The sequence below is a fragment of the Staurois parvus genome, unplaced genomic scaffold (genome assembly GCF_062004578.1).
Source record: "Staurois parvus isolate SC_StPar_1 unplaced genomic scaffold, SC_StPar_1.0 ptg000137l, whole genome shotgun sequence".
Lineage (NCBI taxonomy): Eukaryota > Metazoa > Chordata > Amphibia > Anura > Ranidae > Staurois > Staurois parvus.
Genome location: NW_028317933.1, coordinates 16,802,344 through 16,946,522, shown reverse-complemented (window position 1 = coordinate 16,946,522; position 144,179 = coordinate 16,802,344). Strand labels below are relative to the sequence as shown.

At 43.0% G+C, this 144,179-nt stretch overlaps 1 protein-coding gene across 1 annotated transcript; it reads left to right on the top strand.

Moving 5' to 3' along the window:
- Positions 1–37,908: 37,908 nt before the first annotated feature.
- On the top strand, positions 37,909–126,572 carry PLTP (phospholipid transfer protein). Its single transcript, XM_089673420.1, has 16 exons — positions 37,909–38,035; positions 68,851–68,978; positions 76,081–76,180; positions 79,140–79,268; positions 79,732–79,887; positions 82,400–82,463; positions 93,064–93,127; positions 101,967–102,058; positions 105,235–105,411; positions 108,209–108,268; positions 111,763–111,927; positions 116,847–116,914; positions 123,293–123,335; positions 123,417–123,480; positions 125,850–125,926; positions 126,021–126,572. The coding sequence occupies exons 2-16, from the start codon at positions 68,864–68,866 to the stop codon at positions 126,141–126,143; spliced, it is 1,497 nt and encodes a 498-aa protein (XP_089529546.1). The 5' UTR covers positions 37,909–38,035; positions 68,851–68,863; the 3' UTR covers positions 126,144–126,572.
- Positions 126,573–144,179: the final 17,607 nt, after the last annotated feature.

Below are 144,179 nucleotides of genomic sequence, written 5' to 3'. Positions count from 1 at the left end.
CAAATGCGCATAGACGCTGTATGAAAACGTGGCTACACTGATGTTTTCTGAGCTACAATATTATAACCTTTTTGTGTTGAAATTACATAAACTTACTAATATTCAAAATACCATAATAATGAAAACTCAAAAGAAAATCAAAAAAGGTCCAATAAAAAGTGTCCCAATAAAAAATTGTCCCAATAAAAAACAATAATAGTGTCCAAAAAATGTCCCAATGTTCAAACTTTATCATCCAGTAGAAAGAAATCCCATTTGATCCCGTGGTACCTCAAAAAAACAAAATTGAATAATCTAGTGCATTACCTTTATAAATAATATATTCACTCCGTGCAAGAACACAAAACTGTGCAAGAACTGTATATATATCTCTCTCGTGCACATATGGATTAACTGTGACCACTCTGTGAACACTGCAACACTGTGTATCCACCAACACCAGTAGTATTAGATACTATTACCCTCTGTATCAATATACCAGCATCCAATCAGAGATCTTCTAATTCACTCCAAAGAAATTATTCCAAGGTCCTCAAAAGACAAGAAGGGTCTCAAGGCTCATATTCAAGGTATAGGTAACAATTTTAATAGCCACTTACATTAAAATTTCATAAATCCAGCTCCCAACATGGTTCTTATGTGAGTTCTACCAAACAAATGCGGTAAGCCATGTGTTGACAACCCACAAAATGGCCGCGGCGACACTTCCGGTCTGCGTGCGTGCGTCACGACATCACACCCTTAACGCGTTTCGTCACTTCCGGACTTCGTCTGAAGGGATCTTCAGACGAAGTCCGGAAGTGACGAAACACGTTAAGGGTGTGACGTCGTGACGCACGCACGCAGACCGGAAGTGTCGCCGCGGTCATTTTGTGGGTTGTCAACACATGGCTTACCGCATTTGTTTGGTAGAACTCACATAAGAACCATGTTGGGAGCTGGATTTATGAAATTTTAATGTAAGTGGCTATTAAAATTGTTACCTATACCTTGAATATGAGCCTTGAGACCCTTCTTGTCTTTTGAGGACCTTGGAATAATTTCTTTGGAGCGAATTAGAAGATCTCTGATTGGATGCTGGTATATTGATACAGAGGGTAATAGTATCTAATACTACTGGTGTTGGTGGATACACAGTGTTGCAGTGTTCACAGAGTGGTCACAGTTAATCCATATGTGCACGAGAGAGATATATATACAGTTCTTGCACAGTTTTGTGTTTTGTGTTCTTGCACGGAGTGAATATATTATTTATAAAGGTAATGCACTAGATTATTCAATTTTGTTTTTTTGAGGTACCACGGGATCAAATGGGATTTCTTTCTACTGGATGATAAAGTTTGAACATTGGGACATTTTTTGGACACTATTATTGTTTTTTATTGGGACAATTTTTTATTGGGACACTTTTTATTGGACCTTTTTTGATTTTCTTTTGAGTTTTCATTATTATGGTATTTTGAATATTAGTAAGTTTATGTAATTTCAACACAAAAAGGTTATAATATTATATTACTTTCTGGGGAGAAAGTGTGACTTTTTGAGGAATTTTGGGGTGAAGGTGGTTATACACATACTTAATTGTTTTCTGAGCTACGTTTTCCAGCAATCAGTTTCCATCGGTCAGAAGAGTTTTCTAAACACCCCGTGTACATGAGCCCTAAATCTAGGTGCTGAATTGATCACCTCTTGGGCTTGCACAGTCCAATTGCATCTTCTGTGACATGTTTAAAAGGAGAAAAAGATTCATCTCTGCCCTGCCTACTCTTTCAGCAACAGATCACTGCAGTGGTGATCTATTGCTTATTGATAAGATGAGCGATAGATCATCGTTTATTCACACTTGAGCTTTAGCTTCCTCAAGCATTTTTGCATGTTTTTACACAAATATTTGGGGCAATTTCAGGCTTTAGTGTGCTTTAGCCAAAGAAAAGCTATTTACTAGGAGATGGAGAGGCAAGAAATTGCACAAGAAAACAAGTTATGCATATTTTTAGGAGTTTTTAGGCACCCCATTGATGTATGTAGGGACCAGAAACATGGAATTCTGCCCCAAAGAAGCTCATGCACTTTTTTGAGCTTCAAGTGACAAGCTCCAAGAGACACTATACTCAGCTGTAATTGGACACCATTGAATATAGTGGGAATCTTGTTCACCATTGAAGCACTTCAAGAAATGCACTTCAAATTGCTGAGGCGTGAATGGAGTCAGTGATCTGTTGCTGCAGATACTCATAGTAATGCTGAATCATTTTTCACCTGAGGGAAACATTTTAAAGAATTCAAATTTATTAAATAAGTAAATGAATAATCCCATCCAATAATGCCTAGGTCTTAGGAAGCATGTTGGATGCCCTAGATCAGGGATTCTATGTAACTGCATAGCACAGCTTGCAGAGTGCAGTGGTCAGGAGTAAAGCTGGCCATAGATGGATCAAAATTTGCCAATCCAGCAGGAACCAGACAAATTTTGATCCATATGTGGCCGCCTTGTTAAACAGAAGTTGATTGTTCTGTTCTGTTGAACAGGAATCTTCAAAAACTTTTGTCAATCAGTGGTCACAGCCAATTGGCTGCAACCGCTGACCAGTGTATTCTGACAGCAGAGAGTCCTGCTGTCGGAATACAATGTCCCAGCAGGGAGGATTCCTCCACCTTGCTTGTGTTGATAGAGGATTCTGTTTGTTTTTCTTCATTCAGCCCGCTGACTAAATTAAAGAAAAAGAAAACCCAATCTATGACCAGCTTAAATATGTCCCCTTATGTTGGCAGTCAGTGATCTAGATTCACTCAACATGTAACCTTACACTGGAGGTCACAAGGCAAGCTGGCCATACATTATATAGAGAGAAAACAGGTGGCGCACACACCTAGTGCATTATCCAAGGTTTATTGTAGGAGTGAAATAATAAAAACATACTCACAGATGAAGCATGTATCTAAAAAGCATAGAAAAATGACAATGGCCACAACGGCAGGCAAGGTGTTCTCACTGTCAGTGCGGTCAAATGGCTGACGCGTTTCGGGGACGAAATGGCTGAGCCATTTCCCCACAGGCATAAAGCACACTCCCACACCATCCCACTCAGGCATCAACAGCGAGGCTCTTACTTTCCATTCATCATACATCAGCATCAGAGGTTGGTCATCAGCTCTGAGGAAAGGGATTCGTCCCCGAAACGCGTCAACCATTTGACCGCACTGACAGTGAGAACACCTTGCCTACCGTTGTGGCCATTGTCATTTTTCTATGCTTTTTAGATACATGCTTCGTCTGTGAGTATGTTTTTATTATTTCACTCCTACAATAAACCTTGGATAATGCACTAGGTGTGTGCGCCACCTGTTTTCTCTCTATCCAGTGGCTGATTTCCCCGTCTGAGGAGGGCTGCACCCCTGGAGCATTTCCTTTGGTTGTCGCTGTCCTGGTACCCTTGGCTTCCCTTTTGGCTGTGCATATCCTGAGGCGCTGGAGAGTACATACGATATCCGGCCATACATTATACAATTTTCTTATTTCATTTTCTTTAGACCACCAGCGATGTAGTGCAAGGTTATGCCTGGCTGCATACAAATTGAAAGTGTGTAAGTTTGAACTCAAATTATATGGTTTTGGTAAATTTAAAGGAAAATTCTATTCTCTAGAGCCTCTACGTTCAGCAAATTTATAGGGGTTGATTTAATAAGGCATATGCAAAACATTTCTGTCGGTGTTTATGTAATTGGAAACCTTGTGCCATATTCATGAAAGCCCTGCAAAAGTTTCATGTGTTGTCTTGAATAATCCTCTGCTCTACCGCACATTGGATCCAGGGCTTTCTTCTCATCTTCTGATGTCATTAGGGGTCGGGCTGTCTTTTTCTGGTCCATGATATGCCATGGCATATGTGCAGTGAGGCAGAGAAATTGCCCAGGGCATGTGCAACGAAGAAAAGATTGCCCAAAGCCTGCTAGGATGTGTGATGTCAGTATCCCAGGAGGCTTCAGGCAGGAAAGGGGGACTTCATTTTTGCATAGGTGAGAACACTGAAAGTGTGGGTGTAAGCAGGTGCAGTCTATTTTCTCAACTGCAGGTGGCGCTCATCCGCCACGGCAATGCAGATGTGGAGGCAAGTGGAGGGGAACTTGGTTCCTTTATGGTTTCCTCGATCAATTGGATGCTGGCATTCCATGTGACTGTGGTGGCCATCTTGGGTCAGGCTGAGTCTATTTAAGACCCTGGTTCCTGGCTTTGGCATGCATTTTTCAAGTGGCTAGAGTAGGGACAGATCACCTGTTTGTCAGGGACAGTGCATAGTGTCAGGGAAAGGTTCCAGAGGAGTAGAGAGAGCAGGGACAAGCCATACTTCCAGGAAGCCTCCCCATTTGGGCACAGCCCGGCCAGGTTGCATTCTACTCATCGAAACAGATGCTTTTGGCACCTTTGGCTCACTGCTCTACTACCTCTTTGCTGTTCCAACTTGTGAGTGCTCCCGGTCGGGTTGCCTTCCCTGCAGGCCTGTTTGTTTATACCAGACTTTGTAATAATATTCCTGAAATAGCATCGGGTGTCTGTGTGTTTTCCGTCACTTCATGGGGCCAGGACCCACAAAATAAATACTTTCCTATTTTGGAAAAAAATGTTAATATCTGATTGTGTATGGGGTTTAGGGGGAGGAAAATGATGGCAAGTCCTTAAAGCGGAGTTCCACTCATCCTGTCAAAAAATAAAAGTCAGCATCTACAAAAACTGTAGCTGTTGACTTTTAAAAAACAGCCACTTACCTGTCCCTTGGTCCCCGCAGCCCATTTCACCTGCCGTCCTGGATTTCTGGAGGCCGGCATCTTCAGTGCATCTTCAGTGTGGGCACCCGGTTGTGGCTACTTGAGGCTTCACAGCCGGGTGCCCACTGCGCATGCACAAGTAGCGCTGCGCTTCATTAATGGTCCTGTAGTCTTCTGGGACCTGTCACATGTCCCAGAAGACTACGGGGAGGGAAGGAGGGAGGACACCTTCCGTTTCTGATTGCCTAGGCGGTCCGACCGCAATTGGGAGCCAGTACCTGTCAAATTCAGGTATCCGCTCCCCCCGCCACCCAAAAATGCCAATCCTTAATGGGGAGCGGAGGAGCAGTCCTTAAAGCGGAACTTCCCCTTTTGGGTGGAGCTCCACTTTAAAAGGTAACTCCATTTTCATGGGAAAAAATATTGCAAATAAAAAAAATATTAATACTATAGCATATACAATTGCAACACAAGCCATATTGTAAGATAATGTTATTAAAAATTACCTTGCTTGCTACTGATAACAAAAATTACCTTTCTTTTTTAATCTACAGCACTGTAATTTTCTGTAAAATGCTATGCAATATGACAACCTGGAGGAATTCTGTACACAGATGGTGTACGGAGTGCCCCCAGAAATGTAATTTGCTCTTTGTGTGATTGACTCACTGATTTCCCCAGAAGTCTGACTAAGGCTACGTTCACACTAGCTTTATCAGCAGGCGTCAGACAGGTGTTTGGGAAGCGTTTTTAACGCTTCTCAAACACCCATGAAAATTCTGCACATGGCAGCACACAGTGCTGTTCACACTGAAGCTTTAGTGTCGCGTTGCGGCAAAACTGACACCTCATGTTGAAGTTGAAGCCTCCCATTCAATTCTATGGTGCCACTCCTTAAACACCTGGCAGGCGTTTGCAGGGCGGTTGTGACGCGGTTGCGAGGCGTTTGCGGAGCGTTAATACCATTTAATTTCATTATAGGCGCTTGTGATGCGGTTTTAACGCTTGGAAAACGCCTATCAAATGCCTCAAAACCATGCATAGGGCGTTTGGGGAGTGTTTGAGGAGCGTTAAAAACGCTAATACCTCTCAAACGCTATACGGGCGTTTGGCAAGAGTTAGAAATGAAGTCAAGTGTGAAAGAGCCCTAAGAAACAAATCAAATTTTATACAGTACACCACTGCATCCTCTGCAAGAAACATTTTAGTTTTGGTGAGACACTCCCGAAGGGTTAATCGTGTAGAAAGGGATTCAGACCCTGCCCCTTTCCTCATTGGAACACTGCAAGTGCAGCAGCTGATCAAAAATGAAAAAGTCACTCCCATTCCATCTGCGTTTAAAACACACTGTGCTTGCTATCTGCAGCAGGTGTCAATATTAAGTTAACCACTTCCCGACCGGCCGTTGTATATAAACGGCCGGACGGTGGCACTGCAGGGTCGGGTGGCCGTTTATAAATGGCCTCCCCGCACCCTGCTTGTGCGCGTTCCCCGGGAGCGGGCAGCACCGCGATCCGGTGCCCGCTGTGTCCTCCGCACAGTGAAACACCAATCGTCGGACGGGACCTCTGTACGAGGTCCCGATCATGTGATCACTGATTGGCCAATCAGTGATCACATGCAAAGTAGTAAGCAAGATGTCACTTGTGACATCATTGCTTACTACGTGTGAAATCTGTGAATGATCACAGAGGTCACATGGTACAAGGCTATTCACAACAGCCTAGTCACAACAGTCTTGTACCATGTGACAAGCTGTGACCAATCACAGCTCACACAGTATTTCTCAATGGCTGCAAGAATGCAGACAGAAAGAAAGAGAAATGATTGCTTTTACATCCTATATGGGAATTATAAAAAAAAATTATAATTTTTTTGTTATAAACTAATTTGGCTTATTTTTTTTTTTACTAAAAAATAATGGAATAAATTTTGGCCAAGATTTATGATGAAATATTATTTATTTGCAAAATTTTATAAGAAAAACACTTTTTTTTCAAAATATTTGGACATTTTCATCTACATAGCAAAAAAAATAAAAATCCCAGTGGTGAATAAATACCACCAAAATAAAGTTTTATCTGTCTCAAAAAAATTGTAAAAAATTCATATAGGTACAGTGTTGCATGATCACGCAATTGTCATTCAAAGTGTGATAGCGCTAAAAGCTGAAAATTACCCTGGTCAGGAAGGGGGTAAAAGTGTCCGGACTGGAAGTGGTTAATAGGATGGCAAACGCAGGTCACAAATGCAGTGCGTATGCCTGCATCAGATCACATGGTACAGAAGTACCACTGCAGTTGCAGTGAGTTTTCAAAAGTCACGCATGCAATACTTTTGGTGCGTTGCCGTGCAATTTCAGCTCATTCAGAATTGTATAATGTGAATCACACAGAAACACACAGCGCTTTTCTGTACAATTTGCGGTGTGAAATGGCCCTTACATTGCACATGGACACAGATAAACAAGCAGCTATTTCTACAGAATAACAAAGTTAGGTAGGAATCTGCAACAAAGTTTGGTAAATCCATGCAATGTGCATAGGTCACCCCGAGAGACATGTTTCTTTCTCATCGAGTTACTCTTTAAAGGATAAGTTCACCTTTTAACAAAAAATAAAAAAATGTGCGTTTACTATTTTTTGTTTTGAGAGCCTTAAAAGCATTGCACCAGCAATCAGCAGATCACTGGTGCCATGCAGCACTCCTGCAGACTTGTCAGTGTATCTGTCTGCTCGTACCTTGAACGGGCAGGCAGATATGCTCTGACAGGAAGAATGCGCTCTGGTAGTTCATTGAGAACTACAAGCCACCAGCTGCAAAGGCTGTCAGAACTCGTAGTTTTCCCATTCACAGAATACTGTAAATGAGTGTTGCGGCCAGGCGGGTGAAGCCCTGCATGGCCACGTGTTTTTAAAATTGTTACAGCTAGCAGGGGGGAGAAGATCTCCCACTAGCTGTCACAATGGGGGATTAGGGGAGAAGCGGGGGCTGGTCTTTTTCGTAACATGTTACATCCTGAATATAGGTGTAACATGTTATAAAAGATGAACTTATCCTTTAAAGATGAAGAAGGTTGGCTTTAATCTGTCGCAGTAGAATTTTGTCACTGAATCATCTCAAAGATACAATACAATTTTATTCCACTGTGAAAGAGGTATTGTTTGCCTCCACTTTTTTTTATCACCTTTACGATGGTATTCCTTCATTACTTTGTCAATGGCGACTGACAGTAAAAGTAAGGGAGAATGTCACCAGCACACCAAGGATCACCAATATGGGTCCAAATGTTTTAATGACCGATCACATAGTTACAGCAAGGCAACATTTCAGAGTCTTGCAGGTCACATGCCTGATTAAGGGTTCCTGCAAGACTTTGAAACGTTGCCTAGGTCACATGCCTGATTAAGGGGTCCTGCGAGACCCCGAAACATTGCCTAGGTTACATGCCTGATGAAGGGGTCCTGCGAGACTCCAAAACCTTGCCTAGGTCACATGCCTGATGAAGGGGTCCTGCGAGACTCCAAAACCTTGCCTAGCTCACATGCCTGATGAAGGGGTCCTGCGAGACTCCAAAACCTTGCCTAGGTCACATACCTGATGAAAGGGTCCTGCGAGACCCCGAAACGTTGCCTAGGTTACATGCCTGATGAAGGGGTCCTGCAAGACTCCAAAACGTTGCCTAGGTCACATGCCTGACGAAGGGGTCCTGCAAAACTCCGAAACGCTGCCTAGGTCACATGCCTGACAAAAGGGGTCCTGCGAGACTCCGAAACGCTGCCTAGGTTACATGCCTGATGAAGGGGTCCTGCGAGACTCCAAAACCTTGCCTAGGTCGAATGCCTGATGAAGAGGTCCTGCGAGACTCCGAAACACTGCCTAGGTCACATACCTGATGAAAGGGTCCTGCGAGACCCCAAAACGTTGCCTAGGTTACATGCCTGATGAAGGGGTCCTGCAAGACTCCAAAACGTTGCCTAGGTCACATGCCTGACGAAGGGGTCCTGCAAAACTCCGAAACGCTGCCTAGGTCACATGCCTGACAAAAGGGGTCCTGCGAGACTCCGAAACGCTGCCTAGGTTACATGCCTGATGAAGGGGTCCTGCGAGACTCCAAAACCTTGCCTAGGTCGAATGCCTGATGAAGAGGTCCTGCGAGACTCCGAAACACTGCCTAGGTCACATGCCTGATGAAGGGGTCCTGCAAGACTCCGAAATGTTGCCTAGGTCACATGCCTGATGAAGGGGTCCTGCGAGACTCTGAAACCTTGCCAAGGTCACATGCCTGATGAAGGGGTCCTGTGAGACTCCGAAACGCTGCCTAGGTCACACGCCTGACGAAGGGGTCCTGTGAGACTCCGAAACGTTGCCTAGGTCACATGCCTGATTAAGGGGTCCTGCGAGACCCCGAAACATTGCCTAGGTCACATGCCTGATGAAGGGGTCCTGTGAGACTCCGAAACGTTGCCTAGGTCACATGCCTGATGAAGGGGTCCTGCGAGACCCCGAAACATTGCCTAGGTCACATGCCTGATGAAGGGGTCCTGCGAGACTCCGAAATGTTGCCTTAAAACTTTTGGACCCATATTGGTGATCCTCGGTGTACTGGTGACATTCTCCCTTGCTGATTCTGTTCAGTTCCAGCCGACGGTCGCTGCAGCATCAACTTATACACATAGCCATTTTTAACGCAGGAACGTGTGCGTTTGGATTGTACACTGGCATTCTGGACTGACAGTAAAAGTGTCACAAAAGAGAACAACATGAATTTATTGCATAGGTCATCACTAACAATGAAAATGTTGCACAGGTTTAATGAATTTGGTGCAAGGCTTCCCACTTCATTTGTTGCAAATGTCGTATAGAATTGCACTAAGATTTAAAAAAGATTATTTACGACATTCTATATAAATTCCAGGGATAATATTTTGGGTGTGTTTTTAACGTACAAATAAATGCATTTTAGTATGTGGGCACAAAAAAAAGTTCAGGCAGCAAAAAGGTAAATTCTGTATAGAATAAAACAAGTTTTTTGTGTGAGTTTCCAGCATTGTAAACTGCCTATGCGTTATGTTTGCATTGGCTTGCCACACACAACATGGCTGCTTTCTCTTACCTTCTGAAATGACATCACACATTGCAGGCTCATATCATTGGCTGCAATGCTCTTACTCTGTATTGGCCAAGGATAGCAAACAAACAAGACCCTCCCTGCGGTTGTGATTGGCCATCACAGACACCCTAGCAACACCAAATGGTCTGAGAGATGAAAAGCGAAAGAATGTTTGTGAATGTGTTGTTTACAGTTCGGTGTGCATTGAAAGGTCCCTGTTTTCTGTTTCCTCACCAATCCGTTTTTTGTTTTAGCTTCCTTTCCTGTGACAATGGCCAGTCTAACATGAAAACAGCTTGTTAAATGACAAGGGCTGTAGAGATGTTCTTCTTGAGGCTCATTTCATGAAATGTGCAGATTTGGCTCGGTATACCTTTGTTCATTCAGGGCTCGTTCACTCTATGTGTTGTCACCAGATTTGTCCTTCAAGCCAATCACCACAGATTGTTCATACTGCAATGGAGCTCCTGGGTGCTGAGCTGTATGGAGTAGAATCATGCCTACTTTCTTTATGGCAATGGACCCTGCCTCTGTCATTTTTACATTTCAATAAAGTTGGAAGAAAAAAACAGTAGACGGTGCAATGTGCATAAACACACATTGTGCCTGACACTGACAGCTGCCCGCACACTAAAGCCTCACGTTTGACTCTGCCGGCCAGAGTGAACAGGCCCTTGTGGATACTACTGGAATGGATTGCTTGGGTTTGCCCACATATTACATTATTATCACACATGGCGGACTCTGATTAGATCAGCAGAGGATCTATCGGCTGAACCCTTGCCGATCAGAGTCGAGTGGGCGGATGACACATCTGTGTCTGCTCAGTTTATGCAGAATGGACACAGGCCAAGCCTGCTCTGCTCTTTGGACTGGTGGGTGTAAATGGTCTGCTGTCTGTTTACACCCGACTGTCCTCTGATCCAATGCACGAGACTGGTGTGGATACGCTGGAGATAGGTTGGAGCAAATGAATGTCCTTTGGTTTGTCCATAGTCCCACTATGAGAAGAGAAAGAGAAGGGGGGACTGGAGGAGAAGACTTACTGCTGAGTCCAGCAGAGAATCCTCAAGGGCTCCATGACAGTTGACATTTCAAGGCTAGCCTTCAGTGTAGAGCAGAAGCAGATCTCCAATGTGACATGTGAAAAGAGAGGAAGAGAAGGTGCCACTGAGTGCAGACTGTAATACACTTTATTGAAAAAAGCTGAGAATACACTCACAATTGGGAAGATAAATACAGGCAGATCTGAAGTCTACAGCAATCTTCCGAGACTTCCGAGACTGGTGTGGATATACTGTTGGTGGAGGATATCCAGAAATTGGTTCCAGAGCCGACTGTGAGATGAAGTAAGGCCTTAGTCAATCTTGACAAAAGAGCCAGCTCCCGTAGCTGGTGCACATGCTCCGAAATGTCGTTGCGTCACTTCGTGGTCATATCGAACGTTGCGTTCCACCACACTCTACAGTGGCAATCCTACCTTGCTTCATCTCACAGCTGGCTCTGGACCCAGTTTCTGGATATCCTCCACCCACAGTATATCCACCCCAGTCTCAGAAGATTGCTGTAGACTTCAGATCTGCCTGTATTTATCTTCCCAATTGTGGGTGTATTCTCAGCTTTTTTCAATAAAGTGTATTACAGTCTGCACTCAGTGGCACCTTCTCTTCCTCTCTTTTCACATGTCACATTGGAGATCTGCTTCTGCTCTACCCTGAAGGCTAGCCTTAAAGTGTCAACTGTCATGGAGCCCTTGAGGATCCTCTGCCGGACTCAGCAGTGGGTCTTCTCCTCCAGTCCCCCCTTCTCTTTCTCTTCTCATAGTGGGACTATGGACAAACCAAAGGACATTCATTTGCTCCAACCTATCTCCATGTATATATTGAAGAAAGGACACTGTTAGCTTACCGTGTTATTAAGGTGGAACTTTTAAATGGTGCCACATTACATTTTTGGTATACTTTCCTTAAAAAAGGGGGGTTTGCATTTGCCTTAAAATTGCTACAAAAATGGCTGAAGAGATCAATTGTGAGAACAGCAGGGCTTTTTTCAGCCGAACATGGTGGAACTCCATTCTGCCACCTCCGGAATTGGCCCTGTGCTCACTGCTGTCCACTGTTACTTCTGAACACAGAAGCCTTATTTCTGCGTTTACAAGTGGCACCACACAGCGAACCCTTCCCACCGGCTCCTAATGAACCTCCGGAACAAGGGAAGGACAACTTTGTTGTCTTCATGGATGGGAGGATGGGCATCGTGTGCTGATCTGACCCCTGGCTGTCCGGATTCTGGAACCCCCGCCCAATGATGGCACTGCTGCTAACCAATTGGTAGAGGTAGCGCAAATATCAAGCGCAATGAGGTTCCAGGGAAAGTAGATAACCATAGTATGGGCAGCTCCAACAACTCATCTGACCAGTAATGAGACATGAGCACAAAACAACAAATAAAGGAGTGCTCCCAACCCTGTGGAAGTCAGTAGAGTCACAAGCCCAGGAACAGTTAAAATTGAAATTCATTTTATTGTTGGGTTAAAAAGCATGACATGCAGGAGTGCCCAGATTGATACATCACCAAGCCAGTGGAGATAAGAGATACATATTCCCAGAAGCTGGAGGATGACACATGATCCTGGACCCAACAGTAGGTTTCTCAGCCCAGGAGCCTCAGGACAGTGAGATGGGTGTGTGGATGGCAGCCGCTGGGATCACTAAGATGGCACGTTCGCTGAAAGTCACGTGTTCCAGATCCGGTTGTTATGTCATACTCCAGGCGAGTGACTGCCAACAAGGGCTGGTGAGGGCAAACTGGAAGCCTAGGGGAGCATTGATACCATGTCAAACCAAAGAAGAGAAGCAGGTCATCGTGATAACATGTTTCAGGGATTTCAGGGTCCAGGATCATGTGTCATCCTCCAGTTTCTGGGAAAATGTTTTTCTCCTCTCCACTGGCTTGGTGATGTATCAATCTGGGCACTCCCACATGTCATAATCTTTAACCCAACATTAAAGTGAATTTCAGTTTTAACTGTTCCTGCTTCTGACTCTATTGACTTCCACGGGGTTGGGAGCTCTCCTTTATTAGTTGTTTTTATGCAGTTGGTAGAGGTGATGCCACAAGTGACAGTGCATTGCGAGGGTAAAACAAGCATTTGTGATTTTTGCAGAGGTAAGCAAGTCAGGGGAGAGGGAGAAGGGGACATGTGCAAAGGTGAGGGCTGTGGGAATGCAGAAACTGAGGAGGGGTGGAGAAGTAAGGAGCTATGGAAGAGGGCTGCAAAGCTCAGCTGTTGGGAGGTTGCAGAGATAAGCTGTAGAATAAGGTGCAGAGGTGAGCTGTGAAAGGGGGAAATGTATGGACATGAGATGCAATCATGGAAGGGAGTGGTGCAGAGGTGAGTTGTGGCAGGGGGTGCAGAGGAAAGTTGCGGACAGCAACACTGCTGTGAGCTGTGGACACATTTGGACAGGGGTGCAGAGGTGAATTGAGGTAGGGGTCGCAGAGGTGAGTTGTGGATGGGGGGTGCAGCGGTTTTGGACTGCAGTACAGAGGTGAGCTGCAGACAGTTTTGGACAGGGTGGAGAGGGAGTTGTGGCAGGGGGTGCAGAGGTGAATTGCAGATGGCAGTACCAAGGTGAGCCGTGGACAGTTTTGGACGGGGTTGCAGAGGTGAATCGTCGAGGGGTGCAGTATTGAGTTGTGGACAGTGGGTGCAGAGGTGAGTTGTGGAGGGGTACAGTATTGAGTTATGGACGGTGGGTGCAGAGGTGAGTTGTGGAGGGGTACAGTATTGAGTTGTGGATGGTGGGTGCAGAGGTGAGTTGTGGAGGGGTTCAGTATTGAGTTATGGACGGTGGGTGCAGAGGTGAGTTGTGGAGGGGTACAGTATTGAGTTGTGGACGGTGGGTGCAGAGGTGAGTTGTGGAGGGGTGCAGTATTGAGTTGTGGACGGTGGGTGCAGAGGTGAGTTGTGGAGGGGTACAGTATTGAGTTGTGGAGGGGTGCAGTATTGAGTTGTGGAGGGGTACAGTATTGCGTTATGGACGGTGGGTGCAGAGGTGAGTTATGGACGGTGGGTGCAGAGGTTAGTTGTGGAGGGGTGCAGTATTGCGTTATGGACGGTGGGTGCAGAGGTGAGTTGTGGACGGTGGGTGCAGAGGTTAGTTGTGGAGGGGTGCAGTATTGAGTTATGGACGGTGGGTGCAGAGGTGAGTTGCAGATACGGAAAGCGGGGATAAGTTGTGGACAGGGGTGCAGAAGTCAGTTGTGGACCGGAACACGGAGATGAGGTGCGGCAAATGTGGACAGGGGTGATGTAGTGAGTTGTGGATGGTGGGGTGTAGAGGGGAGTTGTGAATGGTAGGGTGCAAATGTGAGCTGGGGGCAGGGGTGAGTTGTGCACAGTTGTGGTGCAGAGGTTAACAATGCTCCTTTAAGACCTGCCGACTGTGTAATTTGTCCACACCCACCTTAAAACGCAGTGCATACAATGCGACACATTGGGCGGGGGGAGTAGTTCCTGCACCTATGCTCAAAAAAAAGCCCTGGAGAACAGCACACTGATAAGCTATGATTAGCAGTTGTGTCACATGTTACATCTGATTTTGGCACACTGCTTTTCAAATATACTGTTATGTTGAACCACATACAATTTATTAGGCCCATAGTAGAAGGTTTAGAAATGGCAGTTTTTAAAACAATTAAAATTTGAAACAATCTATTATTATTTGATAAATTAAAACACTGTGGGAGTTATTTACTAAAGCTGGAAAATGCAAAATCTTGTGCAGCTCTGCATAGAAACCAATCAGCTTCCAGGTTTTACCCCCGGTTCACATATATGTAGCCTTGCGGGCCTCGTTTTGCACGGGCAGGAGAGCCCATTCATTTGATTGGACTCCCGTGCCCGTGACACGCAGAGAAGCCCCTGCACTTCTTTGGAAAATGAAGTTCCCAGTACGGTTGCGTTTTCCAGTGCGGGTGGCGTGCCATTAGAACTAATAGCACCCACCCGCGGATCCGCATTTTTCTGTGCGGGTGGTGCGGCTGCGCGGATTTTCGTGCGGATCCGCAGCGGCACCACCCGCACAGATGTGAACCTAGGGTTATTGTCAAAGCTTATTTGAACAAGCTGAAGTTAGAAGCTGATTGCCTACCATGCACAGCTGCACCAGATTCTGAGTGCACCAGTTTTAGTAAATCTACCCCTACAACTCTTGCATACAATTCAGATCTACACTGTAAGAACAAATCATACTAATATCATATGAATCTGTATTGATATTTACTTTTATCTCTGATGTACATGCCTAAAGTAGAAATAAAAGTAAAACATTTATTTTTATCTTGGATAGAGAAAGGGAGAGTTACAACCCCTGCCGGGTTTTTTGCCATCTGTGTCCCATTGAGTGAATTTCCCTTCACATCCTGTCCCATAACCAAAACAGGAAGTGAGAGAAAATTCCTGAAAGGCGAGGGAATCTCTGATTGTGACACCAGAACTAGTGTCCCCAATGGAAGATTTCTCCACTATTGCTGATCTGGAAACAACCCAAAATTTGAGGTTTTCTTTCACTTTCAGTAATAATGGTAAACATGACAAAAAACAAGGGTGGGGCAGTACAGTGGCTAAATGGTTAGCACTTCTGCTTAGCAGCAGTAGGGTCGCTGGTTCAAATCCCAACCACAGCACCACCTGCCTGCAGTTTGCATGTTCTCCCTGTGCCTGTGGGGGTTTCCTCCCCCACTCCAAAAACATGCTGGTAGGTTAATTGGATCCTGTCTAAATTGGCCCTTGTATATGAAGGTGAGTTAGGGACCTTAGATTGTACGCCCCTTGAGGGTTAGGGACTGATGTGAATGTACAATATATATGTAAAGTGCTGCAAAAATGGACAGTGCTACTGTATATACTGTAAGTACCTGTAATAAATAAATATTAACTCTGCCTAACAGTGGCATAGGCAGCAATAAAATCTGACAATCCCTCTCCTATCTACACAAACTAAAAGAAAAAAAGTTTTGCATTTAGCTACAGTTTAAAGAATATGTAAACCCAACATTGCATATTCCCGAAATATGCTTGCTGTACCATGTACTTGTATGAAAGAGTATCCTGTACTTTTACTTCCTTTGTGTGAAATCCCTGGTGTTCCTGCCAGTCCCTCTGTGTTCCTATTAAAAACTGACCACACTAGGCATGAGAGCACAACGTGGTCAGTGTTCCAGCTGTGCTGAGAATTCAGCTTGCTCTTCTCCAATGATCAGACATTTACTGCCCCCCCTCTCCAACTCCGTACAGCCATTCGCTAGGAAAATTAGTATACTGCTGTTTCTCCCGTAGCTCTCTGAGCTCCATATGCAGCTGAGGGAATGTGATCACTTATACAAAAGGAGAAAAAAAAGGTATTAATAACATGGCGCCACAAATCCCAGCTCCAGCACAGCGCTAACTCCCCAACCACCTCCACCACCATCCCACTGACCACAGCAACCAGGCAGACCCAGGCTCTGTTACCCCTCCTGACACCAGATCCTCTCCACTGACACCATCTGGAGGAGCCACTGCAGGATGGGTGAGAGCTGGAAGGACTGGTGCTTCCCAAGGAGTGTATGACACTGCCCCCCACCTAAACAAAATTTAGCAATCCCAATGCACATATTCCTGCATTGCTGGAACTGAGAAGAGACAAAGTGAGAAGAATGTCACCAGCACACCGAGGTTCTCCAATAAGGGCCCAAAGCTTTAATCCGCAATCACATAGTTACAGCAACAGCAATGTTTCGGAACTTTCGGAGTCTCACAGGACCCCTTCGTCACATGCCTGATGAAGGGGTCCTGCAAGACTCTGAAACGTTGCTTTTGCTGTAACCGTGTGAATGCGAATTAAATATTTATCGCCCGGCCAATGGCCGTTTGGCGGCCGCAAAAATGCCCTAGATTTCCGGGGTGGACGCCATTTGACGTCCTCCCGCACATGCGCAATTTTCGCTCTTGCAGAGCCGCGCGATCTGTCACTGGCCGTGTACCTCAGACATGGCCGATGACAGATCTGAGTACCGGCCCCCGTTGCTGGTACCATGTGACCTGCTGTGACCAATCACAGCAGGTCACATGACAGTTGTATACAATGAATGGCTTCATTCATGCCATCCATTGTATACTAGTGTCTAGCTGTGAATGGTCACAGCGATCACATGCACATGTCATGTGATTAGCTGTGGCCAAATCACAGCTAAGCACAAAAAAAAAAAACCCTGAATGAATCGATGTCATTCAGGTAAATGCTTGCATATAGCAAAGTAATTCTTTGCTATAAGCAAATTGTGTAAAAAAAAAAACAATACTGATCACTTCCCCAAAGTAGTACAATGTTACTGTGGTAACATTGTACTACTTTGGTCATAGTGAAATATGAAAAAAAAATCTTAAAACAAAATAAAAAAAATGTAATAAAAAATTAAAAATAAAAAAAATTAAAAAAAATTAAAATATATATATATATTTTTTATTTTTTTCATACTGTCACCAGTCAGTGTCCCTGATCACCGCCATGCCAGTTATATGATGACGCTGTACTGCACTGGTGACAGCATGTAAAAAAAATAGTGAAAATAATTTTTTTAATTTTTTAATTTTCTGAAAAATTATGACAAAAAAATACAACTTCAAAAAACTCGCCTTTCCTCTTATGAAGTACGTCAGACTGTCTACTTTACAAAAAGGGGTCATTTGGGGGATATCTGTACTGTTCTGACATTCTTGGACCTCAAGAAATTAGATTGGCTGTCAGTACTTCAGGATTGATCAATTTTCAGATCTATACCATAGTTTGTGAAGTCTTTAACTTTCCTACAAACTAAAAAATACATCCTAATTTGGGTTATTTTCACCAAAGACATGTAGCAGAATACATCTCGGTTTAAATTTATGAAGAACAATTATTTATTTGTAAACTTTTATAACAGAAAGCTCTAGTTGTGTGAAGAAAATGATAAAATTTTAGTTTGGGTACAATGTTGTATGACCGCGCAATTATCATTCAAAGTGTGAGAGCGCTGAAACCTGAAAAATGGCCTGGGCAGGAAGGTGTAAAATTGCCCGGTATTGAATTGGTTAAACTTTGGACCCTTATTGGAGAACCTCGGTGTGCTGGGGACATTCTTCTTGCACTGGCTTCCACCTGTCCTGCTGCCCCCCTCCTGTGACGCTGCCTCCCCACCTGTTCCACTACTCCCCTCCTGTGATGCTGCCTCCCTCTCATGATACTTCCTCCTCCTGTCCCGCTGCCCCCTCCTGTGATACTTCCCTCTACTGTCCTGCTGCCCCTTGCCCATCTTCTTTTGCACTTCTGTACACCTCTGCACACACTATTGGCACAGATGTTATATGACGCTGGGTGTTCTTCAGTCAAGAAAGGAAGCAGATTCCATCTCATTTGCTACAATTAGGCAATGAGAAGTTGAAGGTTTGTAGTAAAACCAGAGTATGCAATTTCAGTACAGGAAAGAAGCCTGTACAACTGTGCAACAGGGGCGGACTGACCATTCGAGCACTCGGGCACTGCCCGAGGGCCCTTGGTCAGTAGGGGGCCCCATGAAATGCCCCTGGTACCTTTTTTATAGGCTTTTTTGAGTGTGGGCAAGGGCACAGGGGCCCCATGATCCCCTATTGCCCGGGGGCCCCATGAGTTGTCAGTTCGCCCCTGCTGTGCAAGACTAAAGGTAAGGCTGGTGTCTGGCTGTGGCATCAGTGTAATGCTGCAGCTGTCCCACATCAGCTCTAAACATGATAAATGAGCGATCACATTATCGCTGATCGCTCAGTTCTCAGTCTACACAGAGCAGAGAGCGATGACTGTCTGCTCCACCAATGCTCACTGTAGTGCCCGGCTGGAGAGGGAGCAGGAGCTGAGAGAAGGAGCCAGCTGTCAATCAGGCCTCTGGGTGGTTCCCGAAAATATTGTCAGGATCCTTCCAGTGCCTAGAGCAGCTCTGGCGCATCAGCTGATAGCGGGCTTCAGCAGGAAAACAATAGTAAGTGCACTCATGTGACCCACAAAAGAAATATGGCCAAAATAGCTTTGGACATACTTCAGTTGTACAACCGATTCACACATATGTAGTGCAGTAAACGCCACAATCCCTGTGCATTTCCCACACCAATATGTTTTGCAATATGCTGTGGATGTCAGTTCAAAGTTAATGACACCCCAAAAGCAGGTCCCAAAAGCAGTGCGTTTGCCTGCACCGGATCGCATGGTACAAAATGACCATGTAATTTGGTTCCAATGCGGATCAAAAAAGCATGTTTATTTGCGTACAGTGCAATTTGCACCCATTCAAAAAACACTGCACAAAATCGCATGTGAATTGCACAAGAATGCCGTGTGGTTCCTTTGTGATTCACATGCCAGCTATAGCGTGAACCCAGGCTTACGAAATTGGCGTGAGTTACAATGTTACAATGACTCTATGTACACTTCCCCTTGTTATTAATCTTTTATAGAATATGAAAGTGTTGTTTCATCCAGTTTAAGCTATGTTGCATATTCTGCAGAATTAAAACATGCCTATGTCAGCTAGAGATATTCAAAACTACATTTCCATGGTAAAGAACAAGCCTTGACTTCTAAAACTAGAGTTCATACTTACTCTTGCACAATCAGCACCTTGGCAATAAAATATACTCTATATTATGAAAAGTATTGGTCGGCCTGCCTTTACATGCACATGAACGTTAATGGCATCCCAGTCTTAGTCCGTAGGGTTCAATATTGAGTTGGCCCACCCTTTGCAGCTATAACAGCTTCAACTCTTCTGGGAAGGCCGTCCACAAGGTTTAGGAGTGTGTCTATGGGAATGTTTAACTATTCTTCCAGAAGAGCATTTGTGAGGTCAGGCACTGATGTCAGACAGGAAGGCCTGGATTGCAGTCTCCACTCTAATTCATCCCAAAGGTGTTCCATTAGGTTGAGGTCAGGACTCTGTGCAGGCCAGTCAATTCCTCCACCCCAAACTCACTCATCCATGTCTTTATGGACCTTGCTTTGTGCACTGGTGCGCAGTCATGTTGGAACAGGAAGGGGCCATTCTCAAACTGTTCCCACAAAGATAGAAGCATGAAATTGTCCAAAATGTCTTGGTATGCTGATGCCTTAAGAGTTCCCTTCACTGGAACTAAGTGGCCAAGCCCAACCCCTGAAAAACAACCCCACACCATAATCCCCCCTCCACCAAACTTTACACGTAGCACAATGCAGTCAGGCAAGTACTGTTCTCCTGGAAACCGCCAAACACGTCCATCGGATTGCCAAACAGAGAAGTGTGATTCTTCACTCCAGAGAACACGTCTCTACTACTCTAGAGTCCAGTGGTGGCGTGCTTTACACCACTGCATCCAACACTTTGCATCGTACTTGGTCATGTAAGGCTTGGATGCAGCTGCTCGGTCATGGAAGCTCATTACATGAAGCTCTCTACACACTTGTTGTGCTAATCTGAAGGCCACATGAAGTTTGGAGGTCTTTAGCTATTAACTCTGCAGACAATTGGCGACTTCTGCACACTGTGCGCTTCAGTCTGTCGCCATGGAGGTGATTGGAACACCTGAATCCAATGATTTGGAGGGGTGTCCCAATACTTTTGGCAATATAGTGTATGTTCAACTGAGAGACAAAACACAAAACAGGATAAGAAAGGAGGGAACGATGGCATGAAATAAATATATGTCTGCAGTATGTGTGTGCTGACAAACCTGTTTATCTATGTTAATCTTTTGTCTACCAGGGCCATTTATAAATGGCAGCTGGTAGACAGAGACGTTGAATGCATTCCTGGCTGCTATAGCAGTTTAAAATATGCTCTTGGTTCTACCTGTTGGCTCAATATTATCAATCCATATTAGAAATAGTACACATACCTCTAAAGCAGTAATATGGCTTCTAAGGAATATGCAGGATGGGTGCAGAAACTTCCAGGCCTTATGCATACTGGCACTCTTGCATTTAGCTTTTCCAAACACAGGAGAAATAATCTGGGCAGTACAAACCACTTGTATGCTTCCCAGATCACTTTTTCCTGAATTTAGATGTCCCTGCCTTAGCCCCATTTAGGTGCATTTACACCCCGATCACCCCGACCCCGTCTTTGAAATCGTGCGACTTACATTGAAACCGCACAATTTCAAAGTCGGGTGACATGCCAATTTGAGGTGCGATTTGCATAGACATCTGACACAGATGTCTATGCAAATCGCACCAAAAGTAATGCATGCACTCCTTTGGAAATCAGTGCGGCTCCGACCAAGTCGGAACCGCACCAATATGACTGCTGTAATTGCGGACAATAGGGTTCAACTTGGCATGCAATTTGCAAGTCACAGGGCATGCAAGTGGCACTTGATGTGACCGGGGTGTTAGTCACATAGAGCTCCATTCATGAAGCTGTATATACTGCTTTAAGATCTGCAGTAAAATACCTCAGCATTTTGCAAATTTTTTTTGCAATTCACAAAAAAATGCTACTAAAATACTGCATGAGCTATGATGCTGTATTTTAGTAGTGAAAACTAGTGGTATTTTAATGCCAGCAGCCGCTGCATACTTGTCAACTATGACAGTGGGATTCCCCACAACCCTGGCCCGTTGGTTGTGCATGTGCAAGGGAGGGACTTTTTGGAATCTGGAGGTCCCCCTAGCAGTCTAGGCAAAGTCACTGGAGCCCAAGAACTAAATATAGAGCTTTTTTGAAAAATTATATTCTTACTATATGCAGTATAGTATGTCTGAAATTGTAATTTTCTACAAAAAAAGTTCGGAAGTAAAAGTTCACTTCTGAAAGTTTGAGCTTGATAGTCATCAGTCTATTTATCACCTTTATTAATGATATAATACAATGTCCTGTTATGTGATAAGCAGGGGCGGACTGACAACTCATGGGGCCCCCGGGCAATAGGGGATCATGGGGCCCCTGTGTCCTTGCCCAAACTCAAAAAAGCCTATGAAAAAGGTACCAGAGGCATCTCATAGGGCCCCCTACTGACCCCGGGCCCTCGGGCAGTGCCCGAGTTTCCAAATGGTCAGTCCGCCCCTGGTGATAAGTAAGTCACTGATATAGTCAAGAACACATTCTCATTTGGTTGATACTCAATGCATGTAGTCATGCGATTTCTGTTGTATATTTGTTTCTCTTTGCACAAATTCATCTTGTAAGTAGATATGGATATATATCCATTTCTGTAGCATGTGTCAACTCTGGTATCCTAAATAAATCTTCCTAACCACAAAGCTTTTCTGTTGTGGTTGGAAAGCACCACTTACAGTCTTCTGTGGTACAAATGAGAGACTCTGAAGGGTGAATGACATTACAAAATACAAGTTACATGGAGTTCTGAGTCAGACTGTCGCGTGAAGCATCATGGTGCTGATTCTATTTTGTGGCATGTATAAAACTAACATGGTCCTTGATGTGTAAAAATGAGGGGTAAGGAGAGGTTGATGTCCAAATAGATTCCTTCAGATATTTTTTTTCAGAATCACCTAACAGGGCAATTTTGTGGCCTGAATTGGAGAGATGCAAAGAAATGCCTGGATTGTACAGTGCGGGGAGAGAATAGAAGTGGTTCTGGGATCATGTTGGGTGGTTGGGTGGATCTAAGAAGTAATGGGATTATTTCTGTTACTTGTTGGGAGGCATTGTTTTCTTAACAGCTTAGACTTTTTTCAGTAGCTACACAATTTAAAGATGAACTCCAGGCAGATGTAATGAACACAAACTAATGCAGCTCAATATTCAATAAAATATCTTTCATTGTTTAAATGCAAACAGTGTAAATACCTGCATTTGACCTGGTATCAGTAATTTGCAATCCCTTATATAGCAGCACTTACATCAGTGGCCTTCAAAGTGCGGCCTGTGGGCCAGATGTGAACCTTTGCTCTTGGAAGGCTATTCCTACTGACACCAAGGATGAGGCACCATTCCATCCACTGACACCAAAGATGGAGCAGTATTCCTTCTACTGACACCAACAAAAGGGCACTATTCCTTCCACTAACACCAATGATGGAGCACTATACCTCCCACTGACACCATTGATGGAGCACTATTCCTTCTACTGACACCAACAATGAGGCACTATTCCTTCCACTGACACCAACAATGTGGCATCATACCTTCCACTGGCACCAATAATGGGGCACTTTTGCTTTCACTGACACCATTGATTGAGTACGATTCCTTTCAATGACACCAATGATGGGACACTATTCCTCCCACTGACACCAACAATGGGGCATTATTCCTCCCACTGACACCAACAATGGGGCACTATTCCTCCCACTGACATCAACGATGGGGCACTATTCCTCCCACTGACACCAACAATGGGGCACTATTCCTCCCACTGACACCAACAATGGGGCACTATTCCTTCCAGTAACATCAACAATGGAGCACCATTTCTTCCACTGACACCAGTGATGGAGCACTATTCCTTCCACTGACACTAATGATGGGGCACTGTTCCTCCCACTGATGCCATTGATAGGGCACTATTCCTCCCACTGACCATTGATGGGGTACTATTCATCCCTCTAACACCAACTTTGGGGAACTAGTCTTCCCACTGATACCAAAAATTGCCATCTCTTCTACCATTACCAGTGATGGGGCATTATTTGTCCTTGTACAGACCTTAGGTACGGTGTACCCCCACAGACAACCAAGTCTGCCATATTATGCAAGGGAAATTTCTACTTCCATTGGCCACAGTTCACGCCCCCCCCCCCCCCCTCAAGTCTGAAGGACAGTAAACGGGCCCTTTGTTTAGAAAGTTTGGAGACCCCTGACTTAGACTAAGAACAGCAAAAGGAGTCAATCAATAGGAGTAGGACTCATGTGCTTACATGGAACATTCTGATAGTTGGAGAGTTCAGAGTAACAGGGAAATTATATCATCAGTCTCCTGTATAGTCTTTCACTGTCCAGTCACAGGCTGGGAATGGGACAAGACCTTTAAGTGTTGCCTAACCATGGTAGAGAAAAAAACAAATCTCCTTCCCTGCTAGACAATGTTGTGCTGTGTGGAACAGCTGTGTAAATCTCAGAAGTGGATAGACAGAAATACAAAAGGTTTGGCAGGCAAAACAACCAATTCTTGTGTATTCCATCTGTGTGTGAAAAATGAAAACAAAAATGAAAACAAAAATGCGCTGACGCGTTTGCGATTTTTAGCGGTTTTTTTAACCAAAAAAACCCCATGTTGCAGCTAAAAAACTCCTCTAGAAACCCACTAGTCCTGGGTTTTTTCCAGCCAAAAACTTCCCAGCCAAAAAACATTGATTACAGTCTATGTATGCATGGACACATAGGATAACATGCTGGGGGGTTTACAAGCTGTAGAAAAAAAACGTCAAAAGCCAAAAACAGCCACTGTAAAAATGTCCAGTGTGCATGAGGACTTAAAGGTGTGCTTTGCCACAGTCCTGTCGCTTGACAATCACTACAGAATCGCATCACGTTTGGGGTACCATTAAATAATATTATTGTGGGCAGAATCACAGCGATTCTGCCCTCGATTCTGCCCTCGATTCTATATTGCAAGATATGAACAGAGCCTAAAGCAGTATGCAAAATTGAATGACTACACTCACAACTCTTTGGCTTAATCAACATACTAGGTGTTAAAATCTCAAAAAGACTTAACAACTCCTAATTGTCATATTCCTTGTAGCACGAAAACCATTTTACATGAGTGGATCTACCCAGAACCCCCCACCATTTCTTTGTTTATAGACAAACTCTTGTATGTTTTCTACATGGAATGGGTGGAGGCCTCCTTACATAAGGAGTCACTGGTCCAAAAATTATTTGATATCTGGGAATCTTTTATTCAAACCTTGCCTACAGATAGACTGACCGCCATCCGTCTTTTTTGTTTCTAAACCCAGGACCCGGCATTTACTCTATCTGGTCTCCAACAGTATATAGAACATGGAAATGCAATTATTTTAGAAAATATAGTTACATACATAGTTACATACTGTAGTTAGTCTGGCTGTAAAAAGACAAACGTCCATCCAGTTCAACCATTAAAAAAAAAAAGTTATAATCTTATACCCACAGTTGATCCAGAGGAAGGCAAAAAACTCAGCAAAGCATGATGCAATTTGCTCCTGCAGGGGAAAAACGTCCTTCCTGATCCGCCAAGAGGCGATCGGATATTCCCTGGATCAACTTTACCTGCTAAACTGCTAAATACCTTTTCTCATTAACAGTTAGAGCAGTCTTGTGACTTCTAACAGTGTTCTACAGAGCACTGGTTAAAGCTTGTAGGAGGAGTTTTCTTTCTGCTCTAGGAGGATGCAGAGCCCTTTGACTTCTGTCTGGACAATGCTGATTGGCCCTGTGCTGATCACAGGCACTCTCCCAAGAAAGAAAAAAAACCTCTAGCAATACACGCCAAACTGAGCATGTGCAGAGTGTCTCCACATGATATGTCTTATCGGGAGATAAGAGGTGGATACTGGAAGAAGGGTAAGATCAGAGAAGACAGGATCAAACAGCGTTTTTACACAATGCAGAGGATTAACTCCTTAATGCTGTACTGCATATACAGACTGATTTACTGTTGTGGGTTTAGTAACACTTTAATGACCATTCTTTGACCCAGCACTGATACCTGGTCCTCAGACTACACTAAAAAACTGTGTGCTTTCAATTTTGTATTGTTCTACTGGCCAAATGTTGTGGCTATTTGTTAACTGCATTCTCGCATCAAAAAATAAAATTAAAATTAAAAAACGTTTACACTTACTAATGTCAGGAATCTGGGGAGTATAATGGGAGACCTTGAGACTATCAATTGGGGGGATATAGTAAATAGTTGGTGGTAAATAGTAGGTTTCGTAGGGCACTGACAAGCAGCGTTCTCTTATTCCTTGTACCTGCACTCTTCACTGCTCTCTCAGTGCCCACAGACGTTGTCTTGAAGACTTGCTGCCACTTTGATTGCTGTAGGCCCTCATTACAAGGGTACTGCTTTACTGGTTGGTTAGATGTATTGCATTGTCAGAACCCTGAGATCCGTCAGTTTTTTTTGCTTCTCCAAAACCTATATGATACTGTCAAGAATACTTATTCTTAAAAAACCTTACAGTATGACTAAAATTTTATACCAGAAATTAAGAAAAATGTGGGGTTTTTTTTCAAAATTTTCATTCATGGGTTTATATAGCAAAAAACAAAAAAACTCAGTTGTGATTAACCGTTTCCATACAGGGCACTATCACAGGAGGGGGGCAGCGGGACAGGAGGGGGGAAGCAGGACAGGATGGGGGTAGAGGGACAGGAAGGGGGCAGTGGGATGAAAGGGGCAGCAGGACAGGAGAGGGAAGTGTCACAGGAGGGGGCAGCGGGGCAGGAGGAGGAAGTATCATGGGAGGGAGGCAGCATCACAGGAGGGGAGTAGTGGAACAGGAGGGGGGGCAGCGTCACAGGAGGGGGGCAACGGGACAGGTGGAAGCCAGTGCAAGAAGAATGTCCCCAGCACACCGAGGTTCTCCAATAAGGGTCCAAAGTTTAACCAATTCAATACCGGGCAATTTTACACCTTCCTGCCCAGGCCATTTTTCAGGTTTCAGCACTCTCACACTTTGAATGACAATTGCGCGGTCATACAACATTGTACCCAAACTAAAATTTTATCATTTTCTTCACACAACTAGAGCTTTCTTTTGGTGGTATTTAATCACCACTAGGGTTTTTATTTTTTGCTAAATTAACAAAAAAAGACCAAAAATTTTGAAAAAAAAACAAATTTTTCTTTGTTTCTGTTATAAAAGTTTACAAATAAATAATTGTTCTTCATAAATTTAGGCCGAGATGTATTCTGCAACATGTCTTTGGTGAAAATAACTCAAATTAGGATGTTTTTTTTAGTTTTCCGTAAAGTTATAGAGTTCAAAAACTATGGGATATATCTGAATATTGATCAATCCTGAAGTACTGACGGCCAATCTAATTTCTTGAGGTCCAAGAATGTCAGAACAGTACAGATATCCCCCAAATGACCCCTTTTTGCAAAGTAGACAATCCGACGTACTTCATAAGAGGCATGGCGAGTTTTTTGAAGTTGTATTTTTTTTTGTCATAATTTCTTGGAAAATTAAAAAATTATTTTCACTATTTTTTTTTTACATACTGTCACCAGTGCAGTACAGCATCATCATATAACTGGCATGGCGGTGATCAGGGACACTGACTAGTGACAGTATGAAAAAAAAAATCATCTATAATTTTTAAAAAATTTTTTTTTTTATTTATTTTATTATTTTTAATTTTTTATTACATTTGTTTTCTTTTTTTTAAGATTTGTTTTTCATATTTCACTATGACCAAAGTAGTACAATGTTACCATAGTAACATTGTACTACTTTGGGGAAGTGATCAGTATTTTTTTTTTTTTTTTTACACAATTACTTTGCTATAAGCAGTCATTTACCTGAATGACATCGATTCATTCAGGATTTTTTTTTTTTTTTTTTTTTTTTGTGCTTAGCTGTGATTTGGCCACGGCTAATCACATGACACAGCTGGGCTGTGATTGGCCCAGCTTGTGCATGTGATCGCTGTGACCATTCACAGCTAGACACACTAGTATACAATGGATGACATGAATGAAGCCATCCACTGTATACAACTGTCATGTGACCTGCTGTGATTGGTCAGAGCAGGTCACATGGTACCGGCAACGGGGTCGGTACTCAGATCTGTCATCGACCGTGTCCGAGGTACACGGCCAGTGACAGATCGCGCCACTGCATGGCTCTGCAGGCGCACAAACTGCGCATGCCCGAAAGGACACCATATGGCGTCCACCCAGAACGCTGAGAGATTTTGCCGGCCGCCAATCAGCCATTGGCCGGGCGGCAAGAGGTTAAATACCACCAAAAAAAGCTCTGTTTGTGTAAAAAAATTATATAACCTTAAATTGAGGTACAGTGTTTTATGACCGAGCAATTGCCAGTTAAAGTAGCACATTGCTGAGTAGCAAAAAAAATGTCTTGGTCATGAAGGGGGTAAAACCTTCCGGAAATCAAGTAGTTAATGTATATTTATAGTCAATAATTCAAATTTGACCATGTTACCTTCAAAATCTGGCAGTATACCAAATGTTCCTAATTCTTTAGTTAGGTTAAGGATTGAAATTGAAGGGTTGGCTAAGCAAAACAGGTCTGAACTGAAATGTTATGCAAATGTTTTACCATCAAAGATCATCATAATGCGGATTTAGGATACTAAAGAATTATACATCTGCTTACTCATATATATGTAAAATGTTTTCCAGTATTCTATACAGAGACCATCAGGGCTTGGGGATTTCCCGTTGGGGAAGGAGAAAGGGGCGTTATAAAGTTCTTTCTTGGTAAATTGTATGCTCTCCTATTTTTATAATCATTTGAAATCTTAAATTAGCTAAACTCTCTTTAAATATTCAGTAATCCACTTCTTCCTTCTTTTTTTTTCCTAATCTTAAATTGCAAAGGTCCTGCTAAAAGTTATAAAATGTTAATATAAAATATGGCCAGTGATTTTATTTGATTGATATATGTTTGGGAATTCAAAGTTTCATCTAGGTTGGTCAAAAGATTTGCTACCTTCTTTGTAAAACTTTGCATTTAAGCTCCCAGGATCAGGCCCTCCTATCCCTCTTGTATTGAACTGTATCGTTACTGTATTGTCTCCCTTTATATTGTAAAGCGCTGAGCAAACTGTTGGCGCTATATAAATACTGTATAATAATAATAATATGACAAAATATAAAGTTTTTTCTACAGTAATTCATTTTTATATGCTTTTTCAGTAGACATGGCAAGACATTCTTTATGTGACTGCTCAAGCTTGCTCATTATGTTTTTTTATAATAGTTGAGGTATATTTTTGTACTTGTTCTTTTTCCTAGTAACTATACTAATGAGAATATTTCTTATTACAGATTTATAAGTTTCCCAGATCATGGTAGTAGAAATCTTTAAAAGTTCATGATTGAGCTAGCAGCTTCTTACTTTTTTATAATTGAATCAACTCAATTTCAGATCTTGCATTTTTGTTACAGTCTTATTGTTAAAAATATGGGATATTGGTCAGATCTTATTGTTAAAAATATGGGAGTATATTTATGGTGCTGTGTGAAACCTACGTGCGAGTCAAAAGTTCTAAGCTGCACAAGGCAAAGATCAATTCTGTTATAGGAATTGTAACTTTATGAGTATTAGGTATCTTTTTGTAAAGGACCTAGGTTTCTCCAAATATTAGTCAACTGCTGGGTTTTATAATAGAGGAACTGCTGTCAGTGCTTCTATATAAATATAAACAAAGCCTGAAAACTCTTTGCAGGCTTTGTTTATACAGGAGTCACTGTCAGAATTCCTGTAACAAGACCTGAACAAGCGTGAACACAATGAAGGACGCAGCCTCCATTTTGTTAAGAATCTCCATTTTCTCCCCTCATACTTTCCCCCCTCCCTCTCTGAGAGGTACAGTGACATATGGCAGCATGTGTGTGTGTGTCAAAAGTGTCACAGGCCAGAGCCCAGCAGGGGGGCTATAAGCTATAGGACCCCAAAGGGTGCTGGGGCTTCCCTGTCCTAAGAACCTGTAAAATTTAGCACCTCGTAAAAAGATAACGCAGCCTTCCCAGGAGTTCAAGGCATTCCAGAGAAGCAGGAAACCAGATAACCTTTTTAAAAATCCATTTTTCCCCTATGTCTCATATCTTGGCATATGAGAGACTTACATAAAAACCAGGCATATCTTCAGATTGGCCACGAGGAGACAAACAGTTTGGTAGGTCACTCTCCCTGACTGGAATACATAGGAAAGCAGAAAAGTAGATCTCGTGAACCATTCAAATATGTATTTCATATTTCATATCTACCCGCTCCTCAGAGGCAGCTGCATAATAATCTACCCGCGGGTAGAATGTCACTTGTGCATAGGAAAAGTTATGAGCAAAATATGAGTTATGAGAGATTTTGGCTATAGTTTAGGCCTCCGCCCGACGATCCCTCCCTAAACGGGGCATTGTTCCTTGACTTCAGAGACACCCCCTGCTAGAGAACCACAAAATGGGCTGTCAGGCCTAAGAGAGCTAAGTTGAAGAATTCTCCCATTTAACATCAATACCACCTGGGGAGACCCGTACCCTTTCGCTCTGAAACTTGATCTGCTAACCCAGGACTTTGGCAAGTACTTTAACCTCTCTCTGTTATCTCTTTGCTGTGCTGTTGTTCTCTGTATATTTATATATATATATATATTGGTTACATCTTTTTTCTGTAAATATTTTTATTGCACCCTTTTTGACCTTCTAGTAATAAATCTTTCCTTCTGAAAGTGTTGAACTGTTTCTATAGCTCTTATTTGCAATTTACAAATTCCTGCCTCTAAAAGAGTGCTACTGTGTTTGTTTAACCCTCTGTATAACCGGCCTGCGGTGACCGTGTTATACAGACGATTATATAAACCATTATAGTGTTATTGCTGGTATAGCTGTGTTTCCTCTTTCTCTGTACAAAAAAGGGGTGGTGGCAGTGTGAAGGTATAATTGCGTAATTAACCTGACCCAGTAACAATCGCTCAGGCTGCCGGTACATAGATTATGGTCCAATTAGATGGAAAATCGTTGTGCAGGGTGCAGCTAGGTGTGGCATTGTTACGCACGTGACATCGCGGTTTTAGATTGGCTAGTCCTTCGTTCACGAGTTTAGTGAGAAGGGCTGGGGTCGGACGCCACGGTCATCACATATTGGTGACAGCGATTGTGGGATCGTCGCATATTGGTGGCAGCGATCCCGCGTCCGTCACAATCAGTATTTTTTTTTTTTTACACAATTTGCTTATAGCAAAGAATTACTTTGCTATAAGCAAGCATTTACCTGAATGACATCGATTCATTCAGGGTTTTATTTTTTTTGTGCTTAGCTGTGATTTGGCCACGGCTAATCACATGACACAGCTGGGCTGTGATTGGCCCAACTTGTGCATGTGATCGCTGTGACCATTCACAGCTAGACACACTAGTATACAATGGATGGCATGAATGAAGCCATCCATTGTATACAACTGTCATGTGACCTGCTGTGATTGGTCACAGCAGGTCACATGGTACCAGCAATGGGGCCGGTACTCAGATCTGTCATCGGCCGTGTACGATGTACACGGCCGGTGACAGATCGCACTGCTGCACGGCTCTGCAGGCGCGCAAACTGCGCATGCCCGAAAGGACGCCATATGGCGTCCACCCAGAACGCTGAGGGATTTTGCCGGCCGCCAATCGGCCATTGGCCGGGCAGCAAGAGGTTAATTACCACCAAAAAAAAGCTCTGTTTGTGTAAAAAAATTATATAACTTTAAATTGAGGTACAGTGTTTTATTACTGAGCAATTGCCAGTTAAAGTAGCACAGTGCTGAGTAGCAAAAAAATGTCCTGGTCATGAAGGGGGTAAAACCTTCCGGAAATCAAGTAGTTAATGTATATTTATAGTCAATAATTCAAATTTGACCATGTTATCTGGTAATATACCAAATGTTCCCAATTCTTTAGTTAGGTTAAGGATTGAGATTGAAGGGTTGGCTAAGCAAAACAGGTCTGAACTGAAATGTTATGCAAATGTTTTACCATCAAAGATCATCAGAATGCGGATTTAGGACACTAAAGAATTATACATCTGCTTACTCATATATATGTAAAATGTTTTGCAGTATTCTATACAGAGACCATCAGGGCTTGAGGATTTCCCGTTGGGGAAGGAGAAAGGGGCGTTATAAAGTTCTTTCTTGGTAAATTGTATGCTCTTCTATTTTTATAATTATTTTTATAAAATATTTGAAATCTTAAATTAGCTAAACTCTCTATAAATATTCAGTAATCCACACCTTCCTTCTTTTTTTTTCCTGATCTCAAATTGCAAAGGTCCTGCTAAAAGTTATAAAATGTTAATATAAAATATGGCCAGTGTTGGATTCGATTTTATTTGATTGATATATGTTTGGGAATTCAAAATTTCATCTAGGTTGGTCAAAAGATTTGCTACCTTCTTTGTAAAACTTTGCATTTAAGCTCCAAGGAGCAGAGCCAGGGGCGGACTGACAACTCATGGGGCCCCTGGGCAATAGGGGATCATGGGGCCCCTGTGTCCTTGCCCAAACTCAAAAAAGCCTATGAAAAAGGTACCAGGGGCATCTCATGGGGCCCCCTACTGGCCCTCGGACTGTGCCCGAGTTTCCAAATGGTCAGTCCGCCCCTGAGCAGGGCCCTCCTATCCCTCTTGAATTGAACTGTATTGTTGCTGTATTGTCTCCTGTTATATTGTAAAGCGCTGAGCAAACTGTTGGCGCTATATAAATCCTGTATAATTATTATAATAATATGACAAAATATAAAGTTTTTTCTACAGTAATACATTTTTATATGCTTTTTCAGTAGACATGGCAAGACATTCTTTATGTGACTGCTCAAGTTTGCTAATTATGTTTTAATATAATATTTGAGGTGTATTTTTGTACTTGTTCTTTTTCCTAGTAACTATACTAATGAGAATATCTCTTATTACAGATTTATAAGTTTCCCAGATCATGGTAGTAGAAATCATTAAAAGTTCATGATTGAGCTAGCAGCCTCTTACTTTTTTATACCTGAATCAACTCAATTTCAGATCTTGCATTTTTGTTAAAGTCCTAATGTTAAAAATATGGGATATTGGTCAGATCTTATTGTTAAAAATATGGGAGTATATTTATGGTGCTGTGTGAAACCTACGTGCGAGTCAAAAGTTCTAAGCTGCACAAGGCAAAGATCAATTCTGCTATAGGAATTGTAACTTTATGAGTAGTAGGTATCTTTTTGTAAAGGACCTAGGTTTCTCCAAATATTAGTCAACTGCTGGCTTTTATAATGGAGGAACTGCTGTCAGTGCTTCTATGTAAATATAAACAAAGCCTGAAAACTCTTTGCAGGCTTTGTTTATACAGGAGTCACTGTCAGAATTCCTGTAACAAGACCTGAAACTTGGCTGTCAAAACGACATCTGCTCGTGCAGATTTCAGGTGTCCTTAGTGGTGCCTATATGAGTGGGTCTACCTTGCACAGATTTCACCTGTCCCTTATTGTATTGCCATTTATAGACCCCTGTAAAAAAGTGTTATTAAACTATCAAATATGTTTGTTACAAATTCTGTATATAGAACAGACAGTGCACAGTCCATATGTGCTTTTATGCTTCACAGCAACAAGGAAACAGGAAACTTTATTAATAGGAAAGACATAGAGTATATCATAGATGGAGCTACAAACTTTTAAATATTGCCATCTACTGGTGAAGAATATATTTCTACTGAATACTGATGTAGTTGTGGCACAAAAAACAGTTGCAAAGGGCAACTGTTTAGGTTACTAAGAGCTGATTTCCACCTGTATGCAATGCTTGGCAACGCATGATACAGCCATAATACCATACATGTTTTAGTGTGTTTGGTTGTATGGTGCATATGGTTTCTTACTATTCTCTACTAATACATTCTAAATGTAGAATCTTTTTGTCCTAGTTTCTAAAGCAAGCAAGGGCTGCTAATATGAAGTTATACAGGGGTTAGCCAAAAAAATGGAAACACTACATGATTTGCTGGAGTGAAAGTGACAACATGTTTCCCGTTGAAAGCGGAAGTGATGTAACATTCTTTTGCTTCTGCTGTGTGATGAGACACCTAACTAACAGGTGGGAAGCTTCATGTTCGTCATTCACTGCGTACGCTGCTAATAATACAGAGATGTGAGAGCTTACTGCGTTTCAAAGAGGGCAAATTATTGGTGCCGCTTAGCTGGTGCTTCTGTGACTGAAGTTGGCAATTTATTTTCCATGTTGCAAGATACAGTATCAAAGGTTATGACAGCATATACAGTGTGCGGGAAAATGTTGTCTGAAGCATAAGTGCGGACGACATGGTCAACTGACCGAAAGGGACTAAAGGACATTGCGCAGGATTGGGAATAAGAACACAACTGCTGCAAATGTGACTGCAGAGCTCAATCTCAGTTTTACTGTAACATTTCCAACACCATGCTTCACAGTTGGTATGAGGGTATTCTCTTGAAATGCTGTTTTCAGTCTTCACAGGATCTTATTCTGTGTCTTTGCAGCCACTTCCAGTCTACTTACATGCACTCTGAAAATGGCTGCATGATATTTTCACATTGGGTTTTCTGATGATGACAACAGTGGACAATGCCTGCACAAGGTGTGTTGAAACGAACACTTCTAGTCTCCACTGGAAACCCATGTTTTAGGGTATCAATGCGGGAACATAATTGGGAAACCGGGACAGAGCGTTGTCACTGTATATCAGGAACTATCTGAACAAGGTCCTTCAAAGAAGTGTCACCAGGTATTATTTAAAGGAAAGCAACAAAAATATTGACATTTTTTTAAATATTATCAATATGTTAACCCCTTCACGCCTAAGGGTAAAACAAATCTTAAAGCCTAAGCGCAATTTTGCATTTTTTGCATGTGTTAGAAAACCGTACATATCATCACAACTACTTTATACATGCAGATGGATTATACCTTGTCTTTCTCAGAACAAATTGGGCTTTCATTTGGTGGTAAATGGTAATTGATAGATCCAGATTTGTTTTTTATTATCAAAGGAAAACTGACCCAAAATAGTAAAAAAAAACCTTTTTTTTTTTTTAAATTTAGCTGTATATTTCTTGCTACTATGATGACCAACCACCAAAAAACAACCTAAAATAATTTCTCCTGCTCTTGACAAGCGCAGCAATAACACGTGTGTATTTTGTTGTTCGTACCTGTAGTACAGCCCAGAAACAATAGTGCGCATTTTGCTTTTTTTTTTTTCATCCTGTCACTAAGCAGTGACACTGATACTAATTTAAACATTAAAAAAAAATCCTGACCAAAAAAAAAAATACTGACCATGACCCTTGACCATGACCTTCACTTTGACCTTGACTTTGACCCAAACACTAACCCTGGCACTGACCTAGATCAAACCTTGATTTAGGTTTTTTTGTTATTATTTTTGTTTATTTATATATTTTTTAACACACTTTTTTTCCAATGTATATCTCTCCTCCATTCAGAGAGCGAAAACAAGTGGGGCAGGCTTCACAGTGACTGATCACTGTGATAGCCAATCAGAGGCTATCACAGTGATCATGTGGCCCGGAATCGAGAGTTCCAGGTTCCTATCATTAGAACGGGACCTGGGGCTCTCACTGAAACCCCAGTCTTTGTGCTGGGAGTGTGCCGCACAGAGCACGCCAGCACAAAGACAGGTACACAAATTAATGGCCCCATGGAAAAAAGCCCAGTTTTGTGAGCCGATAATTTGTGTATGCTCGGAGTTAAAGTATATATTAGATTTTAATGACTGGATATACAACCACTGGCCACTTTATTAGGTACACCTGTTCAATTGCTCTGTAACACAAATTGCTACTCAGCCAATCACATGGCAGCAAATCAATGCATTTAGGCATCTAGGCATGGTGAAGATGACCTACTGAAGATCAAACCGAGCATCAGAAAGGGGATTTAAGTGACTTTGAACGTGGCTGTTTGTGCCAGACGAGTTGGTGTGAGTGTTTCAAAAACTGCTGATCTACTGGGATTTTCACGCACAACCATCTCTAGGGTTTTTTGAGAATGGTCCGATAAACAGAAAATATCCAGTGAGCGGCAGTTGTGTGGACAAAAAATCCTTGTTGATGTCAGAGGTCAGAGGAGAATGGGCAGACTGGTTTGAGATCATAGAATGGCAACAGTAACTCAAATAACCACTCGTTACAACCAAGGTATGCAGAATACCATCTCTGAATGCACAACACATCGAACCTTGAAGCAGATGGGCTACAGCAACAGAAGACCACACCGGGTGCCATTCGTGTCAGCTTAGAACAGGAAACGGAGGCTACAATTCGCACATGCTCACCATCTGTCATGTGTATCTGTTCATCGCAGTCCCAGTTGGGTGAAATGGTTGTAGTAAGTGGTTATTTGAGTTGCTGTTGCCTTTGTATCACCTCGAACCCCTCTGCCCATTCTCCTCTGTCCTTTGACATCAACAAGGAATTTCTGTCCACACAACTGCAGCTCACTGGATATTTTCAGTTTTTCGGACCATTCTCTGTAAACCCTAGAGATGGCTGTGCAGGAAAATCCCAGTAGATCAGCAGTTTTTTAAATACTCAAACCAGCATGTCTTGCACCAATAACCATGCCATGTTCAAAGTCACTTAAATCCCCTTTCTTCCCCATTCTGATACTAGATTTTGAACCTCAGCTTTACCATGTCTAGTTGCCTAAATGCATTGAGTTGCTGCTATGTGATTGGCTGATTAGCAATTTGTGTTACCAAGCAATTGAAAAGGTGTACCTAATAAAGTGGTTGGTGAGTGTAAATTAAAAAAATAAATAAAATATTAAAGTGTGCAAAATCTTCATGCAGCAGCTGTGCACCAACCACCAAGTGCTTATAATGCCGCTTATCAAATCCTTAGACCCCACAACTCAAGAGGTCTAAATCAGCATTTAAAAGATGACAAATCCTGGATAGATGGATCTCACACCTCAGCAAGCCTCAAGCCTCACTCTCTCAGCGCCATTTAAAAACATTTGTTATTAAACCAAGTGGGTACTCACAAAACAAATAGAATGGCAAGTGTATCACACAGTATCACCGCATCTCCGGACAGGCATGATGATGTCACTTCTAAACTCTGCCCTGAGCATGTTTCATCCAATGGACAAAGATGTCCCCTTGCAAGATGTGCCATCGAACAAAATGTACGCAGGGCAGAGTTTAGCAGTGACATCATCACGCCCGCCCAGAGAGCCAATACTTCACTTTGGGACATCCCATCGGACAAAACATGCGTAGGGCAGAGTTTAGCGATGACATCATCACGCCCGCCCAGAGAGCCAATACTTCACTTTGGGACATCCCATCGGACAAAACATGCGTAGGGCAGAGTTTAGCGATGACATCATCACGCCCGCCCAGAGAGCCAATACTTCACTTTGGGACATCCTATCGGACAAAACATGCGTAAGGCAGAGTTTAGCGAAGACATCATCACGCCCACCCAGAGAGCCAATACTTCACTTTGGGACATCCCATCGGACAAAACATGCGTAGGGCAGAGTTTAGCGGTGACATCATGACGCCCACCCAGTGAGTCAATACGTCTGTATGGGATTTCCTTGCTCTTTCTTTGGTATGGGCCTTTGCTGCTGAGTCTGGTATATAAGAAGCAATCCAGTGATCACTTTTGGGGCATGGTATTCATGAAAGAGTGAGGCTTGAGGCTTGTTAAGGTGTAAAAGGAAGAGAGTTGGAGCCATCCCTCCACCCATCCATCTACAGTATCTGGGATTATTTTTGTCAGTTACCAAAAAGAGAATCCCCGTCAACTATCCATGGAGCCCAAGGGTGACCGTGTGCCTGGCTGAGGGTCAACAACTTGAAAAAGAACCCTGGGCATCCTTCTAGTGGCTCCTGTGGGGGTAGCACTACATTTATACGTTTATTTCTCTGGACTGGACTGTAGAGAATCAAGTAAAAATAAATTCTGCTGACACTCCCTCCTGTAAAGCCAATGTATTGCATTACTCAGAATAGACAAAGCACAAGTTCTATTTTAATGAAAACATTTTTTTATATTTATTAATATAATAACACGTCATCATTTAGTTATATGTGTTTTATTTATTTTTATTAGTATACTTAGTATTATATAGTATACTTTTTGTTTGCTGCCATTGTGTGTTGTTATGTCTTGTATTTTTTGGATCTAATTGCAGGACTCCTGTGGTTTAGCATTGTACGTATGTATTTAATGTCTTCATGTTGTGTTTTTTCCACCTCCAGTCTCTATTACATAGAGCTGCAGGCTCAGGGTCTGTTCTGTGTCCAGCTGTGTGGTCTGTGGGAAAGAGGAGGAGCAGAGCGCACTGTGTGTGTGTATGTGTGTGAGTGTGTGCTTTATATAAGCCTCTGCAGCCCCATCTATGCTGTAGTGTCATTGCAGGATCTGCACAGCATCTACAATCTATAAGTGAGCACAGGGGTTAGGTAAGTGAAAAACTGAGTAATGTGTAAACGGGGATATTACACTTTTATTTCTGCATTAGACTATAATGAATTTGTTTGCTTTTTTTATTACCTGTGCTTTTATTTCTCCATTGCTAAGACTTTCTGTAATTGTCCAACCAGTGTACACCGAATGAATGAATCTGGATTACAAAAGCTTGTGTTATTACTTGACTTTTAATAGGACTTTTAATAGGCAGACACGTTAATAAGTCAATAAAACAACTCAAAGAGAATGGATGTAGAATATCTTACAGCAACAATTGACTTCCACCTTTGATCGGTTAATGGCTAATGCTTTGCTGTGGGTTACTTTATTTATTGCCCTTTGCCTTGACCAATATAAAATTTTGGAACTTGGAATTTCTGCCTTTCATCTCAGTAGAACAGACCGTAGTAAGGATTCATGTACTCTATTAAGTACCGTATGTCTTGCAGTGATGTAGCTGGAAACGACAGTACCCATTGGTCATAAATAGGGTTTGTTAATGGCCATCCACTGATCCCCTATGGTGGTGTAACTTCTTACTAATAATTCTCTGCAAAATATTTTTCACCTAGATAAAAATCCAGAAATATGTCCACTTTGTTGCTGGTAATCATTTTTGTTACTTTTTTACCCATGTTCTAATTATTATTAAAGTTGGAATCCCAGTCAAATCCCAATCCATCCTATGGAATGATATATGCAATTACACAAGCTGGAGAAGAAGTAGAGCAGCTTCCCATAGCAGCCAATCACATTTTATTTATCAAATGATACATAGAATCCGCCGACTTAGGGCAAAAATATTTTTTTCCTTCCAGCTGTCTTTTTCCAGGTTTCATAACTCATATTATATCACCTAATATTCTTTATGGTTTCCTGGCTCATCCACACTTTATTTCAGTATCACTCTAGGAAGATTAACATAATGCCAGTCCTCACAGCTCTACTGATTTCATTTTTGGGAAAATTAGGTTATTATGTATTTAGTTCTCTTATCAGGAGAAAAGTTGTTCTTACTAAACACAAAGTTCTTAGAAGCTCGTTCTTAAATGCGGTTCTTTTATATGGATGAGCAAGCAAGCAAAGGCAGGATATGGTGATACAGTTAATCACTGGTACTCAATTGCAAATATCCTATCCTGAGACAAATTATTCAAACTGCCTACAAATCAGTGTGCTCTTCACAAGTGTATTCCTTTTTCCCTTCCAGAGGAGCCAGAAGCAAGATTGAGCATACCCTGCAATTTACAGACATGATTTCCTTGTTTCTAGGAATCTTAGCTGAACATTCCTAACAAGAGTGTCTCTTACCATAAGCTTTCTGGTGTACTTTTCTTTAAGCGAATTCCAACAAGCTTTCCTAGGTCACACAAGAGATGATTTTTTTCTATTTTCTTTTGCAGTTTTAAAATTAACCACTTGCCCTTCAAAGGATTTCCCCCCCCCCTCCTGACCATTTTTTGCGTTGCAGCGCTGCATTACTTTAACTGACAATTGCACGTTCATGCAACGCTGAACCCAAATTAAATATACGTCTTTTCCCCACAAATAGAGCTTTCTTTTGTGGGTATTTGGTCGCCTGTGCTTTTTTATTTTTTGCACTATAAAAAAAAAGACCAACAATTTTGAGAAAAAAACAATATTTTTGACTTTTTTGCTATTAAGCATGTACAGTAAAAAAAATTTTAAAAATCAAATTTCGTCATAAATTTAGGCCAAAATGCTGCTACATGTCTTTGCTAAAAAAAATCCCAGTACGTGTAAATTAATTGGTTTACGTGAACGTTATAGCATTTACAAATGGCGGTTTATATACTGGGATTTTTTTTTTTTACTAGTAATGGCGGTGATCAGTGACTTATAGCAGTATTGCAGGACTGCGGCGGACATTCTGACACTGGGGGGAACTGACTTGGTGTCACTGTCATCCCCAGTGACACCAATACAGTGATCAGTGCTAATAAAAAGCACTGACAGTGTACTAATGGCACTGGGCAGGAAGGGGTTAACGTGGGGCAATCAAAGGGTTAACTGTGTGCCGTGTGCCATTTTACATTGTGTCCCGTGTGTGCTTCACTGTAAGCATACTGCTTTGCATGGCTATGGGTATATATACGTGATTTTGCACACCCGTGCAGTACTTCTCCTATAGGGTGAACGGGAAGCAGTTAAAATGGTAGAACAACACATCCATAACAAATAAAATAGGATAGTATGTGCTGGTTGGAAAGTGAAGTGAAAGAATAGTTTGTCATACAAATGTAAGGAATGGTTGAAATACAGTATACTGTATTGGCTTGTTTTTTTCTGTCTGTGTCTTGTTTAGATAATTTGCCTTCACCTTCTGCGTTGGAGATGCAGCAGGATAGGAGAAGAAATTTCTTCACACTGAGGGTAATTCCCCTCTTAGTTGTCACAAGGGGCGGACTGAGCATTTGGAATCTCGGGCACTGCCCGAGGGCCCGGGGTCAGTAGGGGGCCCCATGAGATGCCCCTGGTACCTTTTTCATAGGCTTTTTTGAGTTTGGGCAAGGACACAGGGGCCCCATGATCTCCTATTGCCCGGGGGCCCCATGAGTTGTCAGTCCGCCCCTGGTTGTCACTAGAACAAGTGACCTCAGTGAAAGATTTCCCCTCACCTCCTGTTCTGGTGACAGCTCAAAAATTTTGGATCTGCCTTAACTTTCTGTTTTGGTGACAATGGCCAATAAGACATATAAAGAGGGTGAATCTCCCCTTTCGGGATACAGACAGCAATGAAAACCCAACTGAGCTTCTATTCCTTCCCTACTATATCCAAAACAACGAGAAAACGTTATAACTTTACTTATTTATTTATTTCAGGTACTTATATAGCGCCGTGAATTTACGCAGCACTTTACATATATACTGTACATTCACATCAGTCCCTAACCCTCAAGGGGTGTACAATTTAAGGTCCCTAACTTACATTCATACATACACATACTAGGGACAATTTAGACAGAAGCCAATTAACCTACCAGCATGTCTTTTGACTGTGGGAGGAAACCGGAGTACCCGGAGGAAACCCACGCAGGCACAGGGAGAACCTATACTTTGGCATACTTTAAAACAATTGTATCCATTCAGTGTATCCTTTTAGCACATAATCCCCAAGTATAACTGTGCTGTATCTCTCACATCTACAGACAAAGGAGAACAAGTACCATCAACTGAAATCCAGAAATGTATTTTACACATAAACTCTCTGAGATAGCATGCGACACACAGCTCAATTGTCATTGAAACTTATGATTTTAAAACATATTTGAGGATAAGCACATATTAGATAATTTTCTAGAACAGTGAAAATGGTTTGCTGTAACCCGTAATAGCCAGCCAGGCTTCATGGTTCATCAGATCAATGAAAGACATTTTGTTACTCTCAGCTTCTGTTATTTGCATCATGTTTTATGCTTCTATGTTGGATCAATCCACCAAAAAAAAAAAATGTGAAACGTCAATCATAGGTGGGGTTTACTGATCTCGAGCACAAGGGTTTACGTCCCAAGATCCTTCTGCCATTGCTCCTTCCTCTGTCTCACCCACCTTGTTGTATTTCAGTGTTCCCCACCATCTCAGAGTGTTCCTGTTTGCCAAGAAAAAACATAGATTAGAAAACAATTAGAGGACAATGAGATCCCTCATAATCTACAAGGTTATTGAAACTCAAACTTGCATATTGATATCAAAAGCTGTCAGGTGATAACAAATAAAATTGTACAGACCAAAATATGTAGGAAACCATTGCTGTCTTCTTAGAATACTAGTTGGTTTAAAGGCTCTAATGCTTTTGGTTAAAACTCCTTTTATTGAATTTCAAAGGAAAGCTAGGATACGGGTAAAACTTTATGATATTGCTTGTAGAATGGGTGCAGAAAATATTGGAGAAGAGGAGGGAAGGGAAGAAGGGGGTATGGGAGTATGAGTGGAAGCAACGGCAAGGATTGCTATCCAAGGTATGGGTGTTAGTACCATGTCAACATTGAGTGGTGCTGTTGATTAAGATGTCAAGAAGTTTTGGAATACCTGAGAGAATCTAAACATGGACCAGCTCAACCTATTGCGGTGTAATAGGTCCATCCTATCTGTGTCTACTGCTATCAGGCTCTTTGTATGCATTAGATTGTTCATAATAATATGTCATAAAGGCATGCGCTAAATATATATATCACCAAATAAATAAGTGTCCATATTAAATCTGTGCAAGTCCAAAAAAATTAATCAAAATCAATCATTTTGGACTTGCACAGATTTAATATGGACACTTATTTATTTGGTGATATATATATATTTAGTGCATGCCTTTATGACATATTGTTAATTTTGCCAAATTTATTATATATAATTTTTGGTTGGGTGTATTTTTTTTTTAATATATTTTTATGGGCGCTTTTTCTATTTTGATTTTTTTATTAGATTGTTCATGTTTGGGTTCCAATGGTTTGAGTTACTGGCCCTGAATGAGCATGGTGATTAGGAGTGCTGACTTCATTGTATGCTTTTTTTCTGCAACAGACAGTTTTAACTAACCAGGAAATCTATTTTAGCTGGAGGTCAGTAATGGTCACAACATACAAGTATTTCTGTGAATACAGGTTCTTTATCTATCATCTTCCAAGAATTGAAATATCAGTTTTGAGTGGACAGTCTCTTTACACAATCCCTTTACAGCCTATGGATTGCTTAAGTCCTAGCATTGATATTTATATATTTTTACTGTTTAAATATAATTTTTTCCACTTGGTATATAAATTCACTGTTTTGAACTTAAGATGCATGAACCAATGAAGTTCTAATGAGGTTTATATTGGCATTTCCAAAATGAAGTGACTGGTTGAGAATGTCTAACCTTCCACATTTAATGCTTATGTTATTTTGATATCTTGGTTATGCTTTATTCATTATTATTTTACTTTATGCACAATCCCATCTGGCGGCTGGACAAACCCAAAGATTTAGAAAAGTTTTGCCTATTGATTAAGCTTTGCAAAGAAAAAAATTCACTAATACCACACAATGTTTAGAAATTAATTACTGAACTCCAAATATCTACATTATCACTTAGGGTTAGCACTTGACACACCAAATATGAGCATATACAGTACATGCACTAGTTGCTAATAGGCAAATTAATCCTTCATTAGTCTAGTGGCCAATGTAAACATGATACCAGCAACTGACTATAAAATCATCTGGACAAAACTTGTAAAAGATAGTTCAGTTGAATGACCAGCAGATGCACATTTGTTTCAGGTAGTTGTGCATGTTCATACTCCATGCAGACAACGCTGGTGCTGACTTGGGGCAACTGGAGTCATCTGCTAGGAACTGATGGGTTCTTTCCCTGATTTTGGCCAGTAAGTTGGGTGAAGTTTCGTAGGCAATATAGTGCAAGTAAACTTTCTGATATGACTGGATTATTTGACATTCATCTCATTCATGTCTATGGACACTCTTAGTTGCCATATCACATTGTATAAAAGTGCTCTGAAACCTGGTATGTACTGTACCTGCTTATCTGATCTACTTCAGATACTGAGACACTGATCATATGATCCCAGCCAAAGCTGTTTAGGGGACTGATATTCAGTGACAGCTGGCCAAACATGGACAGATTTCCCCCTTTAGCTTGGATCACCTGACTAATGCCTAGACATTTGGTCACAGGACCAAGAGTGGAGGAATATTGGCACAGTGTTTTATTCAGTTGAGGTCATTCTATACCATTTTATTTATGTATTTATTTAGTGTGGCAGGAAATATAAGCTAAGGTTGGGCTGTAGTATAGTGTTACATTTCAAAAATCATTTGTATTGAATGTCAGCCTTACAGGTACTACAGAATTTAAACAATTTGAAACTTTGGTTTATTAACAGGGGTGGACTGACAACTCATGGGGCCCCCGGGCAATAGGGGATCATGGGGCCCCTGTGTCCTCTCCCACACTCAAATCACACCCAAAAAAGCATATGAAAGGTACCAGAGACATCTCATGGGGCCCCCTACTGACCCCGGGCCCTCGGGCAGTGCCCGAGTTCCCCAATGGTCAGTCCGCCCCTGTTTATTAATTAATCTGAAGTCTCTGACACTACTGTCAGGTTATGCTGAGGCTATACTTTCAGACATCTTATATCTTCCCAGGTCTCTTAGATAACAAAGACAGCAGGGAAAGGAAAACGACTCCCCAGGTATTCTGTAATAGAATGACTGCTTTGACCAAGGCTTTTTTGGAGGGAAAGCAGCAGTTCTACTGTAAATGCAAAATGTTTATACTTGATTGTACTCACAATATGTTAATGATATATTCATTGTTCAATATATATATTGAGATTTGTATGATTGAAGAGTAAAGAGCATAGTGTGCACTATGGATCATGATCCATTATCCCAGCGGGAATGTGATAGCATTCTTCCTAAGCCCTCTGGTTCTGTTCACTGACATGTGCATAGCTGGATAAACCATTAACATGTATAAGTTGTTGGCAGGTTAGGACACGCAGCAAAACAAAGTAAAAAATACAGTAGCATAACGTAATTTACTATGAGCAGATGGAATCACTCTTATGTAAACTCTTATGGAAAACATATCACAAGATGCCGCCGGTGGCATTCTATATTGCAAGTATGACATTGCTAAATGTTAATTGTAATTTTTAATGTAAAACTGGATTTTTCAATGAAATTTCCAATTTTGCAATTGTCACATTTGCTTTAAAATGGTGAAATTTGCTTTAAAAAAAAATCACTTGACTTTGTTTTTTTTAACAAGGTCACGTGACCACTATGTTAACTGAATGGTTTTGTCCCACCATTGCTGGCTAGTCCATTCCTGACAGTACCCCCCCCTCAAGGAGCGGCCTCAGGACGCTCCAAACAGTCCTAGCTGGGCAAAATGTTCCACCGCCCGAGTCTGGTAACTGGCGGGATATCAAAGACTGGCACACCGGGCAGGACTCCGGGCAGCGGCACACCGGGCAGGGGCACACCGGGCAGAGGCACATTGGGCAAAGGCACACCGGGCAGGACTCCGGGCAGAGGCACACCGGGCAGGACTCCGGGCAGAGGCACATCGGGCAGGACTCCGGGCAGAGGCACATCGGGCAGGACTCCGGGCAGAGGCACATCGGGCTGGACTCCGGGCAGAGGCACATCGGGCTGGACTCCGGGCAGAGGCACATCGGGCAGGACTCCGGGCAGAGGCACATCGGGCAGGACTCCGGGCAGAGGCACATCGGATTACCAGGCGAAGCAGCAGGCAGCGGGCCACCAGGCGGAGCAGCCGGCACCGGGCCCCCGGGCGGGGCAGCAGGCACCGGGCCCCCAGGCGGGGCGACAGGCGTCGGGCCCCCAGGCGGGGCGACAGGCGTCGGGCACCATGTGCCTCTGCCCGGAGTCCAGCCCGATGTGCCTCTGCCCGGAGTCCTGCCCGATGTGCCTCTGCCCGGAGTCCTGCCCGATGTGGTCCTGCCCGGTGTGCCTCTGCCCGGAGTCCTGCCCGGTGTGCCTTTGCCCAATGTGCCTCTGCCCGGTGTGCCCCTGCCCGGTGTGCCGCTGCCCGGAGTCCTGCCCGGTGTGCCAGTCTTTGATATCCCGCCAGTTACCAGACTCGGGCGGTGGAACATTTTGCCCAGCTAGGACTGTTTGGAGCGTCCTGAGGCCGCTCCTTGAGGGGGGGGTACTGTCAGGAATGGACTAGCCAGCAATGGTGGGACTCACCTGCCTTTTGATATGCAGTACCAGGGCTGGCCAGCGGATGCTCCCAGCAATCAGAGACTCAACTTTGCAGCCAGCTAACACCTGGAACTGATTATGCTGGGGTATTTAAGGGATGGCCAGACTTGCAGACTCTGCCTTGGTGTTGTGTTTCTCTTGGGCCCTGTATCCTGTTCCTGCTCTCTGTTCCTGTCTGATTCTCTGCTACCTGTTCTGATCCCTGGCTTGTCTGACCATCCCTCTGCCTGACCCTCTGTACTACGCTGCCTGCTACCTGTTCTGATCCCTGGCTTGTGACCCTGACCATCCCTCTGCCTGACCCTCTGTACTACGCTGCTAGCTACCTGCTGAACCTGGCCTGTGACCCCGACCAATCTCCGCTTGCTCCCCCTGTACCTACCTGCCCAATTGATATTGACCCGGCCTGCCTGACGACGCTTGCTTGTATGTATTGTTATCTGTGGGTGGTTGGTTTGGTTTGTTTGCACTGTATTATGTTTAGTATTGCACTGCGTTTATGTTTGTATTGTTAGTGTTAATAAATTATATTGTTTATCACATATCTGAAGTCTGCGTTTCCCTGCGTCAGTCACACACCTCTGGCCACACCTGGGAGCCCTGACAAAGACTATATTTTTGACATTTTGCTATTAACCTCCCTGGCAGTATTCCTGAGTGTAGCTCGGGGTAAAGTTTCGGTACCACAAGCGGTAACCCTGAGCTACACTCGGGCTTACCATGCGGCGCTGCTCCGGGATCCCTCAATCACTTACCTTGTCCTGCGCTCCCGCGATGTCCCTCCTGCAGTATCCCCGGCAATGTCATCTGGCGGATGCTGGCATCTGTCATCTGGGTTCCGTCCCCTGCCAGCGTCGGGATGTATGGGGGATGGGACGGCAGGAAATTTGAAAATAACAAAAAGTGACATTCACTAAAATCACTGTCAATGTCCTGTTAAACTGCAGTATGGTCTTGGCCACCATGCTGCAGCTCAGTTTCAGGGTCTTGGCAATCTTCTTATAGCCTAGGCCATCTTTATGTAGAGCAACAATTCTTTTTTTCAGATCCTCAGAGAGTTCTTTGCCATGAGGTGCCATGTGGAACTTCCAGTGACTAGTATGAGAGCGTAAGAGCGATAACACCAAATTTAACACACCTGCTCCCCATTCACACCTGAGACCTTGTAACATTAACGAGTCACATGACACCTGGGAGGGAAAATGGCTATTTTGCCCAGTTTGGACATTTTCACTTAGGGGTGTACTCACTTTTGTTGCCAGTGGTTTAGGCATTAATGGCTGTGTGTTGAGTTATTTTGAGGGGACAGCAAATTTACACTGTTATACAAGCTGTACACTCACTACTTTACATTGTAGCAAAGTGTCATTTCTTCAGTGTTGTGACATGAAAAGATATAATAAAATATTTATAAAAATGCGAGGGGTGTACTCACTTATGTGAGATACTGTATACGTGATTTTGCACACCCACACCACTCTGTAGCAGTGTATCTGCTATAGGGCAGCGGGAAAGCGCTTAAAGGAACCCTGTGCTGGGAGAAATGTGGGGGCTGCCATTGCTGACCTCCTTATGAAAATACTATTAGCATGGCAGTCATGTTGGTGCTCTCCCTTAACACTGTTTAGAGAGGGTTTTAAGAGAAAGAGTGTCAAACTATTTTTACAGTCCATAAACAGTTTATTGGTCGCCTTGGGAATCTGTAGGACCACCTTCATTAGGCCTGGAAGCTTTTACTGAAATGTAGTAATTTGATGGGAATTATTTCCAAGGTGTAGAGCCTGCCTCGATCACCAGTCTAGAACCTAACAATGGTGTCTGTTTATGAACCAGCAGTAATAGATCGCTGCTCAGTTCTCCGGCATTCTCGGAGAACACAGTTCTCCTGTGAATGCCATTTATGAAGCATATGTAGATCAGTTCTCCAAACGAAGGGAGAACGGTCTACAAACGCTGGAAAATGGCTGATTTTACTATAATCTCGCAAGATTACAGTAAAAGATCAGTTTACTAAGAAGAGGTAAATTATCCCTGCTTAGTTTTCGGTCCCTCCGATTCTCCAGCTCTGGGCTGGAGAATCTGGAGGGAGAACACAGATCTCCAGTGAAGGGCTGAACATATTCTCCTGGGTGTCATAAACTGTGAATGACCAGAGAATAGCTGTGATCCTCTTAATCTCAGCTATTCTGTGTGTCATAAACGGACACCTATGTTATCAAATTACAGGATATTAATCCTCCACACAGCAGTCTTTGAACTTAAATTGATCACCAGTAAACTGTATTATGACTGTGAAAACCTCTCAATATAGTGATTCAGGGGCCCCACCATAGCACCTGTACTTCAGAGAGTCCCCTGACAAAACATTTTACACCTAGCTGGAACATCCAACCCAAACTAGGGATCAATGCTTTGCCTCTCTGCCCAACTTCAACATATTTCGAGTCACTAACTTGTGCTAAGTATACAGCAAGTAATGTCAGAAGTTATGTGTCAATGTCTTAAAAAGTGCAGAATGCTTTACATCAGCATGACAGGAAAATATAATTTTCAGAAGAAGAGGTTAACAATGGCTTTGTTTCCTTCATGAATTCTGATGATGGGTTTGGGGAAGCGGGGATGAGTTTTTTCCTCCACATCCTCCACACAGCAGTCTTTGAACTTAGATTGATCACCAGTAAACTGTATTATGACTGTGAAAACCTCTCAATATAGTGATTCAGGGGCCCCACCATAGCACCTGTACTTCAGAGAGCCCCATGAAAAACATTTTACACCCAGCTAGGACATCCAACCCAAAATAGGATCAGTGTATTGCCTGTCTGCCCAACTTCAACATATTTCAAGTCACTAACTTGTGCTAAGTATACAGCAAGTAATGTCAGAAGTTATGTGTCAATGTCTTAAAAAGTGTAGAATGCTTTACATCGGCATGACAGGGAAATATAATTTTCAGAAGAAGAGGTTAACAATGGCTTTGTTTCCTTCAAGAATTATGATGATGGGTTTGGGGAAGCGGGGATGAGTTTTTCCTCCACATCCTCCACACAGCAGTCTTTGAACTTAAATTGATCACCAGTAAACTGTATCATGACCGTGAAAACCTCTCAATATAGTGATTCAGGGGCCCCACCATAGCAACTGTACTTCAGAGAGCACCATGAAAAACATTTTACACCCAGCTTTCAGAAGAAGAGGTTAACAATGACTTTGTTTCCTTCAAGAATTATGATGATGGGTTTTGGGGAAGCAGGGATGAGTTTTTCCTTTATATACTGTCCTTGTGACATATGTACGAGCAGGGGCGGACTGACCATTTGGAAACTCGGGCACTGCCCGAGGGCCCGGGCTCAGTAGGGGGCCCCATGAGATGCCCCTGGTCCTTTTTCATAGGCTTTTATGAGTTTGGGCAAGGACACAGGGGCCCCATGATCCCCTATTGCCCGGGGGCCCCATGAGTTATCAGTCCGCCCCTGTGTATGAGACAGGTTTCCTTTAAGGCGGAATTAAACCCTCCTATCTTTTTCGGCCAAGGAAGCTGCCATCTTAGCTTCTGCGTGATCTGCAACTGCCATGGTGCTGTACATCTGATCAGTTATGACCCCAGCCATTTGATGGTTTGACAGTTTGAGTACGGTACAAGCAAATGTGACAGTTAGCATTCCCAGCATAGTGGACATGTAACTGTTTTCTGTTTTTGAAACTGGTAAATTGATGGGTTTTATTCTGCTTTAAAATTACTTTATAAAATGTCAGTGTGAGTATCTGGGAAGGGGGATAAGGGCGGTGGGAGTATAAAGGAGACAGCACAATTTTGTGCATGTAATTCTCTTCTTTTTTCCCCAAGTGTAAAATTTAGATAGCATATTTGTACCAAGGATTGCCCTGGTGTTGGCCAAAGCTTGTAACAGATTGACAGGAAGATTAAGGTAAAGTTGAATATTATATTGAGAAGTAGGTCACCCATGAACCATCTGCTCTTATATTTAATCATTTAGAATAAATTATGATTAATCCATTAATTAAATTGGTCTTCTGATGTGTTTTAAATAGCGACTTGTGTGTTTTTAAGATAGGGTTAAAAGGACACATTTTTACAATTATAATATAAGGAAATAATTGTAAATACAAAATCTTACAATTGTATCAATTTATAGTATAACAGAGTATGAAACAAGTGTATCACTGGTCTCTACAGGGGGACTTCTTGTAAACAAAAACCCAAAAAGGCAGGGGGCCTAGACCACACTGAGACGTCACACAACCTTCCAACAACACTGGCAGGCCATCAGACAAATTACTTCTATCCCAAAGAATATACTGTTTGTGGGTTTTTTTTAGTGTTTTGACTGCAGGAACAAAACAGAGAGTTCCTTAGTAAGATAATATCTCCAGTTGTGAACAGCAAAACATATTGTTCAGGACTCTTCTAACTGGAGAAAAAAAATACATCAAGAAAAATATTTACCACTAACTAAAAAAGACATTCTTCAAAGCTGTTGCTTCACTTAATCTCTTTGTCACAAAGTTTTCACTGAAGTTTGTTAAAATTAAACTCTAGGCTGATATTAAAAAAGCACAACTACAGGATAAGCAAATATTATCTAAATATAGGAGGCATATGTATTCTCAAAGTCATAATAAGGGCTCGTTCGCAGTATAATGCGGTGCAGGAGAGCCATGGTTCCATGCAGCTTCCCACGCCGCATTCCGAACTCAATGCCATTGCGGTCTGCTGCGGAGATCAGTTAAAAGTTAACAACACCCCAAACGTAGCACTGGCCCACACCAAATCGCATGATAGAAAGTAGCATGCGATGCAGTTGCCATGTATTTCTTAAAGTAGTGCATGCATGATTTTTAGTGTGGTGCAGTGCGATTTCAGCCCATTCAAATGAATGGTCTTGAAATCTCACCGCACAGAGCTGCAGGAGCACACAGCACGTTTCTGTGCAATTCAGCTTGGGGTATAGTGTGAACCTGCCCTAAAGGCTGTTTTTTTGTTTTGTTAAAATAATAATTAAAAAGATGTTATATTTACCTGCTCTGCCAGTCTGCCGCTGGCGCTGTCTGCTCTTCCCTCCTACGGGTTATAAGGAGGCACCCATGTGCACGCTCTCTAGAACCAGACTGTAGGGGTCCATAGACACACATAGTACTGGTAAGATATGCCCTCGCTCCCTCTTCACAGGAGTTTGGCTGACAGCAGCCTATGGCTCCCACTGAGGGGCGGACTGAACATTTGGAAACTCGGGCACTGCCCGAGGGCCCGGGGTCAGTAGGGGGCCCTATGAGATGCCCCTGGTACCTTTTTCATAGGCTTTTTTGAGTTTGGGCAAGGACACAGGGGCCCTATGATCCCCTATTGTCCAGGGGCCCCATGAGTTGTCAATCCGCCCCTGCTCCCACTGCTTTCAGAGTCTCCTGTGAGACCAGAAATGAGAGGAGCGGTGCTGCAGCCAGGACAGCCAAGGAACAGTGACAGTAATCAGGTAAGTGTTTAGGGATAGAGGTAGTTGGGACAGTCAGAGGGGCGTTTTTTACCTTGATGCAGAGAATAAAGGTAAAAAAAATTTAGAATTTAGAACCACTTTAAATCTTGGCGTGCTTTGTGTTTTTCTTCCAGATCTGTGCCATAATATGTTGTACAACGTGAAACTTTTTCTCCTTGTAGAAACTTCCTGTAATAAAGACCAGTCACTGCTGCTCTCTCTCTCCTTGTGCAGAGTAACTAGTCTTATATCCGCCCCTCCCCTCTAGTTTTCCCTCCCACCGCTCTGTTCTCAGCGTAATATATGTGCAGCACAGTGATGATGTCACCACTACTTTTATATGATAATACCAGGGTTTGCAAAGGTATTTGTAGATTTACAGTATAGCCTCTGTCGCTAATAAAGAATATATTTAAATTAACATTTTTTGCCTCAAGTTCAACTTTAAAGATCATGAATCATATTTTTAATTGCAGCTAGTCTACGTGCTTGAATCAGAATCAGGGAAAATCAGCAATCAGGTATTCAACAGTGTCATGGACTGACAAGATTGATGATCTCATTGGTGTCCCCCACTGTCCTCTACTGTCTAATCAATGACTGAATGGGGATGTGACAAAGATATATTGCTTATCTGCATTAAAGAATAATCAGAACACAAACTTTGTTCCACTGAGAAGTCAGGCAAAGGTTTAGGTAAGTGGGAGGATTTTTCCTTTACTAACTGCCCTGTAAATCTTGTAGAATAAAAAAGGGAGGAGGGGTGCAGTTGTCCCTGGGGTAGGGACAAAAAAACATAGTTTGACCTCTCCTACCAAAAAAGTGTTTATGTTTTTGCATCCCTATTGGACTATGAAAAGTCAGTTCCAGGAATAATGTACTGAATAAGCAGTACAGTTTCCTTTAACCAAAAAAGCAAAATGGGACAATGGCATACCTTTCATAGAGGAAACTAAAGAATTAAAGAGGTTTCCATTTGTAGGCGAAATTGGAGAGCTCTTTCAATTGGAGAGTTCACTTTGAGTTGTAGCCGTGGCCCTTATTTGGCCATTAAGAAAAGTAGGAAAGTAAGAGAATAATGAGACAAAGAAAGGAATGCAGGTAGATTATAGGGCCACTGACAAGAAGGAAAAGCTTGATGGGCAAAGTGGTGAACATTCATTTCTGATACATGGAAGCATACCTTACATGTTAGAGGCTCCAGATAGAAACTGTAAATAGGGGTTTCTTCTATCATAGATACTGTATAACCTGCAACAGTCCCATGCCTCCATTGTATTGTTGAATTCTAGAAAAATGTACTTTTTTTCAGTAACCCTATTAAACATTCGTAGAATAGATGACAGAAAAGCAAAGTTACATAGTTAGTCTGGCTGAAAAAAGACAAAAGTCCATTCAGTTCAACCATTAAAAAAAAATAAAGTTATAATCCTACACCCACAGTTGATCCAGAGGAAGGCAAAAAAAAACCCCAGCAAAGCATGATCCAATTTGCTCCTGCAGGTAAAAAAATCCTTCCTGTTCCCCCGAGAGGCAATTGGATATTCCCTGGATCAACTTTACCTATAAATGTTAGCAGGGGCAGACTGACAACTCATGGGGCCCCCAGCAATAGGGGATCATGGGGTCCCTGTGTCCTTGCCCAAACTCAAAAAAGCCTATGAAAAAGGTACCAGGGGCATCTCATGGGGCTCCCTACTGACCCCGGGCCCTCGGGCAGTGCCTGAGTTTCCAAATGGTCAGTCTGCCCCTGAATGTTAGTATCCAGTTATATTCTGTGTATCCAAGAAACAATCCAGGCCTTTTTTTTAAAGCAATCCACTGAGCTGGCCAGAACCAACTCTTGAGGGAGTCTATTCCACATTTTCACAGCTCACACTGTGAAGAAACCTTTCCATGTTTGGAGATTACATTTCTTTTCCTCCAGACGTAGAGTGCCCCCTTGTCCTCTGTGATGACCTCAGGGTAAATAACTCTACACCGAGTTCACTATATGAACCACTGATGTATTTATACATGTTGATCATATCCCCCCTTAATCTCCTCTTCTCAAGAGAGAATACATTCAGTTCCTCTAATCTTTCCTCATAGCTGATCTCCTCCATGCCTCTTATCAGTTTGGTTGCCCTTCTCTGTACTTTCTCCAGTTCCCCAATGTTCTTTTTGTGAATTGGTGCCAAAAACTGAACTGCATATTCCAGATAAGGTCTTACTAATGATTTGTATCGGGGTAAAATGATATCTCTCTCTGGAGTCTATACCTCTTTTAATACAAGAGAGGATTTTGCTCTCTTTAGAAACCGCAGCTTGGCATTGCATGCCATTATTAAAATGAATGTGAATAAAATAGAAAAGTTAATGAATTATATGAAGGTAACATAATGGTAAATAAAGGGGAACTAGTCATTCTGCCCTGATGTTATGGGCTCAGAAGCAGTGGCTGTATCCTCGGTAGTTTTACCCTAGCTGGCAACCTTGATCAAACCAGCATAGATCATGGACTTTTATCTTTAGCTTTTTTTTTTTTTTAGGTTTGTAGCATATAGATGACCATTGAAAAAAATAAAAGGGATGCTTTCTAAGCAGAGCAAATGAGCCACACTATCAATTATTTTGGAAAATTCTGAAATGTTGAGAAAAGTGGAAAGATAGCGCTGGACCCATAGGGGTTATCTTACTGGTATTGTTATATTGAGCTGTTGATGTTGGTGTAACTGATCTGGTTCCTGGCCAAGCGGCTTCTACACCCCAGAGGATCTCCACAGTCTCCTTGGCTTGTACTGTAATGTAACAAGAGTTGAAATTGAAGCGCAACACCACTGCTAAGAGATCCAGATAAAACTTTATTCCAATAAAAGTACAATCCAAAAAAGTATCCAATGTGTTTCGGGGCTCCAAGCACCCCCTTTTCAGGGTGTTTCCAGTGTGAATTACAAGCATAGGCCGTATCAGCAGCTTGTTTGTGGTCTGGCATTTCAAGTTCAATTGTCACAATTAAGAGTCAGTTTACACCTGAATCACATATGAACGCGGTCCACGTTGTGATTCCTGAGCAATCCAATCATTTGAATGGTCTGAAATCACGCTGGATCACACAAAAAGTAGTGCAGGTACTACTTCTCAAAAATGCACTGCACCAAATCACATGGTACTGCGTTCCATGCAATCCAGTGCAGGCATTGAGTTTGCGATCTGTCTTTCGGGGTGTCATTAGGAATATAGTGACAACTGAAGTAGACTGAACATCCGGTGCATTTTAAATGTGGTGCTGGAAAATCGCACGGAACACAGATTTTCCACGCTGCATTCTGGTGTATCCAAGCCCTGAAAGTTTATTGTAGCAATGGGCTTATCTCCCATTGAACACAGGCTCTGTGCCACTGGGGGTTATTTACTAAAGTGGGAGCGTGCAAGTTTTCAGCTTCCAGTTTTTATTGTCAAAGCCTAAATAAACAAGCTGAAGTTAGAAGCTGATTGGCTACCATGCACAGCGGCACCAGATTCTGAGTGAAGCAGTGTTAGTAAATCTCCCCCACTGTGTATTACTGTGGTGTGGACAGTGAGGGCCAGAGGACATTTATGAATTTACACTCAGATTTAGTTTCTTCCTATTTTTAAATTGCTGATCCACTAAACAAATTGACAAATAAACTTGTCAGTTGCTACAATAAACTTTTAATTTGCTTTCTGTTAATGATTTTGGATGTGTGACGAATCTCCTAAAGCCTGAGCATGTGCAGCTGGTTACTGTATAGCAGGGGTGTCAAACTAGCGGCCCTCCAACTGTTGCCAAACTATAAGTCCTATGAAGCATTGCAAGACTGACAGTTACAAGCATGACTGCCAAAGGCAGAGGCATGATGGGACTTGTAGTTTCGCAACAGCTGGAGGGCTGCCAGTTTGACACCCCTGCTGTACAGGATACAAGCCTGGAGTGCTGTTTTCTACATTGTGGATCTTTCCAAGAAGAACATTTAGGGTCCATTCCCACCCAAGCACACATTGTAGTACATGTGCTACCGCACACAAATAGGTGTGACAGGGCCCTTATCATTTCCCTTTATAAAACACACTATACTGTTATTATTATTATTATACAGGATTTATATAGCGCCAACAGTTTGCTCAGCGCTTTACATTATAACGGGAGACAATACAGCAACAATACAGTTCAATACAAGAGGGTTAGGAGGGACTAGTGGTACAAAAGGTAGTAACTGTGGGGGATGGACTAGTAGGAGGAGATGAAGATTCCATTATTAGCTGAGGGCAGGATAGGCTTCCCTGAAAAGATCGCCTAAAAGTGAGCAGAGTAGTTGATAGTCTGATAAATTGGGGTAGAGACTTCCAGAGGATGGGGAAGCTCTGGAGAAGTCTTGAAGACAAGCAGAGGAGACAAGGGAGCTAGAGAGCAGGAGGTCATGCGAGGAGCGGAGAGTACGGTTTGGGTGATATTTGGAGACAACATTGGTGCTGTAAATTGGGACAGAGTTATAAATGGCTTTATACGTTATTGATAATGTTTTGAATTGTATCCGTTGAGCAATGGGAAGCCAGTGGAGGGATTGGCAGAGAGGGGTAGCAGATACGGAACGGTTAGTAAGGTGGATGAGTCTGGCAGCAGCATTCATGATAGACTGAAAAGGGGATAGCCTGCAATGAGGTAGGCCAGTGAGGAGGGAGTTACAATAGTCAAGGCGAGATATAATAAGGGAGTGAATAAGTTGCTTAGTGGTTTCCGAGGTTAGGAACGGCCATATCTTGGAGATGTTGTGGAGGTGAAGTCTACAACATTTGGACAGTGATTGGATTTGGGGTTAAAAGGACAGATGGGAGTCTAGTATTACACCTAGTACCCTGGCATGAGGGGAGGGACTGATGGTTGTGTTATTGATCTTGATGGAGAAGTCAGGGGAGGGGGCACTGGCTGGAGGGAACACTGCAGTGATAGCTGCAAGCCAAGTGCATAAAAAAGGATTTCTACTTGAAATTCATTTTCATGTAATAAAATTAATGTGTTTTACTTGCAATGAAAGCTTGAGAATGCCTTGAAAAATAAGGCATAGAAGGAATCTCTGTCTTGCTACATAGTTACATAGTTAGTCTGGCTGAAAAAAGACAAAAGTCCATCCAGTTCAACCATTAAAAAAAAAAAAAGTTATAATCCTGTACCCACAGTTGATCCAGAAGAAGTAAAAAAAAACAGCAAATCATGATCCAATTTGCTCCTGCTGGGGAAAAACTTCCTTCCTGATCCCCCGAGAGGCAATCGGATATTCCCTGGATCAACTTTACCTATAAATGTTAGTATCCAGTTATATTCTGTCAAGAAAGAATCCAGGCCTTGTTTAACCTCCCTGGCGGTATGATTATGTCAGGAATTTTGTATCAAAAGCGGTACCATTTTTTTGCATGGAAATATGTATTTTTTTTTATTGTAGGCCTGTAATTTAGGAGTAACTCCCTGAAATCTGTCTGAACAAGAGTCTAGTAAACATCCCGGGTATGATAAAACTTGAAACACGAAATCATAAATTATAATTTAATAAATACTCATAAAAAATAATAATATAATAATAATAAATTTAATTCAATAATATAATCAAACCAAAAACACTGAAATTTGAAATATAGCTCCAAGTTCGCACATCACTGAGCAAAGTCGCAAAATCGTTTTCAGTGTCTGATGATGAATTTCTCCACGAATCATTATCACTCAATTCTGCAAGTGGTTCTAATTTACTATCGCTGTTCTCTAGCCGGTCTAAAACCGCTTTTGACCTAAAGGGACACTTTTTGGACGCCGTGGACATTTCTCAGTTTCCAGGCAGAAAGAACAGTAAAAATGCAGGTAGGGCACAGGACAAAGCAGTAGGGACAAAATGTATGTGAAATGCTTTGATACAGCAATGTTTTGCTATGAAATAATCGTTTAAAAAAAAATTTCATTTTTTTTAAATGTTCAAATTTTCCGCCGGTTCCGGCGCCCGTACGTCCCAACGTCACAGGGACCGGAACACGGAAGCCAGATGCCGGCATCGGCCGGAGGAGATGGCCGGGGACGCTGCAGGGGACGCATCGCGGGAGCGAAGGACAAGGTAAGCGCTGTAGGGAATCCCTGTGCAACGCCGCATGGTAAGCCCGAGTGTAGCTCGGGGTTACCGCTTTTCGTACTGAAACTTTACCCCGAGCTACACTCGGGAATACCGCTAGGGAGGTTAAAGCAATCCACTGAGCTGGCCAGAACCAACTCTTGAGGGAGTCTATTCCACATTTTCACAGCTCTTACTCTGAAGAAATCTTTCCGTGTTTGGAGATTAAATTTCTTTTCATCCAGATGTAAAGAGTGCCCCCTTGTCCTCTAGGATGACCTCAGGGTGAATACCTCTACACCGAGTTCACTATATGAACCACTGATGTATTTATACATGTTGATCATATCCCGCCTTAATCTCCTCTTCTCAAGACAGAATGCATTCAGTTAAATTCAAGTTTCTTGTTGTGGGTAGACATGTTTTTGAACATATATAATCATTACTGTGATAATGGAGGCATACATGTCTTGGCTAAAAAAACTTCTTTTTGTGTAATTATTGTGTGTGGTTCTCCAGGCCCAATTTCTATTCTTATCCCATATAAAAGAACTAAAGACTATAAAAAGTCTGTACATACTGGGTGTAGCCAACAGCTAATGAGTTGGTTACATCTCGCCCTGTTGTGGACAGCCATTGCCCACATTTATTTTGTACAGTTATAATAACAGGGATGGGAGCAGACAGGGTTGGCAGCTGTATTTTTGCAATGTGCTCCCTAGAAACCTCAAGTCAGTATTATGACTAAGCGCGCTGGAAAGGGATGAGCACAGCCATACCAGACAGTTATCAGAGACAATCCGTGATGGATGATTCAGCTTTAGATGTGCTTATTGTGCAAATTTCAGGTTTGTTTTTCAAGGGGTTACTTCAGATCACAGTATCGGAACATCTATTAATGACACTTGTTTACTGACTTGACCACATTTGCTGAATTGACATCATTGGCAAACATGAATGCAAGAACAACAAGGGCTTGGGTCTGGTACTTGGACATGACATCACAGGTTATAGTGGTGCAATGACAGAAAAAGAGCCTGGATCTTATGAAATTATTAAAGTACAGTTGCAAGAAAAAGTATGTGAACCCCTTGGGATTACGTGGAGTTTTGCATGAATTGGGCATAAAATGTGCTCTGAATGTCATCTAAGTCACAACAATAAACCATGGCAACATCTAATGTTTGTGTAGTATTATGTTCAGCAGACTGTGTTCTTCTATTGTTGTGACTTAGATGACGTTCAGAGCACATTTTATGCCCAATTCATGCAAAACTCCACGTAATCCCAAGGGGTTCACATACTTTTTCTTGCAACTGTAGATAGATATATAAATATGGATCAGACATAATATTACTAAAAAATATTGCAAAAATGATTCAAGAAAAAGTATGTGAACCCCTTGGGATTACGTGGAGTTTTGCATGAATTGGGCATAAAATGTGCTCTGAACATCATCTAAGTCACAACAATAGAAGAACACAGTCTGCTGAACATAATACTACACAAACATTAGATGTTGCCATGGTTTATTGTTGTGACTTAGATGACGTTCAGAGCACATTTTATGCCCAATTCATGCAAAACTCCACGTAATCCCAAGGGGTTCACATACTTTTTCTTGCAACTGTATAATCCCAAGTGTAATCCTAATCACTAAAGTCTTATATAGGGTTTAACATGTTCATGGAATTTCAATACAAATGTTAAATATTTTTAAAATGGTCGATTTTGTTAAAATATTACCTGGTGATCCTTGTCCTTGTTCAGACATTTCCGATTGCAGAGTGAAACATTTTGGCTCTTTTTCACAATTGTGCTCCTGGATTGTCACCTTGTCACACAGCACTTCCTGTTCTAGATCTGCAACAGGAAATGATAGAAAATCTCACCTAAGAAAATTTCAGACTATGACAGTTATCAACGGAACATTGGTCCCCATTGGATGATACACTCTCACCCTGTGTTCTGCTGACAACTCTAAAATGTTGAATTTTCCCTTACTCTCTGTTTTGATGGCAGGGGCGGACTGACCATTTGGAAACTCGGGCACTGCCCGAGGGCCCGGGGTCAGTAGGGGGCCCCTTGAGATGCCCCTGGTACCTTTTTCATAGGCTTTTTTGAGTTTGGGCAAGGACACAGGGACCCCATGATCCCCTATTGCCCGGGGGCCCCATGAGTTGTCAGTCCACCCCTGTTTGATGGCAATGGTCACCGTGAGTAATAAAGGAGCAGACCTCATCAACAGGGACACAAACATCAACAAAAAATTACCACGGGTCTAACCCTTCTCAGCTCTATCCAAACCTAAAAAGAAAAACGCCTTTACATACACTTTGCTGGCAATTCTGCAAGGATGCAAGACCTGACCATCTCCTCTGCAATGCAGAAGGGGAAAGAATGAAAGTACTATGCAGGCACAACCATGGTTTCTGCATGGCCATGGTATGTCTTGCTAATTTTGTTGTTTAGGCAACTTTCTATATTTTTAGGGAATTATGTTCTTGTCTGTGGCTATAGATATTCTGGCAAATGGATGGTCTATCCAAAAGAAAAAAGTAGTAAGCAGAGGCGGACTGACCATTTGGAAACTCGGGCACTGCCCGAGGGCCCAGGGTCAGTAGGGGGCCCCATGAGATGCCCCTGGTACCTTTTTCATAGGCTTTTTTAAGTTTGGGCAAGGACAGAGGGGCCCCATGATCCCCTATTGCCCGGGGGCCCCATGAGTTGTCAGTCCGCCCCTGGTAGTAAGATTGTTCAGATTTTCTGGTATCAAAAAAGTAGGGCTGGTCAAGGTGGGTGTGGGATGCCCAAATGTGCACACATTGGGGCTGGGTCATTATTTAAGCATTCTGTTGAGCGCTGCGCATAACAGCCCACCAGTCTGTATTTGTCCACAGTACTGGTCTAAAAAAATGACGAGTAGCCATGAAACACATTACTTTAGTGTTTAATAAATTCATATGTTATAAAAAAGTTCATAACGTACTTGGCCTGGTCATTATCACTCATTTGAGCACCTTTGCTACACAGTGGAGTTTTCTTATACATTCCCTAATTACTTAACTTGACAAATCCCAGGCACCAAGGTCATCATGGTGACTAGAAATTGCATCCTGGCACCTGGGTTCACACACTGCCTCTCACTGACTTCAATGCAAAATTGCATTCCATTGACTTCAATGCAAAATCGCATCCCATTGACTTCAATGCAAAATTGCATCCCATTGACGTCAATGCAAAATCGCATCACATTGACATTAATGCAAAATCGCATCCCATTGACTTCAATGCAAAATCGCATCCCATTTACTTCAATGCAAAATCGCATCCCATTGACGTCAATGCAAAATCGCATCCCATTGACATCAATGCAAAGTCGCATCCCATTGACTGCAATGCAAAATCGCATCCCATTGACGTCAATGCAAAATTGTGTCCCATTGACTTTAATGTAAAACCGTCTCCCATTGACTTCAATGGAAAAACTCTTGCCAATAGCAATCATATGTGAACACTAATCTCCGCATGCCACTCTACTCTATCACTTGCGAGTCTGGATGCACCGCTACAAATTCGCACAGGACCCTTTTTGTAATGGCACTCAAAGCACAAAGCTTGCGGATCATGTGTGTGTGATCCACCTCAATAGGAACACATGCTGTAATATCTAGCCTGTCATGTGAATCTGTGAGTTTGAAAACACATCTAGAATCGCTTATGTGTGAACCAGGGCGGCTCCATTCACACCTGGGCATTTTGGGATTGTGGCAGAATCGCGGTTATCACAAAATGCAGGTTTAGGCTCCATTATTTTCAATAGCACCTAAAACATGGTGGGTTTTGCCATAACTATTGCATGGAAAATCGCATTGCATGAAGCTTGTTGCCCAAAAGTTGCATTTCCCTGAGTGCTGACAACCCATCCTACACAAAAAAAACTGGCTTCGACCCTTTTTAGCTGGCTTCTAGATTCAAAGCAAATTTGTCAAGCCCATTTGGAAGGTTTGAGAAACTAATCAGATTTGGGCTACAAGGAGCATTGAAAGTAACCTACATGTAGACATCAGTTACCGCAAGCACTTCTAAGAACAATAGCACAGATACCTTTAACTTGGCTGTGAATTAGTATCAGGAAATAAATACAAGATCATGTAGTGCTAAATTAACTCAATATATTGGTATGCGTTAGAATAAATATTAGTTTGAGCATAAATGAGGGCACAGAAGGTAGGTTCAGACCAGGGGCGGACAGACCATTTGGAAACTTGGGCACTGCCCGAGGGCCTGGGGTCAGTAGGGGGCCCCATGAGATGCCCCTGGTACCTTTTTCATAGGCTTTTTTGAGTTTGGGCAAGGACACAGGGGCCCCATGATCCCCTATTGCCCGGGGGCCCCATGAGTTGTCAGTCCGCCCCTGGTTCAGACACAGTCTGCTAGACAGTATAATCACTATGCCAAGGTTAGAGTTCTGTACCACTAGACTGGAATCAACTCCTAAATCAGCAAAGTCATCAAAAAACAGTTCTTATAAACATTAAGTGCATTGTGGATAAGAATACTGTAACTAAGTGGTGTCCCGAGGCAGGTGTGGGGGGTGTGGCCCGCACTGGGTGACACCGACCGCACGGGGTGACAACGGACCCGCTCCAGGAAAAGGTAAGTTGTAAAGCAAGCCGATGATCCACGCAGGATGGATCTGATCCATTCTGTGGGGATCGTCAGCTTGCTTTACAATTTACCCTTTCTTGGAGCTGTTCCGGTGTCACCCCGTATAGGTTGCATGCCGACGATCCCTGCAGGATGGATCGGATCTGCGGATCAGGGAGCATAATAGATCGGACTCCGATCCATTATGCTCAATCCTAAGATCCGATCCATCCTGCGGGGATCGTTGGCATGCAACCTATATGGGGTGACACCGTACCCGCTCCAAGAAAAGGTAAGTTGTAAACAAAGCCAACGATCCCTGCAGGATGGATTGGATCTGTGGATTGGGGAGCATAATGGATCGGACTCTGATCCATTATGCTCAATCCGCAGATCTGATCCATTCTGTGGGGATCGTTGGAGGGGGTGTCACCAAGTGTTACCGCACCAGGTGACACCAACCCTAGGGACTCCTCTGCTGTAACTGGTTTGGAGTGCGCTCTAAGAGAATGGCTAGGATATGGTGCAATGTCCCCTGAGAGGTACCTCTTAGCGTGAGCAATAGCTAAAGGTCTCTGTGTAGCAGCTGTAAAGGGACAGTCTTTAGTCCTAACTCTTCAGCTGGCTAGCGTTGGGGCCTAGCTGTACCATTGGTGCAAATGAGAGTAGTTCCATTCAAGCCTGCAGGAAGAAATAAGGCTACTAGACAGGGGTGGATTAACAACTCATGGGGCCCCTGGGCAATAGGGGATCATGGGGCCCCTATGTCCTAGCACACACTCAAACCACACCCAAAAAAGCCTCTGAAAGGTACCAGGGGCATCTCATGGGGCCCCCTACTAACCCTGGGCCTTTGGGCAATGCCTGAGTGCTTTAATGGTCAGTCCGCCCCTGCTACTAGATGACTATATGGTCAGTTCCTAAATGGTTCAGTCTGTAGCGGCATATAGTAAATCCCCAGAGCTGCAGCTCACCAGTCCCAACAATATTGCAGCTCTCCATCTGGTCACACAGTCCACTCTCTACTATGCACCCGGTGATTCTGTCTGTCGGCACCCCCAAACTCAGCACTCCAGATCCCGCTCAGGTCACTGATGTGTAGCAGTGATGGTGCAAACTGAACAGCAATATGCAACTCTCCAGGGGCGGACTGACAACGCATGGGGCCCCCGGGCAATAGGGGATCATGGGGCCACTGTGTCCTTGCCCAAACTCAAAAGAGCCTATGAAAAAGGTACCAGGGGCATCTCATGGGGCCCCTTACTGACCCCGGGCCCTTGGGCACTGCCCAAGTTTCCAAATGTTCAGTCCGCCCCTGCAACTCTCTGGTCCCTCTCACGGCAAGAGGAAGTTATGTCCTGTTCAGCCCGGGAAAATGCAGCCCTTCCCCTCCTCCCTGCAATCTCACCTCCGAGGAACATACAGTTGCAAGAAAAAGCATGTGAACCCCTTGGGATTACATGGAGTTTTGCATGAATTGGGCATAAAATGTGCTCTGAACGTCATCTAAGTCACAACAATAGAAGAACACAGTCTGCTGAACATAATACTACACAAACATTAGATGATGCCATGGTTTAATTGCACATAACATGTAAACATTCACAGTTCAGGGAGGAAAAAGTATGTGAGACCCTAGCTTAATGACTTCTCCCAGAGCTAATTGGAGCCAGGAGTGAACCAACCTTGACTCCAATCAGTGTGATGATATTGGATGTGTTGCTGACAGCTGTCCTGCCCTTAAAAAACACACACCTGTTTTGGGTTTACTGGTTTCAAGAAGCACTGTCTGATGTGAACCATGCCTTGCAGAAAAGAGCTCTCAGAAGACCTACGATCAAGAATTGTTGACTTGCATGAAGCTGGAAAGGGTTACAAAAGTATCTCCAAAAGCCTTGATGTTCAATGCGTCCACGGTAAGACAGACTGTCTACAAATGGAGAACGTTTAGCACTGTTGCTACTCTCCCTAGGCGTGGTCGTCCTGTAAAAATGACTGCAAGAGCACAGCGCAGAATGCTGCATGAGGTAAAGAAGAATCCCAGAGTGCCAGCTAAAGACCTACAGAAATCTCTGGCACATGCTAACATTTATGTTGACACATCTACAATAAGGAAAACATTAAACAAGAATGGAGTACATGGGAGAACACCACGGAGGAAGCCATTGCTGTCCAAAAAGAATATTGCAGCACGTTTGAAGTTTGCAAAAGAGCACCTGGATGTTCCACAGCACTACTGGCAAAATATACTGTGGACAGATGAAACCAAGATTGAGTTGTTTGGGAAAAACACACAACACTATGTGTGGAGAAAAAAAGGCACAGCACACCAACATCAAAACCTCATCCCCATTGTAAAACATGGCGGAGGGAGCATCATGGTTTGGGGCTGCTTTGCTGCCTCAGGGCCTGGACGGATTGTTGTCATTGATGGGAAAATGAATTCCAGAGTTTATCAAGACATTTTGCAGGAAAACGTACGACCATCTGTCCGCCAACTGAAGCTCCGCAGAGGATGGGTGATGCAACAGGACAATGACCCAAAGCATACAAGTAATTCAACAAAACAATGGCTGCAACAGCACTTAATACACCTTCTGGAGTGGCCCAGTCAGAGACCTGACCTCAACCCGATTAAAAAGCTGTGGCATGACCTTAAGAGAGCGATTCACACCAGACATCCCAAGAATATTGCTACACTGAAACAGTTTTGTGAAGAGGAGTGGTCCAAAATTACTCCAGATCGTTGTGCAGGTCTGATCTGCAACTACAGGAAAGGTTTGGTTGAGGTTATTGCTACCAAAGGAGGGTCAACCAGTTATTAAGTCCAAAGGTTCACATACTTTTTCCTCCCTGCACTGTGAATGTTTACATGTTATGTGCAATTAAACCATGGCAACATCTAATGTTTGTGTAGTATTATGTTCAGCAGACTGTGTTCTTCTATTGTTGTGACTTAGATGACGTTCAGAGCACATTTTATGCCCAATTCATGCAAAACTCCACGTAATCCCAAGGGGTTCACATACTTTTTCTTGCAACTGTAGTTCAAGAGCTTTTGATCACCGCAGCAGTCTCTCCTCTGGACTACAGTTCCTACAATGCTTTGCTGCCTGATTCAGTCTATTGATCTCTTCCTGCTCAGCAACTCCCTCCTCTTGCTGAAACAGCTGTTAACCAGCACAGGGTGCAGAGAGCTACAGAGAGCAGCTGCAGCCAGTATTTCTCTCACTCTCCATTCTTAGCCAAGCACCTGGCTACATTATATTTTTTAGTGCTTTTGCTATCACACAATGAGGTTAATTTGCTGACGGCAAATATACTGTTCATTGCAAATGACCCACAAGTACACTTCTAGTGCAGCTGTGCTGGATCTGAGGGGGAAATTAGGGGATGCTCTGATGACAATCATGTGCAACTAAAAATACTGTTTTTTTTTATTTTCCTTGCATGTTCCCCTCATATCTAGAACAATTGCACTTGCAGTGCACGGCCTATTTGTCTTTAGTAAATTACCCCAATGTTATTATACTAGAGAATGCAATACAGAGAACACAGTAGAGCTGGAAAAATCTCATTATGCGCAGTTAGTGGTGAAGGAATGGTGTTCATTTTTTTTTTTACTTTTTGCTATTAAGAGCTGATGTCTAAAAAAAATCTGGTGCCTGTGCAGTTTCTTTCCTGAAGCACAGTAAAGGCCCATGTGATGTATAGGATTCAGAAACTATACATCACAGTGACATGGGTATTTACTGTGCCTAATGAGTTGGAGTTGAAAGCACCGCAGTTCTGAGTCTTTCGGATACTGTGCAATAGGGTCTCAGTCAATAGATATAAAAGGCTTCTAATCGATGCTTCTGCTTACTAAGCAAAGAGAATGAAATATCCAAGTACACTGAATCTGTCAGTTGTGTATTTCTGTTACAAGACAATCTCCAGAACTTTAGTTATTTGTAAGGACATTGGTTTGCTTAAAGTGCAGCTCAGGTGAAACCTTTTTCATTTTGGATAGCGTAGGGAAGGTTAGACCAGCCTTTCTTGACCAGGATTTCCGTGGAACTCTAGGGTTCCTTCAGGATTGTTCGGGGTTTCTTGAACAGTGAGCAACTGCTGATTCTCAGATGAGTAGCTACTATGAACAATGATCTTTTTGGTTATTTGTAGGGGAGGCATTCTTCCCAATTACTTCAAATTTAACCACTTGCCTACCGGGCACTTATACCCCCTTCCTGAGTCCCAGGTCAATTTTCAGCTTTCGGCGCTGTCGCATTTTGAATGACAATTGTGCGATCATGCAACACTGTACCCGTATGAAATTTTTATAATTTTTTTCCCACAAGTAGAGCTTTCTTTTGGTGGTATTTAATCACTGCTGGGTGTTTTATTTTTTGCGCTTTAAACAAAAAAAGAACAAAGCATTTGAAAAAAAAAGTTTTTCTTTGTTTCTATTATAAAAGTTTGCAAACAAGTCACTTTTCTCCTTCACTGATGTGTGTTGATGAGGTTGTACTGATGGACACTGATAGGTGGCACTGATAGGCAGCATCGATGGGCACTGATAGGTGGCACTGATGAAGTGGCATGGATAGGCAGCACTGATGGGCACTGATAGGCAGCACTGATAGGTGACACTGATGAGGCAGCATTGATATGCAACAATGATTGGCACTGATAGGCAGCACTCATGGGCACTGATAGGCAACACTGATGGGCAGCACTGATGGGTGGCACTGACTGGCATCACTGCTGGGCACTGACTGGCAGCACTGATGGGTGGTACTGCTGGGCAGCACTGATGGGCACTGCTGTGCACAGGCAGGTGGCACTACTAGGCACTGATGGGCACAGTTGGATGGCACTACTGGGTACTGCGGGGCACAGGTGGGTGGCACGTGTGGGTGGAACTGCTAGGCACAGGTGGGCGGCACTGCTGGGTGGCACTGCTGGGCACTTGTGGGCGCCACTGCTGGGCACAGGTGGGCAGCACTGATAGGTGGCACTGATGAAGCAGCACTGATGCTGCTGCACTGATATGCAACAATGATGGGAACTGATAGGCGGCACTAGTACGTGGCACTGATGGGCAGCACTTATGGGCACTGATGGGTGGCACTGACTGGCGGCATTGCTGGGCACTGACTGGCAGCACTGATAGGTGGCACTGATGAGTGGCACTGACTGGTGGCATTGCTGGGCACTGACTGGCAGCACTGATGGGTGGCACTGCTGGGCAGCACTGATGGGGGCACTGCTGGGCAGCACTGATGGGGACACTGCTGGGCACAGGTGGGTGGCTTTACTGGGCACTGATGGGCACAGGAGGGTGGCACTGCTGGGCACTTCTGGGCGGCACTGCTGGGAACAGGTGGGTGGCACTGGTGGGTGGCACTGCTGGGCACTGATCATCAGGGTACTGATCATCAGTGCCCTGATGATCGATGCCAATCCATCCTCTGACAATTGCTGGTTATCAGCAGTACTCCACTCACGCTGTGAAAGCGTGAGGAAAGTGCAGCCGATAACTGGCAACTGCATTTACCGATGATCAGCTGTGTCATTGGACACAGCTGATCATGTGGTAAAAGGCCACTGTGGTTGGCCTTTTACCACATCACATGATCAGCTGCGTCCGTAGGACACAGCGATCACGGAGATCACCGGGTGCACGCCCCCGGGGGCAAGCATTAGGGTGCATTCTGGGAGGACGTCAGTGCTGTAGCCGTCATTCAGCTATAGCGCGGTTGGCAAGTGGTTAAGAAGCATGCTTCCTAGTGACCATCTCACTAATGTAGGGATCTCCAAACTTTCTAAACAAAGGGCCAGTTTCCTGCCTTTCAGGCTTTAGGGGGCTGAACTATGGTCAGTGGGAGTAGAAGATGTCCTAGTGTAGGTGTGAACAATACCTCACCATTGGTGTCAGTTGCAAAAATTGTGACCCTTTTTGATGTCAGTGGGAATAATACTACCCAATCATTGCTGTCAGTGGATGGATTACTGAGTAAAATAATGTCCCATCACTAGTGTCTGTGGCAGGAATTATGCCCCATTGTTAGTGTCTGTGGAAGGAATTGTTCCTTGTATAAGTAGGAGAAATAGTTCCCCAAGGGCCAGAATAAAGGCAAGCAAAGAGCCACATATGGCCCCCTGGCTACAGTTTGGAGACCACTGCACTAATGTACTGTGAACTTTTGATATAGTAAATATTAGTAAGGGTTCCCTGAGCCTGGAAAGTTATTTCATGGGTTCCTTCATATTAATACGGTTGAATTAGACATTCTCTCAGGGTATTTTTGCTGTGTGCAAGATTTTGAGGTGTCACAGGAACAAAAACAGAGGGGAAATCTTCCAATTGGGGCACCTGTTGCAGTTTGGAGACAACTGCACTAATGTACTGTGAACCTTTGATACCTTAATTATTAGTAGGGGTTCCCTGACCCTGAAAAGCTATTTCATGGGTTCTTTCATTTTAAGAAGGTTGAAAAATACTGGGTTAGACATTCTCTCAGGGTATTTCTGCTGTGTGCAAAATTTTGAGATGTCACAGGAACAAAAATAGAGGGGAAATGTTCCAATGGGGGCACCTGTTCAGGTGACAGTATCTAAGAAGGGATTTCCCTCACTTTGAAGAGATTTTCTCTTTCTTCCTGTTGTCTCTATTGGGCTGCAAGTAATGGGGAAATCTCCCAAACTGTACACAGATGGCCAAAAAAAGAAAATACTTGATTCATTTATTCCCTAATACAATGCTTAAAAAAGTATTGTTTTTTAATGTGATTTAACACTTTTTTTTTACCAAGTACTGTAATTGTATCTTTCTAGATCATATTGAAGAATGACTTCAGTATCGATGTACCTTCTTTTACTTGTTATGCCATTTGTGGCAGCAAAGTCCTCTTCACAGAATCCTGGCTGCAGGATAAGGATCACATCCAAGGGGCTGCAGTTTGGTGAGTAGAGTTTGATAAAGCAGTAATATTCTGGTCATTATGTATGTGTTTTGGCTGTAAATACTTGTAGAGTTCTTGCATAGTTACAGTTAGGTTGAAAAAAGACACATGCCCATTGAGTTCAGCCAGAAGACAAATATAAACAAAATATAATTGAATAGTTATGTAACACACTGCATTGTTACTGATTGTGGATTGCTAAATGGCCACAAGATGGCAGTGCTCTACAGGTCAGTTGACACAGGAAATTGTACAGTAATGCTTAGAATGCTGGGACATGTATGCTGCAAGCAGGATTTCTTCATTCAGTTTAGCTGACATAGAACTACAGATCCCAAGTGAGCGAGCAAAGGGGTAGAAGCACATAAAAGGGGAAAGCCTGGGAACCTGGGGAGAGAGGAGAAGACTGAGGGAGAGAGACAGAATGTGTGTGAGAGCAGAGTGCCAATCCAGTAGGCCTCAGGCTGGATCAGATTGGACCGGAGGACGGAAAAGGGAATTCCAGATCGCTGATCATACTGAAAGGCAGGATAGCCGATTCTGCATGCAAGTAGACTCGGGTTATTGCCATTGGCACCACTATCTCCATTGGAAGACAGCAAGAAAAGGGGGCCCCAAACAGCAAGGCCATCATTTCCACGCTGTTTGTTGAAGGGCCATGTGAGAGAGTTCTTAACCCATACCACACCACCATATGTTACAAGTGCCCTTGTTGTTGCCAGTTACTTAAGTCCAGGATGCTTACAACACAGACAGCCACATAGAGACGCTGTAGCCCAATCAGTCCCGCAGCCTATCTACACCAGTAGCCCATTTGAGTACTTCACACAGTATATCAGCCTTAATCATTTCTGCTTACCTGATGGGCAGGAACTGTATATTATCTCAGGCCTGTTTTATACAAAAAAAGCAATACGTTCCATCAGACTGATTTCCTGCTCATCAAACTCTGTGTGATTATTGTGTGTGTTATAGCCAGGGGGTTACCAGGCCAAGATATTAGATGGTGCTAGAATGGGTTGTGATCCAGCCAGGGCTCAGAAGCTACGGGGAACCCAAAATACTCAGCGGTTCTTGGGGGGGGGGGGCAGTGCTACAGTTATTTGAAACCCACATGATCCTATGCTTAGCAGATTTTCTCTGTGCCTATTGGGCTATACTCCCTATTGCTGTCTGCAAGGCAGCAACATTAAGGCTCCATTCACATATAAGCATTTTAAATTGTGGGCAAAATCGCTGTGAATCTGCCTGCAATTTGAAAAAACATTAAATTTGTGTGCACTCTTGAAATGGCAACAAACTTCAATAACCCTATATTTTCTATAGGTAACACTTTTAAAGCCCCTTATAGGTCATCGTTTTAGTGTTACGGAGGAGGTCTGGTGCTAGAATTATTGCTCTCATTCTGGCATGTGCGGCGATATGTAACATGTGTATCGCAAACATAATTTATGTGCGTACATATGTGGGGGTGGGGGGCCTTGAAAAATTTTGGGGGGCTTATATACTTGAGTGTAACTTTAATTTTTTAAAAATAATTAAAACATTTTTTTACTTAACTTTTTTTTTTTTATCACATAGGGGACAAAAAGTTCCCTTATGATGATTTTTGGTAAAGGTTCTCTTTTTTGAGACATCCAGTGTTTAAAAGACCCTGCATGTCTCCCCTGTGCTCCACTGAATGTAATGCAGTGCTCATCGCACCATATTACATTCTTTCCTGGCCTCAATGGCCGGGAATCTGTCAATGGGGACCGGGAAATGACGTCATCTTACTTCTGGGTCAGGACAAGAAGGGGAGGGGAGCGGATGTGTCTGCTCTTCTCCCTCCCCTATACACGCCGGCAGGCACTGACTGGTCCCAGGCCTGCAGGTGGACAAGCGGAGCCCAGGAGACAGCGGGGGGGGGGCTTAGGCTGGCACCATAGAGGGCTGTGTGGACGCAATCAGGCGGCAGCGCTGCCGCCTGAATGCTTCCGTCTGACAGATGAGCCCTGTTGTTTGCCCACAGCAGGGCTAAAGGTAGCAAAAAACTACCTGCACGACACCTGGAACTACATGTCCCGGATGTTGGGCAATATAATTTGATGTTTCTTACATTTTTCACATGCGTCTCCTCTTTCTTATAGTGGGGGAGGGTGTTTACAGGACACTGTGCAGACAGACAGTGTGCCAACATAACATAAAAGGAAAAATGCAGGCTGTGATGAAAAAAAACTACACTAGTACATTTTTGAATGAACATTAGTACTAAATTTCTGAGTAAATTCGATGGCTTGACAAATGTCATTTAAATATTTGGTTTGCTTTCAACATTCCACAATAAAAAACACATACACCATTAGAAATGAGTTAATTAGAGAAAAGCTTTCAATCCTGCTCCTTCGAATTTTTTTTGTCACTGCAGTCAAAAATGAATGTCAATTTGACCCCACTAAAAACTGAACAGACATTCTTAAAACAAAAGATTTTGATGGAAATTATTCTAGTGTATGGCCAGCTCAAGTCAGATACTTCTTCTCTGTATTTGTTATCGTAGTGGCATGTAAAGGGTCCTGAGATAAAATACAGAAAACAATATTTGATAAGGTATAATAAACAGATGATACAATCCCCATAGCTCCTCCGGTCCTGCTGTTAAACAGATGTTCACAGAATCATTACAGCAGGTGGCTGAGCCTTTGGAAATTAATCACAGACAGCCAAAAGTCTGGAAAACATATACTTTTCCCCATCCAGTATAAAAATATATATAATTTTTTTAAGTGCACATCTACCCAAAATGTTTTTTTCTTAGAAACCGTAGGTAGGGTAGAACCCTGTCAGGGTTTCATTAGAGGGATTTACCCTCAATTTTTGTCTTTTTGATGGTTTACCAGGCAGGATGTAAAAGGAACTGCCTGCGTTTCTTTGAATCGGGTAATTTGTATGAAGATTTTATATATAAAATACAAAGCAGAACAAAGATTAAAAAAAACAAAACTACAAAATAAGAATACAGTAGAAACCGTTCCATAAAGAGACCATAAGTATTCAGAACCTACCAAATTAAACCTGGACAGGCGAAAAATTCATAAACCGAAACGTGATTTCCCATAGGAATGCATTGAAAAGCAATTAATCTGTTCCAGAGGTCAGAAAAAAGTTAAAAAAAAGTATTTTATCTGTTCAAAACTCTTTATAAAGATCACCGTAGCCTCCCTGGCGGTATTCCCATGTGTAGCTCGGGGTAAAGTTTCAGTACCACAAGTGGTAACCCCGAGCTACACTCGGGCTTACCATGCGGCACTGCTCAGGGATCTGTACTTCACTTACCTTGTCCTGCGCTCCCGCGATGTCCCTCCTGCAGTGTCCCCTGTAATGTCCTCCGGCGGATGCCGGCATCTGTCATCTGGGTTCTGTTCCCTGCGACTTCAGGACGTACGGGGATGGAACTGGCGGGAAATTTGAAAATGACAAAAAGTGACATTCACTAAATACACTAAAATCACATAGTAAAACATTACTGTATCAAACCATTTCACATACATTTTGTCCAGAGTGCTTTGTCCTGTGCCCTGCCTGTATTTTTACTGTTCTTTCTGCAGCGCATAAATATAGCGCGTTGTATCATATACTGTAGAAACAGTCAGACAAATAATGTTAAATAAATCAAAAGATATGGTAATATAATAAAATACATTGTAAATACTTCTATAAACATTGATACAAATTATAGAAATGTAAAACACATTAGAAACAGCAGAAACCTGACAGGTGTCAAAATCCTTTCCTACTGTTTTTAGAACTAGAAAAAAATGTTTTTGGCTTGGCATGCACATGATATGGTGCAAGGGGCAGTAATGGAAGGCAACCCAGGACAAAATAAACTAGGCTACTACTGATTGTTTCCTTCTTCTTGGTCTGTTTAGGTAGTAAAGGTACAAAAATCTGAAATATTTCAAATGTTTCAGATGATATACAACACTAATGGGGAAAATGAAATTGTTTTGCTTTCATTTTGTGGGAACTGGAAATTCACTGGGGAGGGGCCTTGACAATTCTAACCTGGATAGATTTGTGCTGTGTGACAGAGCTGTGTAAATCTCAGAACTGGGTGGACAAAAGTACAAATTATTTGACAGGTAAACTTAAATATATTGTAACTGTGTACTTTGCTCTTTGCCTGGAGTTCAGCTGTTTTGAGAGATAATGTGCTATGGGGACCTCCTCTTCTCGGGTCACCTTCTGGCCCCTCCCTCCTGCTTAGTGCCCCCCTAGCAAGCAGCTTGCTTTGAGGGCACCCGAACCGCTACTCTATGTGTCCATTTACACACAGAGCGCCTGTCAGCCCTGCCCCCACTCTCTTCTCAGTGGCTCACTGGCTGTGATTGCAGAAGTAGGAGCCAATGGCAACCGCTCCTGTCTCAGCCAATGAGGAGGGAGAGACCTGGAGAGCTGAGGTTCTTGTGCACATCACTAAATCAAGATGGGGCTCAGATAAGTTTTAGGGGGGGCTGGGGGACTGCAGAAGGTTTTTTAACTTCATGCATAGAATGAAAGTAAGGCTCTCCTCTCTCTCTCTCTCTCTCTCTCTCTCTCTCTCTCTTTCTCTCTCTCTCTGTCTCCTCACAGGACTCAGAGGCAGCAGAAGGAGCCATCCTGTGAGGAGGAAGTGGGGGCGGAGCCAAGATGCTCTGTGTGTGTCAATAGGTGCACACAGACTGACTTGGGATTGAGCCTGCATGAGCCTGCAGCAAACGGCTTGCTATGGGGGCACTTGAAAGGGAGGAGGAGCCGAGCGCACCAGTGGGGGACCTCAGAAGAGGAGGTTCAGGGTCAAACATCAACACGGGGACAAGGTGCTTTGGGGGGGAGCCCCCTCCGCCCAAAATTACCCCCCATGTTAAGGGCTTGTGGCCTGGTATGGTTCAAGGTACCAGCGAATGCCCCCCCCCCCCTTTCCCGACCTGCCGGGCTGCATGCTCGGATAAGGGCCTGGTATAGATTTTGGGGGGACCCCCACGCCATTTTTATTTTAATTTTGGCATGGGGGTTCTACTCAAAATCCATACCAGACCCAAAGGATCCATACCAGACCCAATATGGATGGAGGAGAGGACCCCACGCCATTTTCAAAATAATTTTTTTAATTACTAGCAATTCTTTTTTTTTACATTCAGCTGTTAGTGGGGAACTCCGATGACAGCTGAAACATTAACGCGTGGTTTTCACTACTAAAATACTGCATGACTTGATAAAATAACTCATGTGGTATTTTAGTAATTTTTTTTGTGAATTCAAACATTTTTTTCTTAAATGCTATGTGGTATCCTACCTCATACTCCGATGCAGTAAGATACTGCTTAGTGAATTGTGCCCAGTGAGCCTCTCACTGGGCCCCCTTCTGACCCTGGGCCCTCAGGCAATGCCCGAATGCCCAAATGGTCAGTCCGTCCCTGCCCCCAGCTCCCCTAACACTTACCTGAGCCTCATCCTGATCCAGTGATGTCCATGAGAGCCTTGATTCTCTGGGGACTCTCATTCCTGATTGGCTGAGGCATCAGCAAGAGCTATTGGCTCCCAGTGCTGTCAATCACAGCCAGTGAGCCAATCAGGAGAGGGAAGGGGTGGGGCTGAGCTGTGGCTCTGTGTTTGAGTGGACACGCAGAACCGCTGCTTGGGAGCATGCTTGCTTGGGTACCTCCATAGCAAACTGCTTGCTGTGGAGGCACTCAACAGGAAGGAGGGGTCAGGAGCACCGGCAGGGGACCCGAGAAGAGAAGGATCGCGGCTGCTCTGTGAAAAATCATTGCACAGAGCCGATAAGTATGACATGTTTGTTTTTTTAAAAAACAAGACTTTACTATAACTTTAGGTTATTAAAATAGAACTGAACTCTGGAAGCTGCACCCACCAAAATGAGGGCAGAGGACAAAGGACTAATCACCAGTATTGCCTGTAGTCTCCCTGCAGCTGATTTTTACTCTTTACTGACTTACAATGCCTGTACTGTGTCTCTGTGTGGAGGTGGCCCTTTTAGAAGAGACAGGGTTTTTGCTTCCTCGTGTTGGACTCTACAGCAAGGAGAACAGCGAGCAGTATACTAGTGTCTTCCTCATACCCTGATGCAAATCTCATGAGACTAGCAGTCAGGGGTGGGCAGGTGGGATGGCTGTCCTGGGCATTGTGGTATCATGTGAGGTGGGGTGGGCACCACAAGGAGATTGGGGCGAGGGGATTTGTGTTGAGAAGAGGAACTGGGGGGGGGGGGGCAGCAGGGGTGAGAACTGTAGGAGGGGAAATTTGAGGAGGTGGTGATTTTGGGGGGATTTGTGTTGTGAGGGGGCATGGGGGAAGAGGATTTGTGCTAGAAAAGGGGACTTGGGGGGTTTGTGTTATAAAAGTAATATGGTGAGGGGGAGGGGATTTGTGTTAGGAGAGGAATATTTGTCTTGGGGGGGGATTTGTGCTAGTAGGATGGGGGATTGGGGGGGAAATTTGTGCTGGAAAGGGGGATCTGGAGTGGGGGGAGAGGATTTGTGCTTGGAGGAGACATTTGAGAGGTAGAAGATTTGTGCTAGGAGGTGGATTTTTCTAGAGTTGGGGGGGAGGGGGGGATTTGTGCTGGGGGCCTATGGGGAGAGAGAGGATTTGGGCTGGGAGGGGGGATTTCAGCAGGGGGCGGTATAATACTGGGAGGAGGGGAAATTTATGTTGGGGGTAAGCATGCAGATTAGTGCTTGATATTGTTCAAGGGGGGGGGGGATTTTTCCTTACACATAATGCTCATACATCTTGGAGAGGGGGGCGGACATTATGGTATGTTTCCCCTGGGCTTTAATGACCTTGTTCCAGCACTGCAACAGTGCCTTAGATCTCACACTGCAGATACACAGCTATGAGGCTACAGCACAGGAACACCTAGCTACTGCCACATACCAGGAGGCGCACCAATATATTCCAGGAGGAGTTCTAGGCAATATGTAAGTTTCAATATGTAAAGCTTGTTCCCTATAACATAGTAAATCCTCAAATTTTCAGGTCCACTTTCATATATTTAGGATATACAATACATTTGATTTACATTTTACAAGTAGATAATGGTGTTTCTTATATTCAGTAAAACAGGAGGGCCTGAAGTTTGTGGAACAGGAGCTGGAGAATATTACAATCCCGGATTTGACTGGCACTGAGGGGAGATTCTCCTACAGCATCAACAAGTGAGTATGTATCCACACTTACCGGCTGTCCTGGACTGACAACGCCCAAGGTGATGGGGCTTTGATTAAAAAGGATGGAGTTCATACAAGTTAGGGATGTGTTTGATTATAAATGGCAGATGGGCAGCATGGTCTTTTCTGTCCCATATTTAAAGAGGTCATGTTGTAGTAGAGTAGAAAGTAGAAATGTATAGAATCAATGTTCCCTGATCTCACTTTCACCGGTAGGAAGGCTATGACGGTGGGAGTATGCTTCAATGAGGACAGTGTGTTCTGTTCCTCTTCACCCTCCACAGCCATCCGAGAACGTAGCAAGCAATGAGACTACTGCTTTGACAAATGGCATTTTTTTCCATCTTCAAGCACTTTCCTGAAGCATTTTAACTGACGTGCCCCACTCCCCTTCATTCCTCGTGAGACTCGTGTCTCAGGAAACTTTGGAGACAGAGAAAAGTGGCATTTGCCAAAGCAGATATCTCCTTGCTAGCTGCGTTGTTGGACAGCCATGGAAGAAGGAGGGATGCTCTGTCTGTCTGACCTCCTAGTTAGCCTTAGACAGCACATAGGAAGATGGGACAAAATACTAAACATATATTTGTACTATATATACATGTATGTATGTATATTTATATATTTGGACAAAGTACTAAACTTTCTTTGTCCCATGGGGAACAGAACACTTTAAGAAAAATTGGAGTGAAACGTCTTCTTTAAAGGTGCTTTTTTGTAACATAGTTTTGCTGGGAGTTTTTGGTAATCACATATATACAGTGCAGCAAAGTTGTGTTCATTCGATATATTCAGTGCAGCAAATTTCTGTTTAGAATGGTTTCTTTCAGACTACCATAAGAAAATGGTATTTATTTCAGTTTTTTTTTAATCAGTGTGTGTTGGCCAAAAACATAATCATGTAGGTCCTCTGACATCACTGCAAGATTATGTATTAGGCCTGGTTCACACCTATGTGTTTTTCAGTGCGTTTTCAGTTTTGCAGAAATGCACTGCAGTCCATTTAACATGGTTTCCTATGGGTCACGTTCACATCTGTGCATTTTCTACCAGTGATTTTTTCTGGAAAGGGTCAGGGACTTTTTTCTCTACAGCAGGTTGCATTTTTAGTTCTTTAGACTTCAATGAAAATGCATAAACAATGCAGTGCTTTTCTGCTGCGTTTTTGCTGGTTTATCCAGCAAAACAACAGACATCCCCCAAAAACACAAAATACATGCAAATTGAGTGTGAATAAAATGCAAAATGCACCAGAAAACTGCTGAATGCAACCTGCATAGCTGTGAACTGGCTCTAAAACACAACTAAGGCCTGGTTCACACCTATGTAAGTTGTGTTTGATGCATTTTCCCAGTGCATTTTGCATTACACAACTAATGTTTTAAGGCTAGTTCACATCATAGAAATGCAGTCTGGATGCGTTTCTGCATGTGCGCGGTTTTTATGCCTTCTGGTGCATTTTTTATGCATTCCAGTGCAATTCCCCCCTATTTATTTCTTCATCTTAAATAGGGCCATGTGAGTTCCGGTGCATTTTGGTGCATTTAGCTGCATTCCAGTGTGTTTTTGATGCGTTTTGCACTGGAAAGCACTGGAATTGACCAGATTGGTGTGAACTAGGCCATTGGAACCCATATAATGTACTGTCCATGTATTTTTGATGCAGAACAAAAATGCACTGCACTGCATTTGGTGTTAAGCGGTCTTTAGACCAGAAAGTTTCATTTGCAGGCAGGGGCGGACTGACCATTTGGAAACTCAGGCACTGCCTGAGGGCCCGGGGTCAGTAGGGGGCCCCATGAGATGCCCCTGGTACCTTTTTCATAGGGTTTTTTTGAGTTTGGGCAAGGACACAGGGGCCCCATGATCCCCTATTACCCGGGGGCCCCATGAGTTGTCAGTCTGCCCCTGTTTGCAGGGCAGAACCAGAAGATGTGACAAACTACCTCTATCTGACCATAAATAAACTAGCAGAGGACTGGCAACTTTGGAAATGCGGACGATATCTAGGGTTGATGTCTATAAAGGGTTTGCAACAAAAGCACATCCTCTGCTCTATGCATTGCTTCTCATTGCTTCTCCTTAGTGTTAGGAGTTCTGTATTGGCTTATAATCATCATTGTTAACAGGGACCCATACTATGGCCATATGGTGAAGGGGGGCTGGCTGTATTAAATATACTGGTCACCAGTGTTAAAGGGGACTGTTAGGTATGCAGTATAGACTGGGTGCATGCATAGTGGTCACTAATTGCTCAGGAAGTTTGGGTCCTCAACATAGTTATGCTATAGGATACTATTATTTTTAGTTAGAACCCTATTCTTTTCCATAAGAGTAGTAATACATAAGAATAATGACAATTTACTGTAATAAAAACCTTTTTATACAACTATGTTTTCCTGCACATCTGAAGGTAAGGTCTCCTGACTTTCTGCTCCCAGTAGATCTTTTAAACAGATCATACTGGTTGAGTTGATGATGCTTGATATTGTTAAAGCTGGCCATACACACTGAGCCTTGTATGGAAGATCTGATTTAGAAGTGAGGGCATATCTAAACAACCTACTGACTTTGTTTCCAATAAGACAGGCATTTCACTAGGTGGAGATTATAAAATCAGATTCTAACAATTTCGGCCATTTTTAATTTATAGAGAGAGCAAATTAGCTTTTTTTTCTTTATGTCTCTCTTGGGATTCTTTTTTTGAAATATAGATATGTGCAAAAATTTACATTTTTCAGTAGTAGACAGTTCAGCATAACAAACATGGGGGGAAGTTTTTACGAAGATCCCAAATTTTGAATGGCCTACATGCAAGTAGACAAGTAGATTGCAAATCTATATATACAGCAATATACTGTGTGTATATATATATATATTTATATTTATATATATATATATATATATATATATATATATAATTAATGTAAACCACTTTTGTCTTTTCCAGTGTTCGCGTCACACACTTACAGCTCGCGCAATCAGAACTTTTGTTTCAGCCTCACAGACAACTGGTGTTAGACATTAGTAATGCATCCATCAGTCTTAACTTCCAGAGGAAACTTCTGTACTGGCTCTTGTGAGTATATTCTTCATCATAATTGTATCCAAATGAAGAACAGTGTTTATCTAGAGCAGTGGTCTCCAAACTGCAGCCCGAGGACCAGATGCGGCCCTTTGCAGGCATATAACCGGCCCTTGGAGCAGTATTCCTCCAACAGAGATGGGGCGCTATTCCTTCTCCTACTGACCATAGGTGCTATGTAACTAACCACCAACCCTGAGGCATTTATTTTCACTGATGCTAGGCCTGGGATATTTTCTACCCCCACGGGCCACAGTCTGGCACCCCTAAAGTCTGAAGGACAGTAAACTGGCCCTTTGTTTAAGAAGTTTGGAGACCCCTGATTTAGATCTTTATTGGTGGAGAGAGAGCTGGAAAGACTAAACAATGGTGGCATCCAAAATCTAGAGCTAGATTGATAAACATGGTCCAACACTTGCAGTTAGTGTAACTGGTGGTTTGTCATTTTTTTATGCAGCTACGATGTGGGAATGATCAATGCATCAGCAGAAGGAGTGCACATTAAAACAGAGCTGGATCTTTCACGGGATTCAAAAGGACGTTTGAAGATTTCCAACATGACATGTGATGCGACTATCAACAGGATGCAAGCTGGATTCAGTGGAACACTCAAGTAAGCAACGGGGCATTACTAGTGTTGCCAACTGTCAGTCTTTTTACTGACAGCCGGTAAAAAAAACTGAGACTTTTCTCCTGCCAGTAAATGCTAGTGACGGGAAAAGGTTGCCAGTTAAAAATATGGCTGTGATGCTTAGCTCAGAACTGCACATGTGCAGTTCTGATCCAGAGCCAGCCAAGACCACCCGAGTGCCTGCTACAGTGTGTCTGGGTGGAGTTGGTGGGGGATGTGTTTGGCGGAGGCGGTACCTGAGTGTGTTGTGTGATGTCATGGTGCAAGGGAGCCAAGCGGAGTGGCCAGAACCTTGCATGCGGGTCTGCAGGATGGGAGTAAGGCAAGCCGGGAGCAGGGCTGTCAGTACTGCTTGGACTGGAGTGGACTGAAGGAACCATATGGCATGGAGAGAAACTGTCACTGTGACTCGGGATGGAATGTGTTATGTCAGTGAGGTGTCATCATCTGTGCTGCTGTCAGTGTCACTGTGAGCGTTAGTTTCATATCTGTGTGCCTGCCCATTCTAATTTCTTGCCCTCCTGAGTCCTGTCCCTGAGCTATTTATTTATTATATCGAAAATAAAATACATTTTTTTTGCCTTATTATTTATCTTAAATCACATTGCTAATTGCATATTGTTTGTAGCCTAAATGCTGAAATTTGCATTTTAACTGTAATTTTTTAATTTAGAAATTCCAGTAAAACTTTGCCTGTGCTAGTAAAATTTGGGTATCGTGTCAGTGAATTTCAATCTGTTAGGTTGGCAACACTGGGCATTACTGTAATGTAACTCAGTTTTAGATGGCGCATTACAAAATTCCAAAGAAGCCATGCCCAAAGTAAGTTCGCAATGGTCTTATTGTATTCTACAATATCCCACTCCTTCCTGCTTAATACCGCTCCCTTCCTTTGTCATTAATGTCAAAGGTGTACTTATAACCACAGCAGACCACACAATTACTTTGGGGCCCAGAAACATAAGGGGTCCATACTGTCTGAATGCACAGTCGTAAAATGCAGATACGCAATAGAATCTGGCAAATACATGTGAATTAAATGAATGTACATAATGTTTAGGGAATCCCTTTACAAATATGAAGAAAACATTAGTATTCTGTATTGCCATAGGAACTTTAGAGATACAGGGGTCCCCTTAATGGTTATGCTATGGGCCCCTAACAGATAGTTACAGATTGTTGAGTAAGCCAGCATAAATGGAGCTGAAAAAATACTGGTTCAACAAAAGTGAGAACGTGGCAAAGCTATTTAAATCCCAACTCCAACCAAACTTTTTAAAAAGTTTAATAAAATACAGAAGAAATGAAAATAAACTCTGAAAATCATATACTCAGCAATTTCTTTATTTAAAGCTGTTTTTGTCCCCATTTGGGAGAGCCCCCTTACTTCCTGTCCTGTTAAAACCTGAGTCTGCTTTTCTAAAGGAGTTGAGAATCTTCACACAATAAATTGTGTAAATATTCTATTCAGTTATCTAATTATGTGAAAAATAAAATTCCTGTTTACTTATTTTCATCTGCACACAATTTCGTATTCAAAGTGAGCAAGAATTTGCTTTCCACATGACTGGATAATGAAACTGAACATTCACACAATTTATTGAGTGAGGATTCTAAACTTCTTTAGTGAATCATCCCACATGCGTTGGTTTGACATTGTGTCTCCGAGGCAGAAATAAGAAATATTCTGTGTTACGGGGACGCAGACATCATTAATACTTGGCAAAGATTCTACCCACTCTATCCCAAACATGAAAAAGAGTTTTAGGTGCAGTTGAGCTTTAAAGTTGAACTCCTAAATAAGTGCATTTTGTTTAAATACAAGAGACACATGTATTGTTACTTGAATCTTTGCCATGTTTTTGTAATTCTTAAAAATTTGTGTAGTACTCTGTTGTGAAACTTTTCCTTTGTGTGGGAGCTTCCTGTAATCAAGACCAGTCACTGCTGCTCCCTCTCCTTGTGCAGGGTTGCTGGTCTTGTATCCGCCCCCTCCAGGCAGCCTATATTGGGTGGGGCCTTTTGAATCCCTCTTACAGCTCTGCTATCTGCATAGGCTATGTGCAGTTCATTGATGATATCACCACTACGTTTACAGAGTAATAACTGTGTTTAAAAAGGCATTTGGCACACAAAAAGGGATTTCTATCTTTGTGTCTGTTGACAGACAGGAATGAAATGGAAACTTTTTGCCCAAAGTTTACCTTTGTGTTATTGGTGCACTTTAAGTTCTTCTGTTCACTGAGTAAATTCTGCAATTAATGACTACAGGACAGCATGTAAAAACCAAAACTGGATGGAGTAGTCCCCCAACTAATAATAAGTGACTTACCATGGAGCGGAGTTTATGTAGAAACAGTGCATGCCTCCTTAAAACAACAGAATGGGAAAAATTCTTGCACAACCTCTTTAGACCACATCCAGAGTTTTGCTTTATTGGGCGTATCTTAAATCTTTACTTTGGTCTCAAGTAAAACTGTCTCTTTCATTGCAGGAGGGTATATGAATTCCTTGCTACATTCATAACCACTGGGATGCGATTCCTTTTAAACCAGCAGGTAGGTTTGAAGACTCTAAAGAATGTGAATATAGTGGCAATCAGGGGTGGACTGACAACTCATGGGGCCCCCCGGGCAATAGGGGATCATGGGGCCCCTGTGTCCTTGCCCAAACTCAAAAAAGCCTATGAAAAAGGTACAAGGGTATCTCATGGGGCCCCCTACTGACCCTGGGCCCTCGGGCAGTGCCCGAGTTTCCAAATGGTCAGTCCACCCCTGGTGGCAATGACAAGAACAGGGGAAAGATAGCAGGGTAGGAGGGAACATTTCCCTTGGGTTACACTTGTTTTTATATATGAATATCATTTCTGGTACTTTAATAGTATATGTACATGGCCCGGTGTTTTCAGTAGCTGTGAATGCCTTATGGTAGGGATGCACTGATACCAGTATCGGTGCCAATATCATAGTATTTTAATGAGTACTAATACCCATGAAAATGCTCCTGATACCAGAAACTGATACTTTGCTGTGCAATTTACATCAATACAAATTGCACCACAAAGATTAGCATGCAGTTTGAACAGGAAAGCGATTCCTGTTCATATCACATGCGGTTTCCCCACTGCTCCTGTGTGAACCCAGGAGTTCAAACAGGAGCAGTATGGCAAACCTCCCTGCAGGCATCCCATGCTGAGCTGAGAGTGGATGTGTGGGGATGCATACTATGGAGGCAAATGCTCCGTATTCTCAGAAGTAGGAGAGGAGAGAAAGCGGAAGGGATTTGAAATCCCTGCCGCTTTCTCTCCTCTCCTTGCAGGGAAGACAGTTCGAGCTAGAGGGCTTTTGATTGGTCAGCACCGTCACATGGACGGTGGTGACCAATCAGATGCCGTCGAGCCTGTACTGTCATTGCTGCAAGGAGAGGAGAGAAAGCCGTGGGGATTTCAAATACTTGCCGCTTTCTCTCCTTTCCTAGAGCTTAGAATATGGAGCACCTGCCACCATAGTATACATCCCCACACGCCCACTTTCTGTTGCGGGAAACCTCCCTGCACCGCTCCTGTATGAACTCAGGCTATGACAGCCTGGGTTCACACAGGAGCAGTGGGGAAACTGCATGTGATTTGTACAAGAATTGCATTCCTGCTCAATTTGCATGGTATTCTTTGCGGTGCATGTTGCGTTCATACATTTTGTATTGACGCAAATCACACTGCAAAGGATCGGTATTCGGTATTGGCGAGTACTTGACCAAAAATATTGGTACTTGTACTCTCCACTAAAAAAAAGGGGTATCGGTGCATACCTACCTTATGGCCATAATGTGGTGAACACCTGACTGTCACACCTATATGAGCTTGTTGGATATCCAATTCAAAAACTACAGGTATTAATAAGAAATCCCCCCCCCCCCTTCCTTTGCAACTATGACAGCCTCCATTCTTCCAGGGAGGCTTTACATGAGATTTTGGAGTGTGACTTTGGGATTTTCTACCTATTCAGCAATAAGAGCCTTTGTGAGGTTAGAAACTGATATTGCATGGGAAGACCTGGCTAACTGTGTTCTAATTTGTCCCAAAGGCGTTTAAGAAGGTTAACTCTTTCCCATTTACCCCAGCATCCCTTTAAAAGGTTCTGAACACCTGGGGGGCAGGAATAATCAGTGATCAAGTGACTGCTGGGATTGACTGTCACAGTGGTCACATGGTCAGAAACCGGTCCCGCTGGCTACCAATCGAGAGCTGTTTTTGACTGCACAGAAACAATAGCCACCTAGTGAAACATATGTGTGGCATGTGGGCGATAAAGTCCACCCTTTTACTGCTGCACATATGCATTGTGCAGACGGATACAGATTTAGGTCAGTGTTGTGTAGGCCTTTGGTGTTTCACTACCTCTTACTCATCAAACCATGTCTTTATGGAGCTGACTTTGTATGCAGGAGCACAGTCTTGTTGAAATAGAAAAGGGCCTTCCCCAAACTGTTCCACTAGGCTGGAAGCACACATTTGTCTAAAATGCTTTGAATATTGTAGAATTACTGTTACCATTCTCTGAAAACACCTGAACTCATCAAACTGGAGTTACATTTTGCCATACTGGGTGATCATTTTCACTTTTAATGTGAATTTTTAATTTTCAGATTTTAGTGAATAAGGTGAAACAATTCAGTCTGCAAAGAAGATCCAATCATGTGATCATGTGAAAATTACCAAAACAGGATTTTTGCGTGCACATGTTTGGATGGTTGATATTAGCATACCTCATTCAGTAATTTAAGTGAATTTTCTCTTTGCTAAGTGAACCTTCTTGTTGCAGAGGTGATTTTAATTTAGTGTAGCCTCCCTGGCGGCATTCCCGAGTGTAGCTCGGGGTAAAGTTTCAGTACCACAAGCGGTAACCCCGAGCTACACTCGGGCTTACCATGCGGCGTTGCTCTGGGATCCCTCGATCACTTACTTTGTCCTGCGCTCCTGCGATGTCCCTCCTGCAGTGTCCCTGGCAATGTCCTCCGGCGGATGCCGGCATCTGTCTTCTGGATTCCGTCCCCTGCGAGCGTCGAGACGTACGGGGATGGAACGGCGGGAAATTTGAAAATGAAAAAAGTGACATTCACTAAATTCACATAGTAAAACATTACTCTATCAAACCATTTCACATACATTTTGTCCCGAGTGCTTTGTCCTGTGCCCTGACTGCATTTTTACCGTTCTTTCTGCCTGGAAACTGAGAAAAGTCCATGGCGTCCAAAAAGTGTCCCTTTAGGTCAAAATCGGTTTTAGAGCAGCTAGAGAACAGCGATAGTAAATTAGAACTACTTGCAGAATTGAGTGATAATGATTCGTGGGGAAATTCGCCATCAGACACTGAAAACGATTCTGCGACTTTGCTATATTTCAAATTTCAGTGTTTTTGGTTTGATTATATTATTGAATTAAATGTATTATTATATTATTATTGTTTATGATTATTTATTAAATTATAATTTATGATTTCATGTTTCAAATTTTAACATACCCGGGATGTTTACTAGACTCTTGTTCGGACAGATTTCAGTAAGTTATTCCTAAAAATTACAGGCCTACAATAAAAAAAAATACATATTTCCATGCAAAAAAATGTACCGCTTTGAACACAGAAACATGGACATAATCAGACCGCTAGGGAGGTTAATGGTGCATTGGCAGTGTGGTTAATCTTCGTTGGGTAATGTTTTTTGAACTGTTATTTTACCAGTGTTCCAGTAAAAATTAAAAGCAATATCCTGTTACATAACAGCATATTTTCTGAATTCATATGCCATAAATTCCCATATTTCTGTATTTTTGGAATTCTGAGCTGCTACTGACATATGTGGTCCCCTGGCTAGAGGAAAAAGGTCTGAAACAGGAGCTGCTGGGCCCTGCGTCATTTGTGGTGTTACATAAAACAACCTATAACATAGTTTATGTGTTTACATGGTTTTACAAGAAGGGCAGGCACCTGTATTCTATTATGGCAAGCCTTCAATGCATTCCTTTTGAAAAACACATAATAATCAAGGGGCCAGACCATATGTGAAGGGCATAATTAACACCATAATTACATCATATGTGAAGGTGATTAGAGACTTCATTCTTTCATATTATCATGCACATAGGGAGCCCAGATGCTGTATGATATTGCATGTTTTTTTTACACATGTGTATATTTAAAGTACAGTTGTGAGTGTATATTATATTCTTAACAGAAACATATAGGGGTTGATTTACTAAAACAGGAGAGTGGAAAATCTGGTGCAGCTGTGTATGGTAGCCAATCAGTTCCTACCTTCTTCTTGTTAAATTAGGCTTTGACAAAAATCCTGGAAGCTGATTGGCTACCATGCAGAGCTGCACCTGATTTTGCACTCTCCAGTTTTAGTAAATAAACCCCATAGTCTTATTTTAAAATATACAGAACATGTTGAAGAGATTAGTGTATGCTAATGTTTAAAAACATTATTTTTATTCTTAATTTGTAATTATACTAGCAATATGTAAATATGCTTATTTATTGAATGGGGCAAAATTTAGCAGTCCCAGTATGAATAATTTCTTTCATAAGCAACTTATTTTTGACAATACTGTCATACTAAGAGGTATGAAGTAAATGACGTTCAGCACAGCATTCAGAGTGGATCTTTATGGAGTATGTAACATACTGCAGTGTTCAGAATGAAGCAGTTTATACCTAAAGCGTACCTTCACCCTAAGGGGGAAGTTCTACTTTATGCACTCATCTCCCCCTCCTCTTCTGCTTTTGTAACCTTTTTTTGAAGCGCTGAGGGGCAGGGCGCCGGTACCTGGCTTTGACAGGTACCCATTCCCAATCGCCACGATTATCCTAGATTGTAAGCTCCCAGGATCAGGCCCTCCTATCCCTTTTGTATTGAACTGTATTGTTGCTGTATTGTCTCCCATTATATTGTATAGTGCTGAGCAAACTGTTGGCGCTATATAAATCCTGTATAATAATAATAATAATTCTACCAGAAGCCCCCTGTGTATAAGTAAATCAATTTTGCCAGGAGGAGTCTATAACTTTAGGGAGTTGAGTATGAATACCGACAATGGTACAAGAATATCCGATTGCCTCTCGGGGGATCAGGAAGGATTTTTTTTCCCTGCAGGAGCAAATTGGATCATGCTTTGCTGGGGTTTTTTTCCTTCCTCTGGATTAACTGTGGGTGTAGGATTATAACTTTTTTTTGTTTTTTTAATGGATGAACTGGATGGACTTTTGTCTTTTTTCAGCCAGACTAACTATGCAAATACTTAGATAATAACACAACACTCTCTACAAATTCCATCCAACAATTCTTCCATTCAGCAAAACTAAAATTCCCAGTGAATGATGTGAAAACAATACTCCAGTTCCAACCGAGGCACTAATCAGTTCTTTCCAAATAAACTCACAAGGTGTTTTCACTCCCTGTATACACTGACCTAAATCTATTTACCATTTATACCATAAGTAGGCCAAAAACCACTTGTTCAAAACCCTTGTGAGCACTTTGGTAAGAAGTGATTAATACTTTGGTTGGAATCAGAATATTTGTTTTCAGATCGTTCACTAGACTTTACACGTGTATGGTTTAATCTGGCATGTATTTTACACTTATTATGGACTAATTTATGGAGTTTTATGGGGGTTTTTGTAGTATCCGTTTTATTACTTTCCCCACCACCTAGTTCACCTGCTAGACCAGTGGTTCTCAACCTTTCTAATGCCGCGACCCCTTAATACAGTTCCTCATGTTGTGGTGACCCCCAACCATAAAATTATTTTCGTTGCTACTTCATAACTGTAATTTTGCAGTGGGAGGAGTAGTGCCACGTCACTGGTGTCAGTGGGAGGAATAGTGCCACGTCATTGGTGTCAGTGGGAGGAATAGTGCCACGTCATTGGTGTCAGTGGGAGGAATAGTGCCTCATCATTGGTGTCAGTGGGAGGAATAGTGCCCCATCACTGATGTCAATGGGAGGAATAGTGCCCCATCATTGGTATCAGTGGTAGGAATAGTGCCCCATCATTGGTGTCAGTGGTAGGAATAGTGCCCCATCATTGGTGTCAGTGGTAGGAATAGTGCCCCATCATAGGTGTCAGTGGGGGGAATAGTGCCCCATCATTGGTGTCAGTGGGAGGAATAGTGCCCCATCATTGGTGTCAGTGGGAGGAATAGTGCCACGTCATTGGTGTCAGTGGGAGGAATAGTGCCACGTCATTGGTGTCAGTGGGAGGAATAGTGTCTCGTCACTGATGTCAATGGGAGGAATAGTGCCCCATCATTGGTATCAGTGGTAGGAATAGTGCCCCCATCATTGGTGCCAGTGGTAGGAATAGTGCCCCATCATTGGTGCCAGTGGTAGGAATAGTGCCCCATCATTGGTGTCAGTGGGGGGAGGAATAGTGCCCCATCATTGGTGTCAGTGGGGGGAGGAATAGTGCCCCATCATTGGTGTCAGTGGGGGGAGGAATAGTGCCCCATCGTTGGTGTCAGTGGGGGGAGGAATAGTGCCCCATCGTTGGTGTCAGTGGGGGGAGGAATAGTGCCCCATCGTTGGTGTCAGTGGGGGGAGGAATAGTGCCCCATCATAGGTGTCAGTGGGGGGAATAGTGCCCCATCATTGGTGTCAGTGGGGGGAATAGTGCCCCATCATTGGTGTCAGTGGGGGGAATAGTGCCCCATCATTGGTGTCAGTGGGGGGAATAGTGCCCCATCATTGGTGTCAGTGGGGGGAATAGTGCCTCATCATTGGTGTCAGTGGGGGGAATAGTGCCCCATCATTGGTGTCAGTGGGGGGAATAGTGCCCCATCATTGGTGTCAGTGGGGGGAATAGTGCCCCATCATTGGTGTCAGTGGGGGGAATAGTGCCCCATCATTGGTGTCAGTGGGGGGAATAGTGCCCCATCATTGGTATCAGTGGTAGGAATAGTGCCCCCATCATTGGTGTCAGTGGTAGGAATAGTGCCCCATCATTGGTGCCAGTGGTAGGAATAGTGCCCCATCATAGGTGTCAGTGGGAGGAATAGTGCCCCATCATTGGTGTCAGTGGGAGGAATAGTGCCCCATCATTGGTGTCAGTGGGAGGAATAGTGCCCCATCATTGGTGTCAGTGGGAGGAATAGTGCCCCATCATTGGTGTCAGTGGGAGGAATAGTGCCCCATCGTTGGTGTCAGTGGGGGGAGGAATAGTGCCCCATCGTTGGTGTCAATGGGAGGAATAGTGCCCCATCATAGGTGTCAGTGGGGGGAATAGTGCCCCATCATTGGTGTCAGTGGGGGGAATAGTGCCCCATCATTGGTGTCAGTGGGGGGAATAGTGCCCCATCATTGGTGTCAGTGGGGGGAATAGTGCCCCATCATTGGTGTCAGTGGGAGGAATAGTGCCCCATCACTGGTGTCAGTGGGAGGAATAGTGTCCCATCACTGGTGTCAGTGGGAGGAAAAGTGCCCCATCATTGGTGTCAGTGGGAGGAATAGTGCCCCATCACTGGTGTCAGTGGGAGGAATAGTGCCCCATCATTGGTGTCAGTGGGGGGAATAGTGCCCCATCATAGGTGTCAGTGGGAGGAATAGTGCCCCATCATTGGTGTCAGTGGGAGGAATAGTGCCCCATCATTGGTGTCAGTGGGAGGAATAGTGCCCCATCATTGGTGTCAGTGGGAGGAATAGTGCCCCATCATTGGTGTCAGTGGGAGGAATAGTGCCCCATCGTTGGTGTCAGTGGGGGGAGGAATAGTGCCCCATCGTTGGTGTCAATGGGAGGAATAGTGCCCCATCATAGGTGTCAGTGGGGGGAATAGTGCCCCATCATTGGTGTCAGTGGGGGGAATAGTGCCCCATCATTGGTGTCAGTGGGGGGAATAGTGCCCCATCATTGGTGTCAGTGGGGGGAATAGTGCCCCATCATTGGTGTCAGTGGGAGGAATAGTGCCCCATCACTGGTGTCAGTGGGAGGAATAGTGCCCCATCACTGGTGTCAGTGGGAGGAATAGTGTCCCATCACTGGTGTCAGTGGGAGGAAAAGTGCCCCATCATTGGTGTCAGTGGGAGGAATAGTGCCCCATCACTGGTGTCAGTGGGAGGAATAGTGCCCCATCATTGGTGTCAGTGGGGGGAATACGGCCCCATTATTGGTGTCAGTGGGAGGAATAGTGCCCCATCATTGGTGTCTGTGGGAGGAATAGTGCCCCATCATTGGTATCAGTGGGAGGAATAGTGCCCCATCATTGGTATCAGTGGGAGGAATAGTGCCCCCATCATTGGTGTCATTGGGAGGAATAGTGCCCCATCGTTGGCATCAGGGGGAGGAATAGTGCCCCAACATTGGTGTCAGTGGGAGGAATAGTGCCCCATCGTTGGTGTCAGTGGGAGGAATAGTGCCCCATCGTTGGTGTCAGTGGGAGGAATAGTGCCCCATCGTTGGTGTCAGTGGGAGGAATAGTGCCCCATCGTTGGTGTCAGTGGGAGGAATAGTGCCCCATCGTTGGTATCAGTGGGAGGAATAGTGCCCCATCATTGGTGTCAGTGGGGGGAGGAATAGTGCCCCATCATTGGTAATAGTGACACCAATGATTGGGCACTATTCCTCCCACTGACACCAATGATACTTACCTTGCTGACCCCTGCTCCAGCCTGGGCTCACTCGCTCCCTCCCTCTCCCATGGTACAAACACTTACCGGTCAGATGGCTTCCTTCTCCGGCCGCTTTCCTCCTCTTCACTCGCTCGTGCTTCGCGGTGCCGCTCGGCTCCTCCTTTCCAAGCTCCACCTCCTCGCCGGTGATTGGCCGCCTGTGTGCCTCTCTTGAGCTACAGTTCCGGCGGCCAATCACCGACGAGGAAGGATTGATCCCGGGGGTGTGTCCAGATGACAGGAACGGCATGTCATCCCGCCCACACCTGCAGACGGATCAAGGAGCGGTGTCTCGGTTCCTAAGGCCATCGGAAATATGTGTTTTCCGATGGTCTTAGGCGACCCCTGGGAAAGTGTCGTTCGACCCCCAAAGGGGTCGCGACCCCCAGGTTGAGAACCGCTGTGCTAGACTGAAGAGGAAAGAACCTGTGTAAGCTCCAGGACAGTCTGGTCAGAGCTTACACAGAGACAAAGATTCTTTTCCCACCCCTGCTTTGCAGTGCTTAGGCCTGATGATTGGTCGCTCTAAAAAGGTTTTGCGAACCACAATCGGGCTCAGGGTAGGATTTCTGCTGCTGTTCCTAATTTTTAGAGAAATGAAGTGCACGTGCAGGCCAGACAATAATCACACTGGCAACTGTGCAGTATAACAACGTCCTGCAATGTTTATTGCAGGGTGGTGCTTAACCTCTTATACATAGAAAACAATAGGGTATACGTCACTATTACGTAAATACAGTCACATTCTAAAAGGCACATTTTGCTTTGTTGAAATATGGGAGAAGTGCAGAAACTTGAAGCTTGAGGCCCGTTATCTCTTCACTCCCCCTCACATATCCAAGGCCTAAGTACAAGATCCTCTCAGTGCGAAGGGAGGGGTTGAGAACATCGCTCTGAACAAACAAATTAAGGAGGACTGCAAAGCCCAGCAGACAAAAATATATACACACAACACATGTATTTAGAAATATGAAAAAGTATAAAAGTAAATATATATATATTTAAAATGTATATTTTAAACAGGAAACAGAATAGGCATTTTACCGAATCCATCACAGCTCTGGCACCCAGAACTAAGGTGGGGGGTGGAAAGGTAAAAGGTTACATGCTCCCTCATACCTGAAAGTATTATGTATATAATTTTGATGTACTGGAACAAATGACGTGGTGGAGGAGCAAACAATAGGTGAGCAGCAGGGATCAGAAATTTAATGAACCTTTTGGTTCACTTTTTCCTTACAGACTCTTTTGTGTTGATGAAATCATTTTTAATTTTCTTTCTGTAATAATTTTCAGTCTAATAACACATTTTGATTCAAATATCACAATAGTTATGTGGTGTGATTAGAGAGAAGAGAAACAAAGGTGGTATTAACATTTATATATGCCTGGAAACACATAATTTCTAAATGCATCTGTGAAACATCACAAGGCATCTTGAATTATATGACCTGTTATTAACCGCTTCCCATATGCCCTATAGCAGAAGTACTGCTATAGGGTACACGGGTGCGCAAAATCACATATATATATATATATATATATACACACACACACACATGATTTTGCATTTCCAGGTAGGGGACGCACGCCGCCATTCAAGGCCGTGGCTGTCAATCACTGGGTCCCGGCTGGTGATTACTCGCTGGCACCTGGTGATTGCTGAGCATCTCCGATGGGGGGAGAACTGTTTGTAAACAAAACAGTTCTCTCCCCTGTCAGCTCCAGCACACTGCTTTGCATGGCTGTGCATAGCACAGCCATGCGAAGCAGTGTGCTTACAGTGTTAAACAGTGAAGCACAAACACAGCCACACAGTGTTAAACAACACACAGTTAACCCTTTGACCGCCCCATATGTTAACCCCTTCCTGGCCAGTGCCATTAGTAGTGTCAGTGCTTTTTATTAGCACTGATCACTGTATTGTGTTACTGGGGATGTCAGTGACACCAAGTCAGTTCCCTCCAGTGTCAGAATACCCGCCGCAGTCCCGCTATAAGTCACTGATCGCCGCCATTACTAGTAAAGATTAAAAAAAAATCCCAGTATATATACCGCCATTTGTAAACGCTATAAATGTCAGGAAAACCAATTAATTTACAGTACACGTATTGGTATTTTTTTTAGCAAAGACATGTAGCAGAATACATTTTGGCCTAAATTTTTGACGAAATTAGATTTTTAAAATTTTTTTACTGGACATGTTTTATAGCAAAAAGTCAAAAACATAGTTTTTTTCTCAAAATTGGCAGTCTTTTTTTTTTACAGCACAAAAAATTAAAAAACACACAGGCAATCAAATACCACCGAAAGAAAGCTCTATTTGTAGTAAATTAAATTAAATTTTATTTGGGTACAGTGTTGCATGAGCGCACAATTGTCAGTTACAGTAACGCAGCTCCATAATGCAAAAAATGGTCTGGTCAGGACAAGTGTTTAAAATGTTCTAAATGTATTTTTCCCTAACATAGTAATAATAATGATTTTTATTATAGATCTGTCCAGCTCTCAGACACGCAGGGTTGGTCTTACTCAATTCTCTACTTAATACTATACCTGGTAAGTCTGTTTCTATTTATTCATTTTGGCAACACTGTTATCTATGTATTCTCTACAGTCTCTATGGTCACACCCTCTGCCATGCCCCCTTAAAGGGGGGCAAAAAATATTAGTTAAATGCACAAGTGTTTTTTTCTATCACTACTACTCCTTTATACTGGCTTTTGAAATTTACAAATGCAGCCATTTAGAATTTGGTGAAAGGTTTAGCACTGTAAAACACTTTTTGAAGAATAGTGCATTTTATGTACAACTATATAGATCCGACCAAAATGAGGAACAAATGAGGAGGAAAGAGGGACAGAGGGACTTCACTCCGAATCAGGGATAGTCATTCAAAATCAGAGACAGTTGGGAGCTATGTATAATAGATTAACTGTACCCACAATATTCATCAAACAATTCTTCCCCGGCTGAGCCAATGATGAGGCAAGGATTTGCTTTGTTTGAACATTGCTGAATTATTTCTCGAATTATTGCTCGAAAGAGCAGGGCCCTCGATCCCCTCATGTTTTGCATTATATTGTATTGTTATTGTTCTGTCCCCCATTGTAATGTACAGCGCTGAGCGAACTATTGGCGCTTTATAAATACTGTATAATAATAATTTCAAGGGTTAACAGATTTCAACAATCCATCAATTAGTAATTCTTCTTCTATGAGCACACTGGTCATAGCTAAATAGGTCTTAGGCCTCCTCTGGTCCCCAGGGCTTCCCCCAGGCTCAGGGGGCACCATCCTGAAGAAACAGCCTCCTCCTATGCTGCCGACATCCCATGATAAGACGCAGATTGACTCTTCCCATCCCTATAATAGGCAGAGGGGGGCCTCTAAAGAGATTATATTTAGATGAATATATTAAATGTAATCCCTGCCTACATATATAATACTGGTTTTGCTGACTTTAACTAATGTGAAACATTACATATAATTTTAACTACTTCCCTACCTGGCCAATTTTGACATTTCTCTCCTACATGTAAAAATCATTTTTTTTTTGCTAGAAAATTTCTTTTATATTTTTTGTTTTAGCAGAGGCCCTAGAGAATAAAATGGTAGGTTAAGCATTTTTTTTTATATCATATGGTATTTGCACAGCAGTTTTTAAAATGCAAATTTTGGGGGGAAAAATGCACAGGAGAGCCTGGGAAGGGGACCAGAGAATGGCGGGGGGCCACTCTCTGGTGCCTTCCCTGGCACCTCTCCTGCCACTTGTAAAAGCAATCCAGTGGCTAGGATTGCTTTTACTTTACAGAGGATCGCTGGCTTAAAAAAAGATACTGGGATAATGCCTGTGCCTGGAGGCATCATCCAAATATCTCCGCTTCAAGTCCAGGACTTCATATGACATCCTGCAAGCTGATAGCCAAGCAATGAGAATTTCTTGGTTATCATCTCTTATCATTAGACAGAACCTGTGAAGTCATCAAAATTATTAGCTTGTAGCAGTAATTCTGCATCGTAACATCCTGAAAGAAAAGTTATCCGGTAAACATTTCAAGTTTGAGATTAAGAAGTCTGGCACTTCCTTCTATAACAGATGCTGTTTCCCTGATGCTATAAATAATAAGATGGTCAACAGTTATTCTGTCTGGTAACAAAGCAGACATCAGAATGAATGACTTTTTTCTATTTTACAGTATATTATATTCTGAAAAGCCTACATGCTTGTTCAGGGTAGTTTTACTTATTTGTGTAGGTGTCAGGGATCCAGGTATGACCAGAGATGTGTGGACTGACACAGGGAAACAGCAGGCTTCAGAAATGATTAAATAATAATAATATTTATTATGAGCTGCACAAAATAAACAAACACAGTGCAAAACAAAACAAACCTTAAACTAATAGGTACAGGTGCAGTCAGGGCTGGAGAGGTGGAGTGGTCAGGCAGGTCGGGTCAGGAACAATCAGGCAGAAAGGTACAACGGGAGCAGGCAGAAGAATGGTCAGGAATAGCCAGGGTCAGTGCAGGCAGAGTTCTATCAGAGTCAGAGTCAAGCAGGAGAGTCGAGCAGGCAGGAGACAGGACACAGGAAACAGGGCACATGGGAAACAAACACCAAGGCACTGACTGCAGGTCTGGCCATTCCTTAAATACACCTCCTGCAATCAGCCTCAGGTGATGGCTGATTGCAGGAGTGAGCTTCTGGTTGCTGAGAGCACCCGCTGGCCAGCCCTGGTACTGCAGCCCACAAGGCAGGTGAGTCCCACCACCATTGGCGAGTCCATTCCTGACAGTAGGTCATGAAATATCAGTTCCTGATAAGGATGATAAGGATGCCTGTTACTCCACATACTTTTGTTCAGCTTAATTGAAAAAGTGGTCAGAGAGAAAAAATGTTTTGATGCCATTTATGTATTCGATGATAAAGTGAACCTTGTAGTACAATGCACTGCGTATACATCTAACCCCCCTCTCTCAAACCCACTTGCTGATAGTAGGTCCGAAAGTTACCTGTAAAAAAAAGTTTGATTTTTAAAAGTGACCTTACCCTTGGATTCTGTCCATGGCTCATAGGCGAGGGTGGAGTGTCTCGCAAGACTTTGCTTGATCTGCAGGAATCTTCCTAGAAGGATGGTAATGTCACACCCAGCTATAGTGGGAGACAGGGGTAAGGTAAGTATAAAATCTAACTTTTTTTGCAGGTAACTTTTAGCCCCGGTTCACATATATGTGGCTGTGCGAGCCTCGTTTTGCGTGGGCACGAGAGCCCATTCATTTGAATGGACTCCCGTGCCCCATGACACGCAGGGAAAAAGTACTTTCACTTCTTCTAAAAACGCAGCCCACACGGGAACCTCGGTTCCCAGTATGGTTGCGTTTTCCAGTGCAGGCAGTATGCCTTTAGAACTAATGGCACTTGACCACAGGTCCGCATTGCTCTGTGCGGGTGGTGCGGCTGCATGGATTTTTGTGCGGATCCGCAGCGGCACCACCCGCACAGATGTGAACCTAGCCTCAGGCCTTCTAATAGCTGCCAATGTATACAGGGGAGGGGGCCCAGACAGTATATGTGTACATTGTGTTGCACTGCAAGGTCCAAAAATGTATTTTATATAAATGGTCTGTCTCACATGAAACTAAGGCTAGCCATCCGAAAGATAAACAAACGTAACCAGCGCTCCAGTCTTCATACAACCAAGAAGATGCCAAAATGCCAACCAAAGAGGTGCAGCCCTTCTAAGATCGGGAAATATGAGCACTAATGAGAAAGAACAGAACTGACGCGTTTCGGGAGCTAAACCCCCTTCCTCAGAGCTCTGAGGAAGGGGGCTTAGCTCCCGAAACGCATCAGCTCATATGCATTTTTAGACACAGATGTACTGTGACTGTGTTTGTGGACCACATATACTGCTTTGAATCACGCTGGTTTGTGAGTATATATCTTCTTTTTTCAATAAATACGTGTTTGCACGATGAGAGTGCACCCTTGTCTGTTCTTTCTCATTAAGGCTAGCCATATCCACATAGACTTCTCTCAGAGAAGTCTATGCACATATCACCAAAGAAATCACTTGATTTCCACATCCACTCTGAGTCCTCATGCACACTGGACATTTTTACAGCGGCTGTTTTTGGCTTTTGACATTTTTTTCTACAGCCAGTAAACTCCCCAGCATGTTATCCTATGTGTTCATACACACATAGACTGTAATCAACGTTTTTTGTCTGGACTAAAACCCCAGAACTAGTGAATTTCTAGAGAAGTTTTTTAGCTGCAAAACTGCTCTGACGCTGAAAAACGCGCTAAATCATGGCAAACCAGCATTATTGGACTTTTTGTTGACTAAAAAAAAATGGGGGGGGGTAAAAAAAACCTAAAAAATGCAAACGCGAAAAACGCGGCAAAACGCAGCTAAACGCTAATACAAAAACGCTGAAAAACTCGCGTTTTTAACATGACTTTACACAGCTAACGTTACCAGCATTATTAAAACGCCTCGTGTGCATGGAGCCTAAGCAGCGTAAATTGAGTAAATGACACCACCTGTTGTATTCGGACAGATACAGCACAAGCAGTGTGACGGACTGCCTGACACCCCGACTGGGTATGTCCATCAAATGACAGCTTCCTCCACTCTAGAACCAGAATATAGCAAATTTACCAAAAGCATAAGACAGAACCGATGTTGGAGTAAAACAAGGACTGATTTTATTAACAAAATGCACAGCATTTATACACAAAAACCTTCCCCCTAGACAGGTATGGCATGCATAACTCCCAGGAGAAAATTTACATTACATAAACAAATAAACAATCAAACACAAGAAAACAATGGATTCCTTCCTGGCACCTAGGAGTCTGGACTCTGAAGGTGATTAAACAAAGTGAGAGCTCATCATCTAAACCTAATTACAGCAAACAATAGTTGATGCCAGGAACCATGTGACAGAAAATAAAGTTTCTTAACCCCACATATGCTGGAATTTACCCCCTGTACATGACACATCGCTCTAGGATAATAGTTCCAATATGTATCGTATGCCAAGGGGTCCCAGAAAAAGTCCTTCTAGCCCTAATTGTGTGGAAAGGGTAGCTGGTATAATTCATGGCCAGCCAGGTATCCAGGGAAATTATATCATTCTTTTGAGAAAAAGGTTCCTTGTAACCCCAAGAGGGGGGTCTTCTTAGTCCTGGGTCCATAGTCAGTGGGAAGGAGGCTGGCCCCCAGGCCCCTCCAGGAGCCCAAGTCACAGTGGTTTCTATGACAAGCAGCTCTTTGAAAACCCAAACAGTGATTGCATCTGATTGTATATAGTTGATGTTCAGGCAACAATTTTCCATGCAGATCCTTCAATTTTTTTGAAGTTTGTTGAGCAGGCTGGTGCCGATGGAGCCACCCATGGCTCAAATGTTATCCAAATAAGCAGGAATCAGACAAAATTTGGGCCATATATGGCAAGCCTCAGGGGCCTATTTATTTTTATTATTATACAGTATTTATATAGCGCCAAAAAGTTTGCTCAGTGCTGTACATTATAGTGGGAGACAATACATGAGACAATACAGTAACAATACAATACACGAGGGGTTCAAGGGCCCTGCTCCTTGGAGCTTACAATCTAGGAGGGAGGGGATAGTGGTACAGGAGGAAATGACTGTGGGGAGTGGAGTGGTAGGAGGAGTGGAGGCAATCGGCAATTACGTGAGGGCGGGGTAGGCTTCCCTGAAGAGATGGGTTTTCAGGATGCGCTTAAAGGTGAGGAGGGTAGGTGACAGTCTGATGGATTGGGGTAGTGAGTTCCAGAGGATGGGGGAAGTCCTGGAGAACTCCTGGAGTCGGGCATGGGAGGAGGAGACCAGGGAGCTAGACAGTAGGAGGTCTTGTGAGGAGCGAAGAGTATGTGTAGGGTGGTATTTGGATATCAGGTCAGTGAGGTAGTTTGGGGCAGTATTATGAACAGCTTTGTACGTCAATGTTAGAAGTTTGAATTTAATGCGTTGGACAATCGGGAGCCAGTGGAGTGAATGACAGAGGGGGGTGGTGGATACGGAGTGGTTGGTAAGGTGGATAAGTCTGGCCGCAGAATTCAGGATAGACTGAAGCGGGAGAGTCTGTGAGGAGGGAGATGCCTTCACACCAGATTCAAAGTTTCAGTCAGAATGCACATATTTTTCCAATTTAATCCGTTTAGAAATTGTGTGGTTGTGTGAATATTGTGTGAAAACATTCATAAATAGACACAAAACTTTTTTTTTTGGATAGATGGGGAAAAGTTAGACCTTTGTTGTCTGTGTCTAAGCTGGGGAGAGTCACCATTTTATTTGTCATAGTGACCAATGTCACCAAAATAGAAACTAAAAGGAAATCCAAAATTGTAAGGCATTCACACTGATCTGTTCATCTTCCGCTTTTGTATTAAAAAAAAAAAGCAGAAGAAAAATGTGTGACCTTGTATTCCTATGGAACTCTTCACACTGATCCACTGCTGATCCTGTGCAGTTTTTAAAATTCTGCTTGTTGCATTTTTGGGGAATAAAATGCACAAAAAAAAAGCACAACCCCATTGAATGGAAAATGCAGCAAAAACGCATCAAAATGAGTCACATATCCTGTAAAAAATATTTGTAACAATCGTGGTAAAAACACATATGCATTTTGTACGTGTTTGTGCTACAGATCAGTGTGAAAGAAACCTAAGAGTTGTCACCAGAGCAAGAATCATCCAGTGGGAACATATGTTCCAGCGATAACTGTCTAAAACTGTAAATACCCTCACTTCCAGAGGCTCCTTCTGTGTGCAGAAGTCCCCCCAGCCCCCCTAATACTTACCTGAGCCCTATTTTGATCCAGCAATTTGCACGAGAACCTCGACTGTCCTGGCTCTCTGCCATTGGCTCCCGCTGCTGTCAATCACAGCCAGTGAGCCAATGAGGAGCCAGAGGGAATGGGGTTGAGCTGTGACTCTGTGTGTGAATGGATACACAGAGCAGCGGCACAGGGGCGCACCTGCTCGGGTGCCCCCATAGCAAGCTGCTTGCTATGGGGGCACCCAACAGGAAGATGGAGCCAGGAGCTGCGGCAGGAGACCCGAGAAAAGGATGATCCGGGCTGCTTTGTGCAAAACCACTGCACAGAGCAGATAAGTATAACATGTTTGTTATATAAAAATAACTTTAGTATTGCTTTAAGTGTCCAGAGCAGGGAATAAAGTGAAGTCTTTCATTCTGGACAGACAGAAAAAATAACCTGATAGGGATTTTAACCTCAGTTTCAATCTCTTTCGAACCACCATCATAAATACAATCGCAAGTAATTGCATGACAAAAAGAAATCTACGGCCCAAATATTCAATCAACCACCAGAATTTGGTCAGTTGTGAAGTCAGAATTGGGGTGGTATTGATCAAATGCACCTTCCAATGCAAGCAAACTGAAAAATTGAAAAACAGAATTGAGACCAAAAAAATGGCAAAAATATTGTAAGCAATCAACTTTTTCAGCCACATTGAGTCAGGGTAGTTTTGACTCCATCTTGCATTCCATGGTGCATAACCACCATTTTAAATCTTTGATTGCTTTGTAATTTCAGAAAGAATGGGATCAATAGTTTGATTGTTCAATCAAATTGATGGGTATATGGCCAGCTTCAGAATTGTTTTCTGACATCAGACAATTTGTCTCTCTGAATTCTTGGCATACAGATAAGAAAGGTTGCCAAAGACTACAGTGTCACTCCCAGCACAAAGACCACGGTGTCACTGAGAGCACTGGGTCCCGTTCTAATGATTGGGACCTGGGACTCCCGATTCCGGGTCACATGATCGCTGTGATAGCCTCTGATTGGCTATCACAGTGATCAGATACTGTACAGCCCAGCTCCCTTGTTTTTATCTCTCTATGAATGGAGGAGAGAGTTACATTGTATCTCTCTAAAGCAGGCCATAGACGTGGGGAAAATCGTCCGTTTTTTTTTTTTTTAAATCGTAAATCAGTCGTTCAGACGGCCGACGTTGTTACTAATTAAAAAAAAAAGTCGGCGGGCTTAGTCCTGTCTATGGCCGTCAATTAATATAATAGCGGTGCCCTGCATAGAGACTTGCTATTATATTTGACAGAAGAAATAGATTATGCAGAAGAAGAGAAACAACATTGTATCTATTTGTACTCGAATAGAAACATCTGTATCCGAAATGCATACAAATAGATACAATGGTGCAACTTTTTTTCTTCTTCGTCTTCTGCAAAATCTATTTCATCTTCTCCTCTTTTCTTCTATTCTTCTTGATATTCTATTTCTTCTTCTCCTCTTTTTTTCTATTCTTGATATTCTATTTCTTCTTCTCCTGCAAAATCTATTTCTTCTATTATTCTTTTTCTTCATAGTCAATTTATTGTCAAATCGGCCAGAAGATCAGCCGATTTGACCGATTGGCTGATCTAACAAATCTTCCCAGGATTTTCCAGCTTGGACGATTTTCAAAATCTCTTAAAATTAAGAAAAACGGCCGACATTTTTCCCCAGTAACGGTACGAATATCGGACGATTGTTTTATCGGCCGATAATTCGGCAAGAAAATCAGAAATCTATGGCCGCCTTAACTCCTGGCACAGAGAGAAAAAAAAATTTGTAAAAAAAAAAGAAGATAAGTAAATAAAGACATATTCAAAAATAAAGAAAAAATACCTAGATCAAGGTTTGATCTAGTTCAGTGCCAGGGTTAGTGTTTGGGTCAAGATCAGGGTCAAAGCGCAAGATCAAAAGGGCAGGGTCAAAGGTCAGGATTTAAAAAAAAATGTGGTATCAGTGTCAGTTAGTGTCAATGTCAGTGTGTTTTAGGTAAAAAAAAGAAAAAAACAAAATGCGCACTATTGTTTCTGGGCTGTACTATGTGTACAAACAACAAATAACATACACATATATGATATCTCTGTAATCGTCAAGAGCTGGAGAATATATTTTGAGTTGTTCTTTGGTGGTAGGTTATGGTAGTAACAAGAGACACACAGCAAAATTTGAAAAAAAATATTTTTGTTTTATTATTTTGGGCCGGTTTTCCTTTGATAATAAAAAGAAATCAGGACATATCCATTACCATTTACCATCAAATGAAAGTCCAATTTGTGCTGAAAAAAACATATAATTCACCTGGATGGACAAAGTAGTTGTGATGATATGTACGGTTTTACTAACACATGTCAATGTTTCAAAATTGTGCTTATGCATTTAGATTTGTTTTACCCTTAGGCATGAAGGGGTTAAGCACTAGAGTTGGGGTCTGGGGAGGGATTCATACCCACTTGGGTCCACAATGTAATGGATGTGGCGGACTTTATATGTGTATAGGCACACTGAGTTCCTTAGCTAATAATAATGATTCTCTCCATCATTCCAGTGAAGAATCCAGTAGACGACTACATAGGCATAGACTACTCTCTGCTGAGTCACCCCCTTGTATCTGAAAACAGTCTGGATATGGATTTCAGGGTAAGTGAAACCTCTAATCTGCACCAGGATATTTTCACAAAATGTTATGTCAAGGTCAGTCGGTGTGCTGTAGCCTAAACAGGGAAAGATATAGACTACACTTATCAAAATGGAATGTATTTAATTAATTTAGCGATGTTCCCATCAGCAAAATTTCACTGTAACAAAAACTCTTGTTTTCACTTATTGAGCTTCTTAGGTTAAATTTGCATGAAAAAAATTTTTTTTGTTCTCTTTATTTAGGGGATGTGTTTTTATGTATTCAATTGTAATGATAGTTTTATATGGTTGTATTTGTGTCGCTTGTCCTTTTTTGTGTGTGTTTTTTGTGGGCTGTTGGTTTAGGATCTCTTTCACACTGTCAGCCAAGAGGAGGTAAAAACAGACGGCTGAGGCATGATTTTACCTCCCCCCGTCTGTCCAACTAAAGTAAAAGTACAGCCGGAGAGGGCTGTTCACATGGCCCATCCCTATTGCTCTGCGTCGTGGCTGGGACAAATTTAGCATGGCATGTTCAGTTGTCAGACAGCACTGCCTGTTAAATTCGCCTATTGAAACCAATTAAGCCATGCTGCAATTTCCAGTGGGACCAGGGGCGGACTGACCATTTGGATACTCGGGCACTGTCCGAGGGCCCGGGGTCAGTAGGGGGCCCTATGAGATGCCCCTGGTACCTTTTTCATAGGCTTTTTTGAATTTGGGCAAGGACACAGGGGCCCCATGATCCCCTGTTGCCCGGGGGCCCCATGAGTTGTCAGTCCGCCCCTGAGTGGGACTAATCCACAATGGCGAGCCAAGCGATTGGCTTGCCGTTATGGCACATTAGTCACATTGCAAGTTGCTGTTTAGCAAAAAAAACATGCATTCAGAAGGCAGCAGGAGTGTCTTCTGAAGGGCTAAGGCTACGTTCACACTAACCTTGTTAGCAAGCGGCAGACAGGCATTTGGGAAGCGTTTTTACCGTTTCCCAAACGCCTGGGAAAATTCTGCACATTGCAGCATATGGTGCTGTTCAAACGGGAGTGGCAGCGTCTCGTCGCAGCAAAACGGACACCTCTGGTCGAGTCAGGAGGAGTTGAAGCCTCCTATTCAAGTCTATGGTGTCGCTCCGCAAACGCCCGGCCGGCGTTTGCGGTGCAGTTGCGGGGCATTTGCGGAGCGTTAACACCATTCAAACTTCATTATAGGCGTTTGTGGGGCATTTTTAATGCTTGGCAAATGCCTAGCAACTACCGCTAAACCGTGCATGTGGCGTTTGGGGAGCGTTTGCGGAGCATTAAAAACGCTCTGCAAACGCCAGACCAACGCTTGTCAAATGCTATAGGGGCGTTTGGAAGAGTTCGAAAAACAGTCAAGTGTGAACGAGCCCTGACAGTGGTTTTTTAGCTGCACTAAAATATGATACACTGCAGATCACTTTTCAGAGCATGGGCTAATGTGAATCTAACCGAAATGTGTTATTTGACTTATTTTTCACTATTTATCTTTCTCTGAAAAAGTAAAATAATGAGGGTAAGGAAGCCTGTTTTTGGCAAAAACAGGTACAGGATAGTAGAAGGCTAGCTTCACATCTGTGCATTGCAGAACATGCGGTAAAATGCATGGTACTGTATGATGTAGTTTTAGTTCATGAAGTTACATTTTTTTCTTCATTTAGGGCCAATTCACATCATAGAAAAGCAGTCTGGATGTGTTTCTGTATGTGTTTTTTTTTTTATGCATTTTTATGCGTTCTGGTTAATTTTTTCTACTTGCTTAATGTTCAGCTTAGGGCCAGTTCACACCATAGAAATGCAGTCCAAATGCGTTTCTGTATGCACATTTTTTACATGTTCCAGTGCGTTTTTGATGCGTTTCAGTTAATTTTTTTTCTTCAACTTGATAAGGACTTGTGCATTCTGTTGCATTTTTTATGCATTTTACTGCATTCCAGTACAGTTCAGTGCAGAGAAAGTGCAGCCTGTTCTTTTTTTTCTGGAACTGGAACACAATGTAACTGACCGTACTGGTATGACCTATGCCAGTGGTGGGCAACCTTTTTTTTCAACTGAGCCAAATCTCGCCAAAACCACGATTGAAATTTATTTTGAGAGCCACATTTTTAAAACTGAAAATACATCCCCCATATAGTAATTCATCCCACATATAGTAATTCATCCCCCTTAGTAATTCATCCCCCATAGTAATTCATCCCCCATATAGTAATTCATCCCCCATAGTAATTCATCCCCCATATAGTAATTCATCCCCCATAGTAATTCATCCCCCATATAGTAATTCATCCCCCATATTAATTCATCCCCCATATAGTAATTCATCCCCCATAGTAATTCATCCCCCATAGTAATTCATCCCCCATATAGTAATTCATCCCCCATAGTAATTCATCCCCCATAGTAATTCATCCCCCATATAGTAATTCATCCCCCATAGTAATTAATCCCCCATATTGTACTTCATCCCCCATAGTAATTCATCCCCCATATAGTAATTCATCCCCCCTATAGTAATTCATCCCCCCTATAGTAATTCATTCCCCATATTGTGTCAATTCACTTACCTTTGCTCCGCGCGTTCCTCTCGCCGTGTTCCCGCGCTGTTCCGGTCTTCAGGGCGGACTGTGAGAGGAGAGGAGTTCGTCACGCTGCCCCGCCTACATCCTGGCTGCCCCGCCTACATCCTGACAGCCAATGTTTGCCACGCTCCACGGGCCGGATTAAAAGGTCCGCCGGGCCGTAGTTTGCCCATTGCTGGGCTAGCTGCAGAGTCCTGACTTTTGGGGCGGCCGCCCGAGAGAAGGGAGGGGAGCGGGCGCCCGGCACACAGAAGAGCCGCATTAAAGTTTGTAAAGAGCCGCATGTGGCTCGCGAGCCGTGGCTTGCCGACCACTGACCTATGCCATTGGAAACCATGTGACCTACTATCAATGCATTTTTGGTGCAGAAAAAAAATGCACTGGACTGCATGTGGTGTGAACTGGCCCTCAAAAAAGCTCTATATCTCAGTTTGCTACCCAGGATGGAGGTGCAGGGGTCACAAACTAAAACTGTATCATATGCTTTGCTAAATGAAAAGCTTGCTCATTTGTTTCTAATGAAGTCACTACTTTGGAAAATGTCCCCGTATTTAAATGTTAATTTCTACATGCTAATGATACTTTTATTTGTTATTTTTAGGGCATGTTTTATTCCCTGACTGCAGAGAACGACACAATTCCTAACACATCTCCAGCCCTGCACATAAAACAGAAGGAACGCATGGTATATATTGCTCTGTCTGAGTATTTCTTTGACTCTGCGATGTATGCATACTATCGATCGGGTGTGCTCAGCCTGGAAATCGCTAATGAACAGGTGAGTCTATTCACGCATTATGATTTCAGGAAGGAAAGTGTATTTCACAAATAGCTTCTATCACCACCTACTGGGCATTCTTTGCACACTGAGGTGTCCGTTTGTGAACCAGCGGTAATAGATCGCTGCTCAGTTCTCCGGCATTCTCGGAGAACACAGTTCTCCTGTGAATGCAGTTTATGAAGCAGTTCTCCGAACGAAGGGAGAACGGTCTCCAAACGCTGGAGAACGGTCTACAAACTCTGGAAAACGGCTGATTTTACTATAATCTCGTGAGATTACAGTAAAAGATCAGTTTACTAAAAAGAGGTAAATTATCTCTGCTTAGTTTTCGGTCCCTCTGATTCTCCAGCTCTGGGCTGGAGAATCTGGAGGGAGAACACAGATCTCCAGAGAAGGGCTGACATGATCTCCTGAGTGTTATAAACTGTGAATGACCAGAGAATAGCTGAGATCCGTTGAATCGCAGCTATTCTCTGTGTCATAAACGGACACCTGAGCACATGACAAGCATCTTTCTCTAGAAAGCGGCAATCGCATGTCTGTTGCTCAAGAGACATTTTAGTATCCCTGCAACCATTGTGCCAGCCTCATCCAGTTTGATATAGTCTTTTTCTACTTTTTTTCAGCAACCAAACATACTGAAACTGCAAGCACTGATGGGAACTATGACATTGACAACCATATAACCTACGGTACTTGCTGTGGGTTTTGGATGCAGAAAAAAGCAACTGAAATACATGTAATGTGAACTGGGAAGTTGTTTTTTTCTGTATCCAAACCGCACAGAAAGTGGGTTATAGTGCATTCTGGGCATTTGGGAGGGTCTCCTGAGGTTATCTTTTAAAACCGCTTCTAAACGCAAATGCACATAAACGCGGTAGGTAAACGTGGCTAAAACTGACGTTTTTAACTTACGTTTTCTAGCAGTCAGTTTCCAGCAGTCAGAAGAGTTTTTCAAACGCCCTGTGTACATGAGCCCTTAAAGCTCATACAGCTTGTTAACCACCTCTCGTCCGGCTGTTGTATATAAACGGCTGGACGGTGGCAGTGCAGGGTCAGGTGGCCGTTTATAAACGGCCTCCCCGCCCCCTGCTTGTGCGCGCTCCCTGGGAGCGCGCAGCACCGCGATCCGGTGCCCGCTGTGTCCTCCAGACACAGTGGAACACCGATCGTCGTACGGGACCTCTCTGCGAGGTCCCGATCATGTGATCACTGATTGGCCAATCAGTGATCACATGCAGAGTAGTAAGCAATATGTCACTTCCTGACATAATTTCTTACTACGTGTGAAATCTGTGAATGATCACAGAGGTCACATGGTACAAGGCTATTCACAACAGCCTTGTACCATGTGACAAGCTGTGACCAATCACAGCTCACACAGTAGTTCTCAATGGCTGCAAGAATGCAGCCAGAGAGAAGGAGAAATTTTTGCTTTTACAGCCTTTATGGGTTTAAAAGCAATCAGTGTAAACAAAAAAAAAATCTTCATCACCTCCACAAGTAGTACAGTGTCACCATGGTGACACTGTACTGCTAGGGTGACAGTATGTAAAAAAAAAAAATAAAAATGTAAAAAAAAATGTTTAAAAATTATAACTTTTGGTTATAAACTAATTTGGGTTATTTTTTTTTTTTTTACTAAAAAGATAACGGAATAAATTTTGGCCAAGATTTATGATGAAATATTATTTATTTGCAAAATGTTATAAGAAAAACACTTTTTTTTCAAAATTTTTGGACTTTTTCATTTACATAGCAAAACAAATAAAAATCCCAGTGGTGAATAAATACCACTAAAATTTATGATGAAATATTATTTATTTGCAAAATTTTATAAGAAAAACACTTTTTTTCTAAATGTTTGGACTTTTTAATTTACATAGCAAAAAAAATAAAAATCCCAGTGGTGAATAAATACCACTAAAATAAATCTTTATCTGTCTCAAAAAAATGCTGAAAAATTCATATGGGTACAGTGTTGCATGACCGCGCAATTGTCATTCAAAGTGTGATAGCGCTGAAAGCTGAAAAGTGGCCTGGACAGGAAGGGGGTAAAAGTGTCCGGACTTGAAGTGGTTAAGAATGTGTAAATACTTGAATGTCTATATTCTGGCCACAAGTTTTCTTCGGAAGTAATTCAGCCAAATGAAACCAACATGTTGAAGTGTTTTCAACACACCACCATGAATACAAATGGATAACCTAGTATTTCCGTTCATTTTAGTCCAGTATTAAATGTTTATTTGTGAAAGCAAAATCAGATGTACAGTTTCACTAAACAGCATCCTTGTTTGAGCCTGGGTTCACACTTCTGCGGTGCAGAACATTGCACGGGATTCGCACAGAAATTTCACCGCATTCCTGTTGAAATCACTTGCGATTTCTGCGTGGTGCAATTTGAGCCATGCATTTTGTATGGCTAAAATTGCACCGCATCCGCATCAGAAAGGTGCAGGACTCTTTTTTTTGTCCGCACTAGAATCGGATTGTATGGGTATTCACACCTATACGATCCAATTCTGCACATCACACAGCGTTTTGCTAACTGATTTCAGGGTATTTTTAACTTAACATACACACCTGCAGCGGTTTGCATGAATGGGATGCGATTATGATGTGCTGCGGAATTCGCACAGAAACCGTTGCAAATTCCGCACCACATCAGTGTGAACCCAGGCTGAAGCAGAATTATAAGCTTTTCACAATTTTATTTCTCTGTTTACTCATTGTGATATAGGTGGTTGTTCTTTTTTTATAAAGTTATTTGTGGTATATGTGTTTGCCTCTTTAGGTGCCCAAAGACTTGGAAGTTTTGCTGAGAACATCATACTTTGGAAGTCTCATGCTATTGGTAAGGGTTGTACCTTATTCAGGGGTGTATCTGCCACAAGGAAAACAAAGCGTTTGCCTTGGGAGGCATTTTTTTTTAGGGAGGCAGCACCACCCCCCAGGCAGAAGGGAGGAGTTGGTCGCTACAGGGGGTCAATTGCCCCCCTGGGTTATTTCATGCCCCCCTACCAGAGGCGGACTGTATAGGGCAGGTGGTCTCGGCTGTGCTTTGGTGGGGGGCTGTGCTCAGGCGGGGGGGGCAGACCCACATTTTCCTGCCACAGCTAAAGGGCATAGAAACCCACCAAGGGGGAAGGGGGGGCCAGTCCTTCCCTCTGTATGCCAACTAGGAGGATGCTGGAAATGGGGCACTCAGACTGGAAGTGACATCGTCTGATACAGGAAGAGAGGTGAAACATCTTGGCCATATGCATTCCAAGAAGGATCGCAGCTGGAAGTGCAAATCTGGATCCATAAACCCAGCACTCCAAGAAAACTGGACATGCTCCCTGGTTGCCCCACACATAGGGACACAGGTTGGGAGGACAAACTGACACCCATTTGTTTCCATCACACAGAAACCAATAATAATCCAGTTAGAGCAAACACAAAAATAAAACAAAAGCAAAAATAAAATGACCAAAAACATCAAACCAAAAGAGAGCCAAAAATACAACAAAAAACAACCAAAACCAAAGCAACCCAAAAACAATGTCACCTCACCACCACTATCGGCTTACAATCTATGAATATGCTATGTATTCTATACTATGATGGCTATAGTTCGAAAACAATCCACCTAATTTAATATCAAAGGAAAACACAAACAGTTGCATGCACTAGCCAAAATGATACTACATGTTATAGCATCTACCTATTCTATGTCTCTCAGTCTAGAAACGGGGATATTAACATGAACTGTAATAAAAAAAATGTGTAAAAGTGGCATCAGAATCCGTGCAGGTTCACAAAGACATAAGCTGCCAGCACTATATTCTGATACAAAGAATAAACAAAACATGCATAGAAAAGTGCAGTGCTAAAAATGTAAATACTATATAGTGTCTTAACTAATATAATAAAAAGAAAGTAAAAAGGGAAAAGAACACTGAGAAGTGAATAAACAAATTCCAGTGCCAAGGGGCTGAAATTTCATTCCAGCAACTCTAAATAGTACTCAGTAGTTTGTATGGCCCCCATGTGCTTGTATGCATGCTTGACAATGTCGGGGCATGCTCCTAATGAGATGAAGGATGGTGTCCTGGGGTATTTCCTCCCAGATCTGGACCAGGGCATCACTGAGATGGACAGTCTGAGGTACAACCTGGCGGTGTCGGATGTACCGAAACATAATATCCCAGAGGTGTTCTATTGGATTTAGGTCAGGTGAGCATGAGGACCATTCAATGGTATCAATTCCTTCATCCTCCAGGAACTGCCTGCATACAATCTCCATATGAGGCCAGGCATTGTCGTACACCAGGAGGAACCCATGACCCACTGCACCAGCGTAGGGTCTGACAATGGGTCCAATGATTTCATCCCGATACCTAATGGCAGTCAGGGTGCCATTATCTAGCCTGTAGAGGTCTGTGTGTCCCTCCATGGATATGCCTCTCCAGACCATGACTGACCCACCACCAAAACGGTCATGCTGAATGATGTTACAGGCAGCATAACATTCCTCATGTCTGTCACATGTGCTCAGGGTGAACCTGTTCTCATCTGTGAAAAGAACAGGGCGCCAGTAGCGGACCTGCCAAGTCTGAAGTCTGGTGTTCAAAGGCAAATGCCAATCGAGCTCTATGGTGACGGGCAGTGAGCACAGGGCCCACTAGAAGACATCAGACCCTCAGGCCACCCTCATGAAGTCTGTTTCTGATTGTTTGGTCAGAGACATACACACCAGTGGCCTGCTGGAGGTCATTTTGTAGAGCTCTAGCAGTCCTCATCCTGTTACTCCTTGCTCAAAGGAGCAGATAGCGGTCCTGCTGATGGGTTAAGGACCTTCTACGGCCCTGTCCAGCTCTCCTAGAGTAACTGCCTGTCTCCTGGAATCTCCTCCATGCTCTTGAGACTGTGCTGAGAGACACAACAAACCTTCTGGCAATGGCACTTATTGATGTGCCATCCTGGAGGAGTTGGACTGCCTGTGCAACCTCTGTAGGGTCCAGGTATCACCTCATGCTACCAGTAGTAACACCGACCCTAGCCAAATGCAAAATGAGTGAAAACCAGTCAGAAAAGATGAGTAGGGAAAAAAAATGTTGGTGGCCTCCACCTGTAAAATCATTCCTGTTTTGGGGGTTGTTTCATTGTTGTCCATCTAGTGCACCTGTTGTTAATTGAATTAACACCAAAGCAGCTGAAACTGATTAGCAACCCCCTCTGCTACTTAACTGACCAGATCAATATCCCAGGAGTTTAATTGACTTGATGCTATACTCTGATTAAACAGTTAATTTTTTTTTTTGCACTGTATATATATAGATTAAGTGCGGTTTGAACCACATCCAATCCACATGACATGTGAAAAAACATTGCTTCCTATGCTGCCTGTTCACGTATGTCCGATGCACTGGCAGTGCGGATTCAGTGCGGTTTGAAAAAGAGTCATGTACGATTTCTGAGCAGTGCCTACAGGTCCAGGTGCAGAATGCAGGCTATTGACTTCTATGGGAACCATTTCTAAAATGCATATGTGTGAACAGGATAAAATCCTGACCTAATCCTGTCCTGAACCTGATGTAAACCTGACATGAACAACTACTGTGTCAATTAGCTGTGAAACCCTGAGCTTCAATCCGCACCGCACGATCTGCTCCACTGAGCTTTTGTGTTTTGACACAGAACACACAGATCAGCGCTCGCAGCCATTGGCCATCAGATGCGGGTTTTCCACTATGCCCGTTCAACAGAAGTCAAGTGTTAGACTGACTTCTGTTGGACAGGCTGCTGTACACAAGGGCCAAACATCAGCAGGTTTCTGTTGCACAAGCCGATACCGGTCAATATTCGGCACATGTATATCAGCCTTAAGGCACAAATCAAGACATGGCATCTGGTTTAGGAGAGCAGCAAAAGACACTATTTTTGGCTATATATAATGAATATTGGGGAATCATCTGCAGGACTGCAATTATGTGCTTTTCTGTTCAGTAGATTTTTCTTTTTCTTTTTTTTCCAAAAAGGTATAGAGCAGGAGTGGGTGGTAAGGGGAGGTAGAAGGTTGGGCTGGAAGGAGGGGGTGAGGTTGCTCAGTGGTTAGGGGAAAAATTTGTCATTCCCAAGGGCTCAGGTTGTAGGGTATTTAATCATTTTCACAGGTAGCTGAAGCTTGAGGGAATCAAGAGTGAGGAGTGCATAGAGAAGCCAGGGTTCCCGTGGTTCAAGAAATTGAGGCTGACAGTAATAATGCTAGACAATTTCTCATTAAATAAATCCTATTCATGCATTCTTTCACTTCTTGCAGATTTATTTTATTCTTTTAAATTTTTCTTTTCATCATGCTTATAGGATCCTTCTGTGGCTGAGGCCCCAATGAGGCTAGAATTGAAGGTTTCCACCGCTCCCCGCTTTACCATAAAGCCAACTGGAACAAGTGTCTCGGTCAACGCCATCTTAAACATATATCTGATTCCACCAGACCAGCCCTCTGTGCAGCTGAGCAGCATGACCATGGTATGTGATCAGGGCCATGGATAAGGGGGTACCACCAGTCTTCCTGTACAGGGGGGCAAGGAGGGTGATCGACACAACGGGGGGGGGGGTGCATTACTGGCACCAATCCCCTGTATGGCTTTCTGCAGTAGCTGAACACTGGCTTCTTCTCCTCTCCCTCCTTCTGGCTTTCATCTGTTGCAGAGAGAGTCATATATGGGATTGATCCCAGTAATTCACCCCCCCCCCTGCGGCATCCATCACCTTCCCTGTGCACCATATGTTTCTCTTTGCTGCCCAGGGCCTCTGTGTGCCCCCACCCCTAAAGTGCTGCTGGCTTCCCTCCTCTCCTTTCCACTGGCAACTGCAGCCACAGAAAAGGTTCCTTCAGGAAAGAGAGTGTGTCACATTTACCAGCCCCTTACTTTCCTGAATGAACGCAATGAGGGATTGGTAGCGATCACTCATTGTGTTAATTTATAACTGAAGCATAGTAAACTGTGTTTTTGGGGGGGGGTTTTGAGGGGGCCCTGTCAGGTTGACTGTATGGGACTCAGTGGTTTCTAACAGCAGCCCTGTATGTGATAATGCTTTGCCTCAATATTGTATATTAAGGAAAACTCAACATGGATCATAATACATTAATGGCACATGAGACGCATTACATTTTAAAAGCATGTATATTTTTTAATATGTTTTTATTTTTTCTGTTTATAATTTCCATCTGTAGCTAACAGTTGGCAGGCTCCAAGCTAGCTTGCTATCCGTTCACTGCTCTTTCTACTACTTTGATATCAATAGGCCTGAATAGATGCAGTAATTAGATTACATACAGGTGAAACTCAAAAAATTAGAATATCGTGCAAAAGTTCATTTATTTCAGTAATGCAACTTAAAAGGTGAAACTAATATAAAAATTTCATATGGGTACAGTGTTGCATGACCGCGCAATTGTCATTCAAAGTGCGACAGCGCTGAAAGCTGAAAATTGACCTTGGCAGGAAAAGCTAAAAGTGCCCGGTATTGAAGTGGTTAAAAAAATGTAAAACCTATTAAACCTCAGTTTATAAACTTGTAAACTTACATGAATAATGCAATGAATGGAATTGATAACATGATTATAGTGGATATACCTTTCCTCTTATGCAAGCCAATCGATGATTCAATTTTTTTTCCTACAACCACAGGTTGACGGGGGAATCCCATTTGCAGCTAGGGTTGCTACCTCATCCCTTTAAAACTGAACACATATTAATGACACAGGTTCTGTGGCTGATTAAACTGGTAATTAAACTCACTTAGTGCCTTTTGTGCATTGAATTAGCTTCAGAACCTGTGTAATTAATATTTTTTCAGTTTTATTGCCGGTTCAAACTATGCGGAAACCGCATGTAACTCGCACAGGAATTACACCACGTTGCTGTGCGAATTACATGCAAATGTCTTTGCGGTGTGATTTGAGCCATACACTTTGTATGGCTCAAATTGCATCTGCACCAAAAAGGTACAGGACTCTTTTTCAACTCTGCACCTGAACCACCCATGCGATGTGATTACTGGCAATCACACTGCGTTTTGCGATCTGTATCGGGGTGTCATTCATTTATTGTTGACACCCACACCAGATCGCAGGAATGTGATGCAAATGCGGTGCGGGAAATGCACAGGATTCGCAGCATTTCCCGCATTGCATTGGTATGAACCCGAGCTCAAAGGAATGAGGTGGCAACCCTACCTGCAGCGCTATTATGTTCTTTCAGCAAGGAGCCTTCCCTGTTGGTAGAACACAGTGTTATTGATTTACTAAAACTAAGGGTGCAAAATCTGGTGCAGCTCTACATGGTAGCCAATCAGCTTCTAACATCAGCTTTGTTAAATCAAGCTTTAACAAAAAACCTGGAAGCTGATTGGTTTCTATTCAGAGCTGCACCAAATTTTTGCACTCTCCAGTAAATCAACCCCAATGATTACTGCTAGTGGCTACCGCCGCTGGCAGTAATCACATGCAAAAAATCAAACAGGCTGATTGTACTTAAAGTGGAACTTCATTGTGTCAATCAACATTGACTATTTGTAACCCTTATCCTGCTAGCATTAGTAAATGGATAGGAAAGTATATCATATTTACTTGTTTTACATTTTTTTATGTATATTTTTATTTTTTTTATTTTTATTTATTCCATTACTTCCTGGTTTCCATGCTTAGGCAAATTAAGTCATACATCCCAGGAGTCTTCAGGAGGGGAGGGAGGGTTGCACGAACTAAGGGCAGATGGATTCCAGGAAGTAAATGCTACATGAATCATCTGCCCGTACTCAAAATGGCCTCTGCCAGAAATGCCAGGGGGTGTTTTTCAAAATTATTTCTTAGCAAGATAAAGCATGAATGGATGGGAGAGTTTGCTTTGAATATTAACAATGAATTAAATAGCATTTTTGGTTGGTGGTGCTCAGATACAGTGCAGTTCCACTCTAAATTGATTAATGGATAATTGATCAACCAACCTGTTCATACATGGATTGAATCTCAGCCAGTCCCTGCTGAACCGGCCGAGGTTTGATACATCTATGGCTGGCTTTAGTACACACTTTCACTGGAAACATTTGTCTTAGTATATACAGAACAAAAACAGAGATATTTTTGCAATAAAGTGTACCAAATCATTGTTTTCTTGTATGCTTAAATTCTTAAACTGACTAGATAGATTTGTTCATTGCCCAACAAAACTGAAGTTTCATAGCAACTTTATTTAACTAATGGCACATAGTATCTTTACAGTATGTGACTTATTCTCTTTCTGAATACATATATTTATTAAAGTGTTCTTTCCTCTTTTCCTTACTTTTAGAAGCATGATGGTAGTTTTATGAGAAACACATAGAAACATATTCAGTATTTTTAATTCCCTGGTGTATGGGAAGAAAATAAAAGGTAATGTAAATTCAGTATACCTAATGTAGTTTAAACCACACATAGACCCAATCAGTAACATTTCTTATACACTTTAATACGTTAATGACATTTTGTAAGCTGTTCTAATTTTTTTTAAATAAACCGCTTTCATAACAAAATAAATAAAATACCTGGCAATCTTGCCGTGAAGGTCCTGTGTTCAGACACATCCTATGAGAGAATAAATATTGTCTCTCAATTGTACTACTGCATTGTCACCCTGTGACGTGTTCCTGGCTAACGCTGGAGTGAGTGCATATAGACAGGAAGTGGCTGAGAGGGGCTAGAAGAGATCAGCAGTGCTGACATGCAAAAAGTGGTGGAAAAAAAACAGGAAAAAAAAAATTGGTTTGAAAGAGAGGCAATTGTTTATGATACACTGGGCTTGATTTATTAAAACTAAAGAGTGCAAAATCTGGCGCAGCTCTGCATAGAGGCCAATCAGCTTCCAGGGTTTTTTTGGTCCAAGCTTAACCATTAGCCGCCCGGCCTATAGCCATTTGGCGGCGGCAAAAATGTATTACCTTTCCGGGTGCACGCCATTTGGCGTCCACCCGCACATGCGCAGTTCGCGCGGTTGCAGAGCCGCGCCGCGGCGCGATCTGTCACCGGCCGTGTACCTCGGACACGGCTGATGACAGATCTGAGTACCGGCCCCCGTTGCCGGTGCCATGTGACCTGCTGTCCAATCACAGCAGGTCACATGACAGTTGTATACAATGGATGGCTTCATTCATGCCATCCATTGTATACTAGTGCCTAGCTGTGAATGGTCACAGCAGGTCACATGCACATGTCATGTGATTAGCTGTGGCCAAATCACAGCTAAGCACAAAAAAAAAAAAAACCCTGAATGAATCGATGTCATTAAGGTAAATGCTTGCTTATAGCAAAGTAATTCTTTGCTATAAGCAAAGTAATTCTTTGCTATAAGCAAATTGTGTAAAAAAAAAAAAAATACTGATCACTTCCCCAAAGTAGTACAGTGTTACTATGGTAACATTGTACTACTTTGGTCATAGTAAAATATGAAAAAAAATCTTTAAAAAAAGTAAACAAAATGTAATAAAAAATTAAAAATAATAAAATATATATATATATATATATATATATTTTTTTTTTTTCATACTGTCACCAGTCAGTATCCCTGTTCACCACCATGCCAGTTATATGATGACACTGTACTGCACTGGTGACAGTATGTAAAAAAAAAATAGTGAAAATAATGTTTTTAAGTTTTTCATTTTACGAAAAATTATGACAAAAAAATTACAACTTCAAAAAACTCGCCATGCCTCTTATGAAGTACGTCGGACTGTCTACTCTGCAAAAAGGGGTCATTTGGGGGATATCTGTACTGTTCTGACATTCTTGGACCTCAAGAAATTAGATTGGCTGTCAGTACTTCAGGATTGATCAATTTTCAGATCTATACTATAGTTTGTGAACTCTATAACTTTCCTACAAACTAAATAATACATCCTAATTTGGGTTATTTTCACCAAAGACATGTAGTAGAACACATCTTGGCCTAAATTTATGAAGAACAATTATTTATTTGTAAACTTTTATAACAGAAACAATGAAAAACAAGTTTTTTTTTCAAAATTTTTGGCCTTTTTTGTTAATTTAGCAAAAAATAAAAACCCCAGCGGTGATTAAATACCACCAAAAGAAAGCTCTAGTTGTGTGAAGAAAATGATAAAATTTTAGTTTGGGTACAATGTTGTATGACCGCGCAATTGTCATTCAAAGTGTGAGAGCGCTGAAACCTGAAAAATGGCCTGGGCAGGAAGGTGTAAAATTGCCCGGTATTGAAATGGTTAAATGAACAAGCTGAAATTAGAAGCTGATTGGCTACCATGCACAGCTGCACCAGACTTTACTCTCCAGTTTTAGTAAATATGCCCCATAGTGCTTTAGAAAAGTAAATGTCACCAGTTAGGGTCTAATATTGTTTAATTCACCACTGTCTGTCCGTCTCCAGGAATCCCGTCTTAACGCTAGAGTGACTCTGAAGAAGACTACATTACAAGTTCATCTGGACCTTAGGCGGTAACATAACAAACTCCTTTCTCCTTTCCATTCATGTGTATTGTTCTGAAGGGCCTGTCCAGTGTGTGTGCGCAGTACTATGCGTTTTATGGGGCATTACTGCGAATGTGATGCAACACACATACTGGGGTGCCTACCAGTGATGTTCATTTTGAATGGCTACACAATGCATTGGGATGTAAAGATCTGTGCATTGTGATGCCTTGCATTAAAAAAAAGTGGCATACACAATTTTGGACATCTCATAGCACAAACTGCATACGTGATGTTACATTTCTCATGTTTTCCCGTGTTAATAAATTGCTCTTTTCTTTTTTTTTTATAATTTACGTTTTATTTATTTTCAAAATGCATACAACAAAGTTGCATAGAATCACAAAATATAATAAAAGAACAGAGAAATAGGCTCATCGATGAGGGACATATAGGTACATACAATGCCAGTACATAACAGTGAATTAGCTATCATTTTCAGACAACTGAGTAGGCAAAAGGGGCGGGCTGACCATTCGAGCACTTGGGCACTGCCCGAGGGCCCGGGGTCAGTAGAGGGCCCCATAAAATGCCCCTGGTACATTTTATAGGCTTTTTTGGGTGAGTTTTGAGTGTGGGCAAGGACTCAGGGGCCCCATGATCCCCAATTGCCGGGGGGGCCCCATGAGTTGTCAGTCCGCCGCTGGTAGGCAAATCGGAAATGAAAAGATCCCATGGTTCCCAAACTGCTTCAAAGATGGGGACAGAGTTAGCATGCAAAGCAGTGAAGTACTCCATTCTTCTAATCTCTGTTATAACCTTCACCAATTCCATTCGTGTAGGAGGTGTAGTAGAAAGCCAATGCATGGGAATGGTTCTCCTGGCCGCTGTTAAAACATGGAAGGATAGTTTCCTGGCAAATTTGGAGAGGCCTGAATAAATTGCTCTTTTACAGCACATTCAACTGTGTTACAAATTACATAACTGTCAATTGGAGGTTTTTCATGTTGCTTAGAGCTTAAAGTAGAACTATAGGCAAAACGTTGCTTCATTTTGGATAGAGTAAGGGAGGGTTATAACCCCTGTCAGATTTTTTTTTCGCTATTTGTGTCCCATTGCTAAGATTTCCCTTCACCTCCTGTCCCATAGCCAAACAGGAAGTGAGTAAATTAAGGGAATTCCTTGGGGAACCCCAGATACCAGTGTCCCCATTGGAAGATTTCCTCTCTATATTTGGGATTTTCTTTTAGTTTCACTTTAAATGATAATGGTAAACAGGAAAAACAGAGATGGATAATCTTTTTAACTGGGGCACAGAGAGCAACGAAGACTGACAAATTTTCTCAACTATCTCCATTCTATACAAAACTGAAAAAAAAAGTTTTGACTTTAGTTATACTTTAAAATGTACTGTGTAGTTGTGCCCTGAGGATCAATAAACATATCATTTTTAGTATCTTCTTTGTTAAAACAGAGCTCCACTAGAAAGGAGAAGTTCCACTTTAAGGACTGGTCTCCTGCTCCTCATGAAGAACTGCCATCTCTGGGAGTTCCATTTCCACTCTGACCACCTAGCCCAGGGGTCTGCAACCTTTAAGACATAAAGAGCCACTTGGACCCGTTTCCGAAGGGAAAAAAAAGACTGGGAGCCGCAAAACCATTGCAACATTTATAACAAATCCGACACTGCATATATTGCAAAAAGCACTCTGGTCATGAAGGGGGTTTAAGGGCCCAGTAAGCAAAGGGTTAATCAGGGCCACAGTGTATCTTCATAATCACAATCATAGCCTTAGGTCAGTGGTGGGCAACCTTTTTTTTCAACTGAGCCAAATCTCACCAAAACCACGATTGAAATTTATTTTGACAGCCACATTTTTAAAACTGAAAATACATCCCCCATATAGTAATTCATCCCCCATAGTAATTCATCCCCCATATAGTAATTCATCCCCCATAGTAATTCATCCCCCATATAGTAATTCATCCCCCATATAGTAATTCATCCCCCATAGTAATTCATCCCCCACATAGTAATTCATCCCCCATATAGTAATTCATCCCCCATATAGTAATTCTTCCCCCATAGTAATTCATCCCCCATATAGTAATTCACCCCCCATATAGTAATTCATCCCCCATAGTAATTCATCCCCCATATAGTAATTCATCCCCCATATAGTAATTCATCCCCCATATAGTAATTCATCCCCCACATAGTAATTCATCCCCCATAGCAATTCATCCCCCATAGTAATTCATCCCCCATATAGTAATTCATCCCCCATATAGTAATTCTTCCCCCATAGTAATTCATCCCCCATATAGTAATTCTTCCCCCATAGTAATTCATCCCCCATATAGTAATTCTTCCCCCATAGTAATTCATCCCCCATATAATAATTCTTCCCCCATAGTAATTCATCCCCCACATAGTAATTCATTCCCCATAGTAATTCATCCCCCATAGTAATTCATGCCCCACATAGTAATTCATCCCCCACATAGTAATTCATCCCCCACACAGTAATTCATCCCCCACATAGTAATTCATCCCCCATATTGTCTCAATTCACTTACCTTTGCTCCGCGCGTTCCTCTCGCTGTGTTCCCGCGCCGTTCTGGTCTTCAGGGCGGACTGAGAGAGGAGTTCGTCACTCTGCCCCGCCTACATCCTGGCTGCCCCACCTACATCCTGACAGCCAATGTTCCACGCTCCGCGGGCCGGATTTTTGAGGAGGGAGGGGAGCGGGCGCCCGGCACACAGAAGAGCCGCATGTGGCTCGCGATCTGCGGCTTGCCGACCACCTGGTGGGCAGTGTGCTCTGGAGCCGCAGCAAAGATGAAAAAGAGCCGCATGCGGCTCTGGAGCCGCGGGTTGCCGACACCCGGTTTAGGTGGACAGCCATGTCTTGGTAGGCTTGCACTTGTGCAATACTCTTTCCATTTTCAGATGATGGATTGAACAGTGCTCCGTGAGATGTTCAAAGCTTGGGATTTTTTTTTATAACCTAACCCTGCTTTAAACTTCCCACAACTTTATCCCTGACCTGTCTGGTGTCTTCCTTGGCCTTCATGATGCTGTTTGTTCACTAATGTTCTCTAAAAAAACCTCCGAGGGCATCACAGAACAGCTGTATTTATACTGAGGTTAAATTACACACAGGTGGACTTTTTTTTACTAATTAGGTGACTTGTGAAGGCAATTGGTTCCTCTAGATTTTAGTTAGGGGTATCAAAGTAAAGGGGGCTGAAAACAAATGCACGCCACACTTTTAAGATATTTGTTAAAAAACATGATTTTTAATGTGTTTTGGTAGGATTTTGTGTTTAACAACCAGTCTCCTCCTACTACAAAAAAAATTCAGAAAGAATGAAAATGCATAAAAAATGCACAAGCATAGATTTGATCCTAGCCTAACTTGTGTTGAAACAGCTACTTTTGGTCACCATTACCAGGGTGACAGCACAATTGGAAGACAGGAACAGAGGGTTGCCACCCTAGAATAGGATGTGCCTTAAAGCAGAGTCCCAGTCACTCTGTAAAAAAATAAAACTGTAGCTGCTGACTTTTAAAAAACAACCACTCACCTGTCCCTCAATCCCACGGTGTCTTCTCCATAGCCCGTTTCACCGGCTGTCCGGTGTCCCCGGCGCCAGCATCTTTTGTGTGGGCACCCGGCTGGCACAGCTTGCGGCTTCACACCAGCTGCCCACTGCACATGCACGAGTAGTGCTGCGCTTTCTGAATGGTCCCGTAGTCTTCTGGGACGTGTCCCAGAAGACGTCAGGGAAGGAGGGGGGAGGACAACAGTAGAAGTGGGAGCGGGTGCCTGTCAATTTTGGGTGCTCACTCCCCCCCGCTCCCCAAAGGTGCCAATCCTTAATGGGGAGTGGTGGACCAGTCCTTAAAGTGGAACTTCGGGTGGAGCTCTGCTTTAAGGACATCAATGGAAGTATCGCCAGGTATTACTTCAATGAAAGCTACAGTATTAAATGTGACTTTTGAGATGACATGAGCATGTTAAAGTGGAACTTCACTGAAAACAGAAGTGCTGCTCTTCCAAATCCAAAAAGTAACAACAGTTTTTTCTTGTGGGGGGGGGTTCCTAGTTTTGACAGGTACCCACTCCCTACGTCCACTGGAATTGTCTAGCCCAGGGGTCTGCAACCTTTAAGACATAAAGAGCCACTTGGACCCGTTTCCGAAGGGAAAAAAAAGACTGGGAGCCGCAAAACCATTGCAACATTTATAACAAATCCGACACTGCATATATTGCAAAAAGCACTCTGGTCATGAAGGGGGTTTAAGGGCCCAGTAAGCAAAGGGTTAATCAGGGCCACAGTGTATCTTCATAATCACAATCATAGCCTTAGGTCAGTGGTGGGCAACCTTTTTTTTCAACTGAGCCAAATCTCGCCAAAACCACGATTGAAATTTATTTTGACAGCCACATTTTTAAAACTGAAAATACATCCCCCATATAGTAATTCATCCCCCATAGTAATTCATCCCCCATATAGTAATTCATCCCCCATAGTAATTCATCCCCCATATAGTAATTCATCCCCCATATAGTAATTCATCCCCCACATAGTAATTCATCCCCCATAGTAATTCATCCCCCATATAGTAATTCATCCCCCATATAGTAATTCTTCCCCCATAGTAATTCATCCCCCATATAGTAATTCATCCCCCATAGTAATTCATTCCCCATATAGTAATTCATCCCCCATATAGTAATTCATCCCCCATATAGTAATTCATCCCCCATAGTAATTCATCCCCCACATAGTAATTCATCCCCCATAGTAATTCATCCCCCATAGTAATTCATCCCCCATATAGTAATTCATCCCCCATATAGTAATTCTTCCCCCATAGTAATTCATCCCCCATATAGTAATTCTTCCCCCATAGTAATTCATCCCCCATATAGTAATTCTTCCCCCATAGTAATTCATCCCCCATATAATAATTCTTCCCCCATAGTAATTCATCCCCCACATAGTAATTCATTCCCCATAGTAATTCATCCCCCATAGTAATTCATGCCCCACATAGTAATTCATCCCCCACATAGTAATTCATCCCCCACACAGTAATTCATCCCCCACATAGTAATTCATCCCCCATATTGTCTCAATTCACTTACCTTTGCTCCGCGCGTTCCTCTCGCTGTGTTCCCGCGCCGTTCTGGTCTTCAGGGCGGACTGAGAGAGGAGTTCGTCACTCTGCCCCGCCTACATCCTGGCTGCCCCACCTACATCCTGACAGCCAATGTTCCACGCTCCGCGGGCCGGATTTTTGAGGAGGGAGGGGAGCGGGCGCCCGGCACACAGAAGAGCCGCATGTGGCTCGCGATCTGCGGCTTGCCGACTACCTGGTGGGCAGTGTGCTCCGGAGCCGCAGCAAAGATGAAAAAGAGCCGCATGCGGCTCTGGAGCCGCGGGTTGCCGACACCCGACCTAGGTGATCAAAAGCAGAAGTTCTCCTCCCTCCCCACGTGACAGGTCCCAGAAGACTGCGGGACCATTCACAAGCTGTCACACCCGGGTGCCTACACTCAGGGCCATGGATAAGGGGGTACCACCAGTCCTTCTGTACGGGGCCCAGGCCAGTAGGGGGGCCCAGGCAGCTGGGTAAATCAGATGTGCATAGGGAGGGTGGGAATGCAATTACTGGAACCAATCCCCTGTATGGTTCTCTCTGCAGCAGCTGAAATCTGGCTTCTTCTCCTCTCCCTCCCGCTGGTGTTCAGCTCCTGCAGAGAGAACCATACAGGGGATCAATTCCAGTAATTCGCCCCACCCATCATCCTTCCTGTGCAGCATACATTTCCCCTATGTTGCCCAGGCCCCTCTGTGTCCCCCCCCCCCAGTGCCCCTGGGTTCCCTCCTCTCCCTCCCACCGTTAACTGCAAGCACACAATAGGATCCATCCGGATGATGAACACATTAATTGATCAGTACTGGTTATTCACTGTGTTAATTCATAACTGAAGCATAGTAAACTGTATTTTTTTTTTGTGGGGGGGGGGAGGCAGTCAGGTTTACTATATGGGGCCCTGTGGTTTCTAACAGCAGCCCTGCCCACACTTAAGATGACGGTGCCAGGGACAGAGGACAGCCGGTAAACCCAGCTGGGGTGAACACATCGCTGGATTGTGGGACAGATGAGTGACTTTTATTTTTTTCAGAGGAGACTAGACAACCGCTTTAATATTCTTTGAAACAATACTGTATTTACTATGGAATATTACTAAAAACATTGATATAAACCATTTTTTGAAAGTTATGTAATTTATGTTTAGTGACAATTTAACCTACATTCTTTTTTGTATGTTAATAAAAACATACATAGTTTGCTTCTGTAATGAGCGCACTTATAAATCTTTATAGATTCCGAATATACTCCAACAAGTCAGCACTGGAATCCTTGGCGGTGAGTGTATTACTGTCTGTTATTTCAAGATAGAATATTTGGAATAGAAAATGTATTTAATTTAAATTGTTTCTACCACAGCTTATACCTTTGCAAAGTCCTCTGAAGACCCTTTTGCAGCTGACTGTGATGCCTGTCCTTAATGGTAAAATGAATAATTTATCTATTGGGATTATAAAATATAGAAAAACGGAAGTATTGAAAAAAACAGAATTTGTGATACACTTTATGGCTTAACCACTTATGGCTGTATACATACATGGGCCGGACGGGCGCAGTGCAGCAGCGGGTGGCCGTTTATAAACGTCTTCCCGCTTCCCTGCCTGTGCGCGCTCCCTAGGAGCACTCAGCACCGCTATCCAGTGCCCACTGTGTCTGGAGGAACACCGATCGCGGTATGGGACTTCTGTGTGAGGTCCCTATTCATGTGATCACTGATTGGCCAATCAGTGATCACATGAATAGTAGTAAGCAAAATGTGACTTCTGACATCATTGCTTACTACTAGTGAAATCTGTGAATGATCACAGAGGTCACATAGTACAGGGCTACTCACAACAGCCTTGTACCATGTGACAAGCTGTGACCAATCACGGATCTCACAGTATTTCTCAACGGTTGTAGGAATGCAGCCAGAGAGAAGGAGAAATTATTGCTAAAAAAATATAATTTTGGTTATAAACTAATTTGGATTCATTATTTGTGTTTACTAAAAAGATAACTGAATACATTTTGGCCAAGATTTATGAAGAAAGATTATTTATTTGCAACATTTTATAAGAAAAACACTTTTTTTAAAAAAATGTTTGGACGTTTTCATTTATATAGCAAAAAAAAAAAAATCCCATCAGTGAATAAATACCACCAAAATTAAGTTTTATCTGTCTCAAAAAAAATGCTAAAAAAATGTATACAGTGTTGCATGACTGCGCATTTGTCATTCAAAGCGTGACGGCGCTGAAAGCTGAAAATTGGCCTGGACAGGAAGGGGGTGAAAGTTTCCAGACTTGAAGTGGTTAAAGTATATGGACATGAGGATATGAGTATGAGTTTTTCCAGTGAAGGGTACTGTTAATGCTATTGCATAAGTACCAACATTTTTTAGACAACTGTGATTCCAACCTTGTTGACACAGTTTTGAGAAGGCCCTCTTTTTATTCCAGTATGACTTTGCCCCTATGCAAGTCATGAAGTCATGGTTTGCTTAGGTGTAGAGGAAAGCAGCTAGCATAAAAAAAACATGAACTCAACCCTCTACTGAGCATCTCGGGGATGAGTTGAATTGGGAGCCAGATCTCTTCATCAAACATCAGTACCTGACCTCACAAATGCTCTGTTGGCTATGAAATACTCTACAATCTGTTCACATGGGATATTGGAGCATAGTAATGTGCTGTCACAGCACTTAAACCACAGCTACTGACTCTGCTTAAAGAAACATATTTCACCTGTTAGGTTTCTCTCAGGGTTTCCTCATCTTGGTCTGTCACCAAAGCAATACGCACTCTGAAAGCAAAAATTACACAGACTTACGAAAGCTTAATCTGGACCAATGAGCAGCAGCAAATCAAGTTAGAGCAGGGAATGTAAGCACAAATAGTGTATGAAGCCTACTGTTTAGCAGTCCTGTTTTTTGCCTACTATAAGCAAAATGTAGGGTTTTTTCAAGTTCTAGAAACAAACTGGAAAGGTCTCCCCACCAAAAATAGATAAAGGGGCACTGTACATGTGGGGGCATGTTTTCCCTCGCTCTAGCTGCACAGTGGCACCACAGCACAGTGGCTAAATGGTTAGCACTTCCACCTGGCAGTACCAAGGTCATTGGTTCAAATCCCAACCATGGCACCACCTGCTTGTAGTTTGCATGTTCTCCCTGTGCCTGAATGGGTTTCCTCCCACACTTCAGATACATGCTTGTAGGTTAATTGTATCCTGCCTAAATTGGCCCTAGTATGTGTATGTATGAATGTGAGTTAGGGACCTTAGATTGTACACCCATTGAGGGTTAGGGACTGATGTGAATGTACAATATATATGTGAAGCACTGTGCAAATGGACAGTGCTATATAAGCACCTGTAATAAAATAATGTAAACCACCATTCCAGATGGCCAAAAATGCTTCTTCATGTAGGATCATTCAAAATGGCAGTTGAAGCTTGGACTTTTGTTCCACTCTATCACTTAATACTTTCTCTCTGGTGTTGAACACTGCCACATCCAACTGTTCTTAGAGATATGCAAAGCAAGCCTTGATTGCAACCAAATGCCAACTACTTGGCCATTGCAAGAAACCCCTGCAACAATGTGGTCATAATCACATCAGCCCAGGGCAGCATACACAAATGAGAACACACCGTGAACAAAGAGATAAGTAGGAAATACAGAAAAGGAAACCACAAGGAGGAAATGAGACTTAGCACTGGTAGCCATGTATGAAAATACCCCTTAAAATTGACACAAGGGTTTTACAAGTTATGAAAAAATCTACTTACTTATTTACCTATGTTCCATAGAAAGAACAAAAGGAGGGGTCAGCATCCCACTTCCTGAAGGGTTGGATTTCACCAGGGAAACAACTACACATCATGCTGTAAGTTGCCGAAATTCCACACTTGGTAAATCTTACATGTTGGTGCCTTTACTAAGAATAAGAGGTATGATGTTGCTACCTATGTTTTATGCAGGGTTTCATTCTTATTGGTGGAGATCTACATTTCTCCAAGAGTTTGCGTGAAGTCATCGAGAAATACCGTCCTGAGACAACATCTCTTCCAGAAACCACCCAAGGCTCCAATGAGGCTGTCTGAGAACCAACATACCCAAGTCTCTCTTGAGACCATAGAATGATTTTCCTCTAAGGTTTAGCTCGGTGAGAGCATATCAGAAATCTAAGGCACCTTTGCGGTGGCCTAACAATTCAAAGTGATTCATCGAGAACCATCCAGTAGTCTACAAGGAAGGCCCATGGATCATGTTAGACTATCAAAAGCATTGTATAAGGGCAACAGGATTCTGGAGGAATCTTATGTCTGATTTTAGAATACCATTGCACTTATTTGATTTTATCCAAAAAGAGACATTTATTGATACAGACATAATTATTCTAAAAAGCAATAACATATCTAAAGAACTTTACCATCACTGAGAAAAGCAAACTTTCTAACATTTATGATCAATAACATGATGTATAACTAACAGATAACATACAGAATAACAGAGATGTCTGGTTTAACAAAGATTTGTGTAGTGTCTCATCCATTGGGGTGATCTAGAAGGGCTTGTTATTGTCAAAGTGTTTTAGTATGGTAAAAGCTACTTCAAGTCTGTTTGTTGATACCACATGACCAACTTCCTGCAAACAAAGAAAATGAGAAAAATTAAAGGATAAATGCACTGTCAAACAACATGCACTTATCCTTTTTACTTCTCCCACCCGACCTACAGTATCCTATCCTACCCAGATGAATACTTGCAATAGCCATGGCCCAACCTCCAGTAATGAGGGGGATTTATCATAATTTAGTGTGATTTTTACTAACATGTACTAAAGTGCTTTTCAAAAAGATACCTACACCCACTGCTGTGCTCTGTGGTTGCACCTACAGGCTCTATGTTATTTCTGAGTTGTGATGTAAGGGCAAGTGGGAGGAATTAATAAGGGTAGTGAATTGCTTTAAGATAAAGATATAACTCAGCTTAAGTACATATGGTTCCAATGCTGGCTATAGACATGCAATTTTTTAGGCAATTTCAACCAACTTGCAATTGCAAAAATGGCCAAATAAATCAAATCATCCAAGTACTGACAGATTTATAGAAACTGAAATAATCAAAACTGTTGATGATAGATTCCCTTGATCTGTTTCATAATAAGACCAAAACAACCTAAAAGTAGTTGAAATTGCCTAAAAATGTCACATGGTTGGCCAACACTAATCTTTCATAAATTTAAATCTGTGTATTCTGTTAAAACACCCAGTTTTTTATTTTAAAGTGTATTAAAAAAGACCAAACTTTTTTTTATAGTTTTGAATATAGTAGAAAATGGTTAGCAGCCATGTTAGGTTTTGATTTCTGCTTGTGTTCCCCATGAGGATATTCTCCCTTTCTATTTGTTATGGTGACCACTGTCAGGAAGACAAGAAAAGTAATGAAATAATCACAATCTGGAGTTACCAAAACAGGAATAGAAGGTATTCTTCCAAAGGGGACACTTGCTGCTTGGACAGCTGTCTAAAATGATTCCCCCCATTTTGGGGAGATTGCCTCTTGTTTTGTGTTTTGTCTTTGTCACGGGAGGCATAGAGAATTATCCCCAGTGTGACAATGCAAAAAAAAACTTACAGTGATTTTAGCCATATCTAGCTCTATCCATACAAACCAAAATGGCTTTTGATATACTTTAAGGCACACTTTCAGAATGTGTTGAAGATTATCAAATCCATCATACGGTGTCATATACAAAGGCATATGAGATCATCATAAATTTTACATCATGCTTATTATGTCAGCTGACATGACTAGATGGTGAAGGCTAATTTAATCAACAGAAGAAGGGATAGAGTTATACTCCCTGTCTATGTAAGTCAATTATCATTTGCTGCCCTTCCTTCCTCAGTGGATTGGCTGGCCTTGGTATCACACTGATAAGATCCAACAGCATAGCCACAAAAGGCCACACCAAGAAGGAAGGGGTGAAGAGAGAGTCAGTTTCCCACTCCGCACTGTGTAACCAACAATTACAAGAGTAAGGTAGACCATCAGCCTACGTTGCTATTTATATGGTTCTAGTACAGACCCAATAAAAATAATAAAACTCTACAGGGAAATCAGCAATATGGACCCAGCCAGGTTGCACTGGCAGGCATGTTGGCACTGTGTTTTTGCAAATAATGTTTTTGTCCTTTGAGCTATATATACTGTACAGTATACCAATCACCCATAACATTATGACCACCCTCCTAATATTGCTGCCAGTACAGCTCTCACCCACCAAGGCATGGGCTCCACTAGACCTCTGAAGGTATGTCGTGGTATCTGCTGGCCTTCTTCCCACAGTGCATCATGGTGCCAACTATTCCTCAGGTAAGTGACACATGTGCACCTAGCCATCAACATTGTAAAAGAAAACATGATTCATAAGACCAGGCCACCTTCGTGCTCCATGACCAGTTTTGATACTCACGTGCCCATCGTAGGTGTTTTTGGCTGTGGACACAGATCTGCATGGGCACCCTGAATGGTCTCTGGCTAGACAGCCCCATACGCAACAAACTGTAATGCACTACTGTATGTGTTCAGACACCTTTTTATTGAAACCAGAATTAACTTTTTCAGCATTTTGAGCTACAGGAGCTCTGCTATTGGATCGGATCACACAGGCCAGCCTTCGTTTCCCACATGCATCAATGAGCCTTGGCTGCCCATGACCCTGTCACTGGATTGCCAGTTTTCCTTCCTTGGACCACTTTTGGTAGGTCCTGACCATTGCAGAACACATGTCCAAACATGCCTGAGAAGATCCCTGATCCTGAACATCGTATGTTGATCACTTTGTTGCTGATAAAAATTTGTATAGTTATTTTAGTTGTAGGGGCACTGGCACAAGAGTTTTCCAGCACCAGTACCAGTACCAGTAAACTCAACATGAACAAATAAGTACCAGTAATTTTCTGACTATTATATGACAAATAATAACATCCATAAAACAAAACTGAAAGGATTAACCTAATGGCTAAAGCTACTATCCAATTTTCAACATACATAGTGAAACTCAACCTAGCCCCTAGCTCTTAAATTAAGCTCTGGCCCTTCCATTAACCCTTGACCCTCGACCGTACCCCAAAGCTTAACCCTAACAGTCACAGCACTGATATTACTTTTGCAACAAAACGTAATTGAAGAAAATCAAATATACAGTAAATTGTATTAAATTTTTACTAACATACATAATGCCATGATATTGGTGCCCAGCAATGCATTAAAATCCCTACACTGGAAATAATGGATCCACTCTGAGCTCTACACATTGAAACCATTGGTATCACTCGTCTACCAGAACCAAAGCTGCAAAGTTCTACACAACTGATTAATTTAAAGTTACCTACATCTCTAGCATCTTTCCACATGACTTATTTTATATGAGATACATGTATCTCCTGTTCAGCAGGTTGCTCTAACCACTCAGTAGCAAGCAAGTTGCAAGCCATGTCTGTATATCACCATTATATATAAATGGTAGTTTTAGAAAAAAGAAGCCAATGAATGAAGAAATGAATCAATCAACCAACCAGTCAGAAACTGTTCAAAACTGGCTACTGTGACATATGGTGGCTATCAGGGGCGGACTGACAACTCATGGGGCCCCCGGGCAATAGGGGATCATGGGGCCCCTGTGCCCTTGCCCAAACTCAAAATAGAAAAAGGTACCAGGGGCATCTTATGGGGCCCCCTACTGACCCGGGGCCCTTGGGCAGTGCCCGAGTTTTCAAATGGTCAGTCCGCCCCTGGTGGCTATAGTCTAGATATATTTACTCTTTATACTGCCCTACTCAGTAAGCTTAATAATAACCATACAGGCTATTAATAAATGTTTTACTAAAAATGGGCTCCATATCATTCCTGGAATATCAGGAGTACTTTCATATTTTCCAAATAAGGCTTGTCTAAAGGGAGGTATACATACATTCTCTGCCTCCTCCACAAATTGTGTTGTTAACGGTCTATAAAGTATTATTATTATGCAGTATTTATAAAGCGCCGATAGTTCGCTCAGCGCTGTACATTACAAAGGGGGACAGAACATGTGACAGAACAATAACAATACAATGCAAAACATGAGGGGATTGAGGGCCCTGCTCTTTCAAACTTACAATCTAGGAGGGAGGGGATGGTGGCACAGGAGGAGATAGCTGTGGGGGATGGAGTGGTAGGAAGAGTGGAGGAGGTCAGCAAGTTAGCAGGGGGTGGGGTAGGTTTCCCTGAAGAGATGGATTTTCAGGGTGCGACTAAAGGAGAGTAGGTGATAGTCTGATGGGTTGGGCAGGGAGTTCCAGAGGATGGGTGACACCCTGGAGAAGTCCTGGAGGTGGGCATGGGAGGAGGAGACCAGAGAAGGAGGTCCTGTGAGGAGCGGAGTGTGCGTGCTGGGTAGTACTTGGATATTAGGTCAGTGATGTAGTTCGGGGCAGTGTGGTGGACGGCTTTGTATGTCAGTGTTAGGATTTTGAATTTGATCCGTTGCGCAATCGGAAGCCAGTGGAGGGATTGGCAGAGGGGGGTGGCGGAGATGGAGCGGTTGGAAAGGTGAATGAGTCTGGCTGCCGTATTCAGGATCGACTGAAGCGGGGATAGCCAGCGGCGAGGCAGGCCAGTAAGGAAGGAGTTGCAGTAATCGAGTGGTTTCTGGGGTTAGGAACGTGCGGATTCTGGCGATGTTGCGGAGGTGGAGTCTGCACGAGTTTGTTAAAGATTGGACTTGGGGCTGGAAGGATAGGTTGTAGTCCAGAATGACACCAAGTACTCTGGCCTGCGGGGCGGGTTTGATGGTGGCGTTGTTGGACATGATGGAGAAGTCAATGGGGTGTGGTGTCCGGGCTGGGGGGAAGACAAGAAAGTATAGGAATGTTTTCCCATTCAAAATGTAAGCCTCAGGCTAGGAATATCATTTGCTAAATCAAATAATAAAAGTATGTTTATCATATGAAAATGGGTCACTGAAAAATGTCTTAAAGTATAAGTGTAGTTTAAAATTTAAGAAATGATATTCGTTTCCCACAGCCCTCCTCGTCATGTTGGGCATACATTATGCAGGCCTCTTGTGTAGATTTCACAGCTTACAACCACTGGCTGTTTGTTATTTGTCTAATGTGCATGCTATTGTCAAACAAAAGGCAATGGAAACCAGGCACTGACTCAGGGAACATGTACCAATGGCAAAATGAAAAACACATTATAGCACAGTATCGCTCCTATACAGAACTATCAACTCTCCCTATCAACAACACACTAAAAATATGGCTGCTGTGAGTCCACTCTTTTATAGTTAGGGATCTTATGACTCATCTGAGCCTTTTGACTTGTTCCTTTTTTCTGGCAATTAAACTGCAAAGTTTTTGCTCAAATGTTTGCCATTCACAAACCTCAGGGCTTTGTAGCGTACTTGAACCTAATCTCTATGTAGCATCACTGTGCATTGTAAGAGCTCTCAATATGCACAGTGATACTTCAAGACTTCATCCAGCTTGCACTAGAGTTATGATGCACTTTGCTTGACAAAATGGTTAAATGTTCACCACGAAACAAGTTGCTAGTGTTGTAAACCAGTTTTACCTTTAACAATGATGGTAGCTATGCAACCATTTTATCCATCCTTTAATAATCATTATCGCCTACCCAAATGGACACCTCTGTACTATATTCTTGGAAAAAGTTACTCTCTCCTACACCAACAAAAAGGGTCACTCACCACTGCCCATTAACAAAATGGGGGTGCTTCACTGAACTGTATACACTATGTTGTCTGGTACACAGTCCTGACCTCTGCATTGTATATACAGTTCTGAGTGCTGCACTGTACATGCAACGTTGTATGTTACACAGCCCTGATAACTGCAGTGTATACATTGTCCTGAGTGCTTCACTATATGTGTTATGTTGTATGTTGCATAATCATATATGCTATGCTGTACATGATATACTCCTGACCCTTCCACTGCACACACTATGTTGTATATTACAGTCCTTACCTCTGTACTGTAAACACTGTGTTGTCCATTACATAGCCATGTCTGCTGCATTGTATAAGTTATGTTGTACATCTCATAGTCTTGATCTGTATATGATGTCCATCATAGGACATTTCTGTTCAGCCTTGTTAACCAATCAGATAGTAAGAATGCATTGTCTTTTTAAGTATGGGGCATTTCCTACATCTACTGTATGTAAAAGTTTCCAAATCATTATGAGTAACTAGACAAGAGCTAATGGCCTTCAAACAGTAATTTGGAGATACTATAAGTAAAGCAGCCCATAGATGATAATGGTTGAACAAAAAAATTGAGTAATTGCTCCCCATCCACACATTTGATGTGGATGGGGGAATCCTCTCCGCTGAGCTATTGTATTCTGCCAGCAGGTAGACTTCCCTGACATCAGAATACACTGATCAGTGCTGCAGACTATAGCCTGCAACACTGATCAAGTGGGGAAAATTCAACAGGGCACTTGTAAATAAGTTGATTGCTAGATTGACTTATGTACAACCTCCCTGGCCATACATGGATCGAACTTCGCCTGGTCCGTGATAAACTGGCCAAATTTCCAACCATGTATGGCCAGCTTCACATGGGTGATCAGGAAAAGTGTAGTGCTACCCCTGCAGGAGCCACAATTTTTGGGTCCTCCTGCCCTGCCCAATGATAGCCCGCCCTGTACCTGGACCCAACAATCACAGATTCCCCTGGAACTGTAGGATAGGCTTTACTGAAACAAGCAAATGCCCTGAAAAATAACAATAGCAGTTGCTTTAGAACAATAATAACTGTGATCACAAGCTGTTCTTCAGCCAGGGTAAATGGAAGCATAGAATACAAGTGACTACAATGGAAAATGGCCCACTTATTAATAGGAAGGCCCTGTTTAAGCCACTGGCTAGTCAAGGATTAACTACTCAGTTCTGCTGGCATTGGAGTCATTCAAAGCTTGGTGCAGCAGTCATTCTCCAATGACAGCATTTGCAATCCACATAGTAAATAAAGGAAAATTCAGTCCTCCTTGGAAGAACTTCACAAAAACATGGCAACCACTCCAGCTTATAACTAGCCTTTGCAGTAAGGTGCACATTGAAAGGCAAAGCACATCACAAACAAGGAAACGATTTCCTAACACACATCAGCAGGCCTTTAAAACAACCAAATTGATCCTGTCTAACAATTCACAATAGAAACAAAAAGGTTTTGTTTGCACACATTTGCAAAAATATGCGAAAGCCACGGTGCCCACAGCAAGGCTCCTCTGTATACTGCAGTCCTAACTCTATAATTTTCAGAGTCTCCCAAGTTGGAGCACATATAACAGTGGATAGATTAAGGGCAGGTGTGCCTGGAGGGAGCCCACCCCTCCTAAAAGGCACAAGGATGCATGTGACGCCCAGCAAGAGCACACTGGCATCCAGTGCGTCTCAGCATCCAATTCAACCGAGTGTACAAAAAAGTAAAAACCATTGCCAGAAGATCGTACAAAAATCTTAACCCTTTCCTACAAATCCTCCATTTGTAGTAAATTACAGGAGATGGGCTATAAGATAGTGACACGATAGTATCGCACGCCTGCAGTGCTTCACCTGATGTATCCATCACTGACACCTGTTGGAATACCTGTTGGCAAGGTGGTACAGACACTGGTGACATGTTACATATCTTTTGACCTGGCCCACTGCTTCGATCACTGTGGACACAAGTCCACTCTATAACACAGAAGTTTACTGATCACTCTGTCCCCTTTTACCCCTGGCTTTTATCTCCTACGCCACTTCAATATCCTTAAAGTGTACAAACAGTCAGTTGTGGGACACATGGTTAACGCAACTCGCTCTTGCATCTCCACTTTATAGAAAACCTCCACAGTGCCTTACCTAGCATTTTGGTTTCATAAGATTGAAGATATAAAGTTTAAGGAGAGCTTGACAAGTGCTGTATGGGGTACGGAGTTAAAAACTCGTAAAATCTGGTTTCACTGGATGGCTTACTTCTGGCACCATGGAGTTTTATGCTGGTCTCGGCGTTGCTCCCTGTGAGGTTTTGGGTGGGCTCAAGCTCCTAACTGCCACCTGGGCAGCAGTCTTCTGCCCTGCTCCATGTGGACTAGGTATCTCCACTGCTCATATGCATGTGGTTGTGGTTTCTCAACCAGGTGGGGTGGTGGTTGAAACACCCTCCCCCTCTAATCTCAATCCCCCTTCCCTCACCCTTTTTTTCAACTTGGAACCTCCTACAGCCTTAAACTATGAGGTCTCTGGCTTGGGTCAAATAATTCCTATTACAGTGGAGTCTTTTCTCAACATGGTCTTAGGCAACTGTTTGAATTATGTTTCTCCACACATGTTTCTACACCTTTATAGAGCTACCCCTACCCCAAGGACCCAGCATACTGATCACATGTATCCCTGGAGTGCCTAAAGTGGAAGTATGTTTGACCTTTATTCATTTTGTATCACTTTTTTTGTATTTGTTATTTTTGATTCTTTCTGTAAACATTTCGTAAAGCATCAATAAAGACGGAATGCAAAAAAAGTGGCAACCATGACTAAGCCCCGGGCAAAATGCATCAGGATGTGTAGTTTGGTGGAGACATGTGGGCTGAGGCTGATCTTTATCATTTGTTCACCTGGGCTGGTCGAGAGTAGTGGCAATCCTTTCCTCTTTACATTTACTGGCCACCAGATTGATATTAGGACAAGCCTGCACCCCATGTTCTAGGACACAGGAATATGCTTTCACCTCTACTTTGAGTGGCGTCAGAAGCAATCTAACAGATCAATGCTGTCTAAGACACTGACCCGGAACAAGTATAGGGAAAAAGTACAGAAGTCTGACATACCTATGCATCTAGCACTATTAGCAGTAGGTTAGCAATGGTAGCTCCAGTACTAATTCATAGCAGGAATATGAATTGTTCTTCAGTGTACTTCTGTTTTTTTGATCTTTTGATCAACAAGGAATTCTACCAAATTGTACATCTGCTGTGTTTCCAAACCCTAAGCATCAAGGCAAAATAGTGTAGCGCGTATCCCCAAAGGAGCCGTTGGAGGATGCATCCCCTTATTCTGGATGACACAACTCTTCTGGCAATGCCATACCCCCTGACATAGGTCTGACATAGGAATTACTCCCCACAAAGCAGTAAACAGAAAAGCAATAGCAATAACAGGTAACAGTTTTGCACAACACCACAAACAATGAGGGAGCTTACTTCGCTCTCTAGCATTCAGGAACCGGTGGTGTTGATGACTTGGGGCCCCGTAGAGGCAATCTCTCATGGAACTGGTGATGCCACTTTTCTCCAGCTCATTAAATCTCTTCAACAGCTGTGTCCTCTGTACAGATAAAGCAGCCCAGTCTCTCTCCAACACTACAGTGAACACTCACAACCAGCAGCTCTCTAACTCAGCAGTCCAGTCTTTTGTCACCTCACACATCCCTCATGAGACTGCCTCAAGCCCTGGACTTCTCTAAGCTTTTCCTCCTCCTACAGCTCTCTTGTCTTGATGGGACTTGTAGTCTCAACCAGTCCTTGGCTTGATAGAGAGCCATCTCCTATAGCTCCAAGTGTCTCCCAGCAGTCCTTTCCTTTTACAATAGCAAATCAGATTCCTCCTGCTGTCCCATAAGGTGAGTAGAGTTCTCCTTCAGCAGCTATGGCTGCAAATACATCAAATGTCCTCTCTCTCTCTTCTACCCACAAATCCACTCCTCCACTCACAGGCAGCCAAGTAGAGGAAGAGAACCTGCTTGGGCGGTAGCAGCAGTAGAAATGACAGCCTGGTCTGTGCAACAGCCCACACGAGTGCCGTAGACCTGGGGTACAATAGAAATGCAGATTTTCAACAAAGTTCTGGGGGAATCAGTAGAATGAAGAGATAAAATAACAGACACACCATACAAAAGTCAGCAGCTACAAAAACTGTAGCTGCTGACTTTTAAAATACAGTCACTTACCTGTCCCTCAGTCCAGCAGTGTCCTCACCACCGCTGGTTTCACCGGACGTCTTCTCTACCTGGCGCCGGCATCTTTAGTGTGGCCACCTGGCTATGACAGCTTGCAGCTTCACAGCCGGGTGCCCACTGCGCATGCATGAGAAGCACTGCGCTTTGTGAATGGCCCTGTAGTCTTCTGGGACCTGTCACGTGTCCCAGAAGACTACAGGGAGGGAGGGAGGGGGGAGGACAACTTCTGCTTCAGATCGCCTAGGTGATCGCAGTGGAAGTGGAAACGGGTACCTGTAAAATTTGGGTACCCGCTTCCCAAATTTGCCAAACCTTAATGGGGAGCGGGGGACAAAGGCTTAAACCGGAACTTCCCCTTTTGGGTTGAGCTCCGCTTTAACTTTTAAATATACATATTTTATGTCATTTACGTTTCCAGAAATAATAACTATTGCTTGACAATAATAATTATTACTAATTAGTTATTATTACATATGTTAATTAATATCAATAATATGAAATATATGGGTTAATATGAACATTCTGCTATATCTGTTAGGAAATTAGACAAGGAGCTGCAACCAAGACCATCATTAAGCCACAGGACCACTGGATTGCAGCTGGGATCCTGCTGGGACGCTACAAACCTGCACATGACAAAGATGTACGGATCACAAATTGAGGAGGAGAGCTTAGCCCTTGAGCCCTCTGATGTGGCCTTCAACCTCAAACCAGGGAAGCAATGCCAGGGGTTGGCAATCCTTTGATAGCAATCAGAGCTTGCAGACCCATCATCCTGGGGCATCAGAGTGCATGGAGCTGGCGCCAGCAGTGGAGGAAGCAAGGGGTCGCAGACAGCAGGAGCTGCATTAACCAATGCTTCCTCTGTAGCACCGGATCCTGTCCCAGGCGGAGTGATACCAATGCACTGTGCCTTGGACCTTTCTTGCTGCCTGGAGAGTGATGTCAGCAGAAGCTGGAAGAGGAAAAGAAGGCCAGTGTATTAAACATAGCATACATTGCACTGTGCAATGGGCATATTAGCACCTACAGTATAAAAGGGGCATCAACTATGAGCCATAGACTCAGGAGTTTTTGTGCACCTTCAGAAAATACACCACACACACAAGATATAGCGCAGCTAAACCGCAGGAAAATCACAGGTGCACTGCGCTGCACCCGTGGCGTGAGTAAACTGCAGCAAATCAGTGTGGAAGCAGCTTTATAGGGGGCTCAGAACAGTAAGGGCTCATTTACATTCGTGGTTTTGGGGGTGGTAAAACCCCATAGTTGAGATGTGTTTTACCACTACCACCCCCAATCACTGGTATACAGTTGCAAGAAAAAGTATGTGAACCCCTTGGGATTACGTGGAGTTTTGAATGAATTGGGCATAAAATGTGCTCTGAACCTCATCTAAGTCACAACAATAGAAGAACACAGTCTGCTGAACATAATACTACACAAACATTAGATGTTGCCATGGTTTAATTGCACATAACACGTAAACATTCACAGTGCAGGGAGGAAAAAGTATGTGAACCTTTGGACTTAATAACTGGTTGACCCTCCTTTGGCAGCAATAACCTCAACCAAACGTTTCCTGTAGTTGCAGATCAGACCTGCACAACAATCTGGAGTAATTTTGGACCAGTCCTCTTCACATCTTCACAAAACTGTTTCAGTGTAGCAATATTCTTGGGATGTCTGGTGTGAATCGCTCTCTTAAGGTCATGCCACAGCATTTCAATCGGGTTTAGGTTAGGACTCTGACTGGGCCTCCAGAAGGCGTATTCTGTGCTGTTGCAGCCATTGTTTTGTTGAATTACTTGTATGCTTTGGGTCATTGTCCTGTTGCATCACCCATCCTCTGCGGAGCTTCAGTTGGCGGACAGATGGTCATACATTTTCCTGCAAAATGTCTTGATAAACTCTGGAATTCATTTTCCTATCAATGACAACAATCTGTCCAGGCCCTGAGGCAGCAAAGCAGCCCCAAACCATGATGCTCCCTCCGCCATGTTTTACAGTGGGGATGAGGTTTTGATGTTGGTGTGCTGTGCCTTTTTTTCTCCACACATAGTGTTGTGTGTTCTTCCCAAACAACTCAATCTTGGTTTCATCTGTCCACAGTATATTTTGTCAGTAGTGCTGTGGAACATCCAGGTGCTCTTTTGCAAACTTCAAACGTGCTGCAATATTCTTTTTGGACAGCAATGGCTTCCTCCGTGGTGTCCTCCCATGTACTCCATTCTTGTTTAATGTTTTCCTTATTGTAGATGTGTCAACAAAAATGTTAGCATGTGCCAGAGATTTCTGTAGGTCTTTAGCTGACACTCTGGGATTCTTCTTTACCTCATGCAGCATCAGCGATGTGCTCTTGCAGTCATTTTTACAGGACGACCATGCCCAGGGAGAGTAGCAACAGTGATAAACTTTCTCCATTTGTAGACAGTCTGTCTTACCGTGGACACATGAACATCAAGGCTTTTGGAGATACTTTTGTAACCCTTTCCAGCTTCATGCAAGTCAACAATTCTTGATCGTAGGTTTTCTGAGAGCTCTTTTCTGCGAGGCATGGTTCACATCAGACAGTGCTTCTTGAAACCAGTAAACCCAAAACAGGTGTGTGTTTTTTAAGGGCAGGACAGCTGTCAGCAACACATCCAATATCATCACACTGATTGGAGTCAAGGTTGGCTCACTCCTGGCTCCAATTAGCTCTGGGAGAAGTCATTAAGCTAGGGCCTCACATACTTTTTCCTCCCTGCACTGTGAATGTTTACATGTTATGTGCAATTAAACCATGGCAACATCTAATGTTTGTGTAGTATTATGTTCAGCAGACTGTGTTCTTCTATTGTCGTGACTTAGATGACGTTCAGAGCACATTTTATGCCCAATTCATGCAAACCTCCACGTAATCCCAAGGGGTTCACATACTTTTTCTTGCAACTGTAGCATCTGGGTCGTAGTGGAGACCCCATCCCATGTTCCAGGGGGCAGATGCAGCCTCCCTATTACATTCTGTTTTACATTTGGACAGGAGGGGCAGTAGGGGTGGCATCTACAGGAACCAATCCTCTCCATTTTCCTCCTTTCACTGCTGAAAGCTGGCTTCTTCTCCTCTTCCTCCCACCTGCATTCAGTGACTACAGGAGGAAAATGTTCATTATGCTGTTCAAGGTAAAAATTTTAAAATTCAGAACCATTTTATTTTATTGTGGCCCGCAACCAGCTACCTTATAACTTAGGCTCCATGCAGACTAGCTTTTTTTTTTCAACCTGCCTGCCACTGCCGCTGCATTCCCCCCACGCTTCTATTCCCTGGGAGCACACGGCACCCTGATTGGTGGCCGCTGTGTCCTCCAGATCGCTGCACAGGACCTCTGTGTGAGGTTCCGATCCATGTGATCACTGATTGGCCAATCAGTGATCACATGAAGAGTAGTAAACAAGATGTCACTGCCTGACATCATTGCTTACTACTTGTGAAATCTGTGAATGATCACAGAGGTCACATGGTACAAGGCTATTCACAACAGCCTTGTACCATGTGACAAGCTGTGACCAATAACATCTCGCACAGTATTTCTCAGTGGCTGCAGGAATGCAGCCAGAGAGGAGAGATGATTGCTCTTACAGCCTTTATGGGTGTAAAAGCAATCAGTGTAAGAAAAAAAATCTTCATCACCCCCACAAGTAGTACAGTGTCACTATGGTGACACTGCACTGCTAGGGTGACAGTATGTAACCCCCCCCCCCCAAAAAAAAAAACATAAATAATAATATTAAAAAAAAAAGTGAAAAATTATAATTTTTGGTTATAAACTAATTTTGGTTATTTTTTTTTACTAAAAATTATGAATACATTTTGGCCAAGATTTATGAAGAAAGATTATTTATTTGCAAAATTTTATAAGAAAAACACTTTTTTTCAAAATATTTGGTCTTTTCCATTTATATAGCAAAAAAATAAAAGTCCCTGTGGTGAATAAATACCACCAAAATAAAGTTTTATCTTTCTCAAAAAAATGCTAAAAATTTCATATGGGTACAGTGTTGCATGACCGCGCAATTGTCATTCAAAGTGTGATTGCGCTGAAAGCTGAAAATTCGCCTGGACAGGAAGGGGGTGTCAGTGTGGGCACCCGGCTGTGACAGTTTTCAGCTTCACAGCCGGGTGCCCACCGGGGGCAGACTGACAACTCATGGAGCCCCCGGGCAATAGGGGATCATGGGGCTCCTGTGTCCAAACTCAAAAAAGCCTATGAAAAAGGTACCAGGGGCATCTCATGGGGCCCCCTACTGACTCCGGGCCCTCGGGCAGTGCCCCAGTTTCCAAATGGTCAGTCCGCCCCTGGTGCCCACTACGCATGCACGATAAGCGCAGCGCTTTGTGAATGGCCCCATAGTCTTCTGGGACCTGTCACGTGTCACAGAAGACTATGGGGATGGAGGGAGGACAACTTCCTTCCGTAGGCGATCGCAGCAGAAGTGGGAGCGGGTACCTGTCAAATTCGGGTACCCGCTCCCATGCCCCCCCAGCTCCCCAAAGGTGCCAATCCTTAATGGGGAGCGGGGGGCAAAGCACTAAAGCGGAACTTCCCCTTTTGGGTGGAGCTCCGCTTTAAGCACAATTAGTAAAAAAGCATTTTAAAAAAATGCCATTCAAGGTCATACAACACATTTGTATTGAAAATATCATGTAGTTAAAGCTATGGCTCATTTCCAACATGCCGAATTAGAGCCCGATCCAGATCTGTGAGGCTAAAATGAAATCATCTGAAAAAGGAAGCGGCCAACTGTTATATCTCAAATTTGATAAGACAATTATCTGAAGTATACAGCATGAGAACTCAGCAAAAGATTGTTACATCTACAATAAGTTAACGCCCTATATTGTGATCATTTTTAAGAGCGTGTAAACTCCTAATCTCTCTTTTTAACGTGTTTGGCATCATATCTGTATAGAATTTTATTTAGCAAATAATTTTTTGTGAATCTATTGTTGTTACTTACCTAGAGATCCAGACAGTAACAGCACTTCATTTTGCAGGCTGACACCACTAATCCAATGTCTATTAGCAGCGGTGTCATCAGCCTGCAGTATGCGCTCTTTAAGCTGGCTGTTGCGCTGCATATGAGGTCTGTCAGATAGGTGGCCCAAAGGTCAATTGAAGAAGCTTGCAGGGTAGGGTCAGTGGTGTGTTTTGGTTTTGTGCTGCCCAAGGTAAAACTTAAATCGGGCGCACCCCCATCTAAATTTGTCCCATCCCTTTCTGTTTAAGATCCACCTCTTCATCTGTAAACTCCACCCCTTCCTCTTTAGGCTCCACCTCTTCCTATTAGAGCTCCACCTCAGGAGTTGGTCAGAGACTGCAAACATAATACAGGAGATGGTTAGAAACTGCGGACAGGATACAGGAGAAAGTCAGAGATGGTGGACATACTACAGGGAAAGGTCAGAGACTGCGGACATGATACAGGAGAAGGTCGGCGACTGCGGGCGGGATACAGGAGAAGGTCCGAGACTGCAGACATACTACAGGAGAAGGTCAGAGACTGCAGACATACTACAGGAAAAGGTCAGAGACTGTGGACATACTACAGGAAAAGGTTAGAGACTGCGGACATACTACTTGAAAAGGTCAGAAACTGTGGACATACTAAAGGAGATGGTCAGAGACTGCGGACATACTAAAGGAGATGGTCAGAGACTCCGGACATACTACAGAAAAAGGTCAGAGACTGTGGACATACTACAGGAAAAGGTCAGAGACTGCGGACATACTACTTGAAAAGGTCAGAAACTGTGGACATACTAAAGGAGATGGTAAGAGACTGCGGACATACTAAAGGAGATGGTCAGAGACTCCGGACATACTACAGAAAAAGGTCAGAGACTGTGGACATGATACAGGTGAAGGTCAGAGACTGCAGACAGGATACAAGAGAAGTGATATCTTTCTCCTCACTAGGAGAAAGATATCACTGACCCGGAGTATCTAAGTAATACGCAAACAAATTAATTTACATGTATTGGGATTTTTTTTAGCAAAGACATGTAGCAGAATACATTTTGGCCTAAATTTATGAAGAAATTGTATTTTTTAAATTTTTTTGTTGGATATGTTTTATTGCAAAAAGTAAAAAAATATATATTTTACCTGCACTGTGCAGTGGTTTTGCACAGAGCAGCCCTTGATCCTCCTCTTCTTGGGTCCCCTGCTTGTACTCCTTGCCCCTCCCTCCTGCTAAGTGCCCCCAGAGCAAGTAGCTTGCTCTGGGGGCACCCAAGCAGGCTTGTTCCCAAGCAGGTCCGCAGGTCCACTCAAACACAGTGCTTCCCCCTCTCTCTCCTCATTGGCTCACTGGCTGTGATTGACAGCAGTGGGAGCCAATGGCTCGTTCAGCTAAAATTAGCAAAGATTGGAGGTTAAACAAATCCTTGGAGACTACTTAAGGCAAAGAAACAACTGAATTTACCAAAAAGATTGCTCCCAGAATGTTGTAATCCCATAAATGTATGTTTGCACAAAGCAGTATCCACTTACATAAGGCAATGCATAAACTGACAAGAGTGTCCCCAAGTCTCTGGCAAGATGGTTATTGGAGAGGTCGATATTTATATGTTGTCACAGCGGGCTGTGGATACCAGTAATTGGCACTGTGCATGCCCACAACCTACTCCCAAACCCCCATGCACCATGCAAGCGCATATCCCCATACTGACCCCCCCCCCCTAATGGCAGTGGCCTCTTTCAGCAGGATAATGTGTCCTGCAACACTGAAAAAAGGGTTTAAGAAAGGTTTGAGGAACACAACAATGAGTTTGAGGTGTTGACTTGGCCTCCAAATTCTCCAGATCTCAATCCAATGAAGTGTCTGTGGGATGTGCTGGAAAAACAACTGTGATCCATGCAAGCCCCACCTCGCAACATACAGGACTTAAAGGATCAGCTACTGATGGCTTGGTCCCAGATACCACAACATACCATTGGCGGTCCAGTGCCTTGACGGTTCAAGCTGTTTTGGTGGCAAAAAGGACTGTTTTGATGGCAAAAGGGGGACCTGCTTAATACTAAGTGGTTGGTCATAAAAATATGGTCTTATCAAGAAAGGTTAAAGCCTACGTTTAGGTAAATAATAATTTAAAAAAATCAGCACAAGGGATGGTACTTACATTTAATAAGATATGTGCTTTATGATGGTGGTTTCTTTTTTAGTTGAAATCCAAAGTCTGCTGCCCACCTCTATACCCCCCCCCCCCAGCAGAAGTATTTTGGTTAATTTTCACAGTCACTCATCAAGAGTGCCAACTATTCCCCCATTCTCCACTAATAGCTTCCAGCAATGAAAAGCGTCTATTTTGGAGGAGGTAAACCTTTCATTCATCCGCCCATCCTCCATTCGTAGAGCAAAAAGCTGCACATACAAATAACAAAATACCCGATGATCTGCTAGAAATCCATTGAGCTCCCAACATAATCTAGTGAGCTGACAAGGTTCCAAACAATGACATCAGCACTCTGGGCTGTGAATAAGGGGGTACCACCAGTCCTCCTGTATGGGGCCCAGGACAGCAGGGGGGCCCAGGAAGCTGGGTGAATCATATTTGAGCAGGGAGGGTGATTACTGGAACCGATCCCCTGTATGGTTCTCTCTGCAGTAGCTGAAAGCTGGCTTCTTCTTCTCTCCCTCCTACTGGCTTTCAGCTGCTGCAGAGAGCCATTCAGGGGATCAGTTCCAGTAATTGCGCCACTGTCGCACCCATCACCCTTGCTGTGCACCAAATGTTTCTGCCTGCTGTCCAGGCCCCTTTGTGTGCCCCACTGTGCTGCCGGCTTCCCTCCTCTGGCAGCTGCATTCACACAATAAGATCCTTCAGGATGGAGAGTGGGGAAATTGTAAATATTTACCAGCCCCTTCCTTTCCTGAATGAATACAATGAGTGATCGGTACCGATCATTCACTGTGTTCATAACTGAAGCATAGTAAACTGTTAATTTTTTTTGTGGGGGCAGGGAGGGCCCTTTCAGGTTGGCTGTATGGGGCCCTGTGGTTTCTAACAGCATCCCTGTCAGCACTACCTAAGTTCAACTCTGCTGGACTACAGAACACCCCCTCTTTCCCCTG

Coding starts and splice junctions, on each gene's coding strand:
- PLTP (XM_089673420.1), top strand. CDS start 68,864: ATGACTTCAGTATCGATGTACCTTCTTTTACTTGTTATGCCATTTGTG. Junction 68,979..76,080: donor ATCCAAGGGGCTGCAGTTTG/GTGAGTAGAGTT, acceptor TCTTATATTCAG/TAAAACAGGAGGGCCTGAAG. Junction 125,927..126,020: donor AAACAACTACACATCATGCT/GTAAGTTGCCGA, acceptor TGTTTTATGCAG/GGTTTCATTCTTATTGGTGG.